At 45.4% G+C, this 108949-nt stretch overlaps 2 protein-coding genes across 2 annotated transcripts; one reads left to right on the top strand and one right to left on the bottom strand.

Moving 5' to 3' along the window:
• The first annotated feature begins 39741 nt into the window (after positions 1 to 39741).
• On the top strand, positions 39742 to 63417 carry C10H12orf76 (chromosome 10 C12orf76 homolog). Its single transcript, XM_030821362.1, is given in 5 exon segments — positions 39742 to 39756; positions 46421 to 46571; positions 46574 to 46592; positions 48285 to 48389; positions 62131 to 63417. Coding segments are annotated over 5 exon segments (399 nt in total). The 3' UTR covers positions 62240 to 63417.
• Positions 63418 to 65155: 1738 nt separating this feature from the next.
• ANKRD13A (ankyrin repeat domain 13A) lies at positions 65156 to 106385 on the bottom strand. Its single transcript, XM_003279663.4, has 15 exons — positions 105993 to 106385; positions 93570 to 93702; positions 92480 to 92604; positions 88404 to 88449; positions 86341 to 86484; positions 85502 to 85691; positions 80816 to 80882; positions 79101 to 79182; positions 77157 to 77218; positions 76283 to 76413; positions 75289 to 75446; positions 74173 to 74286; positions 70660 to 70820; positions 68263 to 68330; positions 65156 to 67233 (listed from the first exon to the last, which is right to left on the bottom strand). The coding sequence occupies exons 1-15, from the start codon at positions 106086 to 106088 to the stop codon at positions 67038 to 67040; spliced, it is 1773 nt and encodes a 590-aa protein (XP_003279711.1). The 5' UTR covers positions 106089 to 106385; the 3' UTR covers positions 65156 to 67037.
• Positions 106386 to 108949: the final 2564 nt, after the last annotated feature.

Genomic DNA, 108949 nt, shown 5'->3' with positions numbered 1-108949 from the left:
TGATCTTCAAAGTCAGCTCTGACTTGAGTTCCATCAGTGAGGAAGTAAAGGGCACAGCCTTGAAGGGCTACTGGTTAGCTGGTGTCTCAGCCTTGGTTTCCCCATTTGCATGATGGAGTTAACCTGCCCTAACTCACGGGGTTGATGTGAGGATTTAACGTATAAGAAAGTTCATGGAATTGCTACACATTTGTTTTCAGAAGAGATGTGAACCCTCTGCCTTGTTTCTTGTTTTTTGTAAGGACATCTCCCTGCCAGCCATGTTCTCATTCTCCCAAGATCCATCTCAGCACCTACACAGGGGACCACAAACTAGCTAAATTAGATAGATAAGCTGTACTTGGCTCATAGAGTATTTTTTAAAAAGAACCAACATTTAGAATTGAGGCATTTTTGGGAGGCCAAGGCAGGCAGAGCACCTGAGGTCAGGAGTTCGAGATCAGCCTGGCCAACATGGTGAAACCCTGTCTCTGGCCAGGCGCAGTGGCTCACGCCTGTAATCCCAGCACTTTGGGAGGCCGGGGTGGGTGGATCACCTGAGGTCAGGAGTTCCAGACCAGCCTGAACAATATGGTGAAACTTCATCTCTTCTAAAATTACAAAAATTAGCAGGGCATGGTGGTATGTGCCTGTAGTCCCAGCTACTTGGGAGGCTGAGGCAGGAGAATCACTTGAACCTGGGAGGTGGAGGTTGCAGTGAGCTGAGATTGCGCCATTGCACTCTAGCTTAGGCAACAGAGAGAGACTTTGTCTCAAAAAATAATAATAAAATAAAATAAATAAATAAAATTGAGGCATTTTACATAAAAATCTGGATTTCCAGGCTGCCTTGAAAAATTACTTCTTCCAGTTTCTGGTTTGAGACCCTGTGGTGGACTCGTAGCCTAGTGTGGACTCGTGGTGGGGTTCAGGAGATTTCTGTGCTTCTCAAACTCCGAACTCCGTATTGCTTGGCGTCCCATGGGAGTTGGATGAGGTGCTGAGACCAGCGTAGATTCCAGTGGGTAGAGGAGCAAAAGCTCTGCCACTGTGTAGGAAGGGCCAGCCTAACTGCTTACTAAATCAGAGTGGATGGAGGAGGAAACTGACTGGCAGTCTGGAGGTCTGGCTTCTGAGTTCAGATCTTTAGGCTTCATTTCTGAATTTGTGAAATGAACGCAGCTGGACATAGATCTAAAGATGTCTGTGATTGCATATTTCTGTGAACTGATGAAAGGAATGCAGATTTCAGTAACAACAGTTTTGATATGCAATGTAAAAATTGCAGTACCCTGAGAAATGTTGAGAACTTTTGATTTGGTAATACTACTTCTAAGAATAAACCTGAGGAAGTAATATTTAAATTATATACATCTGTGATCTCCAAGCTCACTGCAGCAATTACAAAAAAAATTCTCCAAGAACCATGTTGGCAAAAGCTAAGAAAATGGCTAAATAAACACAGTTAACTTCATGAAAAGAATATTTTAAAACTATATTTATGTTAATAAGGGAGCCATATTCCTTTATTATATTATTAAGTCAAAAAAATGTTAAATCTGGCCAGGTGTGGTGGCTCACACCTGTAATCCTAGCACTTTGGGAGGCCAAGGCGGGCGGATCACTTGAGGTCAGGAGTTCGAGCCCAGCCTGGCCAATATGGTGAAACCCCGTCTCTACTAAAAACACAAAAAAATTAGCCAGGTGTGGTGGCGTGTGCCTGTGGTCCCAGCTACTTGGGAGGCTGAGGCAGGAGAATTGCTTGAACCCAGGAGGCAGAGGTTGCAGTGAGGTGAGATCATGGCACTGCACTCCAGCCTGGGCAACAGAGGGAAGACTCTGTCTCAAAAAGAAAAAAAAAAAAAGGAAAATTTTAAGAAAATACTCAAACATTAAAAGATATTTCCCACTTTTCTATTAAAAAATAAAGAAAGAAAAGAAAAAAAAGAAAAATTAGAAAATCTGGTTATACTGTGTGGCATAGATTGGCTGGAGCTGAGGAAGCCTGCTTGCTTACAACGGCACATGCACTGTCGAGTCTGCCACAGTCCCCACCACTCCCTATTGTCTCTGATCCTAAAGCCAGTGTCAGTCGATGGCGATCATCACGTTTGTGCTGCCATTTTTCTTACAGTAATATTCCTTTGTCTCACAAATGTATCAAAGAGAAAAGGAAAGAGTAGACCAGAAAGGCCCCTGATCTTCCTTATACCTGCCACCACTTCACAGGCTTCCCTCACCACCTGGTTGCTACAGCATCTGAGTTTACCTTGGAGCCCGCCATCCTTTTAAGCTCGTCTGAAACCTCTTTCCTAAAATTATCCCTGCCATTTATAAGAACTCCTTGCATTTATATTTCCCTTCACGTTCACAAAGCACTGCCAGCCACAGGAGGTCATTCAATTCTTCCAGCCACCCAAGAGAAACGTATTATTTCCTTCATTCTAGAGAATTGAATCTGGAAGATGAAGTGATTTACCCAAGGACACAGCTCGTTAATGGCAGAGCAAAGTCCTTCTTGACTCTGAGTCCATTTTTTCCATTACTCTAGGAAACAAAGTATGTCTGAACTTTCAGTTGCAAAAGACAGAAAGTTAACTGAAACTGGCTTAAGCCAAAAAAGGCAATCGATTCGATTACGTAACTGGAAATCCGTAGAAGCCATGGACTTCAATACAACTGGCTGGAGAAGCTCCAAGGTTTCCCTCGGGGTGGTCACACTTCCTCCATCTCTCAGCTCTTCCCTTTACCGTGTTGGCTTTATTTCCCAGTATCCTCTCTCTGCTCCTGATAGCAAAGCAGCCACCAGCAGCTCCAGGCTTCATCCTAATAGCTCCAAATCCAATGGAGAGAGAGGTTCCCTTTCTAGACAGGCCTCACAGATGGAAGAGTCTCCGTGGTCGTGATTGGCCTGATCTAGTCATGTGCCCAGCTGTGAGCCAATCACTGGTGGGAGGGATTGACCAGCGTTGGGTCATGTGACCACATGGAACCGGGGGGTGGGTAGGGTTAGCTGCACCCAAGCAGGAGCTGAGGGCTGATGGTGGGGAAAGAATGACTCCTCCAAAGGAAAGCCAGGTGCTCTTCTCAGAAGTGGGGAATAAGGCCGGAACGGTAGCTCACGCCTTCTATCCCAGCACTTTCGGAGGCCGAAGTGGGCGGGTCACCTGAGGTTAGGAGTTCAAAACCAGCCTGGCCAATATGGTGAAACCCCGTCTCTACTAAAAATTCAAAAATTAGCCGGGCGTGGTGGCGCGCTCCTTCCCAGCTACTCGGGAGGCTGAGACACGAAAATCACTCGAACCCCGGAGGTGGAGGTTGCAGTGAGACGAGATCTCACCACTGCACTCAAGCCTGGGTGACAGAGCGAGACTCCGTCTTAAAAAAAAAGAAAAAGAAAAAGGAAAAAAAAAGTAGTGGGGAATGAATGCTGAATAAGCCAAAGAACCAGATATCTACAATACCTGGAATCTTCCTGGTGCACGCCCTTCTGCTCTGTGGAAGCCATCCTTATTCCCTCTTTCTCCATTCAGGTTGCCCAAGTCAAGTGTGCCACATCCAACTGCTCTGAACTCCAGTGAACTTGTTCTTCTGGGTACTCGCAGTGCAGTGAGAATCTGAACCGCACACACCAGCACTCAGCTCTATAGCCGTGGACTGAATGAAAGAATGAGGAGATAATTTGTGTGAATTGCGATAATTAGAAAACAGTACCAAGTTTGGAAGGAAACAAACAAAATGTTAGTGTGGCTGTCTCTGAGTGGTAGGAGTATCAGCGATTCTGGCTCTGTTTCCGTATTTCTTTCTGTATTTTCTACCATGAAGAAACACTATAAACGGTAATAGCAAAAAGGAAGTAATGCCAGTCTGGTTTAAACAGCTGGCCTATAAGCAATGTGAGGGCAAGGGCCAAGTGTTGATTCTGTGCTATTCCTAATTCCCGGCAGCAGGGCACACGGTGTCAGAGCTCCTTAGAGCCTGCTGGGAGCTAAATTCACAGCATCAGGGCTTAGAACAGAGACTGTTGGTCCCCTTCCCAAAAGCCAGCCCCCGCCAAGTTCTTCTTTCAAATTCTCTGAACCTCAATTTTGTGTGGTGTCCTCCCTCCTCCTTGTAGTTATGTGCTTCATGGAGGGCAGATACCAGCCCCACGCCCTGCAGTAGAGAAAGAATCCTCAGGCCGGGCTAGGTGGCTCACGCTTGTAATCCCAGCACTTTGGGAGGCCGAGGCGGGCGGATCACGAGGTCAGGAGATCGAGACCACGGTGAAACCCCGTTTCTACTAAAAAAAAAAAAAAATACAAAAAATTAGCCGGGCGTGGTGGCGGGCACCTGTGGTCCCAGCTACTCGGAGAGGCTGAGGCAGGAGAATGGCGTGAACCCAGGAGGCGGAGCTTGCAGTGAGCCGAGATTGCGCCACTGCACTCCAGCCTGGGCGACAGAGCGAGACTCCATCTCAAAAAAAAAAAAAAAAAAAAAAAGAGAAAGAATCCTCTAGTGAATCGGTCTATGCCAGGGTTTCTCAACTTCAACACTGCTGACATTTTAGGCCAGATAAGGCCAGGCGCAGTGGCTCATGCACAGATTCCTAGCACTTTGGAAGGCCAAGGTAAAAGGATTGCTTGAGGCCAGGAGTTCAAGACCAGCCTGGGCAACATAGCGAGACCCCTGTCTCACACACAAAAGAATTTTATATATATATATATATATTTTTTTTTTAAGGCCAGAAAATTCTTTGCTGTGGGGCTGTCCTGCATCGTAAGATTTTAGCAGCATCCCTAGCCTCTACTCAGTAGGTGCTAGTAGTATCCTGCCCTCAGTTGTGGCAATCAAAAACGTGAGCAGGCAGTACCAAATGTCCCCTCCACGATAAAATCACCCCGGTTGAGATCCAGAGGCCTAAGCCTTCATATCAATCTCATTCCCTGGCTAGTGATTGGTTTAGGCAAGGCTATGTGATCCATTTCTGGCCAATGTGATGTGAGAGCAAATCAGCTGGGGTGGGTAGTTCCTTTTATAAAGAGACACAAGGAAGAGGCCTTTTATCTTCCTTTGGGTGTTGCCCCCCTTGACTGCCATGCTTGGGAATGCAGTTGCCATCTTGTATCCATGAGGGGGCTCACACTCAAGGGCACTTTTGCCCATCGTGATGAAGGTGAAAAAATGGAGAGAAACTGCTGATGTTTAGTGGCTACCTTTGCTACCTTGCAGTTTACTTGTTAGGTAAGGTGAAATTTTCCTAATGTTTACGTGTTTAAGCTAATTTGAGTTGCACTTTTCTGTTACAGCATTTTATCCAACCCAGGAGTCTGTTGATGACATAGCACACATAAACAGATCAAAACAACAAACAAGGCCGAGCGCGGTGGCTCACATCTGTAATCCCAGCACTTTGGGAGGCCTCGGTGGGAAGATCACCTGAGGTCAGGAGTTCCAGACCAGCCTGGCCAACATGGTGAAACCCCGTCTCTACTAAAAATACAAAAATTAGCCAGGCATGGTGGCAGGCGCCTGTAATCCCAGCTACTTGGGAGGCTGAGGCAGGAGAATCGCTTGAACCTGGGAGGCGGAGGTTGTAGTGAGCTGAGATCGTGCCACTGCACTCTAACCTGGGTGACAAGAGCAAAACTCTGTCTAAAAAAAAAAAAAATTTATGGTAGTGCACGCCTGTAGTCCAGCTACTCGGGAGGCTGAGGCAGGAGAATCGCTTGAACCTGGGAGGCGGAGGTTTCAGTGAGCCGAGATCGTGCCACTGCACGCCAGCCTGGGCGACAGAGTGAGACTCCATCTCAAAACAAAAACAAAAACTATAACAACAAACAAACAACAACATCAAAAGACCATCAAAACCAGTGATTGGATGTTTGGGGTGTGGATATCAGAATCTGGAGTTGGGGACAGGTGTGTCATTTGATAGTCCTTTTTGAGAACCACTGTCTATGTAAAGCTATTCCAGTTTCCTATGGGATTGCTAATAATGGTGTGGCTGCTGAGACAGGGAAAGGGGCTTAATTCCTTTTGCAAAACAAGGAGCAATATTTGGATGAGAACTCACTCACTACATTTCATCACATAAAAACTGCAGAAAGCCAGGTTTTGTCAGTTAAGCTAATATTTCTTGGAGTTGACCAGTCTCTAAGATGGAGCTGATTGTGAATATGCTAGTGCCAGGTGCAGTGGCTCACTGCTGTAAATCCCAGCTACTTGGGAGGCCAAGGTGGGAGGATCACTTGAAGCCAGGAGTTCGAGGCCAGCCTGGGCAACATAGTGAGACCCTGTTGCTAAAATAAATAAATAAAACCTGGAGAGGCGGGGCTTGGTGGCTCACGCCTGTAATCCCAGCACTTTGGGAGGCTGAGGCAGGTGTATCACCTGATGTCAGGAGTTTGAGACCAGCCTGGCCAACATGGTGAAACCTTGTCTCTACTAAAAATACAAAAATTAGCCAGGCCTGGTGGCTTATGCCTGTAGTCCCACCTACTCGGGAGGCTGAGGCATAAGAATCGCTTGAACCCAGGAGGTGGAGGTTGCACTGAGCCGAGATTGCGCCACTGCACTCCAGCCTGGGTGTCAGAGCAAGACTCTATCTCAAAACAAACAAACAATCAAACAAACACAAAAAACACCTGGAGAAAAAAAGAACAAGAAAATCCTAAGCCAAATGACATAACCCCTAGAGGCCACTGTTTGCTCACCTGTAAACTGGAGGAGAATAAGATGAGAATTCTGATATTGAGGATCAGAAAGTGCTTCATGAACCATAAAGCAGGTAATGGATTATCGATGCCATGCAGCCCAGACATACAGCAATGTGTTCATACCATTCTGATAGTCGAAATTTAGGATGTGGTGTGACCAAAATTACCAGTTATTAAGTTTCTTATGCTTCTGAGGCTCTACTTCCTCATCTGTGCACTGTGTCAAGACCTTGTTCTGACTATGCGCTGAGGATAAAATAAGGCTCTTTGAAAAAGAGTGACACAGACCACTAATTATTTCAATGTTCTTGTCCAAGGCCAGACAAAAGCAACGCAGATCCATAGAGAATGTTGGTGCATTACTGCCCTCTGCTGGTCAGTAGCAGTACCACCATGGTTTCAGAGAGGAAAGGGTCTTTACAAAGGGATTCTGGGAAAACTGAGGCACAGAGAGGGGAAGAGATTTGCTTAAGGGCACAGAGTTAGCTTTGGAAAAAGTGAAGTCCAAATTTGAGATTCCTGATCCCTAGCTCTTTCTAGAGAGAGAAGAATAAGGCTGGAAACTCACTGATTTTGATTTCACTCTCACTAGGCTCTGCACAGCGTTTCTTTCTGTTTTCTTTTCTTTTCTTTTCTTTTCTTTCTTTTTTTTTTTTTTTTTTTTTTTTGAGACAGAGTCTCGCTCTGTTGCCCAGACTGGAGTGCAGTGGCATGATCTCGGCTCACTGCAACCTCTGCCTCCCAGGTTCAAGCAATTCTCCTGCCTCAGCCTCCCGAGTAGCTGGGACTACAGGCGCCCACCACCATGCCTGGCTAATTTTTGTATTTTTAGTAGAGATGGGGTTTCACCATATTGGCCAGGCTGGAATCGAACTCCTGACCTTGTGATTTGCCTGCCTCAGCCTCCCAAAGTGTTGGGATTACAAGTGTGAGCCACCATGCCCAGCTCTGCATGGCGTTTCTAAATAGCCTGATTGGAATTTCTCTCTCCTGGTCTTCCTTTGCCACCCAAACTGCTCGGGTTTCTTGTCCTTTTTTTTTTTTTTTTTTGAGACGGAGTCTCACTGTGTCGCCCAGGCTGGAGTGCAGTGGCGTGATATCAGCTCACTGCAACCTCTGCCTCCTGGGTTCAAGTTATTCTCCTGCCTCAGCCTCCAGAGTAGCTGGGATTACAGGTGTGTGCCACCACGCCTGGTTAACTTTTGTATTTTTAGTAGAGACGGGTTTTTGCTATGTTGGCCAGGCTGGTCTCGAACTCCTGACCTCAAGTGATCCACCCGCCTCGGCCTCCCAAAGTGCTGGGATTACTGGCATGAGCCACTGTGCCTGGCCTTTTGTCCTTTTTTTCATAGCTGGATAACTACCTGTGGCCCCATAAGGCCCAAAGTCCTCTTGGGTGCTAGGTGCTTTACAAAAATTATCTTGGATTCTTACAACTACTTTGTAAGTTAGGCCAGGAAACTAAAGCTCAGGCAGGTTAAGACACTCGCTGAGGTCCAACAGCCAATAAAGCACAGAAGCTGGGATCTGAGCACTCACTTGAGACCCCCCCAAGGCCCACAATCTATTTGCCACCAAAAAACAAAACAAAGCAAAACACCATGGTAATTTGTGTTGAAGATGATCTATTTAAAGTAATCTTGTGTTTTTTGATTGCCCCAAATTGTATTTGCTGGGCAGACACACGATGAAGCCATAGTGGAGGGAAGACTTTTTTTTTTTTGAGACGGAGTTTCACTCTTGTTGCCCAGGCTGGAGTGCAATGGCATGCTCTCGGCTCATGGCAACCTCCGTCTCCCAGGTTCAAGCGATTCTTCTGCCTCAGCCTCCCCGAATAGCTGGGATTACAGGCATGCGCCACCACCCCGGCTAATTTTGTATTTTTAGTAGAGACGGGGTTTCTCCATGTTGGTCAGGCTGGTCTTGAACTTCTGACCTCAGATGATCCGCCCACCTCGGCCTCCCAAAGTGCTGGGATTACAGTCGTGAGCCACCGTGTCTGGCCAGGAAGCCTTTTTTTTTTGAGCACCTGTCACGTGCTGGTGATACTCACTTGCGTTATCTCTGTTAATTCTCCTATTGACACAATATGATCTTGAATCCTGTCCACAGTATTGAGGCACAGATGAAGAAATGAGTTCAAAGAGGTTAAGACATTTGCCCAAGGTCATTCAGTGAAAGCTGGGATTCAGACTGTAATCTCCCTGCTTGATGTTAGAATCTAAGTAATTATGCTTTTTTTTTTTTTTTTTTTTTTTTGAGATAGAGTTTCTCTCTTGTTGCCCAGGCTGGAGTGCAGTGGCACAATCTCAGCTCACTGCAACATCTTCTGTCTCAGCCTCCTGAGTAGCTGGGATTACAGGTGCCGCCACTACACCCAGCTAATTTTTTGCATTTTTAGTAGAGATGGGGTTTCACCATGTTTGGCCAGGCTGGATAAATTATGCTTTTAAAAACATAGATAGGGGAAAACACAGGGAGGCAGTCAGGATGGACCACAGGCTTCCCCACCATGAAACCCTTCAGACTCTCTCACAGAAATGAGGGGAACTGAGCCAAGTGCAGTGGCTCATGCCTGTAATCCCAACTTGGGAGGCTGAGGCAGAAGGATCGCTTGAGCCCATGAGTTCAAGGCTGCAGTGAGCCATGATTGTGCCACTGCATTCCAGCCTGGGCAACAGAGTGAGACTCTAACTCAAAAAAAAAAAGAAAAGAAAGAGGAGAGGGAGGGGAGGAGAGGGGAGGGGACAGGAGAAGAGGGGAGAGGAGCGGGGGAGGGGAGCGGGGGGAGAAGCAAAGCGAATCCGGGCACAGTGGCTCAGGCCTGTAATTCCAGCACTTTGGGAGGCTGAGGCGGGCATATCATCTGAGGCCGGGAGTTCAAGACCAGCCTGACCAACATGGAGAAACCCAGTCTCTACTAAAAATACAAAATTAGCCAGGCATCATGGCACATGCCTGTAATCTCAGCTACTCGGGAGGTTGAGGCAGCAGAATTGCTTGAACCCGGGAGGTGGGAGGTAGCGGTGAGCCGAGATCGCACCATTGCACTCCAGTCTGGGCAACAAGAGCGAAACTCCATCTGACGAAAAAAAAAGTGGGCCAGGCATGGTGGCTGATGCCTGTAATCCTAGCACTTTGGGAGGCCAAGGCAGGCATATCACTTGACCCTATGAGTTTGAGACCAGCCTAGGCAACATGGTGAAACTTGTCTCTACAAAAAATACAAAAATTAACTGGGCATGGTGGCAGATGCCCTGTAGTCCCAGCTACTTGAGAGGCTGAGGTGGGAGGATCACTGAGACTGGGGAGTCGAGGCTGCAGTGAGCTATGATCACCCCTCAGGACTGGAAGTCCTCCTAGTCTGGGTTCAAACCCTACATTTCTGAACGCTACTGTGTGCCAGGCCCTGGCAAAGCATATTTCTTTTAATTCTCCTGACAACACTATGAGATTGGTACAGTTATTATCACCATTTTACAGGTGAGCAAACTGAAGCTCTGAGACATTCATTAAGTATCTTGCTTAAGAGCAAGAGCAGTGGGCGAGCCCAGGTGTTGATAATTTGCCAACCTTTGATGGGATGCTTCATGGTCTTATTCCTCCCTATTTGCAGACAGGAAAACAGAGTTACAGACAAATGAAAGTGATTTGCCTCAGGATCTTTGTATTTGCTGTCCTCTCTGCCTGGAATGCTCTTCCCAGTTATCTCCTTGGCTCACCCTCTCACCTTCTTAAGGTCTTCACTTAAAAGTCATCATCTTAGGGAGATCTTTTCTGATCACCCTATTTAAAAGTTTAGGCTGGGCATCATGGCTCACAACTATTAATCCTAGCGCTTTGGGAGGCTGAGGCAGGAAGAACACTTGAGACCAGGAGTTTGAGACCAGCCTGGGCAACATGATAAAACCTGGGCTCTATAGAAAATACAAAAATTAGCCTGGTGTGGTGGTACATGCTTGTGGTCCCAGTTACACAAGAGACTGAGGTGGGAGGATTGCTTGAGCCAAGGAGGTTGAGGCTGCAGTGAGCCATGATTGTGCCACTGCACTCCAGCCTGGGTTACAGAGTGAGACCTTGTCTCAAAAAGTAAATAAATAAGGCCAGGCACGGTGGCTCAAGCCCGTAATTTGGGAGCACTTTGGGAGGCCAAGGTGGGTGGATCACCTGAAGTCAGGAGTTTGAGACCAGCCTGGCCAACATGGTGAAACCCTGTCTCTACTAAAAGTACAAAAATTAGCCAGGTATGGTGGTAGGTGCCTGTAATCCCAGCTACTCAGGAGGCTGAGGCAGGAGAATCACTTGAAGCCGGGAGGTGGCGGTTGCAGTTAGCCGAGATCACGCCACTGCACTCCAGCCTGGGTGACAGGACTGAGACTCTGTTTCAAAAATAATAAATAAATAAATTAATTAATTAATTAATTAAAAAAACTCCATGCTTCTAACTCAATGACAAAAAGACAACCCAAGTCACACGTGAGCAAAGGACTTGAATAGACATTTATCTAAGAAGATATACACGTGGCCAATGACCACTTGAAAAGATGCTTACCACATAATAATTTGTATTAGGGAAACACCAACCAAAAACACATGACATACGACTTCATTTCACTAGGTCGATTATTATTTTTAAAATGGAGGCCAGACGTGGTGGCTCACACCTGTAATCCCAGCACTTTGGGAGACCAAGGTGGGCAGATCACCTGAGGTCAGGAGTTCAAGACAGCCTGGCCAACATGGCGAAACCTGGTCTCTACTAAAAATACAAAAAGTAGCTGGGCATGGTGGCAGGTCCCTGTAATCCCAGCTACTCAGGAGGCACGAAAATCACTTGAACCCGGGAGGTGGAGGTTGCAGTGAGCTGAGATCGCACCACTGCACTCCAGCCTGGGTGACAGAGCGAGACTCTCTCTCAAAAATAACAAGTATCGGTGAGAAGATAAAGACGTTGGAACCTTTGTATATCACTGATAGGAATGTAAAATGATGCTGCTGCTGTAGAAAACAGTTTGGCCATCCCTCAAAAAGTTAAACATAGAATTACCACATACCCAGCAGTTCCACTCTTAGGTTTTTACCCAAAAGAATTGGAAACGGGGATTCAAACGGAAGCTTTTTTATTTTTATTTTTTAATTTTAGTAGAGATGGAGTTTCACTGTGTTGGCCAGGCTAGTCTCGAACTCCTGACCTCAAGTGATCCATCCACCTTGGCCTCCCAAAGTGCTGGGACTGTAGGCATGAGCCACTGCGCCCAGCCTCAAACAGATACTTGTAACCTGAATTTTCATAGTAGCACTCTTCACAATAGCCAAAGATGGAAACAACTCAGATGTCCCTAAACAGATGAATGGATTAACAAAATGTGGTCTATCCATTCAATTCAATTTTGTTCAGCCATAAAAAGGAATGAAAGGCACATGCTACAACATGAATGAAACTTGAAAACAAGGTGAGCTTCTTGTGAAAGGAGCTAGTGACAGAAGGCCACATAGTGTATGCCATTTATGTGAAATATCCAAAAACAGACAAATCCATATAGAGAAAGAAAACTGGTGGTTACCAGGGGCTGCAGGAAGGGGGAATGGAGAGGGACTCCTTAATGGGTATGGGGTTTCCTTCTGGGATGATGAGAATGTTCTGGAACTAAACAGAGATAGTGGTTGCACAACATTGTGAATGAACTAAATGCCACTAAATTGTTCACTTAAAAAAAAAAATAGAGGCCGGGCACGGTGGCTCACATCTGTAATCCCAGCACTTTGGGAGGCTGAGGCAGGTGGATCACCTGAGGTCAGGAGTTCAAGACCAGCCTGGGCTCGAACCCTCGTGAAACTCTGTCTCTACTAAAAAAATACAAAAATTAGCCGAGTGTGGTGGCTCATGCCTGTAGTCCCAGCTACTCTGGAGGCTGAGGCACGAGAATCATTTGAATCCAGGAGGTAGAGGTTGCAGTGAGCCGAGATCACGCCTGTACTCCAGCCTGGGTAACAGAGTGAGACTCGGTCTCAAAACAAACAATAACAAAAATAGAGATGGTGTCTTGTCATGTTGCCCAGTTGGTCTCCAACTCCTGGGATCAAGCAATCCTCCCGTCTCAGCCTCCCAAAGTACTGGGATTATAGGCCTGAGCCCCTGCACCAGCGAATTGTTCACTTTTAAATGGTTAATTTCATGTTATGTGAATTTCACCTCAATGGAAAAGCTCAACCCCAAACATGCCTTATCTTCTCTCCCTGCCTGATTTTTCTCCTAGTGTACAGGGCTCCTCATATACAGCATGTCCGACTTATGTGTCCATTGTTCATCCTGCTTCTTTAAAATATAAATTCCAACAGGGTAGGGATTTTGTCTGTTTTGTTAACTCACGTATCCCCAAAGAGTCTCTGGTACTCAATAAATATTTGTTGAATAAATGAATTAGATAGGGTGTGGGGATGAAGAGAGTCCTACCGCCATCCACACCCCCATCTCTAATTCTAACGGGCTCCTGTTAATGATGATCCCCAGTCTGTGCTGATTTTCCCCTCCTTTTCCTGAAGAGCAACATCTACAGGCTCTCGCTCAGCTCAGCCCCTTTAAATCCTTCTCTGCTGAGTGTTTGAGATAAAGGGGACCACAAGAGAAGACAATGAATCCATCACAATGTGTGATGAGCTGTCTGCTCTGTGGCTCCCCACAGCAATTTATCATGACCTGGAACCATAGCTGTGAGGCTGGGTGTTCACCCACCAGGATCTTGCTCCCCAACTGCTTTGGAGGGAGATGTTTACAGGAACTTGTCAATAACCATTTACTGAAGAGCTGCTCAGATGCAGCCCTGTCCCAGGCACTCAGCCAAATGACAAACGAACTATATAATCATTCATTCATTAGGTGATTCATTCATTCTGTGATTGATTGATTGATTCATTCATTCATTCATGTGGTTGTCAAACATTCACTGAGCACCTACTATGTACCTTGGACTGTGGTACTTGATTTCAAAGATGTCAACGCGTTATAGACCAGGATTTCTCAGCCTAGGCACTGTGGACTTTTGTTTTGTTCTGTTTTTTTGTTTGTTTTTGTTGTTTCTGAGACAGCGTTTCACTCTATGGCCCAGGCTGGAGTGCAGTGCACAATCATGGCTCACTGCAGCCTCAACCTCCTGGGCTGAAGCTATCTTCTCGCCTCAGCCTCTCAAGTAGCTGTGACTACAGGCACACACCACCATGCCCGGCTAAATTTTTGTATTTTTTGTAGAGACAGGGTCTCCCCATATTGCCTAAGCTGGTTTTGAACTCCTGGGCTCAAGCAATCCTCCTGCCTCGGCCTCCTAAAGTGCTGGGATTACAGGTATGAGCCACTATGCCTGTCCCAGCCACTGTGCATACTGGGACCAGACATTTCTTTGTCACAGGGGTTGTCCTGTATTTTAGCAGCAGCTCTGGCTGTAGATGCCAGTAGCACTCCCTCAGTCATGACAAATAAAATGTCTCCAGACATTGCCAAATGTCCTTGGGGCACACAGTCACCCCTAGTTGAGAATCACTGGTCTAGACAAGTATATTTTCCACAAATTATCAGACAGAGAAAAAAATGCATTTATTTTTGCTGTTTCCTCTCTCTCTCTCTCTCCACCCCCCCCAACTTGCCTACCTATCTACCTAGTTAAATTGGAAGGCAAGAGCATAATTACAGCTAACATTTGTAAAGGGCACATAGTAAGTGGTCATTTTATCTTGATTATTCTCACAACAACTCTACGGAGAAAATACCACTAACGCTTATTTTACATATGAAGAAATCAAGGTTCAGAGATGTTAAGCAAGTTGTCCAGGGTCACATGAAGATTAAGGGGCAGAGACGGGGTTCAAATCCAGGTCCATATGACTCCAGAGCACGGGCTCTGCACCACTGCACCACATATTCCCTGGCACAGAGCCAATAAACATGTATGCATGGATGAATGAACACAAGGATGGGGCAAAGATTCTGAGAAAGGCCTGGAGAAGCATAGGCTGCAATTTGGGGGCTTGACGTTCTGGAGGAACATGTATTATCTTAATTATTTCCATCCATCAGTCCATCCATCCATCCATCGATCTATCCACTCATTCACCAAGTATTCCCCAAACATCTGAGTTGTGCCTGGCACCTTGGAGGAATTCTGGTTTCAAGATCTCATAGTCGGCCGGGCATGGTGGCTCATGCCTGTAATCCCAGCACTTTGGGAGGCCGAGGCAGACAGATCACTTGAGGTCAGGGGTTTGAGACCAGCCTGGCCAACGTGGTGAAACCCTGTCTCTTCTAAAAATATAAAAATTAGCCAGGTGTGGTGGCATGCACCTGTAGTCCCAACTACTCGGGAGGCTGAGGCAGGAGAATCGCTTGAATCCAGAAGGCAGAGGTTGCAGTGACCCCAGATCACACCACTGCATTCCAGCCTAGGCGACAGAGTGAGACTCCATCTCAAAAAAAAAAAAAGAAAAATTCTCATAGCCAAAGAGGATCCATGAAATGTGCTCAGGAATAATTGCAACATTAGCTACAAAGTGAGAAGCTATGTTATGAAGGGACACATAGATGCTAGATTAGCCAAGACTTTTGGTCAAAAGTGAAAAAGTGATAGGCATGCCTGCTCCAATTGGCTTAAGCAATAAAGGGAGGTTACTGGTGCCTAAATCTAGTCGAGTTTGCAGGTATGGCTTGATCAGGGTGTTCAAATGATGTTGTCAGAAATCCCTCCATCATTTCCCTCTGGTTTCCTCCAAGCCAACTTCATTCCCTGCTGGCATGATGGCCACCAAGAGCTTTAGGCGCATAACCTGCCAGCTTAGCAACTCCAGCTCAAAGAGCACCACTTTTTCAATGATTTTAGCCAAAATTCCAAGACTCATATTAGACCAACCTGAATCATGTGCCTGCTCTTGAACAAAGCACAGTAGCCAGAAGAAAATGATGCTTTGATTGTCTAGGACTGTGTCCTGGACCCACCTCTGGGACTTGTGGATGGGGACAGCTTGACCTGAGCCATATCAACTGAAAACATAGGAAGCATGGCACTAGCAAGAGATGTCTATTTCAGGTATGATGGAGCCTCAGAGGAGAGCATGACTGTTTTTCAGCTGGTGGGTCAGGGAAGGCTGATCCACCCTGTCCACCCTGGTCCAATAAGCCACAGCTATAGATATGAAGGTCTGTTGCGTTCAGGTTGAGCTAGAGGGGGAGGTTGGGCATGGCAAAAAAAAATCTATCCATCTCTGCTACAGTTAAATATTTGAATATGGAATTGTTTGTGATCTTGTGAAATCAGTGACCTCTGAGGTCATCTAGGGACCCAGCACATTCCCACAGGGCACAACCTAGCACCTGGTCAGAGCAATAGTTCATACCTGAGACCCTGAACTTTCAGACCTTCCCCTAGCCCCCACCAGCCTCTGTCAGTGCCAAGCTGGACAGAACAAACCACATGAAGTTGGTTGGGCCTCTTTCCCCCGGAAAAATGCAGAATGGTCATTTTTTGCCTGTACATTCCCAGACAAATACATTCTTTTCTGGGAGCTTTTTCCTGGCTGAGCTATGTTATACGTTTCATAGCTGCCCAGATCCCCTGGGAACCCAGAGTTCCTTCCACATGTAGGACAGGCTAGTCATTCAGCTCCAGGTCAGAGGACTGTTTCATTTGTACTGGTGGCAGAAATTCCTGGTTGTCCTCAATTTGGTTGTCCTGATTTTCGGTGGGGAACATGGTCAACAGAATAAGGACTGCATTTCCCACCTTCTACTGCAGGTAGGTGTGACTGCATGACTAAGCTCCAGCCAGTGACCAGCAAGTGGCAGTGACAGAACATGCCCTTCAAGGGAGGAACATGCCCTTTCTTTCTCCTTTCCTTTTTCTTCCAGCCTTCTCTTTAGAATTGAGTTCTGGTGGGAACCACTTAGGACCATGCTGATGAGAGTAACACCATATAGATGGCAGAGCTGGGGCTGGGCGTGGTGGCTCATGTTTGCTTTCCCACCACTCTGGGAGGTCAAGGTGGGAGGATTGCTTGAGCCCAGGAGTTTGAGACCAGCCTGGGCAACATAGGATAACCTCATCTCTGCAAATAAACTCCTGGCTCAAGCAATCTTCCGACCTCAGCCTCCCAAGTAGCTGGGCTACAAGCACACACTACCATGCCTGGCTAATTTAAAATCTTTTTTATTTTATTTTTTTAGAGATGGGGTCTTGCTATGCTGCCCAGGCTGGTCTTGAACTCCTGGACTCAAGAGATCCTCCTGCCTTGCCCTCCCAAAAGTGCTGGGATTACAGGCATGAGCCACTGTGCCTGGCTCATATTCTCAATAGAGAGGTCCCAATTGGCCACTGGCCAGCTAATAGTCTGGCTCTCCTGGGCAGATGTTCACCCTGGTACAATAAGCCACAGCTATGGATATGAAGGTCTGTTGATTTCAGGTTGAGCTAGAGGGGGAAGTTGGGCATGGCAGAAAAGCCTATCAATCTCTGCTACAATTAAATATTTGAATATTGGATTACTGAACCTGGGCATAGTGTAGCCACTGTCCTTGTCTTCTAAGAGCTTATATCCTATTACTATATTATTATTATTAATGACATATCATTGTTAATTAATAGCTTCAGTTCACTAAACATTATTAGGTGCCAGGCGTGGTGCTTATAATTAGTCATCTCATTGAATTCCCTTAATGAAAATTAGTCAATCAGAGACCTTTCTTCACAGATCACAACCTCAGGGATGTTTGGGATTTCAGAGATGTGTTTTGGGGAAAGAGGTATAATTATTCAACTTTCACTTAATCAGAGAAGCTAAGTGGTAGGTGGAGTTGTAAAGGAACGCAAAGAACTGGGCAGGCAGATGCTAAGTGGGAGACTGTTCCAGGCATAAAAGAAATAGGGGTGGGTATGAAAAAAAGCGAGAGAGCGAGTGAGAGCCAAGGGAAATTTGGTTTGACTGGATAAAAAGGCCAGTGAAAAGAGGGAGTTTTGGTAAGAGCTATGCATGGGCAGGGAGAAGTACACAGATCTTCAATCACAGACTCTGCCACCATCCCCTCTCCTCTTCCTGCAGGTGGGCAGAGCCAAGGTGCTCTCCCTACCCCTTCTTCCTGGGGCCTCCAGAGATCCTGAGCTCATCCTCCTGACCGGCCCATCGGTTCTGGCCCTCACGTCCTGTTTGCTGTACCTACTTTATCCCATGTCACCATCTCCGTGCCCCAGCCTGGTGACAATCCCACTTCCTACCCATTCCATTGGCTTCTCCATTTGACTTGGAGCTCTTCAGCTGGATCGAGACAACTACTCTGATGAATGCCACATCACTGGATCAACAGAATGGGCCCAAGTGAGTCAATATCATTGACATGAAGGTGCTGTCAGTTTGGTGGGGGCTGAGGGAATGAGACTGTGTTTTAGCTGTGTTCGTTTGATTGTGAGGAATAGATGGTCACACACTGAGGGCTTAGTATATGGATGCTCAGAGAGAAATACGGAAGACGAGATCTCGTAGAAAACAAGAGGAGATGTCGTAAATGAGTCAGGCTTCCTGGAGTCCAGGACTAGGGAGGAACTCTCTATTGAAGACCACTCTAGGGAATCTCAGGGCTGGTGGGTCTTCATGCCGAAGTCCCACATTCAGTTCCTCTCTTCCTTCTCTTGGTCTCTCTGCTTCTGCTTTTTGTCTCATGTCCTAAATATCCAACTATTCAGCATAACTTTACTCTGCTTCCCCTCTCCATGCTCTGTAGCAAAACGCCCTGTTGGAATTAAATTAAAAATTTTTATCTCTGCTTTAGCGAGAGAGATGGTGACTTGCTGATGCAAGGAAGGTATTTCTCCTTCCAAGGGTGATGTATTCAGCTTTTGGGTTAAAAAGGAGATGCTGTCAGGCACAGGTGGTTATCTGGGTAGATTACATAAAAACATACAAGAAATGCTCTTTGTGTTAAAAGAAGAAAAAAGAAAAAACAAAACTTGGCCAGGCACAGTGGCTCACACCTATAATCCCAGAACTTTGGGAGGCCAAGGCGGGCAGATTGCTTGAGGTCAGGAGTTCGAGACCAGCCTGGCCAACATGGCAAAACCCCATCTCTACCAAAAATATAAAAATTAGCCAGGCGTGGTGGCACACCCCTGTAATCCCAGCTACTTAGGCGGCTGAGGCATGAGAATTGCTTGAACCTGGGAGGCAGAGGTTGCAGTGAGCCAAAATCACGCCTCTGCACTCCAGCCTGGGCGACAGAGCTAGACTCTGTCTCAAAAAAAAAAAAAACCTTATTTCCTCAAAAACTTAAATATAGAATTATCCCAAGACCCAGCAATTCTACTACTGGCTATATCTCCAAAGAATCGAAAGCAGAAACATGAACAGGAATTTGTAGAACCATGTTTATAGCAGCATTATCCCCAGTGAGCCGAGATTGTGCCACTGCACTCTGGCCTGGGCAAGACAGCGAGACTCTGTCTCAAAAAATAAAAATAAAAAATAAAAAAAGAAGTCCCAAAGTAGGGTAGCTCCTGAATTAGTTAACTCAATTGTTCAAACCGAGTTCTTACCATCATTCTGCTCTGCCATCCAGAGCCTGTCATTTCAGAAAGACCATCTCTTCTCACATCTGTTTCTTGGGAATGACTCCTTCCTTCTTTCCTTCCTTCCTGCCTTCCTGCCTTCTTTCCTTCCTTTCCTCTGTCCCTCCCTCCTTCCTTCCTTGATGGGATCTCAGTCTGTCACACAGACTGGAGTGCAGTGATGTGTTCATAGCTGATTGCAACCTTGACTCCTGCACTCAAGTGATCCTCCCACCTCAGCCTCCCAAGTAGCCGGGACAACAGGCATGCACCACCACGCCTGGCTAATTTAAAAATTTTTTATAGACAGGTCTCACTATATCAGCCCAGGCTGATCTCAAACTCCTGAGCTCAAGCAATCCTCCCATCTCAGCCTCCCAAATGCTGAGATTACAGGTTTGAGCCAGTAAGCCCGGCCCCTACATCTTTCTTTAGAAGCCCCACAACAAATTTCCTCTTGTGTTTCATAGCCATACACTTGTTTTCATACCCGTTCCTACACCAGTCACCCACAAGTAGAATGGGACTAACATGATATTCCTGAATTGGGGATGAAGTTGTCCAGGTTTCTCCTGGAAAAAATCTTCCTCTAAAGTCTCACATTTCTCTGATCACAGGCTTGCACCTTCTGTTCTTTTGATCATTCCAGCTTAGCAGTTCTTTGAACTCCAGAATCCCTTGGCCCTTCCACTTTCTCCCTCTCAGGACCCTCTTTCCTCCAATTCCTTCCCCATCCAGCCTAGATTCCACGATCTTTGCTATATCCAGGCATGGACGTTGTGAACGACTCCCCGACATCCATTCCAACCCAGGTGGTTGGTCCAAGCGGGTCATGGTCATTCCCTGTCTTTTGTCAGGAGAGGAACAGGCATGTGACTCACTTCTAGCACCAGAAGGGTAGAGTGAGGTGGGGCAAAAGGGACTCTGGGAAAGATTTTCCCATGAAAGAGACAAAAGAATTGATTATCTTTCTTTCTGAGGATGAACCCAAAAACAAGGGTGGTAGTACAGAGAGACAGAAAGAACCCAGATCCTTGACTATGTTGTCAAGCCACTAAATCAACCCACTCGGAAGCTTATCTTCCTCCAGGGTATCCTAGTACGTGAAATAATCATTTATTTCGTATTTAAGCCAGCTTGAGTCAGGCATTCTGCTACTTTCAGACAAAAGCACCCTAAATAACATAATTTGCAACTTGTGGCAAAAGCCCAGTCCTGGATCAATGTAAATTTCTTTCCATCCTGTTTTTATACCTGTTCTGGTTAGACTGGTGGAGAAGACAATAGGTCCTCAGTCCTCCAGAAACCTCAGACGTCTCTCTACCATTAGGAGAACCTTAGTTTTCCTCATCTATCTCCAGCGTTTGTTTAGAGTTGCAGAAGACCTGGGTTGTTATGTAAAATGGCCAGCTATCTTGACTAGGAAACAGATATTTTTTGAATTTCCCAAGGATAGCATGGGTATTCAGCTTGGGTAGAGAGGAATAGATGGGAGATCTTGAGGTTTAAATAAACCTAGCATTTATAAGAAGGTAGGGTAGGTATATCCAGATTAAGTTGAGTGAACCAAGTCATTCCCAGTGGCTGAGTTGAGTCAGGGGACAAAGAAAAGCTTTCTGCCCTGTTTTGTGGCCTGACAGGGGATGCACGTCCCAGGAAAGGGTGATCTATGGGAAGAGCAACAGAATCAGCCTTTTGCTCCTGTATCTTGGGCCTGGCTAGTTACAGTCCCAGTAACACATGTTGACACCACAACAAACAGTAGACACCAATGATGACATATCTTAAAATTATGTGAACCACTTGGCAAGTCCTGGTAGGTTGCTGGGTGTGGAGGTGGAAGGCCGTTCCTGTTGGTGGGAAGGCCCCAGGTTGTTCCCATACTCTCAGTCACCTAGACTGGTGGCAATAACAAATTCATGGTCTCTAATTCTTACCACCACCCCGGAGTTCCTGTTTTCCCTGTTGGCGCTCTCCTCCCATTCACCATAGCAACTATTTTGAATCTTCTCGACACTCATCCCACTTCCCACCCTCTTCCCTTCCCTCTCATTCTCATCAGGCAACTCTGCCTCCTATTTCTTTTTCTTTTCTTTTCTTTTTTCCCTTCCTTCCTTCCTTCCTCTTTCTTTCTTTCTTTTTTTTTTTTGAGACAGGGTCTTACTCTGTTGCCCAGACTGGGGTGAAGTGGTACAATCATGGCTTACTGCAGTCTTGACCTCCTGAGTTCAAGGTGATCCTCCTACCTCAGCCTCTCAAGTGGCTGGGACTACCCTGCCTCCTATTTCAATATTTGTGTTGAACTCAGGAGTTCTAGACCAGCCTGGCCAACATGGTGAAACCCTGTCTCTATTAAAAAAAATACAAAAATTAGCTGGGAGTGATGGTGCATGCCTGTAATCCCAGCTATTAAGGAGGCTGAGGCAGGAGAATCCCTTGAACCCAGGAGGTGGAGGTTGCAGTGAGCCAAGATCATGCCACTGCACTCCAGGCTGGGCAACAGAGCAAGACTCCATCTCGTGGCTCATGCCTGTAATCCCAGCACTTTGGGAGGCCAAGGCGGGTGGATCACTTGAGGTCAGGAGTTCAAGACCAGCCTGGCCAACATGGTGAAACCCCATCTCTACTAAAAATGCAAAAGTAGCTGAATATGTTGGTGCACGCCTATAATCCCAGCTACTTGGGAAGCTGAGGCAGAAGAATTGCTTGAACCCGGGACGTGGAGGTTGCAGTAAGCCGAGATCACCACTGCACTCCAGCCTGGGCAACAAGAGCGAAACTGTGTCTCAAAAAAAAAAAAAAAAAAAAAAAAAGAAAGAAAAAGAAAAAGAAAATATTTTTTATTTTTATTTTGCTATGTTGTCCAGGCTGGTCTCAAAATCCTGGCCTCAAGTGATCCTCCCACCTCCGCCTCCCAAGTAGCTGGGACTATGGGCGTGAGCACAAGACTTCACACAAAATAGATGCCATCTATCTGATTGGGACTTCCCTTACCTTACTTGCTTATTTGCAACTAAACTCACCTTTTCCTCTATCCCACAGATGTTGTAGCACTGTCCAGTTGAACTTTCTACAATGGTAGGCAAGTTCTGTATGTCTTTGCTGTTCAATATGGTAGCCATTAGCTACATGTGGCTATTGAAATACAGCTTGTACAACTGAAGAAGTGAATTTTAAATTTTATTTCATTTTAATTAATTTAAATTGAAGTAGCCACATGGGGTGAGTGGCCACCCTATTGGGCAGCACCAGTTTAGCATAACTAAAAGAAAAACATTTTTAGATACCAAGGCACGGGGGTTTCTGCTAACCCTCTGACATCACTAGGCAATAGACTCTTGATCAACTTATTTTAAGAATTCTGGGCCAGGCACAGTGGCTCATGCCTATAATCCCAGCATTTTGGGAGGCCGAGGCAGGTGGATCACCTGAGGTCGGGAGTTCGAGACCAGCCTGACCAACATGGAGAAACCTCGTCTCTACTAAAAATACAAAATTAGCCAGGCGTGGTGGCACATTCCTATAATCCCTGCTACTCGAGAGGCTGAGGCAGGAGAATCACTTGAACCCAGGAGGCGGGGGTGGCAGTGAGCTGAGACATTGCACTCCACTCCCATGGGCAACAAGAATGAAACTGCATCTCAAAAGAAAAAGAATTCTGAATTAGGTGATGAGAAGGAAGCACGAGAGAGTTAAAAAGGCACATTCACTGAGAAATAGCCCTGGAGAAATATAGAGGAAAATAATATTGCTTTGACATGTTGTTTTAGTCATGGCAGTTATCAAGAAAGAAACCACAGTGAACCATGGCTGGAACATTGCACACCCGACAGAGAAGAAAAGCCTTGGCTGGGCGCAGTGGCTCACGCCTGTAATCCCAGCACTTTGGTCGGATCACGAGGTCAGGAGATCGAGACCATCCTGGCTAACACAGTGAAACCCCGTCTCTACTAAAAATACAAAAAAATTAGCCGGGCACGGTGGCGGGCGCCTGTAGTCCCAGCTACTTAGGAGGCTGAGGCAGGAGAATGGCATGAACCCGGGAGGCGGAGCTTGTAGTGAGAAGAGACTGTGTCACTGCACTCCAGCCTGGGCGACAGAGCGAGACTCCATCTCAAGAAAAAAAAGAAAAAAAGAAGAAAAGCCTAGTATCATGGCTGCAAAGCCCCGCTGGTACGGACATGTTCACAGAGACTGTGGGAAGAAGTATGGAACACCAGCCAGGTAGAGGAGAGTGAGGTGTCATCATCAGTTGAGTAATTTCAAAGGGTGTACAGTTATCTTTGTTTGCATTTTCTATCTTTAATGCAAAATGTGTGCAATACAAATAGAACGGTAACTTGCATGTCCCATTTTGTGTAGCTGATTTTGCTCACTTTTGGAGACTCCTGTTGGGGCAGTCCTGGAGAAATAGCTGAGAGAGCAAAACAGCTGAATATTCATTATTTTCTTAAGTGGTCGATAGCTGCAAAAGCTCTATTTCATTTCTTTTATTTTCATTTCTCTTTACCTCTAGGTATGCTAGTTTACAAGGACTCCAGATGCCCTGGGAGCTTCAAAATGTTTCGCCAATTATCAGAGGAAGGTAAGGCCTGCTGGAAACCAGAGCAAACCAGAATCAGGGACTCCTTGTTATCTTTAGATCATTAACATATTATTATAATACTAAAATCCCCACCCATAGAAGAAAATTACTATTTTCTGACCATGCATCGTATGAAGAGACATGCCTATGCATCTAAAAGTTCCTCCCTGCACAGACTTACAAACCTTTCCACCCCATATCTAACTTTAAAATTCTCCAGCTTTCCACAGCTTGGGGCGGAGGAGGTGTTTCTGGAGTGAGAGGTCACTCCTTCTCCTTCTCTGGCCAGAGAATAAATCCAGCTGGCCTTTTTTTTTTTTTTTCCAATTTAGGTGTTCTTTCTTTGCAACTGATATAAAGTAAGGAAAGGACTCAATTTACCCATGACAGTTCTATCACTTTATATTTTGAAAAGTTACACACCTTTTCAAATCTGTAAAGTTTGAGTACATTTTCCTCTCCCCTCGGACCTCCCCTAAATGAGTAGCCAATTGTTTAAAGATCCTATTTGGAGGAATTTATTTCTCCCCTGATTTAAATGCTTTTATCACATATTAAGTTCCTACTTTTTTTTTTTTCATACAGAGTCTCACTCTGTTGCCCAGGCTGGAGTGCAGTGGCATGAACATGGCTCACTGCAGCCTTGACCTTCCGGGCTCAAGCAATCCTCCCACCTCAGCCTCCCGAATGGTTAAGACCACAGGCGTGCACCACCACTGGCTGATTTATTTTTATATCTTGTAGAGACAGAGTCTCCCTCTGTTGCCCAGGCTGATCTTGAACTCCTGGGCTCAAGCAATCCTGCTGCTTTGGCTGCCCAAAGTGCTAGGATTACAGGTGTGAGCCACCACACCCGGCCTCCACCTATCTTCATGTTTAATACTTGACTCCATTCTGTTCCAGTAATTTATCTGTCAGGTCCCTTACTAGAGTGGCTTTAATTACACAGCTTTACCGTCGCTCTTAATATCTCCTTGGTCACTGGCTTATTTGTGAAGTGTTCATCCAGTGGCCTCTGGATTCTCACTGTCTCCTGGTCTTCCTCTCCTCCCTAGTGCCTCAGCTTAGTCTCCTTGATGTTGGTGTCCTTCAGGGAGCTGTCTTCAGCCCCCCTCCATGTCACTGTACCCCCTCCCTGGGCAGGACCCTGGCTCCACTCTTGCCCCTTCTGCCCATTTTCCAGGGTGCAGCCAGAGTGCTCTGAGTTGCAAATGAGATCATGCCACACCCCTGTTTATAAACCCACTTATTGCTCTCAGGGAAAATTCCAGACAGACTCCTTAACACCAGCACATAACGGCTGGACGAGGTTCAGGTGAATGTAGTTTGTTGGGAGGTGACCCAGGAAGAGGCATGGGGAAGGGAGGCAGGGAAGGGAAGGCAGTTGACACAGGAAACACTAAAGAGCAGGTCACGCCCAGGTGTGGTGGCTCACGCCTGTAATTCCAGCACTTTGGGAGGTTGAGGTGGTTGGATCACTTGAGGTCAGGAGTTCGTGACCAGCCTGGCCAACATAGTGAAACCCTGTCTCTACTAAAAATACAAAAATTAGCCGGGCGTGGTGGAGGGCGCCTGTAATCCCACCTACTCGGGGAGGCTGAGGCAGGAGAATCATTTGAACCCGAGAGGGGAAGGTTGCAGTGAGCCGAGATGGCGCTGCTGCACTGCAACCTGGGCGACGGAGCGAGACTCCGTCTCGGGGGTGGGGGCAGAGGGGGGTGGAATTAAAAAACGAAGGGCAGGTCATGGCTGTGGGCATCTGGGCTCTGTCCCACTAGGGCCCTCTGGAGACTGCCTAGACCTGCCTCAGTGCTGTCCCACCTGAGGGAATTGGAGTATTTAATCAGCAGTCCCCCAGCCTCCATTCTCTGAGAGCTCTCTCTCTTCTTTCTCTCTCACTCCTTCCTTTTCTTCTTCCTCATTTCTCCTTCCTCCCTGTCTTCTCCCCTCATGGACGTCAGCGCTTGTCGCCATGTTTGTTTGTGGCCCCGCCCACAGCCGTAGCTGATTGGACTAGGGATAAATAACTAAGCCAATCATTCCCCTTGAATCCCGAAACTGGATAGTGGATCTGGGCTTGCACTCTTAACTGTGGACACCTAACCTTGAAGGCAGTGTTGGACCACGTGCCCTGGGAGAAACAGAGGAATCCAGTGTTTACAGAGACTCACAATGGGCGCACAGAGAGACAAACAGAGGCAGGCCCACGCAGCTTCAAACTGAAAGAGCAACTTCAGCTCAGGACAGTTTAGTTTCTGCTTCTATTAATAGGTTCTCATGAGGTTGGGCCACATTTCCTGCACTTGAGCTCTGTGAGATAAGTGTTTCCTCAGAAAAACCTCCCTTTTCTGTTGAAGACTGTCACCTGATTTTCTGTAAATTGTAAACATATACACACACGACTAAGAAATCCACCATTCAATTAATCCCCAATCCCCATTTCTTCACACGTGGCTTCCTACTCCGCAAAGAAACAGAGACCACCATTCTCAACATCCCACTTAGTCTATCATAATCTTTGAATGGCTCAACCATCTTCTCCACATCCTTGCAACACACACACATTTTCCCATGACTCCATTAAATAGCATTCTTACCTCTCTTTCTTTCTTTTTTTAGATGGAGTCTCGCTCTGTCGCCCAGGCTGGAGTGCAGTGGTGTGATCTCGGCTCAGTGCAACTTTCACCTCCTAGGTTCAAGTGATTCTTCTATCTCACCCTTCCTAGTAGCTGGGGTTACAGGCAGGCGCCATCACACCCGGCTAATTTTTGTATTTTTAGTAGAGACAGGTTTTGCCATGTTGGCCAGGCTGGTCTTGAATTCCTGATCTCAGGTGATCCACCCGCCTCGGCCTCCCAAAGTGCTGGGATTACAGGCGTGAGCCACAGCACCCGGCCTCTTACCTCTCTTTTTCCTTCTAGCCAAACCTATAGAAAAAATAGTCCATGCCTGCTGTCTCCACTCTCTCCTCTCATTAGTCCTTACTTGTACTATTTTGTGGGAAAGCGTTTCATTTTGAAGATGTGACTTGAAGTGTCTGGGATATATAGGTTCATAGGTTCATAGACTATGCACAGAATTCAGATATGGTCTGGAGATACAGATTTAGCATTCGGTGATTTAAAAAGTAATGAACGCAGGCCGGGCTCAGTGGCTTACCTGAGGTCGGGAGTTCCAGACCAGCCTGACCAACATGGAAAAACCCCGTCTCTACTAAAAATACAAAAAATTAGCCGGGTGTGGTGGCGCATGCCTGTAATCCCAGCTATTCGGGAGGCTGAGGCAGGAGAATCGCTTGAACCCGGGAGGCAGAGGTTGCAGTGAGCCTAGATCGCACCATGGCACTCCAGCCTGGGCAACAAGAGTGAAACTCTGTCTCAAAAAAAAAAGTAATGAACGCATATGGGAGAAAAAATTCAGATACAAGCAGGGTGATAAATAAATCGTCAAACACCGACTAATTCCCCCAGCCCCAGCTCCCTTCCCAGAGACCACCTTGTATATCCTTCCAGATGTGCTAGCTTCATGGGCATGGGACCTGTGCAGTCATATAGGGACCCACACTTAGAAGGAATCTGAATTTGTTTAACGCTTTGCTGTCCCCATTTTGAAATGTTTAACTTTTAAATGAGGGACTTCACATTTTCATTTTGCACTGGGCCTTGCGAATTATATAGTAGATCCTGTTTCCAGTTATATTCCATGCATAATTAAACATATACTATACATATATACCCCCTCCTCCCACTTGCTTCGCATTTAGCATTTGATTATTCTTAAAACAATGTGTGTGGATGAAATTTCCCAGGGAGAAGATGCAATAGTCACTAGCGCTGTTCACCAAATATTTCTGCTTCTGCAGTTTCTGGATACATAGGGAATATATGCGGGAATTGCATTTCCTGGTTCCCTAGTGGTTGGGTAGGACAAAGTTATTAGTTTTGACCAATGAGTAATGAGTAGAAGTGAGTGCATTTCTAGGTCAGAGCTTTTTTTGTTTGTTTGTTTGTTTTGGTAACTTTATATTCTTTCCATCACGAGGTCAGAACATTTAATTGCTACTGTGAGACTCTCCAGAGTTCTCATTAAAGAGTTCAAGACAGCGGCTATTCCGTTAGCCTTGATCTCTGAGTGATTACAGAGAGTAGAGCCTTCTGGGAGATCCATGATGGACATGTAGTGTGGGTGAGAATTAAATCATCACTGTTATAAGCCGTGAGACTCTGAGAGTGCTTTCTTATTTGAGCATAACCTGTCCTATCCTGATAGGAACATAAAAAGTGCTGAGAGACAATTTGTTGGAACTGAAATTTACAGGGAGAAGAGAGCCAGAGAAAGTTAAGACAAAGGTCAGATGCAGTGGTTCATGCCTGTAATCCCAGTACTTTGGGAGGCTGAGGCAGGAGGATCACTTGAGGCCAGGAGTTTGAGACCAGCCTGGGTAACATAGCAAGACCCTATCTCTACAAAATTTTTAAAAAAATAGCCAGGCTTGGTGGCATGTGCCTGTGGTCCTATCTATTCAGGAGGCTGTGGCAGGAGGATCGCTGGAGCCCAGAAGTTTGAGGCAGCAATGAGCTATGATCATGCCACTGCACTCCAGCCTGGGTGACAGAGCAAGACCCAGTCTCTAAAATAAGTAAATTAAATTATTTTTTAAAAAGAAAGATAAGATAAAGAGTCATAGAGGTACAAATGAGAAACCAGGAGAACATGGGACCCAAGAGAGTCATGGAAACCAAGGGAAAAAACTGCTCCAAGAAGCAGAAAGTGGTCAGTGGTGTTGAATGCATCCAAGAGATCAAGTAAAATAAGGAATAAAATATATCAACGAAGTCTGGCTACTGAGAAGTCTTTGGTAACCTCATTGAGAACAGAATCCATGGAGTGGTGGAGGTGGCAATGGTGAAATAGAGGACAAGGGCTGAAGGAGTAGAGAGGGGAGAGCATGAGGGATCAGTGCAAGAGTTCAGCAGAAAGACAAACAGGCCAGGCGCAGTGGCTCACACCTGTAATCCCAGCACTTTGGTAGGCTGAGATGGGCGGATCGTTTGAGGTCAGGAGTTTGAGACCAGCCTGGCCAACATGGTGAAACCTTGTCTCTACTAAAAATACAAAAATTAGCCAGGCATGCTGGTGTGTGCCTGTAATCTCAGCTGCTTGGGAGGCTGGGGTAGGAGAATCTCTTGAACCCAGGAGGCAGAGATGGCAGTAAGCTGAGATCATGCCACTGCACTCCAGCCTGGGCGACAGAATGAGACTCCATCACAAACAAACAAACAAACAAACAAAAGAAAGACAAGAAAATAGACGTCTTAGAGTGGTAGCAAGAGCAACACTGAAGTGATTTGCCTATTCTGGACATTTCCTATAAATAGAGTCATAAAAGAAGTATCCTGGCCAGGCACGGTGGCTCACCCCTGTAATACCAGCACTTTGGGAGGCTGAGTAGGGCAGATCACGAGATCAAGAGATCGAGACCATCCTGGCCAACATGGTGAAACCCTGTTTCTACTAAAAATACAGAAATTAGCTGGGTGTGGAGGTGCACGCCTGTAGTCCCAGCTACTCAGGAGGCTGAGGGAGGAGAATCACTTGAACCCGGGAGGCGGAGGTTGCAGTGAGCTGAGATTGCGCCACTACACTCCGTCCTGGCGACAGAGCAAGACTCCATCTCAAAAAAAAAAAAAAAAAGGTATCCTTTTGCATTTGGCTTATTTCACTTAGTGTAATGTTTTAAAGGCTCATCCATGTTGAAGCATGGGTCAGTGCTTCATTCCTTTTTAAGGATGAATAATATTCCTTTTTATGGACAGACCCCCTTTTGTGGATTCATTTGTCAGTGGATGGACATTTGACTTGTCTGCCTGTCCACTGCTATATCCACTATTCCTGGTGCTCTTGGGAATGAATGAATGAATGAGTGAATGAATAAAATGAACAGAGCTGTCCAAAGTCACAGAGCTGGTAAGATGTGAAACCAGGATTGGAAGTCAGGCCATTAGTCCCCTACAGCCAATGTTCTTTTTTTTTTTTTTTTTTTTTAGAGGGATTTTTCCTGTTGTCCTGGCTGGAGTGCAGTGGCATGATGTCGGCTCACTGCAACCTCTGCCTCCTGGGTTCAAGCAACTCTCTTCCCTCAGCCTCCCGAGTAGCTGGGATTACAGGTGCCTGACAGCACGTCTGGCTAATTTTTGTATTTTCAGTAGAGATGGGGTTTCGCCATGTTGGCCAGGCTGGTCTGGAACTCCTGACCTCAAGTGATCTGCTCATCTTGGCCTCCCAAAGTGCTGGGATTACAGGTGTGAGCCACCCTGCACGGCCAGGCCAGTGTTCTAAGCACCAGGCTTTACCTGTGAATCTTCTCTTTTTACAGATGAAGATGACTGTATCACTCAGATTCCTGGTGGGAAAGCAATGGTATACTCAAGTGGGGTAACTAATGATGGGACCATTTACAAAGGTGTGGGCAGAGTTAAGAAAAAGCAATAAGGTTGGCGGGGGGAGGTTCGCGGTGGCACATGCTTGTAATCCCAGCACTTTGGAAGCCGAGGCGGACGGATCACGAGGTCAGGAAATCAAGACCATCCTGGCTAACACGGAGAAACCCCGTGTCTACTGAAAATATAAAAACAAAATTACCCAGGCATGGTGGCGGGCATCTGTAGTCTCAGCTACTTGGGAGGCTGAGGCGGGAGAATGGCATGAACCAGAAGGCCGAGCTTGCAGTGAGCCGAGATCACACCACTGCACTCCAGCCTGGGCGACAGAGCAAGACTCCGTCTCAAAAAAAAAAAAAGAAAAGAAAAAGCAATAAGGGATAGTGAGCTGCCTGGGGCTGGCAAGGGTGGGGAACCCTTACCACTCCCAGGACTAAAGGAGGGAGTGGTGCTCAGAAGCCCCGCCTGTATGCAACTGAGAAGGGTAGGGCCTCACTGCTCTCCAGTCTCCTGAACTGGAAGCCAGGGGTGGGGGGGAGGAGAGGCCCTGATACAGTTAGTGTGGGTGGGAATGTACAAATTAGCTCAGACTGGAAAAGTAAAAATCTACCTGGCCACTTAGCAGGCTGGCATAACAGAAATGGATCAAGTCAGCTGCAAAGATAACAGGAAACAATATTTCTTTGTAGCTGTAAAGTTATAATATTACCCCATCCCCGTCTTTGAGTGACTGCTGAAACATTGTCCTTTAAAATCGCAGACCATCAGAAAGTTTGCTGTTTGAAATTACGTGACTAAGACTGAAATATTCCAATTTTTCCTGCAGGATCTAAGTCATCTTGACACAGAGAAGCAGCCTCAATTTACAACTTAGGAGCAGAGATTCAGATAAAGAGTTTCTGGACACATTTGATATTTATCTTAGCTTTGTTGCTTCCCAGAAAACAGGGCCCTGGGTCCCCTTTGCAATCCAGATTTGAGGTTGACTGCTTTGTACAAGCCTGCTTTGCTTTGAGTCTATCAAAACATGACTTCATTTAGATTTTATCTAAACTCCACTTTCCTCGGAATCCTGTAATAAATCGCTGTCTTCCGTTGTTTGGTGATGTCCTGAGACTCATCTGGTGGGTGGTGTCCCTCACGGAATAGATCAATAAACCTAACTTTGTTGGGCTGCCACTTGGTCCCTGGTGATCTTGGGCTGATTGATCTAGGTCATGGGTCGAACTTCCGGGGCACAGAGCAGGGTGGAGAGTAACTCAGAGGGTCAAGCAAGAAAGATCCTGCAGATAAATAAAACCCCTCCACCCCTAGCATCCCCACTCTTGCAAATCTGATTTTCCCTACCAACTGCAGGCCAGAATATGATAAGGGCTGGTAGCTGCAGACCAGAATATTATAAGGGCTGGTAGAAGAAGAAGGGGAGACCTTTATTTACCCAGAGCTCCTATATATCAGGGGCTGAATAAAGGGTTGTAGAAATGAATGAATCAATCTCTGAGTGGGGCTTGAGGCAATGGAAAGACCTCAGCCCTTTTCTGAGGTACAATCGAAGCTCTGGGTCTTGTGGCATTTGCAGGGCTGCCCCCTTTTCCCAACAGAAATGAGTCCAAAAAAGCAAAAGGAAAGGGGGAAAAGGGAGAATTCTAAAAATGCCCATCCTCTGAATACCATCTTTGTGTAGGCATCTGGGGGAGGCCAGCTGGGGCGAGGTCATCTGCCAACCAGGCCCTTAGGACATGGCCCTTCTTGTTTATCGCAGTCACATCTGGGGCAACTGCCAGGGCCCGCCCCCACTCCACAGTCATTGGAAGAGCTCAAAGTTAAAGGCTCCCGCTAAAAATCAGTATGTTTCATTTTGCAGTTACTGGGAGGGGGCTTGCTGTGGCCCCATCTGGGAGAGTTGAGCCTTGGTCCAGCCCCACGCAGGGAGGGAGCCTGTCACCATGCCAGCCTGCTGCAGCTGCAGTGATGTTTTCCAGTATGAGACAAACAAAGTCACCCGGATCCAAAGCATGAATTATGGCACCATTAAGTGGTTCTTCCACGTGATCGTCTTTTCCTACGTTAGGTAAGTGGGATGCAGGGAGGACCCCAGATCTCTGCAGTGGTTGACAGCACAGAAAGCCCCAGGGGGCAGCTTCAGGTGCATATTCTGAATCTCACATGGTTTTCAAATTTGGAACTTTCACAGCAAACTGGGCAGGAGGGAGGAAGCAGCATCAGGCAAGAGGAAACGGCGCCAGGCTGCAGCAGAGAAAAGCCATGGAAGGCGAGAGGGATTCATTTCTGATCTACTCCAGGCCCGCCAGGGAGAGCAGGGCAGAGTGTGCCTGGGGAAGGTGGGAAAGCGCAGGGCAGCATCCTGCATTCCCAGGGAGGAGGCAAGGATCTCAGGGCACTCCTGGCGATCAGGCTGGCATTTGAGTCACCGTGCTTGGGAAGTATAGGACCAGGTTTATAAATGTATTTTAACTTCAGGTCACCAACATCAGGAAGTTCCTGCCTTTTGGTTTTTTCTTTTTCTTTTCTTTTTTTTTTTTTATATGAAGTCTTGCTTTTGTGCCCCAGGCTGGAGTGTGACGGTGTGATCTTGGCTCACTGCAACCTCCGCCTCCTGGGTTCAGGAGATTCGCCTGCCTCCACCTGCCCATACACCATCCTCCCCCGCCACCAAGTAGCTGGGATTACAGGTGCCTGCCACCAGGCCCAGCTAATTTTTGTATTTTTAGTAGAAATGGGGTTTCACCATGTTGGCCAGGCTGGTCTAGAACTCCTGACCTCATTCATGTGATCCACTTGCCTCAGCCTTCCAAAGTGCTGGGATAACAGGTGTGAACCACCGTGCCCGGCCAGTTTTTGTTTTTTCTAAAAGAAACAGTACACCACACAATTCACCATTTAAGGGTACAATTTAATGGTTTTCAGATTATTCAGAGTTGTGCAACCATCCCCACAATCAATTTGAGAATATTTTCATCAACTCAAAAAAAAAAAAAAAAAAACCCACACTCCTTTGCCATCATTTCCAACACAGTTCCCCCTCCTTCCCACCCATGAATCTGCTTTCTGCCTCTGTGGATTTGCCTCTTCTGGACATTTCATGTAAATGGACTCACACAATATGTGGTCCTTTGTGGCTGGCTTTTTTTCACTTAGCATGTTTTCGGTGCTCATCCATGTTGCAGCTGTTGTAACATGTGTTGATACTTCATTACTTTTTTTTTTTTTTAGATTTGTTGCCCAGGTTGGTCTCAAACTCCAGGACTCATGCAATCCTCCCACCTCAGCCTCCCGAAGTATTAGGATTACAGGCGTGAGCCGCCATATCTGGCTGATACTTCATTCCTTTTTATGGCTGAGTAATATTCCATTGCCTGGATGGAACACTTTTCTGTATCCATTCATCCACTGATGGACATTTTGGTTGTTTCTCTTTTTTGGCTATCATGAATAATGCTTCCATAAACATTGTGTACAAGGTTTTATGTGGATATATATTCTCATTTCTCTTGAATATGTACCTAAAAGTGGAATTGCTGGGTCATATGTTAACTATGTTTCACCCTTGGAGGAACTGTGGAGCTGAATTTCACAGCAGCTGCACCCTTTTACATTCCCACCAGCAGAGTATGAGGGGTCCAGTTTCTCCACATCCTCACCAACTCTTGTTATTGTCTGTCTTTTTAATTATAGCCATGCTAGTGGGTGTGCAGTGGTAGTTCACTGTGGTTCTGATTTGCATTTCCCTGAGAGTGACTGCCTCTTATTCTCTGTGATGATGATGATGATGATGATGACAACCTATATCTATAGAGGGTGGCAGTGTAGTTTACTAAGAGTCAAGGCAACTTATTTTATAATACTGGCTGTGTCTTCTTGGCCAAGTCATTAACTTCTCTGAGCCTCTGTTTCTGCATCTGTTCATAGGGTTGTGACAATTAAACAAAAAAAAAAAGACATGAGAAGCCCTTATCATGATGATTGACATAAAATAAGAGCTCCATAACTGGAATCCATTTTTTAAAATAATCTTTTTGAATGTATTATATATATATATTTGTATGCAAAATACAGATATGTATTTTTATATACATCCTCTCCTTTGACCCTCAAAGTAACCATGTCCAAGTTTAGAATTTGAGATCTGGAAATGTGGATTCTAAAATCCTTCACCTCTTTGAGCCTTGGTTTCCTCATCTGTAAAATGGGGAGAATTGTTAGGAATATTAAATGGACTAATAAATGCAAAGTTGTTCAAGAAATATATGGCACATAGCAAGCCCTTATTAAGTGTTAGTTCTTATTTTTAATAATGCTATCATTAGGATTATCATTATTTGATTCCTATTTTTACTACTCAACAAATATTGAATAATAAACATATACACTGGGCTGGGCATGGTGGCTCATGCCTGTAATCCCAGCACTTCGGGAGGCCAAGGCAGGCAAATCACCTGAGGTCAGGAGTTTGAGACCAGCCTGGCCAACATGGTGGAACTCCGTCTTTACTAAAAATACAAAAGCTAGTTGGGCATGGTAGTGTGTGTCTATAATTCCAGCTACTCGGTAGGCTGAGGCACAAGAATTGCTTGAGTCCAGGAGGTGGAGGTTGCAGCAAGCTGAGATCATGCCACTTCATTCCAGCCTGAATGACAGAGCAAGACTCCATCTCAAAAACAAAAACAAAAACAAAAACAAAACAAAACATGCTGAAATCGAAAACAAGACATATTACTTAGACCAGCTATCATAGGACCAATGGAAAAGAGCATAATTAGTAAATGCCCCCTTCTGCATTAATACAAAGATTACATGTCATAATTCCATGTAGCAGGTGATGGGACTTCCTGACATTCCTGGGCCCAGCATACAATTTCTTTCTTTCTTACTTTTTTCTCTAAAAAGTGAGAGAGGGTCCCACCATGTCACCTAGGCTGGAGTGCAGTGGCGTGATCACAGGTCACTGCAGCCTCAACTTCTCAGGCTCATGTGATCCTCCTGCCTCATCCCCCCAAGTAGCTGGGACCATAGGCACATGCCATGATGCCTGGCTAATTTTTTATTGTTTTTGTAGAGACAGGGCTTTTCTTATGTTGCCCAGGTTGCTCTCAAACTCCTAGCCTCAGGCAATCCTCCTATCTTGGCCTCCCAAAGTGCTGGGATTATAGGTGTGAACCAACGTTCCTGGCCTACAATTTCTTTTCTTTTCTTTTTCTTTCTTTCTTTTTTTTTTTTTTTTTTTGAGAGGGGGTCTTACTCTGTCATCTAGGCTGAAGTGCAGTGGCATGATCTCGGCTCACTGCAAGCTCTGCTTCCCAGGTTCAAGCAGTCCTCCCACCTCAACCTCCTGAGTAGCTGGAACCACCACACCCAGCTAATTTTTTTGAATTTTTGGTAGAGACGGGGTCTCACCATGTTGTCCAGGCTGGTCTTGAACTCCTGAACTCAAGCAATCCATCCGTCTTGGCCTCCCAAAGTGCTGGGATTACAGTGTGAGCCACCGTGCCCAGCCTACAATTTTTTAAAAGCAGATTATTGTATATATAAAAACATTACTATGAGAACACCTTATAATGATGAATATTTTTCTTTCACATGATGAAATAATAACTTCCATGTATTTAACTCCCTCAAATTCAGTTATACATGTTCCATGGGGACATGGAAAGAGAGAATAATGTAACTAGTACAGTTACTCAGCAACTGGGTTCCCTGGATTAAGTGTGAGATGGGATACTTGCATCTGGGGTTCCCTCCATTATTCTCTGTTCTCATGTGCTTCTCACAGAGTGAGCATCTTGCTGCTCTGCCTTTAAATCTAGGTACATAATTTTCAGCCACATGACCCCTAAAATAAGCCAATTCCTTCACCTTCACCTAGAGCAAAACTGTAAAAACAGCAACTTGTTCTGGAGCTAGAAATTGGCTCTAGTGGACCCACTGGGAAGAAGGAGTTGTGTGCTGTGCTGTGTGGACAATTTAAGGGTTTAAAAGGCAATTTGGATAAGCATGGGTTTTTTTGTTTGTTTGTTTTGAGACGGAGTCTCGCTCTATCGCCCAGGCTGGAGTGCGGTGGTGTGATCTCGGCTCACTGCAAGCTCCGCCTCCCGGGTTCACGCCATTCTCCTGTCTCAGCCTCCTCGGTAGCTGGGACTACAGGTGCCCACCACCATGCCCGGCTAATTTTTTGTATTCTTAGTAGGGACGGGATTTCACCGTGTTAGCCAGGATGGTCACGATCTCCTGACCTCGTGATCTGCCCGCCTTGGCCTCCCATAATGCTGGGATTACAGGCGTGAGGCACCGTGCCTGGCGATGAGCCATGATTTTTATCTGAAGTGCCGTCTTTAGAAGATAACTTCCATGTAAAATGTTTCTCCACAGTTTATATTTTAAAATATAAAATTGAAGAAAAAACTATTGCCAATTTGCTTTTTTCCTCTTTGTTAATGGACTATCTATTAACATCTCACCAAATACAGTCTCACAGTACACAGCTTGGGAAATGCTGCCTTAAGTTGCAGTGTGAAGCCTTAAGTTTATGTAACCATGACTTAGCCATCTGTGTAGTGGGTATACCAATGGGGCGTAGGGATTGATGGAAGTAGTTTGCACCAAGTAGGACTGGTGTGGACCATAGGTGGCAATCCAGACAGGCTAGAGCAATGTTCAGGATACAGCAGCAAGCGACAGGTTCTGGCCAGCTGTCCCTACTGGGGCTGGAAGGATGAAGAGCCAGAATAAGGAGACAGGGCCTCAGTTACTGAAACTAGGATAGAAATCAGGGACTGGTTATGGGGGAAATTAAACAAGAAGCTGTCCAGCTTCTTCTAAACTCACAACCAAGTTCAGATCTGGAGTCAGAGGCAGGGATGCAGCTGCAAGAGGAGTTAGTGTTGCAGGTTTATGTAGATAGGATGCTAAGCAGGTCTACATTAGCCAGGATTGTTTGGGCAGTAAGTGACGGAAACCCAACTTACGTTAACCACAAAGCCTCAAAGGGGAATTTATTGAACCATGTAACTGGGCAGTTGAAGAGATGGTGTTGTCCTTGGACATGGATGAAGATAAGGGTTCGCACTATGTCATCAGGGAGGATCTCTCTCCCTACATCTTGGTTCCATTTGCTTCTATTTGGCTTCCTTCTTCTTTTTCTTCTTCTTTTTTTTTTTTTTTTGAGATGGAGTTTCCCTCTTGTTGCCTAGGCTGGAGTGCAATGGCGCGATCTTGGCTCGCCACAACCTCCGCCTTCCAGGTTCAAGCAATTCTCCTGCCTCAGCCTCCTGAGTAGCTGGCATGCCCCACCACGCCCAGCTAATTTTTTAGTAGAGACAGGGTTTAGCCATGTTGGTCAGGCTTGTCTCAAACTCCCGACCTCAGGTGATCCGCCCTCCTCGGCCTCCCAAAGTGCTGGAATTACAGGCATGAGCCACCGCACCCAGCCTTTGGCTTCCTTCTTGAACAGCTCTCTATGTAGCAAGAAATCCTTACATTCTCTTCTTAGCAACCTCAGAGGAGCAAACAAGTCTTTCCTGATGCCCTGTTAGGAAAGTCCTGGGAAAGACTCTGATTGGTTGGGTGTGAATTACATATTCATCCCTGAACCAGTCACCACCTGGGCCAAGGTGTCATCCCATTGGCCAGTCTGGGTCATGTGCTGGCTCCTGTGGCAGGAAATAGGGAGAAGATGACTGAGCCGGCCGGGTGCAGTGGCTCACGTCTGTGATCCCAATACTTTGAGAGGCTGAGGTGGGTGGATCACCTGAGGTCTGGAGTTCGAGAAGATGAGGGAGCAGCATGAGCCCTACTGAACCACATCCAGTGGATTTTCCTTAGGAAGGAAGATCCTGTTACCAGACAAAAATGGGAAAAGGAAGTGGGGAGGGTAGGCAGACAAAATACTGTGATCTGTTACAAGGTCTTCCCAAAAGCCAGAAATTCCAGGGAGTTCTGAAGTCCACTTCTCTAGTCCTGGCTTGTCTGGGCTGTGGAAACTCTATCTAGGTAATTGTTGAGCTCCTATTCGTTCCTTCCTCAGTCCCACCAAAAGCCCTGCTGGTTTGGGATGTGCGACTTGGCCCACGGAGGCTGCCAGCTCACCTTGGTACTTAACTACTATTTGGTTTCTGTGACCACCAAGCTATTGCTTAAACCAAGCCGCTTACAATGGTACCACCTAGGAGAATTCTTTAGATTTTATTCCGAGTGAGTTGAGAAGCCATGGGAAGATTGTAAGCAAAGGAATAAAAGATGGTTGCATTCTCTTGGGAAGATTTCCCTCTTCCCTGGAGACCAGTCCTCACAGAAGCTTTTCCAATGGCCACAGACTAGGGAAGGTTGAGAGAGGGAGAAGAGAACAAACTCCACTCACAGCTGCTGCTTCTCCTCTGCCCAGTTAGCCTCCACTGGGGCCAACAGCGAGCCTGTGTTGTCATTCGTGGTCCCAGGCTGGCTGTTGCCATGGAGATGATGTTGCTGTACTAGTTCGTTGCTATTAAAATGCAGCTTCTGGCTGGACACCTGTTTCCCAGTGGGTGGCCGCACACCTATGAGTCTGGGCCTCCTCCAGCTGAATAGAAGTGAGCCCAGCACAGAGGTCGGGGAGGCACCAGACACCAGGAGGAGCAAATCCAACTCAAGCATGGCCCTTCTGCTCCCGATTTTTTTTTTTTTTTCTTTTGAGACAGAGTTTTGCTCTTGTTGCCCAGGCTGAAGTGAAATGGCGCGATCTTGGCTCACCGCAACCTCCGCCTCCCGGGTTCAAGCAATTCTCTTGCTTCAGCCACCTGAGTAGCTGGGATTACAGGCATGAGTCACCACGCCCTACTAATTTTGGATTTTTAGTAGAGATGGGGTTTCTCCATGTTGGTCAGGCTGGTCTCAAACTCCCGAACTCAGGTGATCCGCCGGCCTTGGCCTCCCAAAGTGCTGGGATTACAGGCGTGAGCCACCGCGCCCTGCCTTTTTTTTTTAGATGGAGTCTTGCTCTGTCACCTAGGCTGGAGTGCAGTGGCACGATCTTGGCTCACTGCAACCCCCGCCTCCTGGATTCACGTGATTCTGCCTCAGCCTCCCGAGTAGATGGGACTACAGGCATGTGTCACCACACCAGGCTAATTTTTGTAATTTTAGTAGAGATAGGGCTTCGCCATGTTGGCCAGGCTGGTCTTGAACTCCTGGCCTCAAGTGATCCGCCTGCCTCAGCCTCCCAAAGTGTGAGCTACCGCGCCTGGCCTGCCCCGACCATCTTCAGGGAAATAGAAACATGAGGTCTGCCACATTCACATCCCAGCCTTGACACCTAGGTGATGTGAGAGCTTGAGGGGGAGGTCAGAAGGTCAGAGATGACCCAGTTCTGGAGGTGACCCTGTAGGAGAAGAAGAATCCAGCCACGTCATACACAGGACCAAGAGAACAGTAAATGCAAAGATCTGGAAGCACAAAAGAGGAACAGCAAGGACAGCATGTTCCAGAACCTGGTAAGAGAGGAGGATGGAGCCAGAGCAGGGGGCAGGACAGGGGAAGAGTTGGAATTTGATTTTCAGTGCCATGGGAAGCCACTGAAAAGTATTATGCAGATAAGTGAAACCATCTGACTCATGTTTCTAGAAGCTCTCATGGGCCACTGTGCAGAGCATAGAGTGTGGTGGGACCAGAATGATGGTGAGGGACCAGTGAGAAGGTTGCTGGAATCACCAGATGCGAGGAGATGGAGACTTGGGCTGGAATAGGATGGTGGAGCCAGAGAGATGTGGACAAAGCTGGGATGTGTTTTGGAGGCAGAACTGATGGATTTGCTAGGAGGTGAAGGATGGCTCTGGATTCCTGAGGGATTGATGAGGCCTTTTACCAACTTGAGGAGAGACCAAGGAGTAGACACAGTGGTTCACTCCAGTAATCCCGCACTTTGAGAGGCCAAGGCGGGCAGATCACCTGAGGTCAGGAGTTCGAGACCAGCCTGGCCAATATCGCAAAACCCCGTCTCTACTAAAAATACAAAAATTAGCTGGGCGTGGTGGCAGGTGCCTGTAATCCCGCTACTCGGGATGCTGAGGCACAAAAATTGCTTGAATCCAGGAGGCGGAGGTTGCAGCGAGCCGAGATCGTACCACTGCACTCCAGCCTGGGTGATACAGTGAGACTCAGTCTCAAAAAAAAAAAATGTATATATATATATATATACACACACATATATGTATACATATATATATAATAAAATAATAATAAATAAATAAAGGATCTCAGGCAAGCAATTAAAACACCTGCCTACTACCATCTATCTTCATCCCTTTGTTCATGTCTAACACCAAAACACCCAAATAGCTGGAAGCACATTATCTCAAAAGATAAGCATGGTTTTTTCAAATGAATGGCTATAGCCTTATGAAAAGCTGCCTTGGTATCTGGTTTTCTTGTTTTGAAGGGCAAGGATGGAGGCTTCTCTCCTGCACCCACAGGCCACTGGGGATACCGCCCCAGCCCAGCCTCCCACCCTGCACTGGAGCCTCTCAGCCCTCCTGCATGGGTAGCACAGTGTTGAGAAGAGGAAAGAGCAATTTGTCTGGCTTCTTTAAAGGCCCGCAACTGTCGTGTACAGTGGCCGAGAAGGCGAGGCCAAGGTGGAGCTGGGAAAGCTAGCAGGGGCGAGATCGTGAAGCACCTTGAGCTGCATCTGGGGGGCACTGAGAAAGCATGGAGAGCTGTCCCCCCAAACCCCAGCATCTTAGTAGAAAATATTCAAACATACAGAAAACATGAACGGTTTTATTTTCATTTTAAAGACATTATTTTGCTTGAAATATAACACCTACTGAGTGCTGCAGAGGTCTTAGCATGTGCTGGGTTCCATTCTTAGCATGTGACATGTATTGGCCTATTTGATCCTCCTACATAATCCTATAATATTGGTTGTCGGAGTGGTTGATCATGACCTGAACGGCCACAACATGTTTGGGGAATGCTCTGTGTTATGAGTTCCACTCCCTAATACATGCCACAACTGAATGTCCCAGGTTCCCTTGCAGCTAGGACACAGTATGAGACCCAAGCTTTCCAAACATATGCCCCAGGCAACACTACCATACACAAGGAATCACATGGGATGCTGGGTATGAGCAGAATTCAAATTCAGGAATAGAGGGAAGTATTGCCCTTTGACCCATACAATAGGAGATCCCTTTCCCTGGACCCCATGCCTTAGAGGGCCCCACTCTGTTCCTCTGCAGACTGCTAGCTCCCCTATGGAATGAGGGTTGTCTGAGGCTGTATGAGTTTCTATTTGTTACACAGCAGTGGAAACTAACACAGTACCACAGGCCTAAATCAAGGCATCAGCGGGCTGAGTTCTTGTCTGGAGACTCCGGGGAAAGTTCACTTCCAAGCTCATTGGTTTGTTTGTTTATTTGTTCGTTTGTTTGTTTGTTTTGAGACAGACTCTCGCTGTGTTGCCCAGGCTGGACTGCAGTGGCGTGATCTTGGCTCACAGCAACCTCTGCCTCCTGGGTTCAAGCAATTCTCCTGTCTCAGCCTCCCAAGTAGCTGGGATTATAGGCACCCGTCATCGTGCCTGGCTAATACTTGGGAGCCTGAGGCTGGAGAATCGCTTGAACCTAGGAGGCGGGCATTGCAGTGAGCTGAGATCACAACATTGCACTCCAGCCTGGGCAACAAGAGCAAAACTCGGCCTCAATAAATAAATAAATAAATAAATAAATAAAAATAAGAATCCCTCACCAGGCATGGTGGCTCATACCTGTAATCCCAGCACTCTGGGAGGCTGAGGCGGGTGGATCACTTGAGGTCCAGAGTTTGAGACCAGCCTGACCAACATGGTGAAACCCCATCTCTACTAAAAATAAAAATAAAAAAATTAGCCAGGCGTAGTGGTAGGCACCTGTAATCCCAACTACTCAGAGGCTGAGGCAGGAAAATCGCTTGACCCCAGGAGGCAGAAATTGCAGTGAGCTGAGATTGCACCACTGCACCCCACCCTGGGCGATGAGAGCAAAACTTCGTCTCAAAACAATAAAAAATAAATAAAAATATTGAGACAATTTTAAAAATTAAGAGAGGCGGGTGCTGGGTGTGGTGGCTCATGCCTGTAACCCCAGCACTTTGGGAGGCTGAGGCGGGCGGATCACTTGAGGTCAGGAGTTCAAGACCAGCCTGGCCAACATGGTGAAACCCTCTGTCTACTAAAAATACAAAAATTAGCCGGGCGTAGTGGCGGGTGCATGTAATCCTGGCTACTCAGGCACCTGAGGCAGGAGAATCACTTGAACCTGGGAGGCAGAGGTTGCAGTGAGCTGAGACATACCACTGCACTCCAGCTTGGGCAGCAGAGCGAGACTCTCAAAAAAAAAAAAGTCTCTTTATTCAGCCAGCTGCAGGGGTTCACCCCTATAATCCCAGCACTTTGGGAGGCTGAGATGGGAGGATTGCTTGAGCCCAGGAGTTTGAGACCAATTGAGAACAGCTGAGCAACAAAGTGAGCTCCCATCTCTAAAAAAAAAAAAAAAAAAAAAATTAGCTGGGCATGGTGGTGCACGCCTGTAGTTCCAGCTATTGGGGAGGCTGAGGTGGGAGGATCGCTTGGTCCTGGGAGGTTGAGGCTGCAGTGAGCCGTGTTTATGCCACTAAACTCCAGCCTAGGCGACAGAGTGAGACCCTATCTCAAAAAAAAAAATCTATTTTTTTCTATATTTTTTCTCAACTTTATTGAGGTATAACTTACATATCATAAAATCACCCATTTTAAATACACATTTCAATGACTTTTAGTAAATTTACCAAGTTGTTCAACCATCACCATGATCCAGTTTTAGAACATTTCATCAGCCTAGTGAGAGCCCTCATACCCATTAACAGTCACTCCCCACTCCCACTCTCTCCCAATGGTTGCTCAACCCAGGCAACCATGAATCTACTCTATGCCTCTGTAGATTTGTCTTTCCTGGACAATCTTTCTTCTTAAATTCAGCAGAGTAAATTCTGTTGTTTAAAACTGGAAACCCTGCCGAACAGAATACTAATATCTTCTTCTTGGGGAGATGGAGTCCCACTCAATCACCCAGGCTGGAGTGGAGTGGCACGATCTCGGCTCACTGCAACCTCTGCTTCCTGGGTTCAAAAGATTCTCCTACCTCAGCTTCCTAAGTAGCTGGGATTACAGGTGCGCACCACCACGCCCAGCTAATTTTTGTAGTTTTAGTAGAGAGGGGGTCTTACCACGTTGGCCAAACTGGTCTCGAACTCCTGACTTCAAATGATCCACCCACCTCGGCCTCCCAAAGTGCTGGGGTTGCAGGCATGAGCCACCACGCCCAGCCCTAATATCCTCTTATTACAGAAGAAGAAACAATGACTCAGAAAGGTTAAGTCACTTGTCCAAGGTCATGTAGCCAGTAAGTGGTAGAGCTGAGATTGAACCTAAGCATCTCACACCATAGTCCGTGCTCTCATTCAAGTATGCAGTGTAGGCCGGGAGTGGTGGCTCACACCTGTAATGCCAGCACTTTGGGAGGCTGAGGCGGATGGATCACGAGGTCAGGAGTTCAAGGCCAGCCTGGCCAAGAGGGTGAAACCCCGTCTCTACTAAAAACTACAAAAATTAGCTGAGCGTGGTGGCAGATGGCTGTAATCCCAGCTACTCGGGAGGCTGAGGCAGGAGAATCACTTGAACCCGGGCAGCAGAGGTTGCAGTGAGCTGAGATCTTGCTGCTGCACTCCAGCCTGGGTGACAGAGTAAGACTCCGTTTCAAAAAAAAAAAAAAAGTATGCAGTGTGCAGTATAGAGAGTGGAGGGGACAGGGTAAGACTGGAGGAAAGGAGACCATTTAGGAGACTATTGGGTTGTCCAGATAGGAAAGCTGATGGTGACCTGGACTGAGGAGGTAATAGAGGCAGAGGAGAGAAGTAGATGGCTTTGAGCAATATTAGAAAGGTAAAACAGTAGGATTTGGCAACTGAATGGGTGAGGGGGAAGGAGGGAGAGAATGAGTCAAGGAGTGTGCCATGTTTCTGGCTTAGACAACTGATGGGTGCTGGAATAACTTGCTGGGATAGGAAATGCAGGAGAAAGGGCCAATTTGGGGTGGAAGATGAGGTCAGAACTGAAGGCATTGAGTTTGAGGTGTTCATGGAACATACACATGTAGATGTTGAATAGGTGGTGGGTTATATGAATCTGGAGCTGAGATGTAGGTTTCTTTTTTTTTTGAGACAGAGTCTCCGGTCTCCCCCACAGCTGGCTCTGCATGAATTACTCTTCCTCTATTGCAATGAGCTAAGGGATATGAGGGCAGTTGTGCGATCTTAGCTCACTGCAGCCTCTGCCTCCCGGGCTCGTGATTCTCCTGTCTCAGCCTCCTGAGTAGCTGGGATTACAGGTGCCCGCCACCACACCTGGCTAATTTTGTATTTTTAGTAGAGATGGGGTTTCACCATGTTGGGCAGGCTGGTCTTGAACTCCTGGCCTCAGGTGATCCGCCCACCTCAGCCTCCCAAAGTGCTGGGATTTCAGGCGTGAACCACTGCTCCCAGCCTGAGATGTAGGTTTCTATATCACCAGCATATAGATGGGAACTAGAACCATGGAAGAAGCTGCAACTCACCAGCAAGAGAAGAAGTAGATGAGAAAGCAAGAGAGCCTAGAACTGACCCTGGAGAAGTGCTAACCTTTAAGGAGTGGGAGTGCCGAAGTCCCCAAAGGATTCTGAGAAAGAGTAGCCACAGAGATCCAATGAAAGTCAGGCAAAGGTGGATTCCTGCAAGCTAAGGGAAGGAGGTGAGGGAGGTGGGGCATGGTCACAGTGTCAACTGGTGCTGAGAGTTCCAGGAAGATCAGTTATGTGGTGTGTCTATTGGATTTAGTGACAATGACGTTGTTGTTTACTTGGCAAGAGAGGCCTTAGAGAAGGGATGGGGGTGGGAGCCAGACTGGAGTGGGCGGAGGAGTGAATGGAGATGCAGAAATGGATATGATGACTCACTCTTTCAGGGGACTTGGCTATAAAGAAGAGAGGCATGGAGTGGTGGTAGGAGAATGTGGGATTGAAGGGGGGGTATTTTGGAGACAGAGTTTCACTCTTGTTGCACAGGCCGGAGTGTAATGGGGTGATCTCGGCTCACCGCAACCTCCGCCTCCGGGGTTCAAGTGATTCTCCTGCCTCAGCTTTCCGAGTAGCTGGGAATACAGGCATGCGCCACCATGCCTGGCTAATTTTGTATTTTTAGTAGAGACATGATGTTTAAGTGCAGATGGAAAGGGGACAGGAGAGAAAGGGAAGTTGATGTGGTAAATGAAAATTATCTTCATCATCTTCCTCACCATCACCAGCAGTAACCACAAGGAAAGCTTGTTCTGCTCTGGGACTGCCCTGTTACTTTTCTTCCTGAGAAAATGAGCCAAAATCTATGCCCCTGTAACTTTCACCTTTGCTTAGAGTTTTGCCTTGTGTCCCTCTTCAAATGGCTGCACACTGCTACTATGTCTCTCCTCTTCTTCAAACTCACAGCCCCCATCCTACAGACCATGTGCTCCCAGCCTGGCGACCAGACCCTCAACTGTCTCAACCAAGTTCACATGACTACCCTCTTGTTTGTCAAGCCCCTCTTAAGAGGTGGTGTACACATTCTTGCTTTGGTGATGGAAGCATGAAATGGTTCAAGCATTTATGATTTAGGAAAATGAACTCAGATAGAAAATGTGCACACCCTTTGACCCAGAAGTCCTACAGACTTAATGCCTTAGGTGTGAGAAGAAGCTTGTGCAGGGATTTCTGGCAACATGAATGTGGGGTGGACAGACAGTGAGCACACAGTTGTTAGGAGCATAGCCTGAGTGCATTCTCCCTGAGATCAGGAACAGGACGAGGATGCCCACTTTCACCGCTGCTGTTCAACATTGTACTGGAAGTTCTAGCCAGAGCAATTAGACAAGAAAAGCAATAAAAGGCATCCAGATGGCAAAGAATAAAGTAAAACTGTCTTTAGTCACAGATGGCATAATCCCATATATGGAGAATCCCAAAGAATTCACAAGAAAACTATCAGATAGAGCTAATTAATCAATTCAGTAAAGTCACAAGGAACAAGATCAACACACAAAAATTAATTGTGTGTGTGCACTTTTTTTTACGCCAGCAAGGAACATTTGAAAAGGAAATTGGAAAAAGAATTCCATTTACCATAGCATTTAAGAGAGCTGAAGCTGTGGAGCCAGATGGCTGCGTTCAGAGCTGGTGCTGCTGTTTACCATGTGACCTTGGACAAGCTTGTCGCTTCATTCATGCCACAGTTCAGCTATTAGGTGGAGGTAATACTAGCACCTTCCTTATAGAGTTGGTTTTTGTTTTCATTTTTTTGGTGGGGGAGAGTAAGAATTGCAAAAGTTAATATATGTAAGCAAAATAGACTTAGAAGAGTGGTTGGCACATGGTAAGGACATATTAGGGTTACCAAAAATTGTTTATGATTGGGAAAATTGAACAAAAGTTCCAGTTAAATATCTGTCCTAGAGACTGACTGGCAAATTATCACAATGTACCTCTTAGCTTGAGCCATATGGAACTGCCTGTATTCTATAGCTATGGCCTACAAAATGGGCAGTTCTTTCTTTTCTTTTTTTTTGGAGACAGAGTCTCACTCTGTTGCCCAGGCTGAAGTGCAGTGCAGTGGCATGATCTCGGCTCACTGCAACCTCCGCCTTCCAGGTTCAAATGATTCTCCTGCCTCAGCCTCCCAAGTAGCTGGGATTACAAGCATGCACCACGACGATTGGATAATTTTTGCATTTTTAGTAGAGACAGGGTTTCAGCCATGTTGGCCAGCCTGGTCTTGAACTCCTGGCCTCAAGTGATCTGCCCGCCTTGGCCTCCCAAAGTGCTGGGATTACAGGCGTGAGGCACCATGACCTGCCAAAATGGGCAGTTTCATATGTTCAATCACTAGGATACTCTTTAGCCACTGAAAATGATTGTGTATCATAGATCTATCTTTATCACAGATAGATCTTTACTGTCATAGAAAGAATTAATAACATATTATTGAGTAAAAAGAGCAAGTTACAAAACAGCCTGCAGCCTATAGTGTGGCCACGTTTGTAACATCAGTATGTCTATTTGTGTGTCTAGGTGTGGACATAAAGAGATATCTAGAAGACACTCAAAAGTTTCAACAATGATTGCCTGAGTGATTTGTGCTGGGATTTTTTTTTTTTTTTTTTTTTTTTTTTTTGAGACGGAGTCTCACTGTGTCACTCAGGCTGGAGTTTGCAATGGCGTGATCTTGGCTCACTGCAATCCCCGCCTCATGGGTTCAAATGATTCTCCCACCTCAGCCTCCCGAGTAGCTGGGATTATAGGCGCCCACCGCTGTGCCTGGCTAATTTTTGTATTTTTAGTAAAGATGGGGTTTCGCCATGTTGGGCAGACTGGTCTCAAACTCCTGACCTCAAGTGATCCACCTGCCTTGGCCTTCCAAAGTGCTTGGATTACAGGTGTGAGTCACTGCGCCCAGCTGGGATCTTAATTTATATTTTTTCTTTTTAACTCTTGATTTTTACCCTGTTAGACTGACTTTAGGAATCTAACCCCCAAAAGTGCAAAAGAATACATTAGTGTTGTTGAAAGCCACTAAGTTAGTGGTAATTTGTTACAGAAACTAATATAATCGGGATTTAACTTGCCTTGGGGGTGCTGGTTCTCCCCCATTTTCTTCTCAGAGCATCTCTTGGGTCCTCAGCCCTTGCTGAGCCCCCACCATGGCCTAGTGGACCAGAAATGGACTTGATTAGATTCTCCTCTTGGGATTTTAAATAAGAGAAGCAGAGGCTGCATGCTCAGCTTCTCCGTGCCACACTGCAGGCACAGTGCCTCGTGCCACTGTTCTTTAGGGGTCCATGAAGATGTCTGTTGGCCCTGGGTTAGTCATGAGCTAAGGAATATGAGGGCAGTTCATTTTGGAGGCTCAGCCCTTTGGTATTACCTTTGCTCTGGAACCTCGGGAGCTGTAAGGGGGAGAGGAACTTTGCTGAAAGGCACATCCTCCCTGCAGAGCTTGAAGAACAATCTAACTGTGCTGGCATGGGGCCCATTCCACCTGTGATGCCAGTGTAAGTCTGTGAAAGTCACTCATATTCAGAGCATGTGGATTGGGACTCTGAAGAACAACTTTATGGTGGACAGCTTCATCTCCATCTGGTGAGTCCAGCGCAAGCAGCCTGAGGGTTCCATGGGCTCAACCTCACCCTCCATCCTTACTTCCCTGCCACTCCAGGGCTCCTCCTCATCCAGACTTGCCTGTGAGTACCCCTTGATGGATGTATTAGTCTGTTCTCATGCTGCTAATAAAGACATATCTGAGACTAGGTAATTTATAAAGAAAAGAGGTTTAATGGACTCACAGTTCCACATGGCTGGGAAGGCCTCACAATCTTGGTGGAAAGTGAAAGGCACGTCTTACATGGTGGCAAGCAACAAGTGACTAAGAGCCAAGCAAAAGGGGGAACCTCTTATAAAACCATCAGATCTAATAAGACTTAGTCACTGTCTCCCACCAGGTCCCTCCTGCAACATGTGGGAATTATGGGAGCTACAATTCAAGATGAGATTTGGGTGGGGACACAGCCAAACCATACCAATGGCCCTAACTTCTCTCCCATTAGCTCTCTTCTACCTCCCAGACTCTTTCCAGCTTTCCTCTTTTTCTTCTTCTTTTTAAGAGACTGGAGTCTTACTGTGTTGCCCAGGCTGGTCTTGAACTCCTGGGCTCAAGGGATTCTCCCACCTCCACCTAATGAGTAGCTGTGACTATAGGCACACACCACCACACCCCCGAAATTTACCCATCCTCCCCAGCCCAGTAAAATCCTCAGCTTCTTCACACCCCTGTTATCTCCAGGCACCAGCAGCTTTGCCGTCTGTAGAATGCATAAAATTATAGCCTCTTAGAGCAAAAAGGTCATTGGGATTAGGGAGGCTGAGAGTTCTCTCTTCATTCAGGGATTAAACTTAACACCTGGAAGGGTGACATGGCTTGCCTTAGTCACCAAGCAAGGTCGGGAGAGTATTTCTGGGATGGTCATTAGTACTTTCTTTCCAAAGGGAGGACACTACAAACTCACTTTCGTGATCACAGTATTCCCCTCCTACAGGTAAAGTGTGCAAACTGGATTTCATTCCCTCTTTTTTTTCTTTGACACAGCACTGAAACTTTTTTTTTTTTTTTTGGGACGGAGTCTGGCTCTGTTGCCCAGGCTGGAGTGCAATGGCGCAATCTCAGCTCACTGCAATCTCTACCACCCAGGTTCAAACGATTTTCCGGCCTCTGCCTCCCAAGCAGCTGGGATGGTTTAGGAGTCATGCAACTGGAGGCTAAAAGATTCTGACCCTCCCTAAACTGCTCCTAAGATCAGTGCTTGAGATATTTTGCAGACCCTGTACTTGATGGATCAACTCAGTAAACTGACTCATCTGATCTTGTGGCCCCTTCCCAGGAACTGACTCAGCACAAGAAGACAGCTTCGACTCCCTGTGATTTCATCTCTGACCAATCAGCACTCCTGGCACACTGGCTTTCCCCAACCTACCAAGTTATCCTTAAAAACTCCGTTCCCTGAACGCTAGGGGAGACTGATTTGAGTAATAATAAAACTCCGGTCTCCCCCACAGCTGGCTCTGCGTGAATTACTCTTCCTCTATTGCAATTCCCCTGTCTTGATGAATCGGCTCTGTCTAGGCAGCGGGCAAGGTGAACCTTGAGCAGTTACAATTCTATTTAATACCTCTGTCTCTGCTGGGCACGGTGACTCACGCCTGTAATCCCAACACTTTGGGAGGCCGAGGTGGGTGGATCACCTGAAGTCAGGAGTTCGAGACCAGCCTGGCCAACATGGTGAAACCCTGTCTCTACTAAAAATACAAAATTAGCTGGGTGTGGCGGCGCATGCCTGTACTACCAGCTACTAGGGAGGCTGAGGCAGGAGAATTGCTTGAACCCAGGAGATGGAGGTTGCAGTGAGCAGAGATAGTGCCACTGCACTCCAGCCTGGGTGACAGAGGGAGACTCTGTCTCAAAAAAAAAAAAAAAGCTTCGTCTCATATATGCTGATTAGGCCTCAAATCTGGATCTCCACCTCTTAGCCCAACATCTTTCTTGACAATCTTTTTTTTAAAATAAATGCTATAGAAATACTAAAATGTATTGTGAATAATGTAACGCCCACATACCACCATCCAATTTAAGAAATAAAGCATTACTAATCCAGTTTTGCTCCCTGCAAACTCATCCTTCATCTCATTTTCTGTCCTTTCCATTTATAAACACCCTGCAGCCGGGCACATGGCTGCACCTGCAGTCCCACGTATTCGGGAGGCTGAGACTGGAGGATCTCTTGAGCCCAGGAGTTTGTGGCTGTAGTGTGCTATGATTGCACCTGTGAAATAGCCACTGCGTTCCAGCCTCGGCAACATAGCAAGACTCCATCTCTAAACAAAATCCTGAATTTGACATTTGTCATTCCCTTGTTTGTTTTTATATTTCTAAGCACATATATGTCTACATATGTAAAAAATATAATTTTTACTTTTTTATTGGGGTGAAATTCATATAACACAAAATTAACCACTGTAAACATGAACAATTCAGTGGCATTTCAGAGAGGTGTGCAACCACCACATCTAGTTCCAGATCATTTTCATCACCCCAAAAGGACACCCCATGCCTATTAGTAGTCACTCGCCATTTCTCCCTCCCTCTGTCCCCTGCAACCACCAATCTACTCTCTGTCTCTGTAGATTTACCTATTCTGGTTATTTCATATAAATGGAGTCATACAATATGTGTGGCCTTTTGTGACTAGCCTCTCTGAGGTAGCAGACATAATGTTTTCAAGGTTCATCGCTGTAATAGCGTGTATGAGTACTCTGTTCCTTTTTTATGGCTGAATAATATCTCTTTGAATGGATAGACCACATTTTGCCTATCCATTCATCCATAGATGAACATTTGGGTTATGTGAATAGTGCTGCTATGCACATTCATTTTTAGGTAGTTGTGAGTACATGGTGTTGCTTTGGATTTCTCTAAACTTTATATCACATTGCAGCCTGCTTTGTTTGTTCAATGTTAGGTTATTTCCATGTTGATATGCACAGCTCTAGTTAATTCCTTTTCACTGCTCCAAAGCATCCCATTTTAAAAATTATTTTATTTTATTATTTTTTGAGACAGGGTCTTGTTCTGTCGCCCAGGCTGGAGTGCAGGGGTGCAATCACAGCTTACCATAGCCTTGACCTCCTGGGCCCAAGCAATCCTCCCACCTTGGCCTCCATCTCTACAGGCATGTGCCACCACACCCAGCTAATTTTTGTATTTTTAGTGAAGACAGGGTTTTGTCCTGTTGTCCAGGCTGGTCTCGAACTTCTGGGCTCAAGCAATTCTCCCGCTTCAGTCTCCCAAAGTGTTGGGATTACAGGCATGAGCCACTGCGCCTGGCCCAAAGCATCCCATTGTATGAATCCAACAATTTATCCATTTATTGTTTGAGAACATTTAGGTTATGTCTCGCTTTCCCTCTTACAAGCAATGCTGCAGAAGGATTCTTGTCCATAACTCCGGCACATGTACAAGAGTTTCTCTAGGGCACATATGTAAGAGTTTTATTGCTGGGTCCTGAAGAATGCTCTTCTTCAAATGTACTTGCTATTGACAAATATGAGCTGTCTTTTCAGGAGCCTCCCAGTGGTCCTCAGCCCTGGCTCTGCATTAGAATCAGCTGGGAACTTTTTTTTTTTTTTCCCAAGACAGTCTTGCTCTGTGGCCCAGGTTGGAGTGCAGTGGTGCAATCTCAGCTCACTGCAACCTTTGCCTCCCAGATTCAAGCAATTCTCCTGCCTCAGCCTCCTGAGTAGCTGGGATTACAGGCGCACACCACCACACCTGGCTAATTTTTGTATTTTTAGTAGAGGTGGGGTTTCACCATGTTGGCCAGACTGGTCTTGAACTTCTGGCCTTGAGTGATCCACCCACCTCGGCCTCCCAAGGTGCTGGGATTACAGGCGTGAGCCACTGTGCCCAGTCTCACCTGGGAACTTTTTTTTTTTTTTTTTTTGAGACGTAATCTAGCTCTGTCGTCAGGCTGGAGTACAGTGGCACAATATCGGCCTACTGCAACCTCCACCTCCTGACTTCAAGTGATTCTCCTGCCTCAGCCTCCTGAGTAGCTGGCATGTGTCACCAGGCCCAGGTAATTTTCGTATTTTTGGTAGAGACGGGGTTTCGCCATGTTGGCCAGGATGGTCTTGATCTCCTGACCTTGTGATCCGCCCACCTCGGCCTCCCAAAGTGCTGGGAATACAGGCGTGAGCCACTGCACCCGGCCGTGAACTTTTAACAAATATATAGGTATCTGGATAACTCTCCAGACTCATGAAATCATAGTCTCCAGGGATGGATCTGGGGAGCCGCAATTTTGAAAGCTCACTGGGTGGTTACATAGCCAAGGTGGAGAACAGCTGGGGCTGAGTCTTGGCCCACTCTATCTCAGCTTCCCAAGGTCAGCTCATAGAGGGCAGCCATCATCTTAGACTTGCTAATATCATTCAGCAGTTGGTCAGAGAGAAGGGACTAAATAAATAAACTGAATGAGTAAACAAAGCATTTAAAACAAACCCTTTAGGCTGGACGCGATGGCACATGCATGTAATCAATCACAGTAACTATCTCCTACTGTTGTGAGGATTAAAGGGGATGTTGTATGTAGAGCACTTGGCACGTATTAAGTGCCCAATAAAGAGTAGCTCCTGCAGCCTGGTGTGGTGGCTCACACCTGTAACCACAACATTTTGGGAGGCTGAGGTGGAGAATCGCTTGAGGCCAAGAGTTCGAGACCAGCCTGGGCAACGCAAAGAGACCCGTTTCTACAAAAAATAATAGAAATTAGCCGGGCATGGTGGTACACACCTGTAGGTCCAGCTACTCAGGAGGCTGAGGTGGGAGGATCAACTTGAGCTGAGGAGTTGGAGGCTGCAGTGAGCTATGATTGTGCCACTACCCTCCAGCCTGGGCAACAGAGCGAGACTCCGTCTCAAAAAAAAAAAAAAAAAAAAAAAAAAGGCCGGGCACAGTGGCTCACACCTGTAATCCCAGCACTTTGGGAGGCCAAGGCGGGCGGATCACGAGGTCAGGAGATCCTGACCAACACGGTGAAACTCCGTCTCTACTAAAAAAAATACAAAAAAATTAGCCAGGCATGGTGGCGGGCACCTGTAGTCCCAGCTATTTGGGAGGTGGAGGCAGGAGAATGGCGTGAACCCAGGAGGCGGGGCTTGCACTGCACTCCAGCCTGGGCGACAGAGTGAGACTCCATCTCAAAAAAAAAAAAAAAAAAAAAGAGTAGCTGCCATTTTCAATGTTATTGATAAAGCAGGTGGGTGTTTCTGAAAATGCATCAGACACAGCCTTTGACTGGAAGGTGCAAGCTGGTGAACCCACTGGAGTGGGACTTTATGACTTGAGAAGCTGTCCTGTCTATGAGGGTCCATGTTAGGCAATGTTAAAGAATGGGATTGGGGGCCAGGCATGGTGGCTCACACCTTTCAACACTTTGGAAGGCCAAGGCAGGCAGATCACGAGGTCAGGAGTTCGAGACCAGCCTGCCCAACATGGTGAAATCCTGTCTCTACTAAAAATACAAAAATTAGCCGGGCGTGGTGGCGTGCACCTGTAATCCCAGCTACTCAGAATGCTGAGGCAGGAGAATCACTTCAACCTAGGGGGCGGAGGTTGCAGTGAGCCGAGATCATACCACTGCACTCCAACCTGGGTGACAGAGTGAGACTCCATTAAAAAAAAAAAAAATGAGATTGGGGGCAGCAGCTTTCCTATAGCAAGTGCTCAGTATGTGCCAGATACTGGGCAAAGGAGTTTGCAGACATATATCATTTGATCCTCACAATTCATGAGGCAGGTATGACTATGCTCCCATTGTGCAGAGAGGGAAAATGAGTCACACAGAAGCAAGTCATGCAGCAGAGCTAGGACTGGAAAGGAAGTGGCTTGCAGAGCCTGCCTCCCAACCTACTGTGCTATGCCTCCCATTGATGCTTTCCTGTGCCTGCCATTTAGCTTTGCTCTGGTGAGTGGCAAGCTGTACCAGTGGAAAGAGCCTGTCATCAGTTTTGTGCACAGCAAGGTGAAAAGGATAGCAGAAGTGAAAGAGGAGATCGTGGAGAAAGAAATGAAGAAGTTGGTGCACAGTGTCTTTAATACGGCGGATTATACCTTCCCTTTGCAGGCGAACACCTGGTTGTGTTAACGGACCCCAACACTTACCCAAAGGTAGCCATTGGGTCAGGTTTCTGCACTATAGTCCCTTCTGTGGTTGCCAGAAATACGTTACAGGAAAAGGGTCCCGATCCAGACCCCAAGAGAGGGTTCTTGGATCTAGCGCAAGAAAGAATTCAGGGCAAGTCCACAGTGCAAAGTGAAAGCAAGTTTATTAATAAAGTAGTGGAATAAAAGAATGGCTACTCCATAGACAGAGCAGCCCCGAGGGCTGCTGGTTGGGCATTTTTATGATTATTTCTTGATGATATGCTAAACGAGGGGTGGATTATTCATGCCTCCCCCTTTTACACCATATAGGGTAACTTCTTGACATTGCCATGGCATTTGTAAACTGTCATGGCGCTGCTGGGAGTGTAGCAGTGAGGATGACCAGAGGTCACTCGTCACCATTTTGGTTTTGGTGGGTTATAGCAGGATCCTTTACGGCAAACTGTTTTATCAGCAAGGTCTTTATGACCTGCATTTTGTGCTGACCTCCTATATCATCCTGTGACTTAGAATGCCTTAACTATCTGGGAATTCAGCCCAGTAGGTTTCAGCCTCATTTTACCCAGCTCCTATTTAAGATGGAGTTGCTTTGGTTCACACGCCTCTGACATTTGTATTGCACATCCATTGTGAGGTAAATGATACTAATCCCATTACAAATCAAACCTTCAGGAGGTGAGGCAATATGTGAGGTGGTAAAGCCTCCAGATTCAAAACTATGCTTGGGTCAAATTCCAGCTCTGCCACTTTGTGTGTGCAGCATTGGGCCAAACACTTAGCTCAATTCCCTCATGTATTCAGCAAACAGTTACTGAATATAATATGCTACTCTTCTAGTCTTGTAGCAGGACGAGTCGCAGACAAAACCTCTCAGACACCAAGTTGTAGGAGGAAGGGCTTTATTCAGCTGGGAGCATTGGCAAGCTACTGCCTTAAAATCCAAGCTCCCCAAATGCACAATTTCTGTCCCTTTTAAGGGCTCACAACACTAAAGATTTCACATGAAAGGGTCGTGATTGATTTGAGCAAGCAGGTGGTATGTGATGGGGGCTGCATGCACCAGTGGTCAGAGAGAAACAGAACAGGGAAGGGAGTTTCACAACGTTCTTCTATACAATGTCTGGAATCTATGAATAACAACGGTTTCTAAGTTATGAGTTGATTTTTAACTACTGGGTTTAGGCCAGGCAGGCCCAGGCCTGGTTTCGGGCCTGGCGCCGGGCTGCCTGTCTTTGGTTTTACTTCCTTGTTGTTTTCTCTTCAAACAGATACTGAGTATAAAACAATATAATACAATATGAGAGGGTCTCTCTCTCCCCTCAGTCTCTGGGACAGAGCAGAGAGCAAGAACAAAATTGCTGTGCTCGTGGACTTTACATGCTAGGGCAGAGCAGGTCCTCAGAAAATCATCAAATGTACGTTAAATGTATAAGGTAAATGGTGATGAGTCTAAAGTGAATGGGGGGAATGGAAGAGAACGAAGGTAGGGAGAATGTACATTAAGGGAAAGGGAGGGTTGCAATTTTAGAAAAGGATATCTGGGCAAAGGCTTCCTGAGAAGATGGCATTTGTATTATAGAAACACAGTATCTATTTTCCAGGCTGGTAATGAAGGTTTAATAAGAAAACGCATGGATTCGTAAAAAAATCTTCAATAGGCCCCAAATGGACCAAAAAGACCTCGACCCCAGTGGATGAGGGAACGCTAACCACAGCAGAACGGTAATCGCGGCGAACGTTGGCACAGACGGAAAGTTGATCTGAACGGAAAGTTGGTCCGGGGGAAACATTAGTTATTGAGGAACGTTAATCCGGAACAAATCTTAGGCAGAAGCGTAACTTAGACCAGGACGCACAGTTACCATGGCAATGACGCGCGCCCTAAGGGCGGTGGCAGCGACGCAGAGAGACCTGGGAGGAGACAGAGGCAGGGCTTGCGACGGAAGTGGCCTCTCTGTTTCTGCAGGGCCGGGGAAGATGCTGCGTCCAGCGTTACCGTGGCTGTGCCTTGGCCTCTGCAGCCTCCTGGTTGGGGAGGCAGAGGCCCCGAGCCCCGTGGATCCGCTGGAGCGGAGCCGGCCGTACGCGGTGCTGCGCGGACAGAACCTGGGTGAGCGGCTCTCGGGCTGGCGGGCGGCGGGTAGTGCCTGAGCTTTCACTGCTTCGGGTGCTGGAGCCGGGCACGTACGGAGCGGACAGGGGATAGAGTGGGGAGATGGGTGAGTGCGGGGGGTGCAGGTGAGGCCCCTTAGGGGGCCCCGAGACTCCCTCTCCAAAAGCCTGGGGCAGAAGGCCTGGGCTTTACCTCTCGGCAAGTGCTCAATATGTGCTAGAACCTTCGCCTCCCAGGTTCAAGCAATTCTCCTGCCTCAGCCTGCTGAGTAGCTGGGTTTACAGGCGCACACCACCACACCTGGCTAATTTTTGTATTTTTAGTAGAGATGGAGTTTCACTATGTTGGCCAGGCTGGTCTCGAGCCTGGCATGGTGTCCAGTAGGCTCTCAATATGTACTGGTTGCCCATGAATTGAACTGCAATCGGGAGACCTGGGTCTCATTCTGGGTCCTCTCCTTTCTGGCTGTGTGGGCTCAGGCTAGACAACAAGGCACATCGTTTACCCCACCCCTCTTCTTTCTCAGAGGAGCCAGTATTTATTGCAAAAATGGTAACAGTTTTTGAGCATTTCCTACATCCCATGTCTTGTGCTACACACTTTGTATACGCGAATTCATTTGAGCCTCACAGTAACTTAATGAGAAATGTACGGTTTGCAGCCTTTTTTTTTTTCTTCTTTTACTATAGTGTCTCCTCTGTCACCCAGGCTGGAGTGCTGTGGCGCGATCTTGGCTCATTGCAGCCTCGGCCTCCTGGGTTTAAGTGATCCTCCCACCTCAGCATCGCGGGCGAGTAGCTGGGACTACAGGCATGCACCACCATGCCTGGCTCATTTTGTTGTTGTTGTTGTTTACTTTTTGTAGAGATGGGGGTCTCGAACTCTTGGGCTCAAGCAATCCTCCTGCCTCGGCCTCCCAAAGTGTTGGGATTACAAGTGTGAGCCACCGCACCTGATGTTGCAGCTCTATTTTTCAGACAAGGAAAATGAAGCTCAGAGAAGTGATTTGCCCAAAGTTACATAGCTAGGAAATGATGAGGCCAATACTAGAACCTGTTTGGGGGCTTGAAACATAAGTTGTGGGAGGATATCTTCAACACACACACACACACTGCATACATATGTGTGTGTGCATGGCTTTGGCTTTGGAAGGAGTTCTGGAACTTAAAGCTTGGCAAACTTCGCAATAAATCTGCCCCTCGCCAAAGTCTTCCCTTCCCACTGTATCTCTTTGGTACATCTGTATATCTACAAAGTGGCTATTAGTATCATTTTGGATTATCTCGACTCTACATGAACTCAGTGTCTGCCATGTGTTGATGACTTACTGTGTACCTAGCACTCTACTAAATAGTTTCCACACATTATCCCACTCGATCCTTCAGAACAGGGTTTCTCAACCTGGATATTACGACATGTTGGATAAATGATTTCAGGGGGCGAGGGGCAGTGGGGTGGGGGCTATCCTAAATACTGTAAGAAGTTTGGCGGCATCCCCAGCCTTTAGATACCAGTAGCATCCCCTACTCCTAATCAAGATAGTCAGAATCTCTCCAGACATTGCCAAATGTCCACGGGACGCCAAATCCCCTTTGGAGACCCACTGCTGTGGAATAGTACTACTCAAAGGGTAGTCTGCAGACCAATGTGAGTCTGTAAACTGTGTTATCTTGCAAAGAGATTACTACAGAAATTGAGAGTGTTTGGAAACTTAACAGTTGGACATTGTTGCAACATCCAAGCACTTAGAGACCAGTTCTAGGTGTCTCTGAACTGGAATGCTTTGCAGATGAAGAGAGCTGGTTATTAGTCATGCACAGGGAGAAGTGAAAAGATGACGAGTGGGAGAATTGATCAGGCCCCAAATGCATGGCCATTATGTACCTAACAACTCATGCTTTTAAGCTCCTTTTTAAATTTTATTTTTATTATTTGTTTTTATACGGAGTCTCACTCTGTCACCCAATCTGGAGTGCAATGGCATGATCTTGATTCACTGCAACCTCCACCTCCCCGGTTCAAGTGATTCTCTTGCCTCAGCCTCCCAAGTAGCTGGGATTACAGGCACCCACCACCATGCCTGGCTAATGTTTGTAATTTTAGTACAGAGGGGGTTTCTCCATGTTGGCCAGGCTTGTCTCGAAGTCTTGATCTCAAGTGATCTGCCCATCTTGGCCTCCCAAAGTGCTGGCATTACAGGTGTGAACCACTGTGCCTGGCCTTCTTTATTTTTTAAAGGTAGATTTCCATTCCCCAATTCCAATCTTCTGCATTCCTGCTTTGGGAGTTTTAAATTTTTTATCTTTTATTTTTTTGAGATGGAGTCTCGCTCTGTTGCCAGGCTGGAGTGCAGTGGCACGATCTTGGCTCACTGCAACCCCCGACTCCCTGGTTCAGGTGATTCTCCTGCCTCAGCCTCCCGAGTAGCTGGGATTACAGGTGCCTGCCACCATGCCCAGCTAATTTTTGTATATTTAGTAGAGACGGAGTTTCACCATGTTAGCCAGAGTGGTCTCGATCTCCTGACCTTGTGATCTGCCCGCCTTGGCTTCTCACTGGGATTACAGGCTTGAGCCACTGCGCACGGCCGGGAGTTTTAAATTTTTTTTAGAGTTCTTCCAAAATGCGAGATGCAAGAAAATGGTTTATTTAAATGGAATAAGACAACTTTAAGTCCAATTGTAGTCCAAACCGTAGAAACTCAGAATTCGGGACTTTTGAAAATTAGGGCGGGTATTCAGTTAACAAGGGCTATTTTAAGACATGACATTTAGTTCACGTAGGTTGGAGATTTTGTTTGACAAAGATCTTAAAATTACTTCTGGCCTTTGGAGTTATGACATGCTGTCTTTGTCACCTTCTCCTTCCTTCTTCCCCCTCACTCACCAAAAAAAGATGAATTTTCTTTTCTTTTCTTTTTTTTTTTTTGAGACGGAGTTTCGCTCTTGTTGCCCAGCCGGAGTGCAGTGGCGTGATCTCGGCTTACCGCAACCTCCGCCTCCCGGGTTCAAGAAATTCTCCTGCCTCAGCCTCCCAAGTAGCTGGGATTACAGGCATGTACCACCACGCCCAGCTAATTTTGTATTTTTAGTAGAGGCGGGGTTTCTCCATGTTGGTCAGGCTGGTCTCGAACTCCCGACCTCAGGTGATCTGCTTGCCTTGGCCTCCCAAAGTGCTGGGATTACAGGCATGAGCCACCACACCTGGCCTGATTTTTCTGTATAGTCGGTTTTAAAATAATAACTGGTTTAAGTGTGGAGGGTGTGTGTGGGGGGGGTTACAGATACTACAAAGTTACTGATTTAAATAAAACTATGGTCAAATCTTGGTTTTTCTTTTGTTTTGTTTTTTTTTGACAGAGTCTCACTCTGTCGCCCAGGCTGGAGTGCAATGGTGCGATCTTGGCTCTCTGCAACCTCTGCCTCTGGGGTTCAAGCAATTCTCCTGCCTCAGCCTCCTGAGTAGCTGGGATTACAGGTGCACACCACCACGTCCAGCTAATTTTTGTATTTTTAGTAGAGACGGGGTTTCACCATGTTGGCCAGGCTGGTCTTGAACTCCTGACCTCGTGATCTGCCTGCCTTGGCCTCCCAAAGTGCTGGGATTACAGGCATGAGCCACCTTGCCTGGCTAAATCTTGGTTTTTTAAAGGAACAGTAATGAGACTGAAGAACAACCATGGTTAGGCCCAAGCTGGAACCTGGGATGGGCCCACATCCCTACAAACACACATCAGTGTACATTTGCTTGTTTTGAATGCTTTCCAAGATCGCTGAGATAGTCACAGAAACAAGATTGCGTGTCACTGCTGCTATCGAATAAACCTCTGACAGGTTGCTGGTTATGCTAGTTTATTTTTTTCTTTATTTATTTTTCTTTTTTATTATGTAGTAGTTTAAAGCCCAGGTCCTTATCCTGTATTACCAGGGCTCAACTTGAGTAATCAGTTGTAGTTCCCATTTCTCACCTGAGCACCTTGAAAATTTCAGATGTGAAATTTAGTCTTAAAAACGTAACAGTTTTTTTTTTTTTTTTTTTTTTTTGAGACAGAGTCCTCCCTCTTTTGCCCAGGCTGGAGTGCAGTGGCATAATCTTGGCTCACTGCAACCTCTGCCTCCTGGGTTCAAGCAATTCTCCTGCCTCAGCCTCCTGAGTAGCTGGGACTACAGGCGCACGCCACCACACCTGGCTAATTTTTTTTGTATTTTTAGTAGAGACATGGTTTCACCATATTGGCCAGGCTGGTCTCAAACTCCTGACCTCGTGATCCGCCCGCCTCGGCCTCCCAAAGTGCTGGGATTACAGGCATGAGCCACTGCACCCGGCCAAACATAACAGATTTGTGAGTTAGTTGCTTCTTTGCTCAAAAGGCCCTGTCAAGACTCATCTTGAGACTGAAATACTTTATTGAATCTCCAGATTTTTATTAATGGCTTTAAAGGCATAGTTGGTCATCCTGCTCTCTTGCCCCACTGTAGTCGAACAATTCTCCACACAAAAGCCAGAGGAATCTTTTTTTTTTTTTTTTCCAACTAAATCAGATGATGTCGTTCCTTTGCCTACAGCCCCCTAGTGGCTTCTCTTTAAACTTAAAATCCATGTTTCCTTCATGGTCTCCAAGGCCCTGCACAGACCGGCCCCAGCCTTCCTCTGTGGCCTGATTTCCTGCCTCTCTTCCTGCACTCCTTGCCTGGTTGCCTCCCTTCTGTTCACTGAGTGTGTTGGGCTTATACTGGCCTCAAGGCCCTTCCTTAGCTGATCCCTGGGCCTGCAGCACGCTCCCTGCAGAGCCTCACTCGTAAGGTCTCAGCTTTTGTTTTTTGTTTTTTTGTTTTTTTTTTTTTTTTAAGATGGAGTCCCACTCTGTGGCTTAGTGGTGCAATCTTGGCTCACTGTAACCTCCGACTCTCGGGTTCAAGCGATTCTCCTGCCTCAGCCTCCTGAGTAGCTGGGACTACAGGCGCATGCCACCACGCCTGGCCAATTTTTGTATTTTTAGTAGAAATGGGGTTTCACCATGTTGGCCAGGCTGGTCTCGAACTCCCGACCTCAAGTGATCCACCCACCTAGGCCTCCCAAAGTGCTGAGATTACAGACATGAGCCACCACACTCAGCCTGTCTCAGTGAGTCTCCTCCTCAGATGCTTCCTGACTGTCCCCATCCCTAGCATGTTACTGTTTTTTTTTTTCACAGTATATCAAGCTATGTGAAATGCTCTCACCTGTTTGTTTCTCCCCCAACTATACATAGAGACAACTGGAGAGAGGATCTGTTTACAGCTGTTTGCACAGCACTTGACATAGTGCCTGGCAGCAAGTGGCATTTGATAAATCATTGGCAGTGAGTGGATGAGTTGCCTAACCTGGAGCTGCTATTAGGAAGTAACCTGTTTTCCCTTTGCAGTGTTGATGGGAACCATTTTCAGCATCCTGCTGGTGACTGTCATCCTTATGGCATTTTGTGTCTACAAGCCCATTCGGCGTCGGTGACAGCCAGACAAGTTCTTCAATGAGTATTTGGGAATAGGATAAGTTGTGTTGCACACAGGCCAGTGGAGAAGTTGGAATCAAAACTTTCCTACTTGGAAATGACCTTTGGTCTGGACAGTTTAAATGCTAAATGAATTAGAAGAAAACATGTACTAGAAATTATTTTTTCCTAACACTGTAGTGCAAATAATTGGCCCGAATCTGCTTCTCAGTGTTTCTGACTGTACCTGTTAAAAGTAAGACCTGAAAGCTCCAAAGGTCAGTGTAAAGATGGAGTGTTCATGAGAAAGAAAACACAGTAACCTTGTGAGTGCCTGTAAGAACCACACTGGAAAGAACTCATCATTAATGCTTGAAAATGTTATTAAGAGGGAGACTTACCATGTAGACATTCCTTATTTAAGAACCATTTGGTTACAGTGGGTTAAGAATCACAGATTTTTTTTTTTTTTTAATCTCACCTGAGTTGGCCTAGAATGCGCTGGTTGCAAAGTGGTGTCAGCTGTGGGGAACTTGGGCCCTCGTTCCTCACCTGCATCCTGCCCTGCACTCAGGTGCTCCCCCTGAAGTCGGGGTCCCATCAGGTAGGCCTGTTACTATATGCACCTTTGGCCTGGAATGCTCTGAAGTTGGACTGGAAATGTTACTAGGTTGGCCTGTTACAAAAAGCACCCCATCCTGCTTAAACACATTGATCTCCCTAGCCCTGCATTTGAGTCTTTCTAGCCCACGGTCTGAAACTTGAGGTAGCTTTCCAGATTTGGAATGTAGAAGGCTCAGCGGGCACTCTGTTCATCCCTGGGTGGGGAGGGCCCAGCCAACCGAAGTGCATGTCCACTGTGCGGGCCAGTGTGTGTTTACACAAATTTCATCTCAGCTTTGAAAATGCTGCTATTAGTTTCCACTGTTGGTGAACTGGATTTTTTCCTCCTATTGAAATGATACTTTCATACTTATAAAGCTGTCGTCAATATTTATTTCAAGGTGCTAGATTTAATTGTTATTAAATTGAAATGCTTATCTTGTGTTGAAGCACAGCACTGATTTTAACAACCTGCATTTAATGTGTAGTAACCGAAGTAGGATACTGTAACTGTTTAACTTAAGGATTGTTTGTAATCTTGTAACATTTGAACCATTGAAATGTTCACTGTTCCTTGCTTTTGAGCAAAATGTCAATTAAAACTAAAGTAAAATCCTATATATTGTTTTACTCCACCAGTTATTTCCCAAGTGTTTGAAATGCAGGTGTGTCTGAATTTGATCTAATCACTTAAAGAAGCTCTGTGAAGTGAAATTTCTTTTTTTGAGACGGAGTTTGGTTCCTATTGCCCAGGCTAGAGTGCAATGGTGCGGTGTCAGCTCACTGCAACCTCCGCCTCCCGGGTTCAAGCGATTCTCCTGCCTCAGCCTCCGGAGTAGCTGGGATTACAGGCATAAGCCACCATGCCTGGCTAATTTTTTTGTTTTTTTAGTAGAGACGGGGTTTCACCATGTTGGCCAGGCTGGTCTCAAACTCCTGACCTCAGGTGATCCACCTGCCTTGGCCTCCCAAAGTGCTGGCATTACAGGCATGAGCCACTGCACCTGACCTAAAGTTGACATAAGAAGTCTAGTGCTGCCTATGATTTAGTGGCTGTGGAGTCATATCAGCATGTTGTATTTTTTTCCACCTGGACCTCAGGCTTAAACCTACACATATTTCTAAACAGAGGCCTAGGTGGTACTTTGAACTTCATCACTCACTGTACCGCTGAATCACTTGAAATCTCCACATCCAGTTCATCTTCCTTGATGTCATTTGTGGTCAGCAGGAGACTGTGACCAAGCTGGCAGTTATGGCAGTTTCCCTTTCCTGTCATTATTTAGAGCAGACTTCCACTTCCTTGACATGCCACATTTATGTAGTGTGACAAGCTTGTTTACTAGAGCAGAGTGCCGTAGGAACTTAGTTCCTAGCAGTGTCTAACGTGCAGAAGTTGCTCATTTAAAGTTTCTGGCTGGGTGCGGTGGCTCACGCCTGTAGTCTCAGCACTTTGGGAGGCCGAGGTGGGTGGATCACCTGAGGTCAGGAGTTCGAGACCAGCCTGGCCAACATGGTGAAACCCCGTCTCTACTAAAAATACAAAAATAAGCCAGGCATGGTGGCACACGCCTGTAATCCCAGCTACTCAGGAGGCTGAGGCAGGAGAATCGCTTGAACCTGGGAGGCAGAGGTTGCAGTGAGCCAAGATCGTGGCGCCATTGCACTCCAGCCTGGGCAACAAGAGCGAAACTCCGTCTCAGGAAAAAAAAAAAAAAAAAAAACTTCCTGCTGATATTGGGCCACTCAAGCTTAGCTTTTCAGTTTTTAAGTAATCCATAGTCATTGCACCTCTTGACCTGAAAGACTAATGGTTTTCTTTATAGTGTCGTTGTGGCTTCAAAGTATTGATATCTACTTTCCCCTAAAAGCAAAGCAGCTCCTTTACATCTTCCCAGAAATATAGCCTCATTTCTGGAACCCATACATTTCTACTGGCCACTGCCTTTGTTGTTTTTAATACCAGCTTATTTAGATATAGGAAGAGTTTGGAAGCCTTATCATCTGGACTTCTAGGAACAGCCTCACAAAGCACTTGGCTTCAAGGGATAGCATTGATGCAGAGCTTTGATGTTGGCTGGGCTTCCCTTACCCCACAAGAGCCAGTTCCCCTCCAGGAGGACCACAGAGGTATCAGAACAGCCCAACACTGGCTTGCTTTTAGTTGCCATTTGAAACGAGCAGCATGGGGCTTGTTAACCTGGGCAGGAAGGCTGGGAGAAGCATGCCACCTTTGCAGTGATGAACTGAGTGATGTGAAGCATTCTAATGTTCTACTGACATACATGACAGGAAGTGTGGGTACATCCAGTGACTAAAAAAAACTGAAAAGGAAAAAGACTCAAAGACTGGAATATTATATGAGCACCCTCTAAGGAAGCAGTCTTTATTTGCATTTTTAGAGTGAACACATATATGAAAAACGCTGCAACAGGTTGACACAATGCTCAGTCCCTTTTTAAGTGAGTTCCTGGGGAGAAAGTCAAGGACCTTAGGGAGCAGAGCAGTGGAATGCAAACACAGAAATTACCTATGAGTCACCTTTGTGAGCCAATGACACAGCCTCACTGCAGCCATTCCAAGAAGTATCTTTGCTCACAGTAAACGCAAAGTAAACAAAATGCCACACTGCATATTTGAAACAAATGTGACATTGCCTATACTGGCCTCGTGTGCAGAGAAGGAATTTTGGTCAGACAATGGCAAAAAAAAAAAAAAAAAAAAAAGCAGATGGTGAAATGGAATTAAAAGCACAATTCTTTGTATCTGGGAACGTTTCACTGGCAACACTAACTGTATGATACAGACATTACCTTGAACAGTAGTTATGTTTCTCTTCCTATCCCCAAAGAAGCACAACAGAGGAAACGGACGCAAAATGGAGGAGGGTATTGTTTAGCAGGTTATTTCAGTGCAGCCTGTGGGAATGAATACGCGGGCCACAGTGAGCAGTGCCCTTGGCTGTATTCCCCAGGGTTCTGTATGTTGTGTGATGGTTATTTACAGGAGGGTTTGACAAGAGAGTTAACTACTAAAGGTATCCAAAAAAGGCCTGAGAAAATCTGGTTAAAATGTATAACCTTGTATTGCTACTGATGGGAGTTGTTTTTATATCTTTTACAAATAATAAAAATATTGTTAAAAAATAGATTTATCCAGAAAGATGCTGATTTGAACTCTAAAAAGCAACGTGGAATCATCATTTTCCCTTTTGAATGAAGAGCCATGGAGCTCCGTGGTTTTCAGCTCCCTTTCTGGTTGCAAATCCATCCTTCCTCTGGAGTGAGTCTAGGGCATGCAGTGGGCTTTTCCTAGGTGTCTATGTGGAAATCCTTCACTCGTGCAGGTGTAGAACACACCTGGTTTTGTTCTGTGTGTTCCAATATTTTGGCCAGCTTGCCCACTTCAAGAACAAGCCTCAGGTTCCCCTAGCTGCTCCTTCAGGGACAGGATTAGCTGCCTTTGATTTAGCCTGGAGCATCCTGCTCTCAAAAGAATTGCCTTTACAAATTCAAATCAGATCCTTCGATGCGTGCAGTGAGGTGATGTCAAACTATTAGTAATGTTTAAGGCTAAGGCAACATCCATGGCCATTTGTGTATCTTAATTTGATGCAAATAGCTAACAATAATCTAAAATAGATTCTATATGTATCTCCTCTAACTTTAGCTGGGTGTGGAAGGAACGGAATCAGATAGAGATGGAGGAAGAATAATGACAATGTCCTAGAAACCCTGTAAAAAGGTAAAAATAAGGAGATCAGCACAGATTACCCATTTCTTTGGTGAACAGTAAAGAAGTGTCTCCAATTCTCATAGACCACACTTTACAGAGGTGGCTGCCGCTCTCATATATAAAAGCACCCTGACTCTGCAATAACTTGTCTTGTATCACTCCTTGATAAAAATTTATCTACAAACCTGTGGGGATTGGGGTTTTGTCTAAAGCTGGTAGTAAAAATGTGACCTGCAAGCCAATACAGCTGATGGAAAGTGATGATGCTCTCCTCCCCTTAGCCTGGAGATGGGGCCTGCAATCCCTGGTCCCTTCTCCACCCCTGGGAGTGGCCTGGATGGGCCCAGGAGTCCCTGGTTCTGCACCTCTGCATAAAGAAGGGGCAGCTGTTGCCTGCTGCACGCACGCAAGGTGCAGGCCCTCAGCCCTGGGGCCCTGGTTGACACAGCATCTGTGACAGCCCACAGCCTCTGCTTTGTGCAGAGGCTCACAGGCCGAAAGGTCTATTTGTCAGTGAGTGACAGCTGTAAGACTTGCTGGAGCTCAGCCTCTTCCTCCTGGAGCCGGAGCTCCCATTCCTCCAGCTCTTTGGCAGAGAGCTCCATGGCCAGCTGCAAGTCATTATCAAAACGGCTTGTCTCGCTCAGGGCACTGGGGCACAGGCCTTCTGTGCTGGTGAGGAGGCTCTCCTGGATGGCCCTGGGTTGGAAAACAGATAAAAAGGGAGAGTCACTACTATTTCATCATCATGGTGGCAGCAGTAACTACATTTCTTAACCGCTTACCAAGGGCACACTGTGCCGGGCATTTAATATGCATGATGCCATTTAATCCCACATAACTGGCGGTGTAGGTGCTGTATGTGGGTGAGAAACCCCACACTCCTGCCCAAAACCACCCAACCAGTAAGTGATAGAGCTGGGAATTGAACTTGGATCTGTTTTAAAGCAAAACTCAGGTTCTTCATCAACAGACTCTCATAGACACCTTAAGTCTTCGTAAAATGAATCCTTGCAGTTTTTCCTGTAATCTCTGGAGCTGTTCCTCCAAACTTCCTTATCTTTACAATTATATAAACTTCCCACTGAGGACATCTAGGCCCTGTGATCATACATCATTCATAGAAGATCAAACCAATCAGAAAAAACTGACTCAGTACCTTTCCCCCAATGGCACTGACCTGTGAACCAGTCAGCAATTCTATCACCCATTCCTGGAAACTTGCTATCAAGAGTCTAGAGTTATTATAAGTAACTGCCACAAGAGGAAGCAAGAGAGCCAACACTTTAGTCTTTTTTTTTTTTTTTTGAGACGGAGTCTTGCTCTGTCGCCCAGGCTGGAGAGAGTGGCGCGATCTCGGCTCACTGCAAGCTCCGCCTCCTGGGTTCGCCATTCTCCTGCCTCAGCCTCCCTAGTAGCTGAGACTACAGGTGCCCGCCACCATGCCCAGCTAATTTTTTGTATTTTTTTTAGTAGAGACAGGGTTTCACCGTGTTAGCCAGGATGGTCTCAATCTCCTGACCTCGTGATCCGCCCGCCTCGGCCTCCCAGAATGCTGGGATTACAGGCGTGAGCCACCGCTCCCGGGCTACTTTTTCTAGTCTTTCCTGCCAGTATGTGGCACCATGCATCTGCCTGGGGACCAAATGCACAGTGCCACGCGTCTGCTCGCCTGTGTCCAGGCCTGTGTCCACCCTGGTTTATTCCAGAGTCATGTCAGGCAATCACCTCTCATACTGGGCATCATAGGTGTTTGTCTGGCTGATCCCTCCATTCGAAGCTGGTCCTGAAAGTTCCTGGCAAAGACAAATGTGATAGACATGAATACATCTTAGGAGAAATTGGTGCCATTCTGGTAAGGAAACGATGGCAGCAAGAACCAAATTAAAAGTCTTTTCATGACCATTATCAATAGTGCTGTGTGAAAACCTAACAGGGACTTGGGTTACCTCAAAAACAACACCTAAGTGGTAGGTAGTAACATGCCACAGCCTAACTCACAGCCACAACCTTCTCATCCTTTGTACAAAATCAATCTCTTAAATACAGCTAACCCATGTGGAAGATATACACAAGGAAACACAAAAACACAGCTGACCTTGGGCAAAGTTCAAGCAACCAAAGCAGGTTTTTGGTTTTTTAGAGACAGGGTTGCACTCTGTTGTCCAGGCTCAAGGGTAGTGATGTGATCGTAGCTGACTGCAGCCTTGACCCCCGGGCACAAGAAATACTCCCACCTCAGCCTCCTGACTAGTCGGGAATACAGGTGCACACCACCATACTTGGCTTTTAAAAATTTTTGGTAGAGGCTAGGCATGGTGGCTCACACCTCTAATCCCAGCACTTTGGGAGGCCAAAGCTGGTGGATCACTTGAGGTCTAGAGTTTGAGATCAGCCTGGACAACATGGTGAAACCCCGTCTCTACTAAAAATATAAAAATTAGCTGGGTCTGGTGGTGCGCACCCGTAATCCCAGCTACTTGGGACGGTGAGGCATGAGAATCACTTGAACCTGGGAGGCAGAGGCTGCAGTGAGCCAATATTGTACCCCTGCACTGCAGCCTGAGCAAAAGAGTGAGACTCTGCCTCAAAAATTTAAAAAAAAAAAAAAATTTGGTAGAGATAGGATCTCACTATGTTGACCAGGCTGGTCTCAGACTCCTGGGCTCAATCAGTCCTCCCACCTTGGCTTCCCAAAGTGCTGGGATTATGGGCATGAGCCACTGCACCCAGCCAGTAATTCTAGGGCAAGATTAGAAGACACAATTCAATATTGGTAGTCTTTGACTTTGGCTACTCCCCTTGTTAAAACTTATGGTCAACAAGGTTTATGAAGCTACTTGGGAGCTGGCAGGGGGAGCTAAGCTCACTTACATAGGGAAAGGAAAAGCATACCAGGCTGATGGTGATGTCCAGGGGTCTTCTCCCAGGATGCCTCCCAAAGGGAACATGCTTGCTTTGGGGTCTGGCTCGGAAAACTGAATGGGTCTGGGAATGGGGCCATGGTGGTGGCAGGGGGAAGTGGAGGAGATAGACTCACATTACACAAGCACTAAGACTCAGGAATAGAACCAGAAAGCCATAAGCTTGAACCAGTGAGGACGCTGGAGTGTGAGCACTGTTCTCAAAGCAGCAGCCCTGTGAGGGCAGGGGCTGCTTCCCAGAGAATTCCCAGCGAATTCCCAGCACCTGGCACAGGCTGGCACAAAGAAGGTACTCTGCAAATATGTGAATGAAGAATGGAAGAAAAAGCCAATTAACAAATAAATGGACTGCAGGAACCCAGGACACACCAGAGGGTGCTGGAGGCAGACCAGACCCTACCCTAGTAGAGCCAGGAGCCACAGAAGGAAGGAGATGGAAGAAGTTGATGTTAGGGGAGGAGGACCTCAAGCCTTGGACTGTCCCAGGTAGGTGAGGCATGGAGGGAGAACCACATACGACAATAAAAGGCAACTGTTCTACTGGGCGCAGTGGTGCATGACTTTAGTCCTAGCTACTTGGGAGGCTGAGGTGGGAGGATCTCTTGAACCCCGGAGTTTGAGGGTGCAATATGATCATGCTGGCGAACAGCCACTGCACTCCAACTTGGGCAACATAGAATCACACACACACACAAAGCCTACTGCTTACACAGGTCTGTCCCGTCCTCCATTTTCTGTTTCACTAGAGACCCAGAGAGAGTTTAGGGAGATGGTACCCTTTGTGGAGGGAGTGGGATTCAAATCCACTTCACTGCTTTGATCCGAGACTACTGACACACAGGTAATTCTTCAGGAAAAATATGATGATGTGATTCAGCAGTAATTTACTGCTTCAGTGCTAGAAAATGATGAAGGACATCTTGAAAAGTACAGAATTACAAGCTATGTGCGTGAATATGAGGAAAAGGAAAGTCTGCCTGAAGACATCTTGTGAATGGTGCTGACTGGGATTATGTAGATGGTCTCTTACATAACAAGCTTTTGTAAGAAGACCAGATGCACAAAGTATAACCTATGCAAATACCATGAATGTGTCAAACTTGATATTTAGAATAAATCTTTCAAATCAGCCAAACACTGAGGCTAACCCAGAGGGTAAGACCTCCCACGCCCTGCCATTAGAATATTCTGATAAACACACCTGGCTCCTGCTGGACTCCAGCAGACTTTGCTGGATGGCAAACTGCATTATCTCATAATCTTCATCTTGCAAATGCACATTTCTGCCATTGTCTTGAACATAGTAAGATTCGGGAATTTCAAACACAGATTGATCAACCTCAAAGTCTGTGATGTGGGAAGCTGAAACACAAAAGGCAACCGTCCAGTATCTGAGTTCATTACATTTCCACTCCAACTTTTTGCAAAAATGTTTTACATTAGAAAAAAAAGAAAGGCTCAAAATTATAATAATCAAGGCATGCTATTATATGAGAGATTCTGAGGAAGCATGACAGAAAAAAGGGACAGAATGCAGCTTTTTTCTTTTTTATTTATTTATTTATTTTTTTTTTTTTGAGACGGAGTCTCGCTGTTGCCCAGGCTGGAGTGCAGTGGCGCGATCTCGGCTCACTGCAGGCTCCGCCCCCCGGGGTTCACGCCATTCTCCTGCCTCAGCCTCCCGCGTAGCTGGGACTGCAGGCGCCCGCCATCTTGCCCGGCTAATTTTTTGTATTTTTAGCAGAGACGGGGTTTCACCGTCTTAGCCAGGGTGGTCTCGATCTCCTGATCCGCCTGCCTCGGCCTCCCAAAGTGCTGGGATTAAGGCGTGAGCCACCGCGCCTGGCCTTTTCTTTTTCCTTGATTTTAGTGGAAACAACGAACACAGTCATAAAAAAATACACAAGACTATAAAATGAAAAGCGCAGATTTCTCCCCCTAAACACATACGCACAGTCACACCAATGTGTTTCTTCCTTTAGCAGGAAGATATATGGTAAATATATAAAAGATGGTATATATAAAATATCTGAACACTTAAAAATGATAATAATAAAACATGCCTGTGTGCCCTTCACCTAGCCTAAGACACAGAACACTATCAATAACTGCCGGGCGCGGTGGCTCACGCCTGTAGTCCCAGCACTTTGGGAGGCTGAGGCAAGCAGATCACGAGGTCAGGAGATCGAGACCATCCTGGCTAACATGGTGAAACCCCGTCTCTACTAAAAATACAAAAAAAAAAAAAATTAGCCAGGCGTGGTGGTGGGCACCTGTAGTCCCAGCTACTCGGGAGGCTGAGGCAGGAGAATGGCGTGAACCCGGGAGGCGGAGCTTGCAGTGAGCCGAGATTGCGCCACTGCACTCCAGCCTGGGTGACAGAGTAAGACTCCGTCTCAAAAAAAAAAAAAAGGGAGAAAAAAACACTATCAATACCATACCACAGGCACATCCCTTGTTAACAATATTCCCTTCTTCCTCTCCAGAGGTAAATACATAATTCAGAATAGTTGTTTACACTGCCTAGCTCTTCTCTGGAGTTTGCCACATGTATATTATTCTAATGGTTTGTATTAGCCTGTTTGGGAACTCGACATAAATGGAATCATGCGGAATTTATTCTTCAAATTGGATTTTCTTCATTCAACATTATGCTTTTGAAATTCAACAGTTTTGATGCACATAGCTATAAATTTTTATTTTCAATACTATATGTTATTCTGTTGTATTAATAGAGCACAATAGTGTACTCTACCATCTCAGGACATTTGGGTCGTTTCCAGGTTTCTGCTGTTATGAATGGATGCTGCTGCCCAGTACTGGGGTCTCCAGATGCTCATGTGCATAACTTTTTTTAGGGTACACATCTAGGAATTGCTAGGTCATACACATCTTCAGTTTACACAGTAATGCCGAATGTTTTATTCAAGGAACTATACCAATCTCCTCTTCCTGCCAAGAGTACATGAGTGTTCCTTAGCTGCACAACCTCATGAACACATATCACCCAACTTTATTGCTATATGGGAATGTAAAGTTGTATATTATTGTCGAGTTCAATTGTTTTTATTTGAAGTCTTAATTTATATACATTAAAATGCTATCTTTTGATTCCTCCTACTGGTAGACTACAGGGGAGAAACATAGGACCATCACAATAGTTGCAGAAAACGCATCTCACAAAAATCAATACTTAAAAATGGTAATAACTCTCAGCAAACTAGAGATATAAGAGAATAATGTCCTCCAACTAATAAGGGACATTTACAAAAAACCTACACAGCTAACATCATACCTAATGGCACAACAATCCTTCCTCCCCTAGAACCAGGAACAAGACAAGGACAGCCATTCCTACCACTCTTACTCAACATTGTACTAGATGTCCTAGCCAGTCCAATAAGTCAAGAAAAAGAAATGAAGAGCTTAAAGATTAGAAAGGAAAAAGTAAAATTTTCTTTATTAATAGACAACATGACCATATATGTAAGAAATTCTAAGAAATCTACAAAAAAAGTGTAAGACAAGTAAATTCAGCCATGTTACAAGATAAACAAGGTCAATCCTGGCCATGCAATTGTGCAAGAAAAAAAAAGATTAAAACATTTTTAAAAAAGATTCAAGGTCAAAATACAAAACTCAATTATATTTCTATATACTAGTAACTGGAAATGAAATTAAGAAAATAAGTCCATTTACAATTGCATCTAAAATCCTGAATTGTATTGATGGCAAAGGAGCATGAGGAAATTTGGGGGCATATGGAAATGCTGTCTATCTTGACTGTGGTGGTGGTTACACAGATGCATACATTTGTCAAAATGTGGCTGGGTATGGTGGTTCACACCAGCACTTTGGGAGGCCGAGGTGGGTGGATCACTTGAGGTCAGGAGTTCCAGACCAGCCTAGCCAACATGGTGAAACCCAGTCTCTAATAAAAATACAAAAATCAGCCAGGCATGGTGGCACGCACCTGTATTCCCAGCTACTTGGGAGACTAGGCAAGAAAATCACTTGAGCCTGGGAGGCAGAGGCTGCAGTGAGCAGAGATGGTGCCACTGCATGCCAGCCTAGGTGACAGAGTGAGACTCTGTATTTGAGAAAAAAAAAAAAAAAAAAATGCATTGAACCGTCACACTTAAAATGAGAGCATTTTATTGTATGTACATTACACCTCAATAAAGCTGATTTTTAAGAACATCCTGTCTTTTTAACTAGGATCATATATATTCTACAAGTTTTTTTTCTTAATCTAAACTAAATTTGAAATTTTCTTTCATCCAACACAGACATCTACTCCCTCAGATATACCAGCTTCAGAGTGAATTATGAATATAATGACTGGATTATAATTTTTTTTTTTTTTGAGATGTAGTTTTGCTCTTGTTGCCCAGGCTGGAGTGCAATGGTACAATCTCGGCTCACAGCAACCTCTGTCCCCCCGCCTCTCCCCCAGTTCAAGCGATTCTCCTGCCTCAGCCTCCCGAATAGCTGGGATTACAGGCTTGCACCACCACACCCGGCTAATTTTTGTATTATTAGTAGAGACGGGGTTTCTCCATGTTGGTCAGGGTGGTCTCAAACTCCCGACCTCAGGTGATCCGCCCACCTCGGCCTCCCAAAGTGCTGGGATTACAGGCATAAGCCACCACACCCGGCCACAAATTTTTTTTTAAATAACAAAACTAAACTTTTTATTTGTTTATTTTTTTACCTGAATCAGCCTGGGTCCCTTCCACATTTTGAGATACAGATTCTTCGGCAGTGCTACAGCCATTAACGTTTCCAAATGTAATCCGTGCATTTAAGACATGAAACAAGGGAATTTCTAACAAACAAAATAAAAACTTTTATAAGTAAACTTTACTGAGAATAACAATAATAGTTATCATTTACTAAGTGCTTACTATGCCAAGTACTTTGATAAGTATAATTTTATTTAAGCCTCATAACAACCCTTCCCAATACACAGATGGGAAAACCAAGATTGAGAGTTATGTATTTTCGGTCAGGCACGGTGGCTCACACCTGAAATCCCAGCACTTTGGGAGGCCGAGGCAGGCTGATCACCTGAGGTCAGGAGTTCGAGACCACCCTAACCAACATGATAAAACCCCATCTCTACTAAAAATACAAAAATTAGCTGGGCGTGGTGGTGCATGCCTATAATCCCAGCTTCGTAGGAGGCTGAGGCAGGAAAATCGCTTGAACCCAGGAGGCGGAGGTTGCAGTGAGCCAAGATCACGCCACTTCATTCCAGCCTGGGCAATAGAGCGAGACTCCATCTCAAAAAAAACAAGAGAAAACGAGTTATGTATTTTCTCCTAGATCACAGTGAGTAAGTGATCAAGCCAGGGTTCAAGTGTCATGAACATACAACTATCCAAAATTAATACTCTTCATGAGTAGTATGTATGATATATACATATATAGCATTATGCATACTAGCTTGGGATGTAGATCATATTTACCTATCAAAGGATCTTGGTGTCAACTGTCTTCCTCAAATAATTATCTAATTTGAAGTTTCACTGAATTAAGATTTGACATTAAAACAATGACTGTGTCATGCTTTTATGCCTTTTTATATCTGTCAGCACCATTTGCAAACAGAAATGATGGTTGGAGATCTCTTGACTTTGATACGCAAAATGAACCACCAATCATAACACTTCTTTAAATCAAACCACAGAACTCTGACCTCCATTATGTCTATAAGCTACTTTGACCTAAAGCACTCCAATTCTCTGAAGCATCCTGCCACCCACATGCTGCCACCCACAAACATGGGCAGAACCTCCAAGTGTTGCCGAAATTTATTTAGCAGTACCTATTTTGACAGGAAATCCAGGTGGGAATTCCAATTTGATGAAATCTCTCAGTCTTGCAAAATGAGCACTCGTTCGAGCCATTAAGTCAATGATAGGAATGACCTGCTCCACCAAAGAGAGGGGAAACTCTTCACACATCCACAGCATTGCTTTAAACCTGCAGAATTCAACCAAAAGACTGAGGTCATCTCCACCAGATGGGAAAAGGAGATTACTGCTATGCAGTAGGCTAGACAACAGCAGCCTTACTCCACACTCTGCCCAGTCATCTCTTAATTCAGACCTATTAAAGGTCAAATGTCTAGGGCCGCAAGGAATTCACATCACCCTAAAATCTGGCAATAAAGGCAAGCGACCTGCATGACAACTGCCACGATCAAAGCTTTAAATGACAGCAAGCATGAAGAAATGATAGCGGGTGGAACAGTTTCATTTCAACTTGATCAGCTGAAGCTGGTTAGCAATAAAAAAAAAAAAAGGAATTCTTATATCTAATCTAGATTCTATTTGGAAAGAGCTAATAACATGGACAATCTACTGTTAGCTTTCATGGCAAAGTAATTTTAAAATTATTTTTTATAAAAAGGGGCAGAGGAGGCTGGGCACGGTGGCTCATGCCTGTAATCCCAGTAGTTTGGGAGGCCCAGGTGGGCGGATCACGAGGTCAGGAGTTCGAGACCAGCCTGACCAATATGGTGAAACCCTGTCTCTACTAAAAATACAAAAATTAGCTGGGCATGGTGGCACGCACCTGTAGTCCCAGCTACTCAGGACAGTGAGGCAGGAGAATTGCTTGAACCTGGGAAGCAGAGGTTGCAGTGAGCCGAGTTCGTGCCACTGCACTCCAGCCTAGGTGACACAGTGAGACTCAGTCTCAAAAAAAAAAAAAAAAAGGGTGTGGGGAGGGCAGTGGAATGATCCAACATAACACCATAAAACAGCACAATTTCTGAAACATACATAGGTTGAAAATGGCAGCTGAACCTCTCTTACTTCTGTGTTCTAATCGTCAGCTCTTTCGGCCTTCCAATGTCCCTGTCTTTCAGATCAAACTCTTCATTGAAGTACTCGTCAGGCGTGATGGCTGTGGGGTTGTTTGCAGTAGCACATTCCGTGGTGAGGTCCTGCTGAGCCAGAACTCAGGAGAGTCAGAAATGCCAAATGATGTTCACAAGTGAAGGCCTGTGGCACTCAGTGTCTGAGGTGGACGTATTAACCAGTTAAAGACCGGGAAGTTCTATTCACTAACTTTTTTGCATGGAACAAGAAAATCTATGAGGGTATCACCAAACTACACGGGAAGTCTAATGGATTTCTTCATTTTAAAGTATTTCTCTACTCTCCTTTACATTTTTATCTCCTGATTATAGCAAAGAAAAAAAGAAAGAAATATCTGAAAGTGCACGAGACTTGGAAGACTTGGAGTTGAAGTTCTAGCTGTTTCCCTGTCTAGCTTTGACAGTGGAAAGGTAATTTCATTTTTCTGACCCACAGGGACATCCACTGTACCAAGTTCATATAGTTACTGTGAGCATCAATTAAGAAAATATTTGTTAAGGTGCTCTGTTGCAATATAAAGTCCTGAATCCTTTTTAAGTTCCATTTCTATAAAGAGGTCCCTCGTTTATAATGGATGAGGGAAAGCACCTGATTTCTATAATCACTACCCCTCCTCTAAAATCCTTATTTACTTTCAAAGAGTCACTCATCTAATTCTCTTCCAAAAGAGTATCTCAAATTCCAGCTTGGGGGTATCTTTGGCCTTTACAAAGAGTGGGCTGTTCAGGATCCAGTAAATGCCATCCCAGACACAGACAAGTTGTTTCCTTTCATCTAACTGCAATGAAAGCTCATTGCTTCAACTTACCCCTTGTGCACCAAACTGGTGTTCCACAGTTCCCAGCAAAGATTCCAGCGGGTTCCTATCCGCTACAGAGGGAGGGAAGTTTAAAGTCTAATATTATATCTCACTTGTGGCTATAAAAAAAAGATCTTCATTAAAGTTTCTGGTCCAAGCTACCTCATTAGGAAATGCAATTACAGACTGGCTGATCAAATCATTCACAATAACCATAAACTAATTTATCCTTTATAGGGTGCTTTTCATGAGGATCTCTAAACTAGATAAACAGTTGTAAGAACTAAAGCAGAATAACGGGAAGAGTCTGGATTTTGGAGTGAGCCAGACTTGGATTCCAACCCCACCTTGGCCACTCGCTACCCATGTGTTCTGGGCCTCAGTTCCCTCATCTGTCAAAGTGGAGTAATGGCAATGGTGGTGGTGGTGCTGGTGAACAATTACTGCATGCTTACCACATACTGCAGGCGCCATTCTAAAGGCTTCCACGTCATAACTCATCTAATCCTCTCAATAACTCTAAGGAAGGTTGGGTATCACCTGCATTTCACTGCTGAGGAACTAAGGCACAGAGCAGAAGTAATTTCACAAGGCCATAGAACTGGTGGGGCTGGGATGTGGCAACCACATGCAATGTTTTTGCTCAGACCCCAAGTTCTGTCTAAATCTTTCATCACAATAGTTTGGACTAAATCACTCATTCCAATGATAAATATTCTCAAATGTCCTTATCTCCTTTTTTGGCTGAATTCAACAATTGTTCTTGATAACACATAAACAAGCCCTCACGAATAGCTTTAATTACAGCTGAGGCCGACTATGGGGAAACACCTCCAAGAATGAGTCAGACTAAGGAAATTTTCTTTCCTTTTTCTTTTTTCTGAGATGGAGTCTAGCTCTGTCACCCAGGCTGGAGTGCAGTGGGACAATCGTGGCTCACAGCAACCTCCACCTCTGGGGTTCAAGCGATTCTCCTGCCTCAGCCTCCCCAGTAGCTGAGACTACAGGAGTGCGCCACCACGCCCGGTTAATTTTTGTATTTTTAGTAGAAATAGGGTTTCACCATATTGGCCAGGCTGGCCTCACACTCCTGGGCTCAAGTGATCTGCCCACCTTGGTCTCCCAAAGTGTTGGGATTACAGGTGTGAGCCACTGTGCTCAGCCAGGAAATTTTTTTTTTTTTGAGATGGAGTTTCACTCTTGTTGCCCAGGCTGGAGTGCAATGGCACGATCTTGGCTCACCAAAACCTCTGCCTGCCAGGTTCAAGTGATTCTTCTGCCTCAGCCTCCTGAGTAGCTGGAATTATAGGCATGGGCCACCACACCCAGCTAATTTTATATATTTTTTAGTAGAGATGGGGTTTCTCCATGTTGGTCAGGCTGGTCTTGAACTCCCGACCCCAGGTGATTCGCCCACATTGGCCTCCCAAAGTGTTGGGATTACAAGCATAAGCCACCGTGCCTGGCCAGAAATTTTTATAAAAAAGAAGTTAGGGGCCAGGCACGGTGGCTCATGCCTGTAATCTCAACACTTTGGGAGGCCGAGGTGGGTGAGGATCACCTGATGTCAGGAGTTCGAGACCAGCCTGGCCAACATGGTGAAACCCCATCTGTACTGAAAATACAAAAAATTAGCCAGGCATGGTGGCGGGTGCGTGTAATTCCAGCTACTCAGGAGGCTGAGGCAGAAGAATCACTTGAACCTGGGAGGCAGAGGTTGCAGTGAGCCAAGGTTGTGCCACTGCACTCCAGCCTGGGTGACAGGGCGAGACTTTGCCTCAAAAAAAAAAAAAAAAAAAAAAAAAAAGAAAGAAAAAAAAAAGCGAAGAAGTTAGGGTTAGGTTTAACACATCCCAATCACATTAACCCTAAACTTAACAGAGCCAACAAAGAGTTCCCTCTAGGCTTAAAAAATAACAACAAAACAGGAGGTGGAAGGGTGGTGGTGATTACCTTTATATCTCTTTTTTTCCTCCTCGGTCAGATGTTCTGTGCGTATTTTGGTGATCACATTCACATTGTTTACTGTGTAAACCTGAGAGGTGTATGCGAAAGAAAATAGTGACACAGGGAATCAAATCTCCAAAAGTAAGCACAGCAAAAGCAAGAATGCTGAAGCAAAAAACAGAAAACAATCCAGCAAAATAAAAATGAGAAATGGTTAACTATCATTAGGATCCTTCAGAGAAAGTATATAAACTATCAACTGAAAAATGCATCAGCAGTTACCTCCCATGCTTGACAGTTTTAATACCAAGGAGTTGGCAGTGACAGGCTGCATCTTCCTGCTTGCCCTGCTGTGGCTAGTCTCAAACAAATGCCCTGCAATCTAGGTTTCCATTTAAACTAAGGTACCCAAACCAGGATCCTGTACTTCTGTTGGTAATTTTTTTTTTTTTTTTTTTTGAGACAGAGTCTCCCTCTGTTGCCCAGGCTGGAGTGCACTGGCGTGATCTCCGATCACTGCAGCCTCCGCCTCCGGGGTTCAAGCGATTCTCGTGCCTCAGCCTCCAGAGTAGCTGGGATTACAGGCGTGTGCTACCATGACTGGTTAATTTTTTGTATTTTTAGTAGAGACGGGGTTTCACCATGTTGGCCAGGCTGGTCTCAAAATCCTGGCCTCAAGTGATCTGCCTACTTGGGCCTCCCAAAGTGCTGGGATTACAGGCATGAGCCACCACACCCAGCCTCTGCTGGTAGTCTTGTAATACTAGTATGACTCAGACAGCCATCTGCTGGGCAGAAGAGAAAGGTAAGAACACAAGGTTCTCTATAGACTTATGAGCTGTAGAGAAAACCAGCAAGTCACTATTTAAAAGGCATTCCGTGCAATGACAAAAATTATTGTAACTGCCAGAGCAAATGCTCTGTTATCAAGGATAACTGGGGAATATGGTGGTCTAGAAAATCAAACATATCAGTTAACACAGAATTCTCTCTATATGCCACATGAGGAGCCCCAACATTCAAAGCTGCAGAAAACACACTCAGCACTAGGACAAGTGCTTCTAAACGTATCTTGCTGAGCATGACTTTGCTCACTCAGAGCTAAGCTTTCTTTGCTCACTCAGAGGCCACTAGAGGACCCTGCAGCACTGGGCTCCATCACCAAAAGCCATCAATCCCTGCTGTACTGTGGGACTGAAAGGCCAGGAAACAGCTTTTCAGCTGACAAAATGCCAGATGACTGGATCAACAATCGTCTCCACTATTACAACTATGTTTTAAGTGCACTGATGTCATACAAATGGGCTGTGAGCCTGCTGATTACAATTAAGCTGATTTAACAAAAAAGAGACTCAAAAGCTACTACACAACATTTGGACACATGTGAAGTCTAATCCTTCCTCTTCCTTTTTTTTTTTCTTTTAAATAATTAAGGGAATGACTAGCTTGTCATTCCTACCAGAACAACTGGTACCTGTACTCATTTCTCTACGATATTGCTTCTCTTTAGCATAGCTACAGACCTCCTCAGGGCATGCTATCCCATTTTCTGAAAGTCAAATAAGACAAAATCAAAAATCCAAGTGACAGACACATCAGACAGTTCTCATTCCCCAGAGCATCTCCATGGCACAGATGCATGAAAAAAATGGGAACAGATTCCTCATTTGCATAGAAGCTAAATAGCTATATTAAATCTTATTTTAAGAATTTCCTTTTACCTTTGCTTCGTAACCATTAACAACTTCTGCTTTATCTGTCCTCCAGCCCCAGAATCCGGATTTAGTTCTGATAAAAAGTGAACACCACAAATTTCTACATGTACAATATGCCATTCAGATTTATATCTGTAGCCTTTATAGTTTTTTTCCCCCCAGCTTAAGTTAGTGAAGGACACTTGGAAATCATGGTCCTGTTGTACACAGAAGGCGGTTAGCAATGACAGATGGCTTATGCACCCTCCACCCTCCTCCCAGTTATTAATCAATTTGCCTCACCCCAGGCATAGAAAGCCTCCAATCTTGGCTTCTTTACAAAACTGCCGGCATTGAGGACAAAGGTGGTGACATTTATTGGACAGCAGTCCCAAAGAAGTGACTGAAGATGACCAGCATCCAAGGGCTCACCACGAGGTGGTAACCAGGTCAGAGTATTTATCTGGGTCATCTTAACTGGGGACATGGATGTCAGTGGTGGGATCTCCACAAGTAGCCACATCTCAATCGAGGAATTCTTAGAACAATGAGGCACAGACCATCCTGCTCCTTACAAAAGAGCAGGTGGGCTAGGAACTCAACACTGTGGTGAGCTGCTTGGAGGCCATTAGGCCTGCAAAATGGCTGTGAGTCACATGTTTAGGCAGGTTTGGTGCAGCAGGGGAAAGGATGTGAAAAACAGATTTTTTTTAGCCCAGCTGTTAATTCCATCTCTGTGGAACTCCTTTTAAAGTAGCCCAGCATTCCAGTGGCAGATGCAGCATTGGTAATATGCCCAAAATCTCAGTTATTCAACTTAACATATTCCTGAAAAACAATGTATTTAGGAGCCAAAAGCAGCCAGGAGGCTCTGATTATTTTTCAAAGCAGCTTGCCCTGGGAAACGCTCCCTCTCACAGGGGATCCCTGACCAGCCCTACCCTTTGTCTAGGACATCACATCCCAGCTCCTCTTGGCCCTGGCTAGGGCAACAGCCTGACTTCTGCTCTGACCACTGAGTGGGTTGGGACGTTATGCAGGAAGCTCAGCGAACGGCAGCAGGTTAGCCACGTTACAAAGAACATATGCGGTTATTTGCATTTTGTTTCCAAATAGTTTGCTTTTCTTCTAATGGGATTTGGTCAATGAAATTAGTCCGGATGGTATAATGAGTTTACATGTGTATTTTAGCCCATCAGAACAGGAGGGATCAGAGCTCCCATTTTCCTACTAGTTGTCTACAATTAGGACAGCACAACCTGTGGATGCAAACAGAGGAATCCTAAAAGGATTATACCAAATGCTATCTCCAACTTACACTTCAGAAACAAGATAACAGTCACAGGGGCAGAAGGTAAGGAACCAGACTCAACTGATTAATAAGCCACAATCCCCTTTTATCATCAATACCAGAAAATTGAGATAGTCTTTTTCCTTCAATCCTCAGTTCCTTGTTTGCTTAAGTCACTTGATGTCTTGCCACAGGAAGTCACTGTTTTCTGGCACAGACTCTTCTGATGGATGGAAAGATGACTACGTCTGCTCCACCTCACCCTTCATGCACGCTGGGAAGACGGCGCTATGCTTTTCTCCCAAGGAACCACCAAGCTCCTCACTGGGCTACCTCTGCTCCTTCGGCAATCCTGCCTCTACTGCCCTAAGCATTTCCACTTTTTTTTTTTTTTTTTTTTTTTTTTTTTGAGATGGAGTCTCACACCGTCGCCCAGGCTGGAGTGCAGTGGTGCAATCTCAGCTCACTGAAAGCTCCGCCTCCTGGGTTCACGCCATTCTCCTGCCTCAGCCTTCCAAGTAGCAGGGACTACAGGCGCCCGCCACCACGTCCGGCTAATTTTTTATATTTTTAGTAGAGATGGGGTTTCACCGTGTTAGCCAGGATGGTCTCGATCTCCCGATCTCGTGATCCACCCGCCTCAGCCTCCCAAAGTGCTGGGATTACAGGCGTGAGCCAGCGCACCCAGCCCAGCATTTCCACTCTTGGAAGCAGTTTAATTATTCAACCTAATGTTCATACCCTGTTTTAAATTTTAATTTCCTAATGACTCTGTGGCCCTTGATAACTTTGCATGCAAAAGCATCTGAAGATGATAGAACACCTGGCTTCCCTCTCGTGCCATTTTCACCTCTGCCTGTCTCCACTGAGACCACCACACCAAAGGCCACTTCACAGGCACTGTGTCTTGGTGGTTGCTACACAATCTGGAGAAAGGCTCTGAAGGTGGCAGGGAATATGTTGTTTGAGGTGGGCAAAGCATAATCTTTCAGAGAAGGGAAAAATTCAAACTGCAACCAACAGTGTACATACTGCAGGCCAAAAATTCATCAGGGCAGGGTATTAATTTGCACACATAAGCTCTGAGTAACAGATTAGAAAAAAGTGGACAAAAGTGACCATCAAAAAATGAGAGAGGGGGCTGGCTGCCATAGCTCATGCCTGTAATCCCAGAACTTTGGGAGGCCAAAGTAGGCGGATCACCTGAGGCCAGGAGTTCAAGACCAGCCTGGCCAACATGGCAAAAGCCCGCCTCTACAAAAATACAAAAATTAGCTGAACATGATGGAGGGTGCCTGTAATCCCAGCTCCTCGGGAGGCTAAAGTGGGAGAATTGCTTGAACCCGGTAGGCAGAGGTTGCAGTGAGCCGAGATTGTGCCATTGCACTCCTGCCTGGGCAACAGAGCGAGACTCCATCTCAAAAAAAAAAAAGAAAGAAAAGAAACAAAGAAAAGAAAATGAGAGAAGGCCACACCTTCCAAATTCAATCAAATGAATACTCACACCTCTGATCAGAAGTAAATTCACCCACTTTTTATACCAACAAACCTCACATTCAAGAGCAGCTATATTCTTTTCGTAGCTGGTATCAATCCTAAGGAGTGGCTCAATTCTTGCTCAGTGCACGACAAGCACACATTTAATTCTGAGCACCATTAAAACAAAGCAGCTGTCTTCCAAAAATTCTCTCTCAGCTACACACTGTCAGTTGCAAAAGAGTTAGCTTGAGCACTCTGAAAACCCTGTGGGCACAAAAATACAAAATGTGCCTTAGTCCTCGGTACAAATGGAATATGCTATCATTTCCCATTTATACTCAGTGGGGTAACAGCCAGGAATCGTCACACTTTCTTCATAAATCGCACTTCAACAAACAATGACTCTGGCAACTCTACTGTTGAACAATATGGGGAACAATGTCTCTTCTCAAGACATCTTAAGAGTCATAGACTTTGGAGACTTCATCTCCAGATTCACTCCATTATTTCTTTCAGCTAAGGAAAAAGAAAACTGGAGAGATGAGGCCACTTGCCCAAAGTCACACAGTTATTTAGGAGCCCTGCTGATGGCACTCAGTTCCTCCCCCTCTCATCCCTACGGATGAACAGTGGCAGAAAAGGCTGCCTCCTCTGCCTTCTGGGGGTACGAATAGAGCCCTAAGCTGCAGGGGCCCTCCCTGTCTGCAGAGGGGTATGCGGAAGCCTGGAAATGTCTTTCCAAGACCCTCCCAGGGAAAGCCAGTCAGTCCCTAAATTTTGCTGTCTCTGAAAGACCATGAATGTCAACTGGCCAGGCCCGTGCAAGGAGGCTGGCAGAAGAGGACTGACCCTGCCTCCAGGGATGCCACCCTCCTGCCCTAGCAGCAGCCCTGGACACACTGGTTTCTTCTATTACAAACAGATGTCCTAGTTCCACAGCTCAATCTAAATTAGAAGAAAAGGATACTTAACAAGTTTTATGCTTGACTAAACACATTTATTAACCAATTTTATACTAGAAAGAAAAGAAAAATATAATGAGAGGACAGTTGTTATATTCATCAAGAGAAAAGAAGGCCTAAGTCCAGGATAATAGTGTCCATTTTGTCAGGGTAAGCTACTTAGGCTTGCAGAGAGCTGGATGTGGCATCCTAGGCAAATACTATCAGAATAATAGTGTCCATTTTCTCAGGCTAAGCTACTTTGGCTTGCAGAAAGCTGGATGTGACATCCTAGGCAAATACTATCAGTGCTCTTAGGACTCCCTCGGGTCAGTGTGTTCTCCACTGTAGAAACAAGCGAACAGCTTTGACAGCCTCTACTCAAAGGCCCCCCCAAGCCCTCCATGTGGCCCAGAGGCACATGACCAGTGATGGTGTTCTCATCTGGATTAACCAAGGCACAGACCTCTCTGGAGAATTCTTTATGTGTCTGGAACAGAACTGAATCCCCTCCAGATTCTTGCTCTAAACTATTAAACCTCAGAGGTGGGTTAAACAAACAAACAAACATTTAACTATATAGTAAGTGTGAATCTGACTGACCAATATCAGTACAACTGAACTCAGTACTGGGTCAATTCTAACCTCCAGAAACTCCACGCTTTGTGGTCTGGGACTGAGTATTGTGGGTCCATAAACACCAAGACAAAAACAGGATTCAAGTAAAATCCACTAGAAAGGGTACATTAAAGAAAAGGAAGACATTTCTTCATACTCTTCATGTTGGTTAAGTCTTCTAAGACTTAACTATAAAAATGATGGATGGTGTCGAGTGTCAGCTACAATTTCAATTGCTTAGAGATCAATCTTAAAACCTACTCGTGTTTATTATGTCATATTAGAAAAAACCCAATCCATCCATAATTTCCAATTAATACATACATGTCACTCAAGATGGCAGCATGGGGATTAGACATTAAAATTTAGAGTCTAAATTTGTACCTTTCAAAAGCAATATTTTTAGTATCAAGGCTGGTGTTAATGACAGGGCTTGTGAGCCGCCGCTCAACTTCCCTGCTTTTTGGCTTCATCAAGTCCAGAGTGAGGCGCTCCATTTCTTGGGAAAGGTCGAAGCGTTCGGTGGTGACCACTTTGTCATCATGGTTGACTTCCATCAACTCCGCCCAGTTGTCTATTAATGGAAACAAAAGCATAACTAAGTGCAAAGTAGGGAAGATGCAAAAACAAGGAAGCTTCATATGTTAAAATGTATCATCTTTCATGTGTGTCCTCCCAGGTGCTATCTGATAAAACCTACAGTGTACTGATTATCGACTACCTATTTGCACAGGGATTATCTGACCAGCTTTCCACAATACATAGGAAGCTCTGAGCCATCTTCCCCAAAGATGCGGAATTTTTTTAATAATTTGCATTCTTATTAGCAATATATTCCATCAATGTCCTTTATAAAATATATTATTACAGAATTCACAGAAATTATGCATGCACAACATTAGGTGAGCAATGCCATTTCTCATGCCTGATTATGGAGGGTTATACAGAGATACACACAGAAGGCCTGTGCACAAAGGCTCAGGAAAGTGAAGCAGACACATTACAAGGGTAACTGCTGGGTGGTAAAGGACACATGAAGGAGAACTAGCCAGACAAGAACGAAGACAGGGATGGAGAGCTGAATAATTAATAAGAATAACCAAAAAAACATGTCCTAGGAAGGATCAGACAGAAAAGGCACATGAATGTGAAAGCCTTTTAATGGTTAAAAATCACCCTGTAATTTCGCTTGAGCAGTGATTACTACAAGAGAAGTCACTCACCTTCTCCCTTAAATATAAAACTACGCCTCCCTCTTATCCAGCTCATGTTTTCAAATCCCAGCAATGTGATATCGACGCGCAGTTTGGCACCACTTTTCCAGATGCGACAGACATCATTCGGGCATATTCTAGAAACCAAGGGCACTGGAGGAGAGAAGCGTACTACTGAGAAAAACTCAAGGGCCAAGCAGAATACCTAGGCCAGGAAATCAGGATTCTGATTTAATAAAAGGAGGGGAGTGGCAAGATGGTGACCATCAAACAATGGACTTCTTGGCTCTCATATTTACCATACAGGAAATCACTCTTGAAAAATAAAAATGAACCTTCCGTTCCATTCATCAGAAAAAAAAATCTAAATAAATTTCCCAAGAGTATTCTTGATCCCGAAATGAGCCCCAATTTATAGTGGGGTCTGTCCCCACTATATAAGGTCTGTCCATCTGGCCTTCCTCACTCACATATGCAACTCTTGCCATATGGCTGTGGCCTACCATATTGTCATATCCACCATCCAGAGTATCAAATGTCTAAAGTATGCCACTTTTTTTTTTTTTTTTTTGAGACGGAGTCTCGCTCTGTCGCCCAGGCTGGAATGCAGTGGCGCAATCTTGGCTCACTGCAACCTCTGCCTCCCAGGTTCAAGCAATTCTCCCGCCTTAGCTTCCCGAGTAGCTGGGATTACAGGCACCCACCATCATGCCCGACTAATTTTTGTATTTTTGTAGAGACGGGGTTTCACCATGTTGGCCAGGTTGGTCTTCAACTCCTGGCCTCAGGTGATCTTCCCACCTCAGCCTCCAAAAGTGCTGGGATTACAGGCGTGAGCCACCGCATCCGGCCTAAGTATGCTACTTTTTGACAAAACTTGAAATAAGAGTGACTATGTGCATTAGAAAAAAATTTCATTTCTCAAAACAATCTGAAGTTATATTCTTTTACTTACTTTTATATCATTTAAACATTTCATACAAATATGACTTCTTGCCTGAAAGGGAAGTCTGGAAATGGAAATAGCTGAAACCCTGTAAGTTAGGCGTTACCGTTAATTTATCTACAAGAAATAAAAGTAGAACATCTATGGAAATATACTGTCAGTCAACTGCCTATGTAATACTTGAGAGAAATATATCCATTTTGTTAAAAAAAATAAGCTATTCCAATATTCACCTCATCTTGTTTAGAATAACAAGTTTAAAAGAATCAAGCTAAACCACATAAGGAAATTAGTAAATTATGGTAAATCTACTTATTAAAATTCTAGCAATTTAAAGTGACATTTTGGGCTGGGTGCAGTGGCTCATGCCTGTAATCCCAGCACTTTGGGGGGCTGGGGCAGATGGATCAGCTGAGGACAGGAGTTCGAGACCAGCCTGGCCAACATAATGAAACCCCATCTCTACTAAAAATACAAAAATTAGGCTGGGCATGGTGGCTCATGCCTGTAATCCCAGCACTTTGGGGGGCTGGGGTGGGTGGATCACCTGAGGTCAGGAGTTTGAGACCAGCCTGGCTAACATGGTGAAACCCCACTCTCTACTAAAAACACAAAAATTAGCTGAGCACAGTGGCGCGCACCTGTAATCCCAGCTACTCAGGAGGCTGAAGCGTGAGAATCGCTTGAATATGGGAGACGAGGATTATGGTGAGCCAAGTTTGTGCCACTGCACTCCAGCCTGGGCAACAGAGTGAGCCTCTGTCTCAAAAAAATAAAAATAAAAATAAAATAAAAATAAAGTGACATTTTAAAACTAATAATATAGATGTCAGCTATAAATGACAAAATGACAAAAGGAGGAAATGAAACTGTCTATATACTACCTTCATGAATGCCTGGGAGGAGAAGTCCTATGCATGGCGGGGAAGACTGGATGAAAAACACCCAAAGCATTAACAGTTGTGTTTAAATGGGACTATAGGTGATTATTTTTCCTTATTCTTCACTATGTATTTCCTTGATTAAAAAAAAAAATACATGTAACTTTTACAAAGGAAAAATAAACCTATATGCGGGCTAAGTAAATTTAGAAAGAGAAATAAATAACGAGCCCACAGCCACTCACCCCAGCTGGTGAATTCCCATTTCATCTGCACATAGAAATCCGGAGCCTGAAGGGCAGACAAAGGTTTAAAACAGATTACCCTTAGCACTATCAACACAACATAAGCAGGGGTTAACAGGGTTCTTAAAAACCCTGGGTTAAAAAAAAAACAAAGAAAAGAAAAAAATAAGAAGAAACAAAATGTAAGCCCCTAGCCGGGTGAGGTGGCTCATGCCAGTAATCCCAGCACTTTGGGAGGCTGAGGCGGGTGATCACTTGCGCTCAGGAGTTTGAGACCAGCCTGGGCAATGTGGCAAAACCCTGTCTCCACAAAAAATACAAAAAGTAGCTGGCTATGGTGGCTCACTCTAGTCCCAGCTACTCAGGAGGCTGAGGTGGGAGGATTCCTTGAGGCCAGGAGGTGGAGGCTGCAGAGAGCCAAGATTGCACCACTGCACTCCAGCCTGGGCGACAGAGCGAGATACTGTATCCAAAAAAACAAAAAAACAAACAAAAAAAAAAACAAGTGTAAGCCCATTACTTATTTTATTAAATATTAGAGTGTTATTTTACCTTGATATAAAATATGTCTAGATGTTAAGAAAGTGAACAGATGGCCGGGCACAGTGGCTCACTCATGCCTGTAATCCCAGCATTTTGGGAGGCTGAGGTGGGTGGATCAGTTAAGGTCAGGAGTTTGAGACCAGCCTGGCCAATACGGTGAAACCCCATCTCCACTATAAATACAAAAATTAGCTGGGCATGGTGGCACACACCTATAATCCCAGCTACTGGGGAGGCTGAGGCAGAAGAATCGCTTGAACCTGGGAGGCAGAGGTTGTCGTGAGCCGAGACAGCACTATTCCAGCCTGGGCAACAGAGTGAGACCCCATCTCAAAAAATCAAGAAAGAAAGTGAACAGAAAGCAAGAGGATAATAGGATTGGAGGGGGATAAAAGTCAAACCTGATTCAGGGTTCCAGTCAGGTTCCTAACAGTAAGAGAAAGATGAGCCTGGGAAGATGGGCTTAAGCACTGCCAAGCAATGTGGGTAACCATCTATTCTAGGCAAAGGGTAGGGAATGTCAATTCCATCCATTCAACGAGGAACTTGACTGTAAAAGGCTTTGTGTGCTGGCAAGTGCTTCCTATTTATTGAACTACTCTGTGAAACTGAAAGAGGTTGCTAGACTTCACTTCCTCAGGAAGTTGATTTTCCCTCCAGTTAACATTTTTCTCCACTTTCCTCTGAAACATGTAGAATTTGGCTTTCTGAAGTTTTAAACCACCAGAGCAGCCCTGTTTAGGATTATTTTCTTACCTACCATTCCTATATGTTCCTAAGATTCAGAAATCTAAAAAGTTACCCTTCAAGAAGAGAAATGCAGCCGGGTGTGGTGGCTCACACCTGTAATCCCAGCACTTTGGGAGGCCAAGGCAGGCGGATCACGAGGTCAGGAGATCAAGACCATAGTGAAACCCCATCTTTACTAAAAATACAAAAAAAAAAAAATTAGCTGGGCGCAGTGGCGGGCGCCTGTAGTCCCAGCTACTCGGGAGGCTGAGGCAGGAGAATGGTGTGAACCCGGGAGGCAGAGCTTGCAGTGAGCCAAGATCGTGCCACTGCACTCCAGCCTGGGCCACAGAGCAAGATTCCGTCTCAAAAAAAAAAAAAGAACAGAAATGCTAGAAATTCCAGGTGTTCTTCCTGTTCCTACACACTTGCAAGGCTTTGCCATGATTTTTACCAAAGCACAGGGCAGGAGGGCCAAGAATCTACCCTGGAGTAAAATCTGCCAGCCTTCCAATGATGAGCAAAGACAATCTCCAAGAGACTGGTGGTAAGAAAGGCTGGTGTATGTTATAAGGAGATATTGTTCAAAGACAAGACATCAATGACAGCTTCTGGAGCCACTAAGTACACAGGTCATTTATGGGCTCTCTATAACTTGAAGCAAAGAATACAATTCAGTGCAGTCCATCGCAATGGACCAATATGAGTAAAAAAATTAAAATCCTTGACACTAATTATTAATATTATTATTATTATTTTTGAGATGGAGTCTTGCCCTGTCACCCAGGCTGGAGTGCAGTGGTGCAATCTCGGCTCACTGCAAGCTCCACCTCCCAGGTTCACGCCATTCTCCTGCCTCAGCCTCCTGAGTAGCTGGGACTACAGGCGCCTGCCACCACACCCGGCTAATTTTTTGTATTTTTAGTAGAGATGGGGTTTCACCGTGTTAGCCAGGATGGTCTCAGTCTCCTGACCTTGTGATCCACCCGCCTCAGCCTCCCAAAGTGCTGGGATTACAGGCGTGAGCCACTGTGCCCGACCGACACTAAATTTTTTAAGTGAAGGGTGACCTCATGTTAAAAAAGTAATTTTCTACTTTGCCAAGTGGGCAGACGATGTTTTTAGTTCCTCTTGCAGTTAAGTTAGGAATAAAACAAGAAATCCATGTGATCTTTGCACACTCAAAAATGCACACCTATTTTTAAAACAATGCACACAAATATTTCATATTTTATGGGAGATTTCACTGTAGTATATACAGGAAATGAATACCTTGGGCATGACTTAGCTTAGAAATTTTTTTTAGGCTGGGTGCAGTGGCTCATGCTTGTAATCCCTGCACTTTGGGAGGCTGCGGCAGGCGGATCACCTGAGGTCAGGAGTTCGAAACCAGCCTGGCCAACATGATGAAACCCCGTCTCCACTAAAAATACAAAAAATTAGCTGGCCATGGTGGCATCCACCTGTAATCCCAGCTACTCAGGAAGCTGAGGCAGGAGAATCGCTTGAACCTGGGAGGCGGAAGTTGCAGTGAGCTATCACGCCATTGCACTCCAGCCTGGGCAATAAGAGTGAAACTCCGTCTCAAAAAAAAAAAAAGAAATTCTTTTTAAAGATGGCTCAAAAAATGACCAATGATTGTCTTTTTTTTTTTTTTTTTTTTTTTAAACAGAGTCTCACTCTGTCACCAGGCTGGAGTGTAGTGGCATGATCTCGGCTCACTGCAAGCTCCGCCTCCCGGGTTCAAGCAATTCTTCTGTCTCAGCCTCCCGAGCAGCTGGGACTACAGGCACATGCCACCACACTCAGCTAATTTTTGTATTTTTAGTAGAGACGGTGTTTCACCATATTGGCCAAGCTGGTCTCTAATTCCTGACCTTGTGATCCGCCTGCCTTGGCCTCCCAAAGTGCTGGGATTACAGGCGTGAGCCACCACGCCCGGCTGATTGTCTTATTTATAATAAAGTTGTTCCTTTTCTCAATAGAGCTATTAATTTTTCTCTATAAATGAATTCGGGCAATGGACTAAAGGTCTGGAAATACTAATAGCTGAAGTGACAAGCCTGGCAAGGAGAAGTTACACACGGACCTCTGAGCCTTAACAGAATCTGAAAATCCCTACATAGTAAGTGATGCCTATCACAACTTCCTTAAGATTATTGATGCTCAGGAGGCTACTTTCAAGAAAACAGGCACCTAAACAAATTAACTGTTTGATGTCCATTTTCCTTAAGTTCTAATTTTTACTTTATTATCATTTATTATTATATTATTATATTTATTATTATTTTAGGTCTTGCTCTGTCACCCAGACTGGAGTGCAGGGGTGCGATCATGGCTCACTGCAGCCTCAACCTTCTGGGTTCAAGCGATCATCCTACTTCAGCCTCCCAAGTAGCTCAGACTACAGGTATGCACTACCATGCCCTGCTAATTTTTTTTTTAGAGACAGAGTCTTGCTTTGTTTGTTGCCCAGGCCAGTCTCAAACTCCTGGGCTTCAGCAAATCCTCCTGCCTCAGCCTCTCAAAGTGGTGGGAATATAGGCATGAGCCACTATGCCTGGCTAAATTATAATTTTTAAATAGTACTTAAATTTTAAATAGCGACTTAGAAGTGTAATTTGTGAAAGACCTCACACTTCCACAAATTAGAAGGGCAAGGAATAATGTGATTGGTATTCAGTATTTCATATTCGCGAATCAGAAAACTCTTTAGGAAGGCACACAAGGATGTCAAACTGTGTCTCCAGTAATTGTATCAGCATTTAGCTCAGATTATGGCCTGACCACATTTTCATGGATACCTCAAGAATTTTTTGGAGCAGCTCAGGAACTCCCTCAAGGGCCATGGACGTGTTGTGGTAGTCTCGATGTTGGAGAACTGTGTACACCATCTCAGGATCGCCAGTGCTCACAGCCTCATGTAAAACTGGAAAACAAAAGGATGAAATTTAATTCTCATACTTTCTGACAAATTCCAAAACCAGGCTGAAAAAGTATCTAGATCAAAGACCAGTATTTTCTTCAGAAGAAAAGGGCTGCAGTCCAAACTTACCACGATGATCATGACTTCTGATTGCTAGCTCTTCACTGAGTAAAAAACATAGAGTACCCTTAGCACCTCTCCCGACCCCTATTCTTACCACTGGTTCCGAAATCCTGACAATGTGTTTAGACAGTTGGCATTAACTATACGATCACACAACATGTAACTGTGGTTATATGTAGACCTGGCAGGCAGGGCTTGGCCTACAGTATCCCTGCTCAGTCAACATAAAATTACTCTGACCAATGGTAGAAGAGCGTAAAAACAAGTGAAATGCCAGGATTTCCCAGGAAGAGGCTACTTTTAGCCACAATTTATTTTTGATTTTTGCCTATTTTGATGGATTCAATGGAGGTAACCATATTCCTCAGGGGAAAACTGGCCTCCACATTCATGTATGGTGGAAGAAGTTCGCACTGAAAGCTGTTTCTGGATGAGGAGTCATTCTCTACTGAGGGTTTCTGGCCTGGGACGCAACCTGCATCATCCTGGGCTCCCATTTCCTTGTCCCTATCCCTCATCCCAAGAGAGAAACCTTAAGATAAAGATAACTCCAAGGAAAAGTATGATTGAGACCAGCCATTATTCAGAAAGAGAAACCAAAATGAATGACCTTTTTTTGAGACAAGGTCTCGCTCTATTGCCCAGGGTGGAGTGCAGTGACGCAATCACAGTTCACTGCAGTGTCAAACTCCCCAGGCTCAGGTGATCCTACCCCCTTAGCCTCCTGAGTAGCTGGGACTACAGACATGCACCACCACATCTGGCTAATTTTCGTATTTTTTTGTAGAGACAGGGTTTCACCATGTTGCTCAGGCGGACTTTAAATTATTTTAAAGTATACTTACCTGTCCATCCCTGGCGATTTTCTTTTGTCACATCTGCTTTATGTCGGAGTAAGACTCGAGCAGATTCCAAATGTCCCAAGGAAACAGCAAGATGCAATAATGTTCGACCTCGTGGGTCCACAGCCTCCACATTCTGTGAAAGAAACACTGGCATTTATATAATCGGATGTATTACATTAAGATAGGGAAATGTGTGTGTGTGACAGATATTTCAAGTACAAAAAATAGAAAACATATTTATGCATTAATTAGAGCAACACATGTAAGAAGGTATGTTTGCATTTGGGCACAGTTAAAATATGAATTTGGGGATTATATATGAAGATGATAGTTACTGAATTCCTTTTTCTATAAAGTTAACTGCCTAATAAATAAATGTTGGCAACAGGCCCCAGATCATCCAACACAACGTTAAGCTCTCAACAGCACTCAAATTAAGTCTAAATAAGGCCAGGAGCTTTCATGAAATGCAATCGCCGGACAACACTGAACATGGGAGATTTCTCAAGCACGTATCAGCATTCAAGTCTAGAACAGTAACTACAGGACCTTAATCAAAACTGAAAGCATAGAAGATAATTTGGGTCAGAATAAAATTACATTCTCTAGCTGGATTCCCACCAAAACACCACTCTCATTATTGTGTATTGAGTTCCACGTGCCCTGAAGTAGCACAGAAACTCCAGCAGCATCTGTGGATCCTTCAGACCACAAACATGATCTGCCAGGCACGTATGTGGATCTACTCACAGAGAAACAGGTCTGCCAGGCACGTATGTGGATCTACTCACAGAGAAACAGGCAAGTGCACATGCATCACTTCCGTCCATCCCATCGAGGGTTTTCTTCCCCATGCTAGATATGCACACCTGGCTCTTACCTCTTCATTCCTATTCTCCCACTCTCGCCCCCCTTTTGGCACCTGCACTGCGTCTCCAGAGCCACGCAGCAATTTCTCTAGTGTGAGCTGAGTCTCAATGCCTGTGCACTGCCTGCAAAATGTGACTCTGAAAGTTCTTCCAAGGATACAACAAACTGCCATGGACTTTTGGAAGGCACAACTTTTTTTTTTTTTTTTTTAAACAAGGTCTCACTCTGTCACCCAGGCTGGTGTGCAGTGGCATGATCACAGCTTACTGCAGCCTTGACCTCTTGGGCTCAAGCGATCCTCCCATATCAGCCTCCCTAGTAGCTGGGATTAAAGGCATGAGCCACCATGCCCAGCCTTTAAAAACTTTTTAAACGCCATAATACATCTTAGAAAATGTGCTTTATTTTGATTTGAGATGCTAGCTGTTATTCAGGTACTACCCCTGCAGTCTCTGAAGATACGCAGAAAGTGCCACTTAGGAAAGTGAAGCAGGATCATGGGTAAACCACCACAATCCAATAGCAGTCAAACCTCCCTGTTGTGCGAAAACTATGTCATGGCTATTACACAGTGAAGATAACTCTTATTGAGGAATAAGGGACATAGTTGAAGACATCTGCTAGCTGAACCTAAGTCCTCCTGGACTAATCCCAGGCCTCAGTGTTCCCCCAGTGCTAAAATACCTTCCTGTCTCCTGGAGCCCGGTCCACACATCTCCCATGATTCCCTGACTCTTCCCAAGGTTATGACTTGTCCATCCCACCAAAGAGATGGAGAATTCCAAAGGGTAGGATCCAAGTCATATTAATATCTTCTAGATTCTCTTACCCTAGTCTCTAACTTGCATTAAATATTTTCTTAAAAGTAACAAGACGATGAACTTATGAACTATGAATTCAATTGAAGTTTAGCAGGAAAGAAATAATTAGCGAACTCATTATCTTCCTACACGTCTATTACATAAACTAAGTATTTTCTTACCTAACAAATTCAATCTAAATGAAAGATGCTAGGTTTAGCACACTACCTGCCACAGGGGAGGTGTGTAAAAATGTTTATCATGGGAAAGGGGAAACTACTTACTACAATTCACACCCCAGAGCAAAACTAAAAGCACAGAGTAAGGAGTAACACTCAAACTCAGCCAGGAGTGGTGACTCATGCCTGTAATCCCAGCACTTCGGGAGGCCGAGGCAGATGGATCACCTGAGGTCAGAAGTTCGAGACCAACCTGACCAAAATGGTGAAACCCTATCTCTACTAAAAATACAGAAATTAGCCGGGCGAGGTGGTGAGCGCCTATATTGTCCCAACTACTCAGGAGGCTGAGGCAGGAGAATTGCTTGAACCCGGGAGGCAGAGGTTGCAGTGAGCTGAGATTGTGCCATTGTACTCCAGCCTGGGTGACACAGCGAGACTCCGTCTCCAAAACAAAACAACAAACAAAAAACACTCAAACTCCTGGACAACAGTTAGAGATGATGTACAAAATAAAAGCCAAATACATTATGATGTTCACTTTTTTTCTACTTTGAACCGCAGAGGAGCACCTATGGATAAGCCACAGAGCAGCACACATTTCTTGGATAATTGTAACTCTTCAGACCTTCCTGCATCTCTCTCATCTGAAGTAAGAGGCAGTAGAAAAAAAAGATGCTGTAATTGTATTATGGTGACAGTGTGATTTTAAAACAATAAGTGAATAAAGAGTAGAGGGGGAATGAGTAAAATAGAGAAGAGAAAGCAACAGAGAAAATCAACAAAACCAAAAGTTGGTTCTTGGAAAATGTCAACAACATTGACGAACATTTAGTTAGATAGACCAAGGAAAAAAGAGAGAAGACTTAACTTACTAAAATCAGGAATTAAAGATGGAATATTATTAGCAACTCTAGAGAAATAAAAAGGATTATAAAAGAAAACTATGGGCCAAGAGTGGTGGGTCCTGCCTGTAATCCCAACGCTTTGGGAGGCCGAGGCGGGTGGATCACTAGAGGTTGGGAGTTCGAGACCAGCCTGACCAACATGGAGAAACCCCGTCTCTACTAAAAATACAAAATTAGCCGGGCGTGGTGGCGCATGCCTGTAGCCCCAGCTACTCAGGAGGCTGAGGTAGGAGAATTGCTCGAACTCGGGAGGTGGAGGTTGTGGTGAGCCGAGATTGTGCCATTGCACTCCAGCCTGGGCGACAAGAGTAAAACTTTGTCTCAAAAAATAAAATAAAATAAAAGACGACTATGAACAACTGTATGCCAACAAATTAGACAACTTAGATGAACAAGATAAATCTCTACAGAAATGCAAACTATCAAAACTGACTCAAAAAGAAACCGAAAATCTGAATAAGTTTATAACAAGAGATTGAATTAGTAATTTTAAAACTGCCCACCAAAAAAATGCAGGCCCAGATGGTTTTTTTTTTTTTTTTTTTTTTTTTTTTGAGACTGAGTCTCGCTCTGTCGCCCAGGCTAGAGTATAGTGGCACAATCTCAGCTCACTGCAACCTCCGCCTCCCAGGTTCAAGTGATTCTTGTGCCTCAGCCTCCTGAGTAGCTGGGATTACAGGTGCCCGCCACCACACCTGGCTAATTTATGTACTTTTAGTAAAACTGGGGTTTTGCCATGTTGGCCAGGCTGGTCTTGAACTCCTAACCTCATGTGATCCGCCCACCTCAGCCTCCCAAAGTGCTGGGATTACAGGCATGAGCCACCATGCCTGGACTTCACTGGTGAATGCTATTAAACATTTAAAGAATTAATACTGATGTTTCACAAACTTTTCCAATAAATAGATGAAGAAGGAAAACTTTCCAATTCATTTTATGAACCCACTATTATCCTGATTACAAATGCGTCATATGAAAAGAAAACCACACACTAATATCTCTTATGATATAGATGCAAAAATCCTCAACAGTATACTGGCAAACTAAATTCAGCAACATATAAAAAGGGTATTTTATACTATGACTAACTGAGACTTATCCTACAAATATAAGAATGGTATAACTTCAGATAGTCAATTAACATATTACACCATATCATAGGATAAAACAAAATACATGATCATCTCAACAGCTGCAGCAAAAACATTTGACAAAACTCCAACATCCCTTCATGATTAAAAGAAAAAAACCAAAACTCTCAACATACTAGGAATAAAAGGAAACTTCCTCAAAAAGCATCTCTAAAAAACCCACAACTAACATCATAGTTAATGGTGAAAGACTGGATGCCCCCCCTCTAAGATGAGGAACAAGATGAGGATGTCCTCTTTCACCATATCTAGTCAACATTGTACTAGAGATTCTAATCATGGCAACTGGGCAAGAAAAAGGAATAAAAAGCATCCAGAATGGAAAGGAAGATGACATGATCTTGTGTATAAAATCCTAAGGAATCCACCAAAAAACTATTAGAACTATTAAATGAGTTCAGCAAGGTTTCAGGACACAAGATCAATAACTAATCAATTATATTTCTATATACTTGTAATGAGCAACTCAAAAATGAAATTAAGAAAACAATTCCATCTATAATAGCATCAAAAAATAAAACATTTAGGAATAAATATAACACAATAAATATAAAGCTTACATACTCTTAAAACCATAAAACATTGTTTAAAAAAAATTAAAGAAGATCTGGCCTGGTGTGGTGGCTCACACCTGTAATCCCAGCACTTGGGGAGGCTGAGGTGGGCGGATCACCTTAGGTCGGGAGTTCGAGACCAGCCTGACCAACATGGAGAAACCCCATCTCTACTAAAAATACAAAATTAGCCAGGCGTGGTGGTACGTGCCTATAATCCCAGCTACTTGTGAGGCTGAGGCAGGAGAATCGCTTGAACCTGGGAGGTGGAGGTTGCAGTGAGCCAAGATTGTGCCATTGCACTCCAGCCTGGGCAACAATAGTGAAAACTCCATCTCAAAAAAAAAAACAAAAAAAAAACCCCACAAAATTAAAGAAGACCTAAATAAATTGAAAAACATCCTTATGCTCATGGTTTAAAAGACAGTATTGTTAAAATGACAAAACTCTCCAAACTGAGGTATAGATTCAATTCAACTCCTATCAAAATCTCAGCTGGCTTTTTGCTGATATTGACAAGCTGATGTTAGAATTCATGTGGAAATACAAGAAACCTAGAATAGCCACCTTGAAGAGAAAGGTCTGAGGACTCACATTTCATGCTTGCCAATTTCAAAACGTACTACACAAAGCTACAGCAATCAAGACAACGTGGTACTGGCATAAGGACAGACATACAGGTCAATGGAATACAATTTAGAGTCCAGAAATAAACCCACACATTTATGGTCAATTGATTTTCAACAAGGGTGCCAAAATAATTCATTGGGAAAGAACTGTCCTTTCAACAAGTGCCGCTTGAACAACTGAATATCTACATGCAAAAGAACAAAATTTTGGCTGAGCTCAATGGCTCACGCCTATAATCCCAGCACTTTGGGAGGCCGAGGCGGGAGGATCCCCTGAGGTAGGGAGTTCGAGATCAGCCTGATCAACATGGAGAAACTCCATCTCTACTAAAAATACAAAATTAGCCGGGCATGGTGGTGCATGCCTGTAATTCCAGCTACTCAGGAGGCTGAGGCAGGAGAATCGCTTGAACCTGGTAGGTGGAGGGTGTGGTAAGCCGAGATCACACCATTGCACTCCAGCCTGGGCAACAAGAGTGAAACTCCATCTCAAAAAAAAAAGACAACCCATGGAATGGGAGAAAATATTTGCAAATCACATACTGATAATGGCCTATTATCCAGAATATACAAACAACCTTTACAACTCAGCAAGTCAAATAACTCAATTTTTAAATGGGCAAAGGATTTGAGTAGACATTTCTCCAAGGAAGATACACAAATTGCCAATAAGCACATGAAAAGATGCTCAACATCACTAATCATAAGAGAAATGCAAATCAAAACCACAATGAGATGCCACTTCACACCCACTAGGATGCGTACAAACAAAACAACAGATAATACCAAGTATTGACAAGGATGTGAAGAAACTGGAACCCTCATACACTGCTGGTGGATATGTAAAATAGTGCAGCCACTTTGAAAAATTCCTAGCAGTTCCTCAAAAAGTTAAACATAGAGTAACTACATGACCCAGCAATTCCTCTCCAAGGTATATACCCAAGATAAATGAAAACATATACCCATACAAAAACTTAGACATGGGGCTGGGCATGGTGGCTCACGCCTGTCATCCCAGAACTTTGGGAGGCCAAGGTGAGCTGATCACTTGAGGTCAAGAGTTCAAGACCAGCCTGGCCAACATGGTGAAACCCCATCTCTACTAAAAATACAAAAATTAGCCAGGCATGGTGATGCGCACCTGTAATCCCAGCTACTAGGGAGGCTGAGACAAGAGAATTGCTTAAGCCCAGGAGGCAGAGGTTGCAGAGAGCTGAGATCGTGCCACTGCACTCCAGCCTAGGCAATAAAGCAAGCTGTCTCAAAAAAAAAAAAAAAAAAAAAAAGAAACCCACAAAAACATATACACAAATACACACAGCAGTGTTATTCATAATAGCCAAAAAGTGGCAACAACCCAAATGTCCATCAACTGACAAATGGAAAAACATGTTTGTCTAACAAACAAAACATAGTACATCCATGCAATGGAATATATTCAGTAATAAAAAGGAATTAAGTACCTGAAACATGCCATAATGTAGATGAACCTCCAAAACACTATGCTAAGTAAAAGAAGAAACAAAAGGCCACATATGATTCTATTTATATGAAATGTCCAGAATAGGCAAATCTAGAGACAGGAAGTAGGTTAGCAGGTTGCCTGGCGCTGGAGAGGTTAGGAGAAATGAGGAGTGACTGCTACAGGTATGGGGTTTCTTTTTCAGGTGAGGAAAATGTTACAGGGTGGGTGCAGTGGCTAACACCTGTAATCTCAGCATTTTGGCAGGCCAAGGCAGGAGGACTGCTTGAGCCCAGGAGTTTCAGGCCAGTCTGGGCAACATAGGGACACATTTTCTCTACAAAAAAATCTTTAAAAATTAGCTAAGCATGGTAGTGCTTGCTTGCAGTCCTAGCTATTCGGGAGGCTGAGGTGGGAGGATTGCTTAAGCCCAGGTCAAGGGTGCAGTGAGCTGTGATGGTGCCAGCCTAGGCAAGAGAGTGAGACTCTGTCTCAAAAACAAAAACAAAAAAAAGAGAAAGAAAAAAAATTCTGAAATTTGACAGTAGTGATAGTTGCACAACTCAGCAGATATACTAAAAACCATTGAATAACCTTTAAATGTAGATTATATAAGTGAACTATATCGCAATAAAAATCTTTTGAAAAAAATCAATGTGTATGTGTTTATATGTAATACATAAAACGAATCTCTCATGTACTGTTTGACAAGTTGCTTAATTCCTCCTGAGCTTCAGTTTGCTCGCTTGTAAAACTGAACAATAAAAAAAACCTACCTTACAGTTCTTACAAGGGGAAAGGCCTTAACTTAGCACGGTGCTTGACACCACAGTAAGCGCTGAGAAGAGTTATCTGTTATTATCATACGCCCACACTATGTAGTTTCATATAGCTGTCACTTTCTTCCTAAAAGGGATTTGCTCAAATGGCATTACAGTTAATAGTGGGGCTTAGAATCTTCAACTAATAATATGAGTTCAGAGAACAAGGACTTTCAGAATTTAGCTGGAATTCACTTTTTCTTTTGAGACAGTTTCCCTCTTGTTGCCCAGGCTGGAGTGCAATGGTGCAATCTCGGCTCACTGCAACCTCCGCCTGCCAGGTTCAAGCAATTCTCCTGCCTCAGCCTCCTGGGTAGCTGGGATTACAGGCATGCACCACCACACCTGGCTAATTTTGTATTTTTAGTAGAGACGGGGTTTCTCCATGTTGGTCAGGTTGGTCTCGAACTCCCGACCTCAGGTGATCCGCCCACCTCGGCCTCCCAAAGTGCTGGGATTACAGGCGTGAGCCACCACGCCCGGCCGGAATTCACTTTTGAAACTGATCATTTAGGTTTTTCTTTTAAGTTTCCTTAGCCATGAGCTATACCCAAACAAAAATACCCATCCCCCTTTAACTAGGAGTTTCCTTCCTATTTGCTCATTTCAGCCCATCCACTTTTCTTGCTCAAAAGCCTTAAAAAAATATTTATTTTTTTTTTTGAGATGGAGTCTCATACTGTCGCTGGGGCTAGAGTGCAATGGTGCGATTTCGGCTCACTGCAACCTCCGCCTCCTGGGTTCAAGCAATTCTGCCGCCTCAGCCTCCCAAGTAGCTGGGATTACAGGCACCCGCCACCATGCCCGGCTAATTTTTCATATTTTTAGCAAAGATGGGGTTTCGCTATGTTGGCCAGGCTAGTCTTGAACTCCTGACCTCGTGATCCACCCACCTTGGCCTCCCAAAGAGCTGGGAGTACAGGCGTGAGCCACTGTGCCCAGCCAAAAAAAAATTTTTTTTTAAGGAGATGGAGTCTTACTATATTGGCCAGGCTGGTCTTGAACTCCTGTCCTCAAGCACTGCCCCCACCTCAGCCTCCTCAATCAAAAGCCTTCTTTACTATCTTGCCATCCTCCTGCCGAGCTCTGAGGCCAGGCTGCAGAACCAGACAACCGGGCACCCCTTCCAGCTTGCCCACTAGCCTCAGGTGAATTATCAGTTCCCCTGTGCCTTGGTACCTGGCATGCAGGAAGTGCTTCATAAACTCACTGTCACCTTTAGGGGGACTCCAGCAAGAGGCTGCTGGCTAGTCCTCCTCTCTCTCAACACAGACAACCACCCTCACTCCTCTTTACTCTCAGACCATCCTGGTCCTCTGTGTGGCCCCCACCGTGAGTCAGTGGGAACAGGAATCTTGCGGCCAGTTTCCTAAGGTGAGCTTGAACCCCCAATGACCAAGGGGGCACACGCGGAGAGCAGGCTCTAGGCTCTTCATCTTGGATGCCTAGCCCATGGCTCAGCGATTTGAATCTGTGCCCAGGGGCCTCACCTGGCCTGCCCCAGGCTGGAGTAAGAACCCCAGGAATGTCCTCCTCTTACCTAGGTGCTATGCTTTTCGCCTGCTGGCTTCCTAACAGGGAGCCTGGCTCTAGAGTCAGGCCTCATTTGCCACCCTCCTCACACAACCCAGGTTTTCTAACCCTGTCTAAGGTACACTGACTCACCTTTGCATCTGTCCCCTTAAGTGTTCATGTCTCAGCATCAGTAAGAAGGCCAAAGAAGTTTAACAGACTTCTTTAGCTAAGTGACAAATGACATAAGCAGAACACAAACAGTTTCAACTTCAGCAACCAACTTCAAGGCCCCACTGAATATTAATGAGCTGATGGGTTAAGAAGCACTTTATTAAATGCCTCTGCTGATCAAACGAAGGCCTGAAACAATCTCGAAGTTGGCAAAGTTACACAACTGCCTGCTATTAGTGAGACAGTGGGATTGGGGCTGGCTCACACACACTCAGAAACATGTGCTTATCCTCTTCATCTGGATAAACTTGATTCTTTCCTGTGTTGCTGTTCCTGGAACAGGAACAAAAAACCTGGAAAAAAATCCTTACAGCTATCAGTGTACATGCTCCAAGTCTCAGTCGGGTGATAGAGGGAATGAGGAAACTGACAGCAGAAACTCACCAGCAAACAAAACATTAAGGGAAACAGGCACTTTATTGCTGGGGTGATAAGAATTTTTTGTTTTTTTGTTTTTTGAGTTGGAGTCTCGCTCTGTCTCCCAGCCTGGAGTGCAGTGGCACGATCTTGGCTCACTGCAACCTCGGCCTCCTGGGTTCAAGCGATTCTCCTGCCTCAGCCTCCTGAGTACCTGGGATTACAGGCGCGTGCCACCACACCCGGCTATTTTTGTATTTTTAGTAGAGATGGGGTTTCACCATGTTGGTCAGGCTGGTCTCGAACTCCTGACCTCAGGTGATCTGCTCACCTCAGCCTCCCAAAGTGCTGGGATTACAGGCGGGAGCCACTGCGCCCGGACTTAAGAATTTTTTGTTTTTAATTATGCAATCAATACATCTTCCTTGCAGAACAACTGTAATATAGAGAAAAGCTCAATCCCCAGGTTTACAAATGATGATTATAATAGCAGCAGCTACTAGTAAATATTGTTTCCAATTACCATATGCCTGCACTTTCAGGTCCATTATCTTCCTTATTTATTCTCCATAATCTTGAAATGAAGTGATTTTTGCTGAAAGAAGTATAGTAGGGGTTAAGAATACAGGATTTGGGCAGGGCACAGTGGCTCATGCCTGTAATCCCAGCACTCTGGGAGGCTGAAGCGGGCAGATCACTTGAGTACAGGAGTTCAAGACCAGCCTGGGCACCAAAAGTAGATGCCTAAAAACCGAAACTGGTCATTTTTAAAGTGTCCTAGCTGAGTCTTAGAGTTTTTACCTCTGTACCATGTCTAGTAATAGAAAAGGAATTAAATGATCAGTATACTAAAATGCCTAATGGCGTGAATCATTTAGTCTGAGGGCATGTGTCCTATCTCCTGAACTCTTAAATCGTTGGCCTGTCATCTAATTAAGAACGATGACTCTCACAAAAGTTTATCGGATCTGGAATTCTTTTTAAATGAAAAAAGGCCGGGCACAGTGGCTCATGCCTGTAATCCCAGCACTTTGGGAGGTAGAGGTGGGCGGATTGCTTGAGGCCGGGGGTTGAAACCAGCATGGCCAACATGACAAAATACCATCTCCACTAAAAATACAAAAATTAGCCTGTAATCCCAGCTACTCAGGAGGCTGAGGCAGGAGAATCGCTGGAACCCAGGAGGCGAAGGTTGCAGTGACCTGAGATCTCGCCACTGCACTCCAGTCTGGATGACAGAGTGAGACTCCATCTCAAAAAGAAAAAAAAAAGAAAAAGAAAAGAGGGTAATTTTGGACTTTCGGTGGGGGCTCAACCACCTTAAATATGGCAGGTTGCAAGCACACAGCTTGCAGTACCCATTCACCAAATGGAGTAATGCTAACCTGTCTCAATTTTTGTCAACCATAAGACAAACAATCCTCCTCTTCCTCTGCAATTTCTTGACAATTATAGCACCAATTTTGAGCCATTCAAAAACCAGGTCTGTAAGACACTAGATAAAATGTATGAAGTCAACAAGAACAACCATACTAGATTTCAGGGGTAATCACAAATCCTCATCCTAACTGCTAAGTTTGTTAGCTTGAAACTTGAGGGCACCAGTACCTCCCAGAATTGTTGGGATACTTTAAAAGCAGAGTTTCTCGGCCAGGCGTGGTGGCTCACACCTGTAATCCCAGCACTTTGGGAGGCTGAGGCGGGCGGATCACCTGCGGTCAGGAGTTTGAGACCAGCCTGACCAACATGGAGAAACCCCGTCTCTACTAAAAATACAAAATCAGCCGGGCATGGTGGCGCATCCCTGAAACCTCAGCTACCTGGGGGGCTGAGGCAGGAGAATCGCTTGAACCCGGGAGGCGGAGGTTGCAGTGAGCCGAGATCGCACCATTGCACTCCAGCCTGGGCAACAAGAGTGAAACTCAGTCTCAAAAAAAAAAAAAAAAAAAAAAAAAAAAAGAAAGAAAGAAAGAAGGAAAGAAAGAAAAGCAGAGTTTCTCAACCAAGACGCTATTGGCTTTGGGGGCCGGAGAATTCTTAGTTGCGGGGGGCTGTCTTGGCCATTGTAGAATGTTGAGCAGCATAACTGGCCTCTACCCACTACCAGAAGCACCCACTCCCCACTTTCAACCACCAAAAATGTCCCATACATTGCCAAATGTCCCCGGGAGGTCGTGGGTGCAAAATCACCTCCAACTGAGAGCACTACTGCTTTAAAGAGACGGCAATAATGAAAAGATTAAAGCATCAAAGCACTTTAGACCAGGAAGGGATTTTAAGGAGCCTGAGAACCGGTGATTCTCAAACTTTGCTAGGTATCAGCCTCCCTGGAGAGTTTGTTAAAACGCGGCACCTGGACCTCACCCCAGACCTATCAATAGAGTCAAGTGTTGGGTTCTGCCCCAGCACCAACATCCTCATTCTACAGCTAAGTTAACGTCGGCCAGAGAGGGAAAATGCCTTGCCCAAGGTCACAGGGCGAGTTAGAACCTGGACTCCAAAACCAACCAAGCCCTTCCTTACAACAAGGAGGGTGTGCTATTCTTACGTCTTTGAGGCAGCAGAACCTAAAAACGGTTAAGACGGTGCATTCCGGAGCCAGCCGGCCCGAGTTAAAATCCCGACTTGGCATTTATCAGCGGGGCGGCCTCGCACAAGGCACGTAGCGTCTGAGGACCTCAGTTTCCTTCTCTGTCCAGTGGAAAAGTAACAGTACCTACTCTCCAGCGTTATTGTAAAGGTGAAGAGAGAAGATATTTTAAAAGCCCGTCGCACGGTAAGCACTCGATACGTGTCCTATTATTAGGGCTGTCCCACACCTGCCAAGTGGAAGGGGTCTGGGGATCCCGGGGACAGAGGGCTGGAAATGGGCTCAGGGAGGCGAAACGACCCCCGATTCCCCGAAGTCCCCACCGGGAGACGGACCCCCGCCCCGCCCCTCACCTGGCCCTGCAGCTCCTTCTCGAGCTGCCGGTAGTCGTTTTTCCAGACTAGGAGGTGCAGGGGGTAGTGGTCGCCCGCGTCGCAGGCCGAGGACATGGCGAGGAGGCCGTAACCGGGTCCTCGTCGCCCGCCCGCCCCAAGTCTCGGCCCCGGCGGGGTCTCCCGCGCCCGCCTGCCTGCCCTGAGGCCAGCGAGCAAACGAGTGAAGGGCGCGTTACGCTGCCGGCCCGCTGAGCCGGTCGGGTACGGGGCGCGCGGGAGGTCCGGGGTCGCCGGCCGGCTCAGGGACCAGGTCGGCCGCGCCCACCCCTCGCCCCGCGGCGTTCCCGCCCGCGCTGACAGCTCGCGGACCGACTTCTGCGGACCTAACTGCCCCAAACAGGGAAGTGCAGAGAGCGAACCACCGCATGCCGCGGCGGGGGTAGGCGACCTCGGGCACCGGGTCCGGGGTCCGCGCCATTGCACCCACCTCCAGCTCACAGCGAGAAACTCAGTGTAGCCCACAGAGCAGAGCTGAGCTCATTCTCTTGGCCAAAGATCTCCACGCGGAAAGTTCCGTCTACCTGTCCTCAGCTTCTTTCCCCCTTCTCCAGCGGCCCCATGTGGTTCGGTCCACAACTGGACCTCTTCCATTGGCTCTGCAGTCAGGGGGTGACAACTGAGCCCCGGACCAAACCATTCCAGCTGCCGAAAGCCTTGCAGCCTTTTTGGAGCAGGGCAGATGCTTCCACGATGGGTCAAAAGCCATTTTGGAAGTGGGCAACGCCGGACAATTTTTGAAGGAGGAACGCTAAACCCTGGCGAAGTGGCTTCAAATACAGTATTTGCATAAAAGGGGATATTTCTACTTCATGATTTCTCAACCTCGGCACATATTGAACTGGGCAGTTTTTGTGTGGGGGTTGTCTGGTCCTTTGTAGGATGCTGAGCAGTTTCCCTGGTCTTTCTCCCCACTCAATGCCAGTAGCACTCCCCAAAACATGCCTCTCCAGATATTGCCAAATGTCGTCTCGGGGAGAAAAATCGTTCTCAGTTGAGAGCCGCTTCTATCTGAACTCCGAACCAGGTTATGATTCAATAGCTATCTATGGTGGTGATTTAGTCCATGTATGAATGTCATTTTTAAGCTAGCTTTTTGGATTTGAGGTTATGGCTGAAAGGACTGATAAATAATATACATATTTGACCACAGTCTGCGAATATGAAGTTTATTCTTTGAGTTTCAGGCGCTATGCCTCCTTGACTCAATGAAGAACCAAATCAACTTACAGCTAGCTACTCATGGGCTTGAACTTTCTGCTGCTGCTTCAGCTCAGCTGTCTACAACTAGACCACATAGCTGGGTGAAGCTATTTAATGCATTGTGAAACTATTCCCTCTGCCCTCTGAGTGTATGCACATCCAGCTCTTCAGATGCCTGCAACAACAGCTGTTCAAGAATCCCATCCTAATCCATTCTCCACAGATGTGGAGCCCGAAGATTTGTGAGTTGTTAAACCAAAACAGGATGCAGGAGCACCAGTATGGCACCCCGGAGCCCTCTAACCATGGAATGCGTGGGAATTCTGTGATTATTCCTCCATCACACATTTATCACACTGTAGAGATGGACTCAAGACCAGTGCTTCTGAGGCCTCTTCCAGCACTTCTCATTCTTTCAGATGCCTTTTGCAACTTAACATTCTTCTTCTTCTTCATCATCCCATGTTTATTGAAAATCTCCCTATCTCATTAATCAGAAAACCCCACAATGACAGGAACCACATCGTTTTGCTTACCAGAGTATCTAAAACCAAAATAGTACCTGGCTCACAACAGGCATTCAATATTTGCTGAATGGAGATCATAGTTGTGTTTATATGTAAGACAGACAATAAGTAATCATTGGTATTAGGGTCACATCTCCTTTCTCCTTCACACTGATTCACCTCATTTCATTGTGTTTATCTCACACCATTTTGTAAATTATCCCAGGTTAGCTATTGTTATTCTCAAATTCCACGCATATGAAGAAAAACAGTAATTAGAAAATAATAGCAATATCCATAATTATGGGAGCTACTATTTACTGAGGGGTTACTATCCAGCAGGTATATCACATTTTTCCCATAATTTATTCCATCTGTCCTTAGCCAAAATGAATATTTAACTTTGCTGGTCACATACAAGTTTTGTCGCATATTCTTCTTCCTCTTTTTCTTTCTTTCCCTCTCTTCTTTATTTTCATCTCGCAACCCTTTAAACATGTAAAAATCATTCTTAAGTAGCAAGCCATACAAAAACAAATCGTGGACTAGAAGTAAACAATGCATTATCTTAATTTTGAAGATGAGATTAAAACTGAAGCCTAAGGAATCATCTAATGTATTCTTTTTTGTTATTTCTGTTGTTGTTGTTGTTGTTGAAGTTGTTTTTGAGACAGTCTCAGTCTGTCGCCCAGGCTGGAGTGCAGTGGCGTGATCTCTGCTCACTGCAACCTCCACCTCCCAGGCTCAAGCGATTCTCATGCCTCAGCCTCCTGAGTATCTAGGATTACAGGCATGCGCCACCATGCCCGGCTAATTTTTTTTTTTTTTTTTTTGAGACGGAGTCTCACTCTGTCGCCCAGGTTGGAGTACAATGGCATGATCTCGGCTCACTGCAACCTCCACCCCCTGGGTTCAAGCTCCTGCCTCAGCCTCCCAAGTAACTGAGATTACAGGCGACTGCCACTCTGCCCAGCTAATTTTTGTATTTTTAGTAGAGACGGGGTTTCACCATGTTGCCCAGGCTGGTCTCGAACTCCTGCCTCAAGTGATCCGCCTGCCTCAGCCTTCCAAAGTGTTGAGATTACGAGAGTGAGCCACCGCGCCCAGCCTGGAATCATATAATATATTCTTATTTTACTTTACCCCAGTAAAATGCAAGCTTCGTACGGACTAGAAATTCAGTCTTTGCTCACTGCTGTTTCTCCAGTG

The sequence above is a fragment of the Nomascus leucogenys genome, chromosome 10, assembly GCF_006542625.1.
Source record: "Nomascus leucogenys isolate Asia chromosome 10, Asia_NLE_v1, whole genome shotgun sequence".
Lineage (NCBI taxonomy): Eukaryota > Metazoa > Chordata > Mammalia > Primates > Hylobatidae > Nomascus > Nomascus leucogenys.
The sequence above is the reverse complement of the archived record's forward strand: the minus strand, read 5'-3'. Positions and strand labels throughout refer to the sequence as shown.

Bases quoted from the DNA above. Each gene is read 5' to 3' on its own strand.
- ANKRD13A (XM_003279663.4), bottom strand. From the start codon at position 106,088: ATGTCCTCGGCCTGCGACGCGGGCGACCACTACCCCCTGCACCTCCTA. The intron at 79,183-80,815 runs GTAAAAGGAAAT...TACACCTCTCAG, and splicing joins TTAATGGTTACGAAGCAAAG to GTTTACACAGTAAACAATGT. The intron at 75,447-76,282 runs GTAAGAGAGGTT...TGAATTCTGCAG, and splicing joins CTGACGATTAGAACACAGAA to GTTTAAAGCAATGCTGTGGA.